We start from the raw sequence: 126,074 nt of genomic DNA, 5'->3' as shown, positions 1-126,074 counted from the left end.
AAAGTGGGGTTGATATTGTAAAGTTTGATTTACATGATTTTCCAAAGAAAAATATCTTTAACATAAGGTGAGCATTTATAAAAATAAATGAGGTGATTAACAACTATAATAAAATGGGAGAAGAAATGTAAAACATACCTTTGTACCCTTGAATGAGCCATTTTTCTTTTAGTTGGTCTATTTTCTACTAAAATTAGCAATTTAGGTACTGTTTTTCTACTTTTTCTACCAATTACTGAGAATGGTGTTGAAGTCTCCAAACATAATTGTGGTTTTGTTTCTTTGTCCTTTCAGTTCTATCAGTTTTGCCTAAAATATTTTCAAGATCTGCTTTTGGTGCACAAACAATGTTGTTAAGTCTTTTTGGTGAACTGTCTCTTTTAACATTACATACTGCTCTTGTGATATCCACACTGTCTGATATTAAAATAGTCATTCTGGCTTTATTTTTATTGGTACTTGCATAGTATATATTTTTTCCATCTTTTAACTTTTAAGCTTTATATTTAAAGTGGGTTTCCTTTAGCCAGCATATAGTTAGGTATTAATTTTTAATCAATCTTTAAATCTGTGTTTAGATCATTCACATTTAATTTAATTATTGATATGGTTGGATTAAAATCTATTACCTTGTTATTTTCTCTTTGCCCCATCTCTTTTTTGTTTCTTCTTCTTTTCCTGACTTTGAATTAAATATTTTTATGATTCATTCATATCTCCATTATTAGGTTATTATTTATACCTTAAAAATATTTTAGTAGTTACCCTAGAGCTTGTAATTTACATCTTTAATTTATCACAGTCTACCTTCAAATATTACACTGCTTCATGTGCATGTAAAAACCTTACAACTGAATACTTAAAATTCCTCCCTCACAATTTTTGTGCTATTTTTGTCACACATTCCCTTATATGTGCTATAAACCCACAATGATTTGCCACTATTTCTACTTTAGACAGTTAATTATCTTTAGAACAAATAAAAATAAGAAAAAAATGTCTCATATATCACTTTATTTTAATCATTTTTTAAGATCTTCATTTTGTTGTGTAGATACCAATTTCTTTCTGATATCATAGTCCTTTTGCCTGAAAAACTTCCTTTAACATTTCTTATAGTGCAGGTCTGCTGGTAATGAATAATCTTCATTTTGTTTACCTTTAAAAAATCTTCATTTCTCCTTCATATTTGAAATGGAGATATAGAACCTAATTTCCTTCCTCTTGGGTGTGGGCCAGACATAGTAACTTGCTACTAACAAGTAGAATCAGATGGAAATGACAATGTGTGACTTGAGAGACTAGTCCTAAAAGGCCCTGTGGCTTCTCTCTCACTGCTTTTCTTCACAGTGGGTGACAGAACCACCACACAAAGTCACTCCTGAATTTCTCACCCACAGAAACTTGGTGATAAGAAATATTTGTTGCTTTAAGCCACTAAATTTCAGGGTAATTTGTTACACAGCAGTATATAATATTGGAGTTCTCTGGGTTTCCTGGATCTGTGGTTTTATGCTTTCACTATATTTGGAAATTTCTCAGTCATCATCTTTTGAAATGTTTCTTCTGCCCCAATCTTTCTCTATTCTCCTTTAGAGGTTCCAATTATATGTATATTAGACTACATTATATTGTTCTACAGTGGTTGGATGCTCTATTTTCAGTTTTAAAAACTTGCAAAATCAGCCTCATCATGCCCCCCCTTAAGTCACCAATCCAAGCTGAGCAGCACCCCCTTCTCTGAGGGACTCTAGAGGGATGTTCCTCTAAGCTCCTGAATTTTAATAATTCCAAACTCTTCCCTTTGTTCCTGCAGCCCTAGAGGGGTTAGCTGCTTCCTGAATTTGCTAACACTGTGATAGATTATTGTTTTCTTGATTAATTAATTAACAACTTATCATAAGTAATAATTTATTTAAAATTTTTCTCTGTTCAAGTAACGGGTATGTTTTCTAAACCTTGAATGAATCACAAATCAGTATGGGAAGTCCCAATAAACCAATCCTCAAAGTTGGGATTTTGAAACTGGTTTATTGTGTCCTTGGACTTGATTGTAGTACTGAGCTCCTTGCTAATAGAAAGTGGAATGTTGTGATCTGTTGCATGACATGGCAACACAATTAGTCAGTTTTACTCCAACTTCTTTGACCGTGGAAACTTCTGTTGGAAGAAGCATCTTACAGAACTGGTATTCAGCAGAGCAAACTGTGGGAAATGCTGGCTTCACCATGCTTCTCTATCCAATGATCCTCCCTAAACACATCAGTGCATGTTCAAGTTGCTGCTCCTGTTTTACCTTAATTGAGAATTTGTACTCATCATTTGAACCTCAAAATCAATGTTTTACATCAAGTGTTTAGAGCTTTTCCTGACACTGAATCCAAACACCTCCCCAAAGGAACTAATAGGTTGTATTGCTTTATACATATCTCTAATATGATCATTGTCACATTATATCATAGATATTTGTTTACATATATGCCTCACCCATGAGAACTGGAGCTTTTTGAGAAATATCCCTGCCTGATTCATCTTTGTACCTTCAACATGGTCAGAGTGTCTGGCATATAGTAGGTACAATTAATTTGTATGGGTATCATTCGTGAGAAGGTTATGGAGACTAGCTGTATTTATTCATTAAGAAAAATTTGAGCACTTTGAATTTGCTGTTCCAGAGGAGAATAAATGGACATGCTTCATTATGTGAAATGAATTGTTTGTAGCATTCTTACTACATGTTACAATTTCCCCTCAAGTGTAGGAACTTCTTTTTTTTTTTCCATTTTACAAATCTGTTCAACTTAGGCAAATAAATTCAGCTCCACAAGCATATACTGAGCAATTACTCTGTGCCAGAAACTATGCTAAGCCTTAAGTATACAAACATGATACATATAAATTCTCATAGCTGAGTGGGGAGACAGATTCGTAGTCAGGTAAATTTCAGTATCAATGTGATAAGTACAATAATGGAAGCATATATGAGTTGTAGGAGTTGTTTAGTGGAGAAGATAAGGTCTTTATGACAAGGAGTATGAGGAGAGACTTCCCAGAGATTTCTGAACTGGAGTTTTTGAAGGAGGAATAGGAGTTTTCCAATCGGATAGGAGGCAGGGGCACAAATAAAAACATGGAGGCAAAAAAATAGTAAAGCTTTGAAGAAGTAAAAGCAGGTTTGAGAGCATTAAGCACCAGGTGGTTTGTGGCAGAAAATGAGGCTGGAAATTTAGGCAAAGGCCAGATCATGAGAAGAGCCTTAGATGCCATTCTAAGGAACTTGGGCTTATCCATCAGGTGATGGGGAGCCAGAGAAGGCAAATTAAACTTTTTCCTTTTCTACATTAGGAAAAAGGTGTATTATACCATCTATTGAGCATGTATATCTCAGGCACTTTGCTGGGCACTGGTTTATTTAATAGGGTTGTACCTTTAAAGCTCTTCATAAAGGACATTTTTGTTGATAAGGTAGTTAGCCTAGATTTCATTTATAGTTTCTATCCTCCCAAGTGATTCTTAGGATGAACTTTCAGGACAGTATTTCTAATTCTGTTGCTAATGCCAAGACCAACAGTTTGAATTATTTCTGCCAGGCAGAAGATTTTCAGCAACCCACTTTATAAACTGTAATTAGTTTTCTATAAAGGGTAAATTATTTCCTTTACTCTCTAAATTTCAGAGCTTTCATCATATTTTTGTTACACATTATTTTCTATATGTTTCTATTTAAAGTTAGCCCAAGGAAATCCACATCTTTTCAGCCTACAAACTTTTTTATTTAAATAAGAAAAAGTTCCAAAATGAAGGTAATAGGCATCAGGAAGGAGTAAGAAAAGTCCCTGGAAAGAAGAAATAATGCACAAAAGAGTTAAATTGCAAGTATTAGCTAAGTAAGCAATACTATGATATAAGTGGAAGTCTGCATATTGAAACAGAATCTCATAAAGAATTTATATAGAGATCAAATGGCCATCAATTAATTCTATATTAGATGTTCAAGGGAACAAGTAAAACTTGAAATTTCAAAATCAGTGATGGCAAAGAAAAGAATGAGCAGTACCTTATTAAAGATGGTATTCTTATAATGTACAAAGCAAGTTCCCAAATGTGTCTCATACCACTGTCCTGAATATTTGAAAAAAACAAACCTCACACCTAGATGAAAACAAATAATCTGAAACTAGTCACTAATATGTTACAAAACAAAAACTTTTAGTTACCCCATTAGAATTATTCTCTAACAAGAGAACCAGAGGCAAAGAAAATTGCTAACATTGCAAAGAATCATGAATTTAAGTTAAATATGGGGATGAGTGGCTTGAAGGAGAAGGTTGCTCAATTTGGGATTAGATATTGTGAAATCTTTTTATGGACATCTCTAGACATAGGCTGGATTATAAACTGTATATCCTGCTGTGAACAAGGGAGCAGACAAGATTACTCAAGATCCTGTCGCCTGGTGATCTTTGGAAATGAAAGCCTAATTAACAGGCTCCCTAGAGGCCGGTCAAAGGCGTTCTTTTATCCCTACTGCCCTTAATCCCGGTTCCTTGATGCCTTATTCCTCCCCCTTTCATTCAGCGTACTCTAAAACTGAATACACATTGTGCAGGTTTCCACCTCTGCTTCTTCTACTGTAAGCGCATTAGACTACTGGAATTAAGAATTTTAAATCCCTCATCTCTAAACTGATGATGTTTATTTTTTTCAAGTGTTTTGGAATAAAGTTTAACACTAAAAACTTTCTAAACTTTTCAATTGCACAACAAAATTTTTAATGTTAGACTCTGTAATACTACAAAGTCTTTCAAATATCTTTTACTAAAGTTATCTGATAAGTAATACTTTGTCAAATTTCAATTATGATTGATCTCTAATTTCAAAGGTTGTGTTGCATGCGATTGCTTACTTAGTTAAATTCCTGTTAGAATCAGATTGACAGTGTTTCACTTCTTTGAAACAGTTTTAGGATGAGCGTCTCTACCGTAGTACCCAGGGAATAGAAACTGATTTATCAGTTTTAAAACTTGACAGAATTATTTTGCAGATTTAAAGTAATTAATATAATTCCCTTGATGGTAAATGAGGCATAAAAGTTTTTTCTTGTTTTATATCCTCTTCCTCGCATGAAAAATTATGATAACTAATTTATGTTAAATTAATGATGTTAACTAACTAATGATGGTTCAAGAAGCTAACCCTCATTAGATAACGACTCCAATCATTATCTGAAATACTGTAGCTAACCTCGCGCAAGTTCGCAGTCATCCGCTCAGGGTCCTCTGCGGAACCCTGTAGCTGCACCTGATTGGTGCACGTGCTTGTCAGTCACATAGAGGGGGCGGGTGCTCAAAGCTCCGCTCTAAAAGAGACGCAGTGCTTTTACATCATCGCGCAGCGACCAAAGCAGGGGAGGGTGGGGTGAGTTGTGAGGCCTCTTCGGTGCTGGCGGGGGCGGCCTACGAAAGTGTCATGGCTACTGACGCTGAGCTTAGTCGCCCGACCATCGTTGACAGGAGCCTAGAGCGGAGCTGCAGCCCCAACCTCTCCCAAGAGGTGGTCTGCGAAGTCTTTCGCTCCTTGCATACCCTGGCTGGACAAGTGAGTGGTGGTCTGTGGGAGTAGGGGTCTGGGAACCGTCTAGCCCCTCCCCCCTTTTTTCCTCGAGCGGAGGCAGGGGGCAGCGGAGGCCTGCGGAGTGTGGGACCCGGCGCGAGTAGCCGAGGCCGGGGGAGGAGCTCGGGCCCAGCCGTCTGCGGTGTGAGTGAGGATGGCCGCGCGGGTTAGTTCACGGCCGGTTGCAGGCTAGATTTCCTTGCAACTGTTCTCCCCAAGAGTGAGTGAGGCTAGTGTAAGTGAAAACCCGGCTCGGAGATGAACAGGCTTGGAGAGAATGGATGCAGAGAAGCTTCTCTGAGGGTTTGGGAGGCGCCTGGCGCTCAGGCTCCTTTTACTTCCAGTTCATTCATTATAGAAATTGATAGGTTAGTACGGCCTGCGATTTCTGGAAAAGCTCTCTCTCCGCCTTTTTTGGGTGATTTCCTCTTATGGGTCACTTGCTTCTGTTTATTTCTTTTTTCTTTCTGGCCGTTGCTTGCATCTCTTCCCCTTTAAAACGGGGAGGAAGAGAAAAGGAATTAATCTAAACTACTCATAGCGTAAAGTTGGCTGAGTTATCCATGGTCGATACTGTTTGTATCACAACTGTTGTTTAATAATTTAGCTATTAACTAGTTTAACTGGCTGATAAATAGCTTTTGTAGAAATGTCATAATAAAATCGGGTTTAAATAAAGGTGCTCCTTACACTCAAGTCACTATTTCGTTTCATGATGTAAAGTGCAAAGCAAATTTTAAATGAGAAACAACTTGAAAATATGTTTGTCTGCTTTTAAAAAGCAGATTTTTAAAATCTTACACGGGATTAGGCATTTATGTTGAAGATAATGGTAACTTCCTTTATGAAAATAGAGCGTTTGACTTGTGAAAATTATTTTTAAAAGCCTTGGGTGGATGGAGAATCAGTCTCTTAAAACGTTATTTAAATATTTTTTAAAATCCTAATATTTGTTCTAACTTAAAAAGAGCATTACTCTAAGTTAAACATTCAGTTTGGTGTAATGGAACAATTATTAATAGAATTGGCTAAAAGTTTTAAAGTCACCTGTTGGTCAAGGACTTAAACATTTTTTTTTAAGACTTGGGGACATATTATTTCAGTCTCAGACTCAAGACCTGTAAATGGTTTAAAAGTTTGAGAACTTTCTATGGCGTGGACATTGGAACTTTAAGGCTTTTTTTAATATCCTAATATCAAGATGAAAAAAGTTTATACTGACCTATAGTTTACACAAGTTTTTTCCCCCCACTGATGAGATACTTTTTAAAAATAACATTAAGAAATAATTTAAACATTTCTTTTGAAATAGTTTGTATACTGAATTTTTAAAACTCATTTAAAAATTTTAAACATTCAGATATTCTGTAGATAAAAGTAGAGATGTGATTAAAATTTACTTATGTCACCTGTCAAAAATGTTTAGAGCAAATATTTGGTGAGTTTTCATGACAGAGTGAAAGGACCATTTATACAAGTGTCAAAAAATAAGATCATCTCATCAATTAAATGCTAGCCAACTTGGTAATACTCTTTATATTTCGAGATGTACTGTTTAAAGAATTAAAGCCCGAGTACTATACTTATAAAATTGCCCTTGGTGGAAATCACTATTTCCTTTCAAAACAAGTTTAAGGAATTTTTTTAAATGTATGTTGTAAAATGCCTTGTTTATTCTGTATAGTATCATTGTGTTATTAGCTCTCCTCAATAGGAAACATAAAGTGGAATGTTTAAAAAGTATTTTTTATCCCAGATTTCCAATTTTCTAATTTTAACTTTATTGCTTACCTCTGGTTGGTCCATTTTACCAAGCTGAAGAAATATTTATTGTTAGCTTGGATTTTCATATTAATTTAATAAAGTTTTTACTGAAATACATATTTTAAATAGGCCATATTAATGGCAGACTAATACATTTTTGAGTGAACGATTTACAAGTTCTATAGTGTAAAAATACAGAGAATTCATATTACTAATAGGGAATTTGTTAATAATAGTTGGATGTATTGGGATAGTTTTAAAGTTAATTTGTGACATTATTATGTGATTTTCTTAAAAGACCAAGTATCTTTAACTGCACTTGAGAGCTTACATAATTCTGCTGAATTGAAATGAGAATATGATCCAAACATTAAATTTAATTTCTATAAGTTATTATTTTCTCTAGAAAATTTGATGCTTTGCTTTGGTTGAGGATTTGCCTGCATTATCCCCAAACTGTATTCATAAATTTGTTATAATAGACTATAGATCTCTTGAGAACTGTAAAAGTATAGTAATAGTTTACTTCCATGCGTAAGTTGTTCTCTAAGGAAATCTTTATAGGCATTAAATAATGTAAATTAAGATTAATGTGGTTATCTTAATATAAAACCTTAGTTAAAATAATGTAAACTAATTTTTGCTAGTGCAAGCTACACAAAACTTATTTCTTTACACTTGTCTAATATGGACTTTAAATATTTCTGGTCAAAGGGTGGTAAACTTCTGTCATATAGTGTTCATTCATACAGTGCCTTTTTTGGGAACTTTGGATCTTTTCGGTTCTATGTACATTGGTTTATCTTTTTGTTTTATTACAATCACAATTTATAAGATCTGTATTTGAACTAATGTAACACTTGTCTTTATTTTGTAGAAAACATGACTAATTTTAAATAAATGATTTTTGAAAAAATAATAGTTAACTTGATTTTGCGATGTAGTATATCCATATAAACACGTGTCCCTAGAAAAGTTTACAGTGATTCACTTTTATTCACTCGAAAGACTAGAGATGGAGGCTTTCCCTCTAAAATCTTCACTCATTTTGATATTAATTTTATATTCAGGTTCTTGGTAGTTTTCTGTATATAATTTTATTGTAATAGGTCACGGATAGGCAATTTATAAGAAATTTTCATACAATGAGCCCTCATACTTTACTAGAAAATACTGTTTAGCAGTAAGTTTGGTCTTTCCATCCAGTCTCTGGCTATTTATTTCACTATTGTGGAAGAGTATTTGTTTTTCAATTTCAGATCTCCGCAGCTAAATAATAGTTTAATTTTTATTTGAAGTAGATAAACACATTGCCATGTATCACTAGACTTTATAATATGTATGAATATAAATGTATGAATTGATTTTTAAATTATTTTTAAAATTGGTTAAAATTGAAAACAATAAAAATGTGATTCAGAAGACATCAGAGGAATGATATATTTCAGTTATGTATTTATGTGCATATTTAACAAAAAGAAATGTGTATATCAGAACTTTCATAAAGGTACCTACCCCCTCTGTTTACTGCTCTGAGCTAGAAGCAGTAGGATTCTGAGTAGGACAAGACTATTTTGACCCTTATCCAAAGTTTTTTAGATAATGAATTATCGAAAAAGATGGTCCCGTTACACACACCCAAGAATAGAATTAGAGTGAGGTGTCATTCTATTTTTTTATGAAAATTTCACGTTTTTTTGGCTTTTTAAAGTGGTAACTAGGTGTAGAGCATTTTTATGTATGATTGAAAACTTGAGAACTTTGAGCTAAATGGTGTGTTATTCTATAGAAATCTTATTTTTGGACAATCCCATGTGTACAGCTTAATCTTGTAATTTTTTGTGATGTTGCTGGTTTGCCCCTTTGAAGCTTAACATCAGAGATGATGTGGTGAAAATTACAATCGATTGGAACAAGCTCCAGAGCCTCTCAGCATTCCAGCCTGCTTTGCTCTTTAGTGCACTTGAACAACACGTTTTATATTTACAGGTAAATTTCATGTTAAAAATGCTAACTCGATATTGAGACTAGAAATTAATTGTAGTTAAATTGTAAGCTGTAGTATTTGTCAGTTCTATCTTAACACTGTATTAATAGTGGTATTAATAAAAGGTTACTTCGGCCAGATTGGATCCAAATCTGTTAATTTACATAGTGATCAGGACAATTACAGGAATATAGCCCAATAGGCTGATGTGGGTGTGAAGATTGAATGAATGCAGTTCTATTCAATTCTAGACTTGCACTGAAAATTCAATACAGTTGCATCTATGGTAGGTTATAATTAAGCAATAAGACACGGCAGGTGTGTGTCATGCTATGATAATGATTCCATGCCTTGGGTGAGTTTGGAGGCTCATGGAGTGCTTTCAGTGGTTCAAGAAGTGGCATTATCCCAGCATGACACATCCTGGAGTGTCTATTGCAATTCAACAGTTTCAGCATAGTTTTTAAAAAGAAAGTAATTTCTGTGACATTAATGTCTCATATTAGTAAGTAGCCAGTCACTATTTTATCATCTTTTTCTTGAGTTTGAAATAATTCATCCTTTATATTAAGTCAAAACTGAATTGTTAATTTATAATAATATTGTTATATTTTTTAATATTTCAGTTCAATAACTGAACAGTATTATGACCTTGCTAGTTTCCAGTTGAACATCTCTGCAGTTACAATTGATGCAAGTTTGCAGTTTATCTCTAATCAAAGTATAAAATATGAAGTGTCAAAAAGTTTACTTCTATTAAGATGTTACAAGGATTCAGAAGAGTATTTGGTATAGCAAATAATGGAAGCAAAATTGTAGATATGAAAAAATAATTGGAACACTGACAAGTGTTGGTGTGTTTTGATTAATGGAGTAGACATTTAATTTTCAGTCCTCTATTCAGTGACTTTATGGGATATTTTAACTCTGTTTCATGTTAAAAGTAATAGTTAACCCTAGTTTTAAAGGGCGGAAGCAATGAGCTATAGGACTCAATTGAGGCCTAATTGTGGATGGGTCTGGGCGGGGGGAATGGGTAGTATAATTTACATTATACAACAGGGTTTTTTCCCCCTCCAGTATGGTGATAGGCATCTACCTCTTTTCAGCTATGGCTCTTGTTCGTTTTCTTTTTAAAAATTTAATTTCATGACCCAAGAAGATATCTTGCCATGTCAGGAGAAGCTTGAGTGTTCACTCAGCATAACACCTATATATTTCATGTCTATGCTCTCTCATTTACTTCGGCCAACTGTAGTTTCAAGTGGAGAATCTCCAGTGATATAGTGATAATACAGGGCTTTGCTGAGTGAGAGCACTGGCTCTTGTGTTAAGGAGGAAAACTACTAAGCCTTAGTATTCTGAGGAGACATTTGAATGACATGTTAATTAAGTGGCATTGGTGCCAGAGGCTAAGGCTTTGATTTGGCACAAAATAAAAGATGAGTGACAGAATGATTCCCTCAAAGAAAATTTTAAATTTCCTCAGGTTTTCTTTTTCTTCTTTTCTTTCCTTTTTTTTTTTAAACAGATTTATAGCAAATGATATTGGTCACAATAGCAGAGAACAGCACAAACACTTACATGTGCTCAGATCTATGTATGATGTGCCAACCTTTTAAATTTAGTTAATTGATACTGAATATTGCCTTTACTTAGCAGAAATTTATATAAATATGGTAAATATGTGATTAATTTTGATCAGTTTGAACCTCAGCAGATGGAATTGTGTTCTCAGCCTTTTTTAGCAAAACTTCAGCCTCTGATTAAAGAGGAGAATACAACTGTTGTTGAAGAAATAGGAAAAACAGAAACAGGGAAGAAGAATGAAGTAAATGCCAAATTTCCCATTGGCGACCTACAGGAGGAAGAAATGCACAAAGATTGTGATTTGGGAGATGTGAAAAAGACACAGATCCATTTTGATCCAGAAGTAGTTCAAATAAAGGCTGGAAAAGCAGAAGTAAGAAGTTGGGTTTTGGGGGGGTGGGTGGAGTATTTTTTTTAATCTTACTATGTTTGAATTAAGACACACATGCTTATTGTTTGTAGATTGACAGACGAATATCTGCATTTATTGAAAGAAAGCAAGCTGAAATCAATGAAAACAACGTCAGGGAATTTTGCAATGTTATTGATTGTAATCAAGGTAACTACCTAGAAGAAGTTAATTTTTGTAGGATTTTAATGATCTTTCATTTGTTTTTTAAACTGAATAACATTAAGAACACAGTTTAATTATTTCACAGGTTTATTTGGAAACTAAGACAGCAGTATTTCCTTCTGTTTAATAATAAAAAATGGTTTTCATCTTGGTTATCCAAAAGTCAAATAAATGCTAACGTAAAAAGGCAAATGTTTACCACAGGTGTAAAGATTGTTTTAAAGTTCCTTCAGGAAATGAAGATAAAGTGTGGGTGGCAGGGTGTCTCAGTCTCACTAGTAAGAAGGTCTAAGCTATATAAATTTCAAGTCTCTAAAGGTAGTTATGAAATTATGATATTAATACATGAAGTGAACTTAGTAAAGTTAATACTCCTCAAGAGGGAGCAGTTTTCTCACTACTTAGCTGTTTGAAATGTTTTATGTCACGATAAAACCAATTTGTCATCAAGACTATGGTGTCTTATGCTTTTTTCCTTTCTCTCATAGTGCATACATTTGCTGTTTTTCATCAGATTCTCCTTTCCTCTCCATCTGATGTTATTGTATATTTACAGATCTGCAGATATGCTGCAGAATACAAAATTGCAAAGCACTAGCATAGATCATAGTCAGGCATCATACTAATAATCAGAACAAGTAGTTCTTAGAAAAAATTATGGAGAAGAGTTCCTAATTGGAATGAACATTTTTCTTGTTGCCTCTAATATCTCGTGGCTAATTATTATGAACACAATTGTCAGATGAACCTAGAATTGACTCGTATCACATTGATACACTGATTCTCTTAATAATGAAATAATATAGGCTCAAGGTGGGTCCTAAATGCAGCCTTTTCTACTATTAACGTTATACATGCGTAGCTCTAGATTTGGTATATTTTACGGTTAGCTTTTCAGAACAGGTGCAGCAGTGGCAAAATCTCAGGTACTACAATCCAACTGCAAGCTACCCATGAGAAAGCGTTTGTTGAAGGGGCAAGCACATGTATCACTAATGTTATTCCTCTGTTCTCCCTGCTAACTCTATTATTATAAACCACCAGGGGATAGAAATTGACAAGAATTGAAATGCTCAGCAGGATTCCTTAGCCCATTCAATCCCTTGCTGGCTCCAAACAGTGTTGGGAAGAATTGCTGTGGAGAGTGACTAGCACTCATACATTCACTATCTTCACACCATGCTGAATTTTTCTCTAATGGGTCAGTTAATCTATATATTTGGAATATAGCTCTGGAATGGATGACAGCTTCTTTTTTTAACCCTTAGCCCCATGAAATGGTAGAAAGAGAATGGAGAGGTGATGGCCCTTTAAACATATTTTCAGGTGTTTCAAAAAGAAAAGAAAAAGAAAATGACTCTGTCTAGTATCTATATATAAAAGATAAGTGGGTTTGGAATTTTATTCACACAGTTTGATGTGTCAGCAGAACTATCTTAAGGAAACTTAGACTGAAAAAATTCAGATGTATTGTAACGTGTTAGTGTGTTCCTTTTAATACCTCTCAATTGACCAAAATATAAACAAAGGGTTTTTAAAAAAATCAAATTCCCTGGGGAAAAAAAGACTTTTCCTTCATTATCTCTTTTACCATCCATTTTTATTACAAAATAATTAAGGAGAGTTTTGTAGGAAATTTACAGCAATGCATGGTTTTACTTAATGTCATTTTAAAGATTATTTTATAATATTTGAATTGTTTATATGTTAATATCATTCCAACTTTCTCCCTTGTTTTATGATTTATTTGTTGATATATAACTTGAAAGAAACTATACTTTTCAGCTTAGAAAAAATTTGGAACAAAATTTCACATGGTATCATTCTTAAAATTGTGTTTTTTTTTTTTTTTTTTTTTTTTTTGCTGTACGCGGGCCTCTCACTGCTGTGGCCTCTCCCGTTGCGGAGCACAGGCTCCGGACACACAGGCTCCGCGGCCATGGCTCGCGGGCCCAGCCGCTCCGCGGCATGTGGGATCTTCCGGGATCGGGGCACGAACCCGTGTCCCCTGCATCGGCAGGCGGACTCTCAACCACTGCGCCACCAGGGAAGCCCTAAAATTGTGTTTTTTGAAAGGGCAGTCTGGAAAGAGATAGATAGTTTTTGTGATTAGGGATTTTTTTTAGATGAGCACTGGAAATCTAGGAAAAGTATAAAAGTATGTGTTGTAGGTTTCAAGGTCTTTTTTGTGTGGTATTCTGAAATAAAAATGTGTTAAAGGCATAATACTTTATATTACATGTTCACTAATTTGATCAGTAAGTAATATCAAAAATGCTGTATTGGGCTTCCCTGGTGGCGCAGTGGTTGAGAGTCCGCCTGCCGATGCAGGGGACACAGGTTCGTGCCCCGGTCCGGGAAGATCCCACATGCCGTGGAGCGGCTGGGCCCGTGAGCCATGGCCGCTGGGCCTGCGCATCCGCAGCCTGTGCTCCGCAACGGGAGAGGCCACAACAGTGAGAGGCCCGCATACCACAAAAAAGAAAAAAACAAACTGTATTTTTAAAAAAGATACTTTAGTAAAAATACTGAGTTTTGTTTATTTCTATGTTGAAATAAAGTGAATAATGTCTCTTTAGCTTAGAAATTTTAACTCTATAATATATAAATTATTTTCTCCAAAGGCCCAGATGGTTTTTAGGGATATTGGTATTCATTAAAAATTAAATTATGCCACCAAATATTGAGGACTTTTCTATATATAAATCTGGAAATTAGGTAACATTAGATATAAGTTTTAGAGAGTAAAGATCACTAAATTTTATCCTGTGCATGATAGTAATTTGATTACTGTTATTTAAAATGATATTCTCTGATTATGAGTAATATGTTAATATGCATTACTGAAGGGTTATCAAAATATCATACATTTGAAGTTAAGAATATATTTAAACTTATACTCATCTGAATTCTCCTTAGAAAATAGTTGTGCGAGAACCGATGCTGTTTTTACTCCTTACCCTGGGTTTAAAAGTCATGTAAAAGGTAAGTATCCATTATATAATATCTTCATCACTGGCAGAAGCTTATTCTAGATTATAAGCAAAATGGAATAGAAATCACTTTCCTATCTAAATTTTATTTATTTTAAAACAAATCAAAAACTCTTGCCTTTCTTTGTACTTGGGTTTGTGGTTATGAAAAGAACATAAAGTACTGTTAAGGAGAGAGACTTTCTGATTTTTGAAATGTAAATTTAATAGGCTCAAAAGTTTCTTAATTTAGTTTCTAGAGTTGTGAATACATATGGACCACAGACTAGATCTGAAGGAATTCAAGGGTCCGGTCATAAACCTAACAGCATGCTCCGCGATTGTGGTAATCAGGCTGTAGAAGAACGACTACAAAACATTGAGGCTCACTTGCGATTGCAGACAGGTAAGCAGAGTGCTGGGCAGTGTCCTGTAATATATCTTTGCAAGTGGTTAAAGAAATTCGATTCACTTAGTCACCAAGTTTTCATTGAGCAGCTGTCATGTACAAAAAACATTGTTCTGATTGGTACAAAAATGAAGAAAGCATAGTCCCTGCTCTCAAGGAATTTACAGTTCATGTGTTTACGCCCTTCTTCCTCCTCTTACACTTCTCAACAATATCCTGACACTCTCAGTTTATTAAAATCATAGCTGAAAACTAATGTAGTTCTTTTCCTGCCATCAATTTCATAACTTAACCATGACCATCTCTCATTCGTATCCCCCACTGTGTTGGTAAAAAGTATTAATAAGTGTAACCCTAGCCCTTTAAGATCTTCCAGTGAGGATAAGCATATAAATAAATAAGTGCCATTGGGGACTAACATTTATTAAGTGACTGACTAAATTCTAAGTGCCAGTCACTCTGAAAGTATTATACGTATATCAACTCACTATTTAACAGCACCCTTGTGAGATGTTGGTGCTGTAATCATTGTCAGATAAAGGAACTGAAGTTTTGAGAGCAGCATGCCCAAGGTAGTAAGTGGCAACTACAAATCAAAGTTAGATCTTAACTGGCTGCAAAGCCTCAGTCTCCCGATTTAGTCACCAGATCCTGTTGATTCTATCTTCTAAATATCTGCAAAAAGCACAAAGGCATAAAATATGGTTCAGGGAATTTCTGAGTCCAGTCTATCTGGTGTATTTGTGGATGGAGGGAGAAGATGATAAGAGAATGAGTAAATCTTTGAGGATAGTAAGAGATTAGCATTAAAATTAACTCCCTTTCTCAGAACTAGATGCATTTACAATACAAACTGTATAACAGGATTGACTGGTTTATTAAATCTAATAGTATCAAGTAGTTAATTTTGAAAAGTTATCTGTTGAATGCCTACTATACACCAAGCACTGTTTTAGACAGGAGGGATACTGAGATGTAGTCACAGTTCCTGGCGTCAAGGACTTTATAATCTGTTTGGGAGAAATATTAATAGCAAAGGGGGATGTTAAAGGGGCTGTGAGGGAAGGGTATGGTGGGGCACAAGGAGCCTCCATGTGAAGATTCAGGCAGTGCTTTGTTGACCCAGTGAAGCTTGAAATGGTTCTTGAAAGGTAGGGAGGTGAGGCAGAGGATGTTCTAGGTAAAGGGAGCAGCAAGAGCAGAGTCAGGTGAGTAAGTTACTCATTTTACTTTATTCGAAAGCAAGAACAACCAAGATCCTAAAATTTAAAAATTCTCAAAAAAATTCCCCCATATTTCTAGAGTTTTTATATTTAACAACTTGATACTTTTGATATGAAAATTTACCCATATTCTTTAATTGCATAACGATTGTTTAATCATATATTTGTTCATTTAGTAAATATTGAGCACCTGTTCAGTCTATGCACTGATGCTTCCTAGGTTTGTGTAGTGTACAACCTGCACAGCCATACCCAATGAACAAAACATAAAATTCTGCCCTCTAAGAGCTTACATTAGAGTGGAGAAACAGGCAATAAATAAGCAAAATATACAGAATGTCAGGGGGTAGTAATGGTTTGAAGAAAAATAAGGGAAAAAAGATAGGGAGGGAGTGCTAGGTAGGGGGAGGTGGTAGTACTGGTATTTTTTAAAGTGTGGTCAGAGAAGGCCTTACTGATATGGTAACTTTTGAGCCAAGACCTGAAGTTGGCAAGTGCAAGCCTCGTGAATACAGAGGTAGAGAGAATCACAAGTGCTAAAGTTGTAAGAGTACTTGGCCTAGTTGAATAACAGAAAAATGGCTGAAATGGTATGAATGTGGGGAGAATGTCCAAATTGTATAGGATCTTGTAGACTATTGTAAAGGCTTTGGTTTTTAATCTGAGTGAAATGCGAAGGTGTTGGAAGGTTTTGAGCAGAGAACTAACACTGAGTTACATTTTAAAAGGATTGCTGGCAGCTGTGTTGCGAACAGACTTTATGTGTGCAAGGCAGAAACAAGAAGACCAGTTTGGAGGTTGTGATAATCCAGGGAGAGATGATGGTGGTCTAGACCAGAATGTTTGCATTGGAGGTGCTAAGAAATGGAAGGATTTGGGATATAATCATAATCTTGAAATTTGAGTAACATTAATTTTACCATACCCCTGCCTAGAAAGTTTGTTAGTTAAGAATTATGGTATTTTATTTTATTTATTTTTTTTTTTATTTTTTTTTTTTTTTTGCGGTATGCGGGCCTCTCACTGCTGTGGCCTCTCCCGTTGCGGAGCACAGGCTCCGGACGCGCAGGCTCCGGACGCGCAGGCTCAGCGGCCATGGCTCACGGGCCCAGCCGCTCCGCGGCATATGGGATCCTCCCAGACCGGGGCACGAACCCGTATCCCCTGCATCGGCAGGCGGACTCTCAACCACTGCGCCACCAGGGAGGCCCAAGAATTATGGTATTTTAAAGGAACCTGCATGCCCTTTTCCATAGTGGCTGTATTAATTTACATTCTCACCAACAGTGCAAGAGGGTTCCCTTTTCTCGACACCCTCTCCAGCATTTATTGTTTCTAGATTTTTTGATCATGGCCATTCTGACCGGTGTGAGGTGATACCTTATTGCAGTTTTGATTTGCATTTCTCTATGATTAGTGATGTTGAGCATCCTTTCTACCATATGACCCAGCAATCCCACTACTGGGCATATACCCTGAGAAAACCATAATTCAAAAAGAGACATGTACCACAGTGTTCATGGCAGCACTATTTACAATAGCCAGGACATGGAAGCAACCTAAATGTTTATCGACAGATGAATGGATAAAGAAGATGTGGCACATATATACAATGGAATATTAGCCATAAAAAGAAATGAAATTGAGTTATTTGTAGTGAGGTGGATGGACCTAGAGTCTGTCATACAGAGTGAAGTAAGTCAGAAAGAGATACAAATACTGTATGCTAACACATATATACGGAATCTAAAAAAAAAAAAAAAGGTTCTGATGAACCTAGGGGCAGGACAGGAATAAAGACGCAGACATAGAGAGTGGACTTGAGGACATGGGGAGGGGGAAGGGTAAGCTGGGACGAAGTGAGAGAGCGGCATGGACTTATGTACACTACCAAATGTGAAATAGATAGCTAGTGGGAAGCAGCCACAGAGCACAGGGAGATCAGCTCGGTGCTTTGTGTCCACCTGGAGGGGTGGGATAGGGAGGGTGGGAGGGAGACGCAAGGGGGGGAGATATGGGGATATCTGTATACGTATAGCTGATTCATTTTGTTATACAGCAGAAACTAACACAACATTGTAAAGCAATTATACTCCAATAAAGATGTTAAAAAAATATATGGGTAAAGCTCCTTTTAAATGTTCTTCTGGGTTAAAGGAGAAAATATGGCATGTAAGGAGAAGTATAAATTGAAGAAAATGATATGACATATTACAACCACTGAATTGAATTGTCAGTTGTCACTATGCATTTTCCTCCTCCTAAATAACTGTCAGAGTCTGTCAGAGATACAAGTTCTATACAGGAACTATTCAATGTCTTGTAAAATGAATTTAACATAAAACAAAATGCCTAGCAACATAGGAAGCATAAATGGGGCTTGGGGAGAGGAGAAGTGTAGTATAATAATATATCCCATAGAGTATATTATGAAAATGTTTGCTAAAGATTTCATTCTGTCTTACTCTTGTTAACTTATTTTCTTAAGTTTAAATAATTCCCATTCTTTTGCATAAGTGTCTTGGCATGGTATTTTAAGAATAAAAATTGTAAGAAGAAAGAATTATCCATGGTATCTCAGAATTTTTTTTAATGTATTTAGGTGGTCCGGTGCCAAGAGACATTTATCAGAGAATTAAAAAACTTGAGGACAGAATCCTTGAATTGGAAGGCATCTCTCCTGAATATTTTCAATCTGTAGTAAGTATAAGTGTCTGTAAGAAATAAATGTTATTTTAGGATTCATTATCACATAATTCACTCATCGATCTGCTGTGTGCAAAACACTGTTTTAATAGTTCAGTGATGAATGAACATAGTTCTGAGTAAAGAGTTACCTAGTTCTTTAAAGATTGTGATTTTGAATACTGTATTATAGACTCAATTTTTTTTAAAGGGTTACTTTTATGGTACATTACCCAAATTCTCAAACTTAAGCCATTTTTGTGGCATAATAAATCAGCCTGAATAGTGGTGAGTCCTGTCACTCTGAACTTGCTATCTTGTAAAACAAAGACTGTCTCTGGGACCTTGTTCTCTGTTGTCCCTTCTGTCTCTTTAATCTCTCACTCTCCACAGACTCCTTCCCTCAGCTCATACACGATTACATTTCTCCCCCATACGAAAGAAACACACACCTCAACCTGCCACCCTATCTTTTTCTTTACCCTAACCACTAGACTTTCTGAAAGACTAGTCTATATTTGTTTAATTTCTCAATTCTAGAATTTATTTATTCATTCATTCTTATCCCTTTTACCAACAGTAAAAAAACAATTTGTGCTGATAAGCATCTTCTTTGTCATATCAGCATGTTTAAGACAAGCTATCCTGAGCTCCTTGTGTTAATTTCTTCAGTCTTCTGGGGTGATTATACATAACACCTGCCTTTTCTGGGGCTTAGTGTTTGTTTGTTTGTTTGTTTTAAAGCAGTGCCATATTAGAACTAAAGTAAAAGTGAAAAAAAATTTTAATTTACTAAATTTTTAATAAAATTTACTGAAACTCCTGTTTCTGAAATATTATGTAAGATAGCTCAGTTAGCGTGGATCATTATAAGTCACTGGTGAAAATGCGCTTAGAATTATTTTAGGAATAACAGCAATCTTTCCAGTTTCAAATTGGTATTAGAGTAAGGTACAAAAGAAGGCAAGTTGAATAACCAAAGTGAGCAGTGAATCTTAAAGCTCAATAATTTAGAGACTTTTAGTGATTTACTTCCTTCAAATATAAAATGATGTCTATTAAAGTACTGAGGGCTGAAGCAAGGATTAAATGAGATAATACCAGTCAAGCACCTAGCCTGCTGTCTAGCACATGGTAAAACCTCAGTAAATATTAGCATTTATTTAATTTCAAAAACCATCTATGAAGTAGCTGTATAAACATGGATAAGTCATACAATTACAATTATCTTCTTTAATTTTAGAAGATTTGTTGGTTGTTTTACATAATTACAAAGGTCTTTCCACTTCTAGGATTATTCTTTGTATCTTCCTAGAAAACTTCATAGAGATTGTATGCCTTTTCCTACAACAGTACACCATAAGGTTTTCCCATTCAAGCTGCCTTCATTAAGAAATCCCTAGGCAGATTATTTTTTCTAGTTCAATTTCATACCTTGTTAATATAATTCCTGTTAACAATAGAGCTCATCTTACAAGAAAGTATCGTAGTATTAGATGCCTCAAGTGAGATCTTGCCCCATCATTTATCTTTTCTCTCTGATTCTGATTTTAAAAGCTTAACATACACCGATCACTAAATTTAGTTAACAAAAGAATAAGCCCTTTAAATCATAATCTTATTTTGGGGGATCCATTTTACACAGGATAGAATGTTTAGAATGTTTGATTAAGGAGGTAGAAATAGATTGTAGAGGACCTTAAATGCTGTCCCCAGAAGTTTAAAGTTTAAATGCTATTGAAATCATTTGAGCAGGGAAGGGACTTGTGCAAGTGCTATCTAGAAGATTTATCTGTTACTGTTCTGGGAAATATATGAAAAGGGAGAGACTGAAAATAAGGAGACAGTATTATACTAGTTTAGATGTGAACTGAGATCCTGAAACAAGGACATGAGAGTGAGACTAGAAAGGATTAGTGCCATAGACAGTAGGAAAGAAAAGTTGGCAAATATTGATAATTGATTGGATATGGAAAGAGACATGGAGCAAGAATGAGTCCAGTTTCTGGTTGGAAAAATTATACCATCATTGGTAGAAATAAAGTCTGGAGAGAGAGATTTTTGGGTGAAATGTGAACTTGGAGTCATAGCAGGATATGCAGATAGAAATATCGGGTAAGCTTTTCAAAATGTAGGACTTACACTTGAGATAACTGGGAGAGACAGTGTAGAGGTGAGAACATAGAATTGGTAAGAACACTGAGACTGTCAGAGGCCTAAGGTCTGAAACTAACTTCAGGGGCAGGAAGTGTGATAAATATAAACAGGATGGCATGGATGCGTTGGGTTGTCATATCTAACAAAACTAGTGCTTTAAAAGAATAGTTCCAAATATATTAAACAATCTGTATTTGATTAGAAGGATCACTTCTGGATTAGTATCGGAAATGACATACCCAAATTAATACCGAGCAACAAGCACAAAACACTGACATGGTTTAAACATTCAGACTGACTCTGTCCTTAAGGCCTATGAATATGTATGGTACAGACCCAAAGGCAAAGATTTCATACCCACCCTTCCATAACAGATGAATGTGCCATCTCTAGGAGCTGCGCTTCTCGTTCAGAATGGAGCCAGCTTTAGGGTTGTCCTTGCACGTGAGAGGAGATGAACACATACCCTGCAGACGACATAGCACATTATTCACCGCTCTTACCTTCCTCTTGCTGGGAGTACACGTATGGCAATTGCATAGTTTTACGTATCTATTCCTCAGAAGTCTATGGAAAAGACTAGATATGTAGCTTCTAAAGTTAGAAAGTAAGGGAAAATTGAGCCCATTAAATTTCCTAAGGATTGAACTTTTGTTAGAAATTGAATTTATGAAAAGTTTTTAACTGAAATGTGCCTAATCCAGGTTCACATGTAGATGAATTCTAGACACAGTTGGATAGAGATTATTTTGGGTAACCTTGAAGCACAGCATATGAAAAGGGAAACATTAACAGAGAAAAGATATAAATTGTATTTGGTTCCTAAAAAAAAACTAGATTATGTAAAGTTCTTTTCATTTATGAAACAGACATAAAACTCCAAAAAAAGTTAATGTATGTAAAGCACGAATTAAAACAAAGTTAGTATTTGTTGCACGTTTTAATGTAGTAGTTCTAAAGATCTTTACCCATCACATTCAACATGGAAAGATTTGAATGTGGTAATGTTTTAAAATTTTTAAGGGCATTGCTTACAGACCATTTAAAAGATACAATTTTATGAGTATTTCCAGAGAATTACTTACTGATTTTAAATTATGACCCTTGAAAACAGTAAGTGTAATGTTCTTCACAGGTATATTTCCACAGCACTTTGTTCATTTTATAGCACTTATCACTTATAATTATATGTTTACACATCTATTTTTCACACTATATTTTCAGCCTCTGAAGGGCAGGAACTGTGTCTTGTTCATCTTTGAACACAGAGTGTAGTAGGCATGGAATAAATGTGCGAATGAATGGATAGGACCTGGCTGATAGTTAATTATTGGACTTTTAAAGTATGTTAACTTTGTTCGAAAGCACTGACTAGGTGGAATCTTAACTCTAGTCTGTAATGGTTAAGTCCCGGTTCTAAAGGGAAGTGTGGGTAGAAAGGAGCCCTGAAGGCCATGTCAACTTCATGCATGCAGGCCACTTACACGTGAAGGTCATGGTGGGCCTGTAGCATGAGGTGAACACGTGGGTCTGGCTGGAAAATTAAATTGCAAACACATTTTGGAGGGCCTTGAAGGTCACATTAACCTGTTTGTAATTCCAGTGTCATTGGGGCACAGCTAAGTCTTTGCGAAAGAAACCTAGAATGGGTTTCTGATGACATTGTGAAGTTGTGAGTTGGAGAGAGTTTGGAGTCAAAGAAAGTAGTTTAGGAAACATGTCATTGTCCATACCAGGGAGAAATGAAGGTCTGAATCAGGGCAGTGGGACTAGAAGGGAAGAAACATTTAAGGCACTCCACCTGTAACCCTTAGCAATTGGTTACCCTTTAAAACTGATTAGAAGTAAGGAAGGGGGTTGGTCATGAAAAAGGCCTCCTTAACACTGAGTTTCCTTAGAGCATGGGTTTTCTGAACCTCATGTATGTGTTTAATCACCTTCTCTTTGGGACACAGGCATTATAAATGTAGCTATAAATTACCTGCTAACTTAAAATAGTGGGAGAGTAGAGACAATTTTTAATTATCTCTGTCCAGCTGTTTAGGGTGTTGTGCTCTCAAATATTTTCTCTCAGGTACCAAGACTTGTTAAAATTTCTGCCTTTTACATTGAGATTTCCTTGTACCCAAACAATAAATGTTAAAGCTGGTCCAGTGTATCCACAACAGATATGTTTCTAAGTGTTCAGCGTGTTGAAATATTCTGCTCAGACCTAAAATAAGCCCCCAAAGGCCGCATTTTACTGTTTTTAAGTCATTGAGCCACTGATGTCCTTTTTCTAATACTTCTCACTTTGGTTTCATGGTATATTAATAATCTGATTGCTCAGTGACATGGAAACTGTCCATATTTTACAGATTAAACTGTTAGGAAAACAAGGGGAAGTATATTTTCATCAGGATGTAAAAAACCACCTTGTGGGAAGGTAGGCGACTGAGTAGTGACCAAATTAAACATTAAGCCCTTACCTGCCCATAGGCCTGACCACAGGTATCCAGCTCAGTTTGGCACAGGAAGGAGCATGTTTATATAGGCGTTTTCTTCCCCATATTTAATAATTCCAACACTTAACTGATTTCCCACTTATTAGAAACTACTGATAAGAGGCATACCTTAGTATTCTTTGAAAATAGCTTTTGACACAAGGAAAATCAGAATTTTTACTTTCTCTTCTAAATCTCAGTGGTCACAAATGTTCAAGAGAAAATTTTGCCACCTATGTTGACAGTTTCTTTGTCAGATGTACTAATATACTAATTTTCCATTCAAGAGCTTGTGGTTCTATGAAACTAAGAACAAAGTCTAGAAATAATTCATTAGGTCAGGGTTTAAAAAACACACAGCAGTGTGTTGGTGAGAATGTTATCAGCTTCAAGTAATAGAAGTTTATACTCAAACTGGTTCTAACAGTATGCAAATAATCTTATAAAATGTGAAGTTCAGCAGAATGCAATCTTCAGGGTAAATTGATTTACTGGGCTAAATCATGATTGTCAAAGAACTGAGCTCTTTCCCCTCTCAGCTCTGCTTGGTGTTGGCTGTTTCCCCAGGCAGGTGGCAAGATAGCTACAGTGCTTTCTGGTGTCCTAACCAGATAACAGCAGTGTCCAGAAGAACTGCGTCCTTTGAGGGCTTTCTCTTAGAAGTGAGGAAGTTTTTTCCAGAAGTTCTCCCCCTAATCCCCAGCTGACTCTCCTAATTATTGGCCAGAATTGGGCCCATGCCCATTTTGGTCACTGACAAGACCAGTGGGGTGGAATCAGTATTCCTCTGAGTCACATAGAGGAGCAGTAGACAGCTGCTCACTTAGACAACCACAGTGTCCATTATAGTCAATCAAGGGTGTGTGTTTTCACCCCTTTGCCTGGTGTTCCAAATTCTGTTTCCCTCTGTCTATTGCTGCTTCACTTGTTCAGTATCCTGGGATAGAAATGTTAAAGAAAGGAAACTAAGTAGGAAATCCACAGAGCAACTCTTTCCACAATCACTCAGCCTCATTAGAAGGTGGGAATTAATGGGAAAGTGTGTGTAGTCAGGGACAAGCATGTTGCTGTGATGTTACTATTATATACCTTTAATATCATCTCTGGAGGGGAACTTCCAAAGTAGAAAAAGGCAGATATTAGTTACAGATAGTGCTAGGTGAGTTTGTGGGCTTTATTTCTGCCAGGGTTCTCCTTATTTTGTTCACTATTCTATAAAGGAAAATTGTTTAGATTTTCTAAGCATTGATTACTTATTATTTTTTTACTTTTAATCTAGAACTTTTCTGGAAAAAGAAGAAAAGTTCAACCACCTCAAGTAAGTTACTACATTTTTATTTTGTTTCTGAAATAGTTTGATTGGTTTTATACCTTTCTTATTAATAAAAGTTTCTACTGTGGTTGCAGACTTGGTTGTGGTTTTAAGGACTAAAAAAAAAAAGAGCAACATAAATTAATGTGTTGAATTACAGAAATAATTTTATTTTAAGGGTGTGGAATGACTCAGATGGGCCAAGTAAGTATTAAAATCTATCCAGATGTTAATTGTAGAAGAAAGTATCAGTTACAAAATGCTGAAAAATAATAAATGCTCAAGTAATTTAAATCTCATCCCTTCACTTCTGCCCCATTTTTTGATTGGGATGTTTGTTTTTTGCTGTTGAGCTGTGAGAGCTGTTTATATATTTTGAATATTAACCCCTTATCAGTCATGTCATTTACAAATATTTTCTCCCATTCAGTAGGTCTTTTTGTTTAGTTGATGGTTTCCCTTCCTGTGCAAAAGATTTTAAGTTTAATAAGGCCTTATTTGTTTATTTTTGCTTTTATTTCCTTTGTTTTAGGAGACAGATCCAAAAAATTATTGCTGATTTATATCAGAATGTTCCACCTATGTTTTCCTCTGAAAGTTGTATGGTTTCCAGTCTTACATTTAGGTCTTTAATACATTTGGAGTTTATTTTTGTATATGGTGTTAGAAAATGTACTAATTTCATTCTTTTACATGTATCTGTCCAGTTTTCCCAGCACTACTTATCAAAGAGGCTGTGTTTTCTCCATTGTATAATCTTGCCTCCTTTGTTGTAGATTAATTGATCATAGGTGTGTGGGTTTATTTCTGGGCTTTCTATTCTGTTCCATTGATCTACATGTCTGTTTTTTGCGCCCGTACTATACTGTTTTGATTACTGTAGCTTGTAGTACAGTCTGAAGTCATAGAGCCTGATTTCTCCAGCTCTGTTGTTTGGCTGTTCAGTCTTTGTGGTTTCATACAAATTTTAAGATTATTCGTTATAGCTCTGTGAAAAATGCCATTGGTATTTTGATAGAGATTGCATTGAATCTGTAGATGGCCTTGTAATATGGTCTTTAAAAAAATTTTATTATTATTATTTATTTATTTATTTATTTGGCTGTGTTGGGTCTTCGTTCCTTCACATGGGTTTTCTCTTGTTGCATGAGAGGGGGCCGCTCTTGGTTGCGGCGCACAAGCTTCTCCTTGCAGTGGCTTCTCTTGTCGCGGAGCACGGGCTCTAGGCACATGGGCTTCAGTAGTTGTGGCTCGCGGGCTCTAGAGCGCAGGCTCAGCAGTTGTGGCGCACGGGCCCAGTTGCTCCGCGGCATGTGGGATCTTCCCGGACCAGGGCTTGAACCCGTGTTCCCGGCATTGGCAGGTGGATTCTTAACCACTGTGCTACCAGGGAAGCCCAATATGGTCTTTTGAACAATATTAATTCTTTCAATCCATGAACATGGTATATCTTGTCATCTGTGTTGTCTTCAGTTCCTTTCATCAGTGTCTTATAGTTTTTTTTTCTTTTACAACTTTATTGGAGTATAATTGCTTCACAATGGTGTGTTAGTTTCTGCTTTATAACAGTGAATCAGTTATACATATACATCTGTTCCCACATCCCTTCCCTCTTGCGTCTCCCTCCCTCCCACCCTCCCTATCCCACCCCTCCAGGCGGTCACAAAGCACTGAACTAATCTCCCTGTGCTATGCGCCTGCTTCCCACTAGCTATCTGCCTTACATTTGGTAGTGTATATATGTCCATGCCTCTCTTTCGCTTTGTCACAGCTTACCCTTCCCCCTCCCCATATCCTTAAGTCCATTCTCAAGTAGGTCTGTGTCTTTATTCCTGTTTTACCCCTAGGTTCTTCATGACATTTTTTTTCTTAAATTCCATATATATGTGTTAGCATACAGTATTTGTCTTTCTCTTTCTGACTTACTTCACTCTGTATGACAGACTCTAGGTCTATCCAACTCATTACAAATAACTCAATTTCGTTTTTTTATGGCTGAGTAATATTCCATTTTATATATGTGCCACATCTTCTTTATCCATTCATCCGATGATGGACACTTACGTTGTTTCCATCTCCAGTCTATTGTAAATAGAGCTGCATTGAACATTGTGGTACATGACTCTTTTTAAATTATGGTTTTCTCAGGGTATATGCCCAGTAGTGCGACTGCTGGGTCATATGGTAGTTCTATTTTTAGTTTTTTAAGGAACCTCCATACCGTTCTCCATAGCGGCTGTACCAATTCACAGTCCCACCAGCAGTGCAAGAGTGTTCCCTTTTCTCCACACCCTCTCCAGCATTTATTGTTTCTAGATTTCTTGATGATGGCCATTCTGACTGGTGTGAGATGATATCTCATTGTAGTCTTGATTTGCATTTCTCTAATGATTAATGATGTTGAGCATTCTTTCATGTGTTTGTTGGCAGTCTGTATATCTTCTTTGGAGAAATGTCTATTTAGGCCTTCTGCCCATTTTTGGATTGGGTTGTTTGTGTTTTTGCTATTGAGCTGCATGAGCTGCTTATAAATTTTGGAGATTAATCCTTTGTCAGTTTGCTTCATTTGCAAATATTATCTCCCATTCTGAGGGTTGTCTTTTGGTCTTGTTTATGGTTTCCTTTGCTGTGCAAAAGCTTTGAAGTTTCATTATGTCCCATTTGTTTATTTTTGTTTTTATTTCGATTTCTCTAGGAGGTGGGTCAAAAAGGATCTTGCTGTGATTTATGTCACAGAGTGTTCTGCCTATGTTTTCCTCTAAGAGTTTGATAGTTTCTGGCCTTACATTTAGGTCTTTAATCCATTTTGAGCTTATTTTTGTGTATGGTGTTAGGGAGTGATCTAATCTCATACTTTTATATATCCCTGTCCAGTTTTCCCAGCACCACTTATTGAAGAGGCTGTCCTTTCTCCACTGTACATTCCTGCCTCCTTTATCAAAGATAAGGTGACCGCATGTGCATGGGTTTATCTCTGGGCTTTCTATCCTGTTCCATTGATCTATCTTTCTGTTTTTGTGCCAGTACCATACTGTCTTGATTACTGTAGCTTTGTAGTATAGTCTGAAGTCAGGGAGCCTGATTCCTCCAGCTCCGTTTTTCTTTCTCAAGATTGATTTGGCTATTCAGGGTCTTTTGTGTTTCCATACAAATTGTGAAATTTTTTGTTCTAATTCTTTGAAAAATGCCAGTGGTAGTTTGATAGGGGTTGCATTGAATCTGTAGATTGCTTTGGGTAGTAGAGTCCTTTTCACAATGTTGATTCTTCAATCCAGGAGCATGGTATATCTCTCCATCTATTTGTATCATCTTTAATTTCTTTCATCAGTGTCTTATAATTTTCTGCATACAGGTCTTTTGTCTCCTTAGGTAGGTTTATTCCTAGATATTTTATTCTTTTTGTTGCAGTGGTAAATGGGAGTGTTTTCTTGATTTCACATTCAGATTTTTCATCATTAGTGTACAGGAATGCCAGAGATTTCTGTGCATTAATTTTGTATCCTGCTACTTTACCAAATTCATTGATTAGCTCTAGTAGTTTTCTGGTAGCATCTTTAGCATTCTCTATGTATAGTACCATGTCATCTGCAAAGAGTGACAGCTTTACTTCTTCTTTTCCAATTTGGATTCCTTTTATTTCCTTTTCCTCTCTGATTGCTGTGGCTAAAACTTGCAAAACTATGTTGAATAAGAGTGGTGAGAGTGGGCAGCCTTGTCTTGTTCCTGATCTTAGTGGAAATGGTTTCAGTTTTTCACCATTGAGGACGATGTTGGCTGTGGGTTTGTCATATATTTCCTTTATTATGTTGAGGAAATTTCCCTCTATGCCTACTTTCTGCAGGGTTTTTATCATAAATGGGTGTTGAATTTTGTCGAAAGCTGTCTCTGCATCTATTGATATGATTGTATGGTTTTTCTCCTTCAGTTTGTTAATATGGTGTATCACGTTGATTGATTTGCATATATTGAAGAATCCTTGCATTCCTGGAATAAATCCCACTTGATCATGGTGTATGATTCTTTTAATGTGCTGTTGGATTGTGTCTGCTAGTATTTTGTTGAGGATTTTTGCATCTATGTTCATCAGTGATATTGGCCTGTAGTTTTCTTTGTGACATCCTTGTCTGGCTTTGGTATCAAGGTGATGGTGGCCTCGTAGAATGAATTTGGGAGTGTTCCTCCCTCTGCTATATTTTGGAAGAGTTTGAGAAGGATAGGTGTTAGCTCTTCTCTAAATGTTTGATAGAATCCACCTGTGAAGCCGTCTGCTCCTGGGCTTTTGTTTGTTGAAAGATTTTTAATCACAGTTTCAATTTCAGTGCTTGTGATTGGTCTGTTCATATTTTCTATTTCTTCCTGATTCAGTCTTGGCAGGTTGTGCATCTCTAAGGATTCTTCCATTTCTTCCAGGTTTTCCATTTTATTGGCATAGAGTTGCTTGTAGTAATCTCTCATGATCTTTTGTATTCCTGCAGTGTCAGTTGTTACTTCTCCTTTTTCATTTCTAATTCTATTGATTTGAGTCTTCTCCCTTTTTTTCTTGATGAGTCTGGCTAATGCTTTATCAATTTTGTTTATCTTCTCAAAGAACCAGCTTTTAGTTTTACTGATCTTTGCTATTGTTTCCTTCATTTCTTTTTCATTTATTTCTGATCTGATTTTTATGATTTCTTTGCTTCTGCTAACTTTGGGTTTTTTTTGTTCTTCTTTCTCTAACTGCTTTAGGTGCAAGGTCAGGTTGTTTATTTGAGATGTTTCCTGTTTCTTAAGGTGGAAGGTATTGCTATAAACTTCCCTCTTAGAACTGCTTTTGCTGCATCCCTTCGGTTTTGGGTCGTCGTGTCTCTGTTGTCATTTGTTTCTAGGTATTTTTTTATTTCCTCTTTGAATTCTTCAGTGATCACTTCGTTATTAAGTAGTGTATTGTTTAGCCTCCCTGTGTTTTTTTTTTTTTTTTTTTTTTGCAGTACGCGGTCCTCTCACCGTTGCGGCCTCTTACGCTGCGGAGCAGACGCTCCGGACGCGCAGGCTCAGCTGCCGTGGCCCACGGGCCCAGTCACTGCGTGACATGCGGGATCCTCCCAGACCGGGGCACTAACCCGCATCCCCTGCATCGGCAGGCGGACTCTCAACCACTGTGCCACCAGGGAAGCTCTGTGTTGTTATTTTTTACTGATCTTTTCCTGTAATTGATATCTAGTCTCATAGCATTGTGGTCGGAAAAGATACTTGATACAATTTCAATTTTCTTAAATTTACCAAGGCTTGATTTGTGACCCAAGATATGATCTATCCTGGAGAATGTTCCATGAGCACTTGAGAAAAATGTGTATTCTGTTGTTTTTGGATGGAATGTCCTATAAATATCAATTAAGTCCATCTTGTTTAATGTATCATTTAAAGCTTGTGTTTCCTTATTTATTTTCATTTTGGATGATCTGTCCATTGGTGAAAGTGGAGTGTTAAAGTCCCCTACTATGAATGTGTTACTGTCGATTTCCCCTTTTATGGCTGTTAGTATTTGCCTTATGTATTGAGGTGCTCCTATGTTGGGTGCATAAATATTTACAATTGTTATATTTTATTCTTGGATCAATCCCTTGATCATTATGTAGTGCCCTTCTTTGTCTCTTCTGATAGTCTTTAAAGTCTATTTTGTCTGATATGAGGATTGCTACTCCAGCTTTCTTTTGGTTTCCATTTGCATGAAATATCTTTTTCCATCCCCTTACCTTCAGTCTGTATGTGTCTCTAGGTCTGAAGTGGGTCTCTTGTAGACAGCCTATGTATGGGTATTGTTTTTGTATCCATTCAGCCAATCTGTGTCTTTTGGTGGGAGCATTTAGTCCATTTACATTTAAGGTAATTATCAATATGTATGTTCCTATTCCCGTTTTCTTAATTGTTTTGGGTGTGTTATTGTAGGTCTTTTCCTTCTCTTGTGTTTCTTGCCTAGACAAGTTCCTTTAGCATTTGTTGTAAAGCTGGTTTGGTGGTGCTGAACTCTCTCAGCTTTTGCTTGTCTGTAAACGTTTTAATTTCTCCATCAAATTTGAATGGGATCCTTGCTGGGTAGAGTAATCTTGGTTGCAGGTTTTTCTCCTTCATCACTTTAAATATGTCCTGCCAGTCCCTTCTGGCTTGGAGAGTTTCTGCTGAAAGATCAGCTGTTAACCTTACGGGGAGTCCCTTGTGTGTATTTGTTGTTTTTCCCTTGCTGCTTTTAATAAGTTTTCTTTGTATTTAATTTTTGACAGTTTGATTAATATGTGTCTTGGCATATTTCTCCTTGGATTTATTCTGTATGGGAGTCTCTGTGCCTCCTGGACTTGATTAACTATTTCCTTTCCTATATTAGGGAAGTTTTCAACTATAATCTCTTCAAATATTTTCTCAGTCCCTTTCTTTTTCTCTTCTTTGTCTGGGCCCCTTATAATTCAAATGTTGGTGCGTTTAATGTTGTCCCAGAGGTCTCTGAGACTGTCCTCAGTTCTTTTCATTCTTTTCATTCTTTTTATTCTTTATTCTTCTCTGCAGTAGTTATTTCCACTATTTTATCTTCCACATCACTTATCCGTTCTTCTGCCTCAGTTATTCTGCTATTGATCCCATCTAGAGTATTTTTAGTTTCATTTATTGTGTTGTTCATCGTTGCTTGTTTCATCTTTAATTCTTCTAGGTCCTTGTTAAATGTTTCTTGCATTTTGTCTATTCTATTTCCAAGATTTTGGATCACCTTTACTATCATTATTCTGAATTCTTTATCAGGTAGACTGCCTATTTCCTCTTCATTTGTTAGTTCTGGTGGGTTTTTATCTTGCTCCTTCACCTGCTGTGTGTTTTCTGTGTTCTCATTTTGCTTATCTTACTGTGTTTGGGGTCTCTTTTTTGCAGGCTGCAGGTTCGTAGTTCCCGTTGTTTTTGGTGTCTGTCCCTAGTGGCTAAGGTTGGTTCAGTGGGTTGTGTAGGCTTCCTGGTGGAGGGGACTAGTGCCTGTGTTCTGGCGGATGAGGCTGGATCTTGTCTTTCTGGTGGGCAAGTCCACGTCTGGTGGTGTGTTTTGGGATGTCTGTGACCTTATTATGATTTTAGGCAGCCTCTCTGCTAATGGGTGGGGTTGTGTTCCTGTCTTGCTAGTTGTTTGGCATAGGGTGTCCAACACTGTCGCTTGCTGGTCATTGAGTGAAGTTCAGTGCTGGTGTTGAGATGGAGATCTCTGGGAGATTTTCGCTGTTTGATATTATGTGGAGCTGGGAGGTCTCTTGTGGACCAGTGTCCTGAAGTTGGCTCTTCCACCTCAGAGGCACAGCACTGACTCCTGGCTACAGCACCAAGAGCCTTTCATCCACACGGCTCCTCAATTTGGGATGATTCGTTGTCTATTCATGTATTCCACAGATGCAGGGTACCTCAAGTTGATTGTGAAGCTTTAGTCCGCTGCTTCTGAGGCTTCTGGGAGAGATTTCCCTTTCTCTTCTTTGTTCTCACAGCTCCTGGGTCTCAGCTTTGGATTTGGCCCCACCTCTGTGTGTAGGTTGCCGGAGGGCGTCTGTTCTTCGCTCAGACAGGACAGGGTTAAAGGAGCAGCTGCTTCGGGGACTCTGGCTCACTCAGGCTGGGGGGAGGGAGGGGTATGGAGTGTGGGGCGAGCCCAGGTACGTGGGGAGTTTCTTGCCTTTTGGGAGGTCTGAGGTCTTCTGTCAGCATTCAGTAGGTGTTCTGTAGGAGTTGTTCCACGTGTAGCTGTATTTCTGGTGTATCTGTGGGGAGGAAGGTGATCTCCGCGTCTTACTCTTCTGCCATCTTCCCCGGAAGTCTTGTTTTATAGTTTTCTAAGTACAAGTCTTTTACCTCCTTTGGTAGGTTTATTCCTAGGTATTTTATTCTTTTTGATGGAATTGTTTCCTTATTTTCTTTCTAATAATTCATTGTTAATGTGTAGAATTCAACAGATTTATATATATTAGTTTTGTATCCTGCAACTTTACTGAATTCATTGATTAGCTCTAGTAGTTTTTTGGTGGCATCCATAGGATATTCTGTGTATAGTGTCATGTCATCTGCAAACAGTGACAATTTTATTTCTTCCTTTCCACTTTGGATTCCTTTTCTTTCTTTTTTTTTTTATTGCTGTGACTAGGAGTTACAATACTATGTTGAATAAAAGTGGTGAGAGTGGACATCCTTTTATCTTAGAGGAAATGCTTTCAGGTTTTCACCATTGAGTATGATGTTAGTTGCAGGCTTGTCATATATGACCTTCATTATCTTGAGGTATGTTCCCTTTATGCCCACTTTCTGGAGAGTTTTTATCATAAATAGATGTTGAATTTTGTCAAAAGGTTTTTCTGCATCTATTGAGATGTTCATATGGTTTTTATTCAGTTTGTTAATGTGTATCACATTGATTGATTTGCAGATATTGACAAATCCTTGCCTCTCTGGGATAAATCCCACTTGATCATGGTATATGATCCTTTTAATGTATTGTTGAATTTGTTTTGCCAGTATTTTGTTCAGGATTTTTTTTTTTTTTTTTTTTTTTGGTGGTACGCGGGCCTCTCACTGTTGTGGCCTCTCCCGTTGCGGAGCACAGGCTCCAGACGCGCAGGCTCAGCAGCCATGGCTCACGGTCCTAGCCGCTCCGCAGCATGTGGGATCTTCCCGGACCGGGGCATGAACTCGTGTCCCCTGCATCGGCAGGCAGACTCTCAACCACTGCGCCACCAGGGAAGCCCTGTTCAGGATTTTTGTATCTGTGTTCATCAGTGATATTAGCCTGTAATTTTCTTTTTTTGTAGTATCTGTCTGGTTTTGGTATCAGGATGATGATGGCCTTGTAGAATGAGTTCGGAAGCTCTGCAGTTTTTTGGAATAGCTTAAGAAGGATAGGTGTTAATTCTCTAAATGTTTAGTAAAATTCACCTCTGAGGCCATCTTGTCTTGGATTTTTGTTGTTGGGGATTTTTAAAATTACTGATTCAATTTCATTACTGGTAATTGGTCTTTTCATATTGGTATTTTCTGTTTCTTCTGGGTTCAGTATTGGGAAATTGTACATTTCTAGGAATTTGTCCATTTTGGCATATAGTTTTTCATAGTAGTCTCTTATGATTCTTTGTATTTCTGTGATGTTGGCTGTAACTTCTCCTTTTTCATTTCTGATTTTATTGATTGGGCCCTCTTTTTTCTTGATGAGTCTAGCTAAAGGTTTACCTATTTTGTTGATTTTTTTTTAAGGAAATGACATTTTCTTGATTTTTGTTTCTATTTTATTTATTTCTGCTCTGATCTTTATGATTTATTTCCTTCTACTAACTTTGGGTTTTGTTTATTCTTTTTCTAGTTGCTTTAGGTGTAAGGTTTAGGTTGTTTATTTGAGGTTTTTGTTGTTTCCTGAAATAACCTTGTATTGCTATAGATTTCCCTCTTAGAACTGATTTTGCTGCATTCCACAGATTTTGGAATGTTGTATTTCGTTATCATTTGTCGGCAGGTATTTTTTTTATTTCCTCTTTGATTTCTTCAGTGATCCATTGGTTAATTAGTAGCATATTGTTTTTTTAGTAGCCTCCATGTGTTTGTCTTTTGCAGGTGATTTTTTTGTTTGTTTGGTTGTTGATTTCTAGTCTCATAGTGTTGTGGTTGGAAAAGATACTTGATATGATCTCAATTTTCTTAAATTTACCAAGGCTTGTTTTGTAGCTTAGCTGTGATCTATCCTGGAGACTGTTCATGTGCACTTAAAAAGAATGTGTGTTCTCCTGCTTTCAGAAGGAATGTTCTCTGTATATGAATAAGTTCTTCTGGTCCATTGTGTCATTTAAGGCCAGTGATTCCTTATTGATTTTCTGTCTGGGTGATCTGTCCGTTGATGTAAGTAGAGTGTTAAAGTCCCCTACTATTATTGGGTTACTGTCAATTTCTCCCTTTATGTCTGTTAATATTTGCTTTATGTATTTAGGTGCTCCTATGTTGGGGTGCATATGTATTTACAATTGTTACATCTTTTTCTTGGATCGATCCCTTGATCATTATGTAATGTCCTTCTTTGTCTCTTGGAACAGTCTTTATTTTAAAGTCTATTTTGTATGATATAAATATTGCTACTCCAGCTTTCTTTTGATTTCCATGTGCATGGACTACCTTTTCCCATCCTTTCACTTTCAGTCTGTGTGAGTCTTTAGATCTGAAGTGAGTCTCTTATAGGCAGCATATATAGAGGTCTTGCTTTTTATCCATTTAGCCACTTTCTTTTGATTGTAGCATTTAGTCCATTTACATTTAAAGTAATTATTGATATATCTGTTCTTATTGACATTTTGTTAATTGTTTTGGGGTTGTTTTTTGTAGGTAATTTTTGTTTGCTTTTTTTTTCTTGTGAGTTGATGACTATCTTTAGTGTTATATTTGGATTTGTCTTTCTTCTCTGTATGTATCTATTACAGATTTTTGGTTTGTGGTTACCATGATGTTTTTATATAGTAGACTATATATATATATATATATATACACACACACACACACATATATATATACATGATTGTTTTAAGTTGTTGATCTCTTATTTCAAATGCATTTTAACAACCCTGCATATGTCCTCTTCTTTCCCTCATGATTACTGTTTTTGATGTCATATTGTTACATCTAATTTTTTTGTGTGTCCCTTAATTGTTTATTGTGGATGTTAGATGATTTTTACTACTTTTGTCTTTTAACCTGCTTACTATCCTTTGTGCATGGATGATTTACTACCTTTACTGTATGTTTCCCTTTATTGATGAGGCTTTTCCTTTTGTAATTTTCACATTTCTAGTTGTGGCCTTTTGTTTTTGCTTCTAGACATTCCTTTAACATTTCTTGTAAAGCTTATTTGGTGCTGCTCAACTCTTAGCTTTTGCTTGTCTGTAAAGCTTTTGATCTCTCCATCAAATCTGAACAAGAGCGTTTCTGCATAGAGTATTCTTGGTTGTAGGTGTTTCCCTTTTATCTCTTTAAATATATCATGCAACTCCTTTCTGATCTGCAGACTTTCTGCTGAAAAATCAGCTGATAGCCGTATGGAAATTCCCTTGTATGTAACTTGTTGCTTTTTCCTTGCTACTTTTAACTTTAATTTTTGCCATTTTAATTACAGTGTGTTTTGGTGTGTTCCTCTTTGGGTTAATCCTGAGTGGGATTCTCTGTGCTTCCTAGACTTGGATGTCTGTTTCCTTTCCCAGATTAGGGAAGTTTTCAGCTATTATGTCTTCAAATATGTTCTCAGCCCTTTTCTCTCTTTTCTTCTAGGGCCCCTATAATGCAAACATTAGTGTGCTCAGTGTTGTCCCAGAGGTCTCCTGAGCTGTCCTCATTTCTTTTCATTCATTTTTCTTTTGTTTGTTCAGCATCAATGATTTCCACTGTTCTGTATTCCAGCTCACTGATCCATTCCTCTCTTTCGTCTACTGTTGATTCCTTCTAGTGTATTTTTCATTTCAGATATTGTATTCTTCATCTCTGTTTGGTTGTTCTTTATATTTTCTAACTCTTTGTTAGTAATTTCTAACTTCTCTCTCTGTGCATCCATTCTTCTTCTGAGCTCTTTGGTCATATTTACGATCACTACCTGAACTCTTTCTCAGGTAGATTTCCTGTCTCCACTTCACTTAGTTCTTCTTCCAGGGTTTTATCTTGTTCTTTTGTGTGGAACATGTTCCTTTGTTGTCTCATTTTGCCTGAGTTGCTGTTTTTACTTTTATGTGTCTGGTGGCTGGTTATGTTTCCCAACAGTGGAGAACTGGCCTTTTGTTACTTGAGCTATATGCTCTAGGAGTTCCCCCTATGAGGGCTGCATGGGTCCTTCTGTTGTGGCTGGCTATGTGGATGGTCTAGTAGGCTTTGTTGGCCCCTAGTCTGGTTGGCTGCCAAGCCCTGCCTTGTGTGGAGGCTGCCAACCACAGGTTGGTGGGACTGGGTCACAAGGTGGCTGACTGCAGAACCCCAGGTAGCCCTGGAGCTAATTTTGCCCCACTGGTGGCTGGAGTCAAGGTCCAGAACACTCCAGGGCTGTTGCCTGCACATGGTGGGTGAATCCAGGTTCTGCAGCTAGTGCTGGCCTACTGGCAGGCAGAGCCGGGTCCTGGAGTCTTAATTCTATGGCCAAGGCGACCCAGAGCTAGTGTTGGATCACTGGTGGGTGGGGCCGGTTCCTGACACAGTTGAGTGTGGCATTCAGGACATCCTGAAGCTTGTGTTGGCCTGCTAGTGGGCAGGGCCAAGCTGGTCCCAGTTTAAGGTATGGCCTACTGGTAGGCAGTCTGGGTATGCAGGCTGTGGAGCCGTGGTTTTCTTGTGGTTGGTGTCTGTCCCTTGGTGGGTGAGACTGGTTCAGAGGTTACAGTGGGCTTCCAGGGCAGGGCTGGGACCCAGGGGATTCTGGGACTGGTGCCTGCCCACTTGTGGGTGGAGCTGGGTCCTAGGTCCTCTGGTTGCCAGGGCTGTGTCCAGAGGTAGCCATGGGCTGAGGAGGTCTTAAGGCAGCCTGTCTGCTGGTGAGTGGGGCTGTGTCCTGGCCCATTTAGTTGCTTTGGCCTGAGGCATCCCAGCACTGGTGCCTACAGGCCGCTGAGCCAGGAAGGGGCTGGGTCCTGGGGCTAATAATCTAGAGGGAGGATTCCACAATGCCACTTGCTAGCACCAGTGTTCTCTGCATGTTAGACCAGGCTTCTAAAAATGGCTGGCCCACCAGCCAGTGGCTGTGTAACCAGGGTGAGCTGCAACTACTTTCTGTCTCTCTGGACGACTCTGCAAGAGCAGAAGGTTGGTCTGACCCAGGCTTCTGTCAAATTACTGATTCTACTCTGGGTCCTAGGGCATGTGAAATTTTGTGTGTGCCCTTTAAGAGTGAAGTCTTTATTTCCCCAACCCTGTGGGATTCCCAAAAGCCATCCCTGCTGGCCTTCAAAGCCAAATGCTCTGGGCTGGTCTTTTCTCTGCGCTATATGTTGGTTGTCTTTTAATTTATTGATGATTTCCTTTGCTATGCAAAAGCTTTTAAGTTTGATTAGGTCTTGTTTGTTTATTCTTACTATTACTTCTTTTGCTTTGGGAGACTGATCTAAGAAATTGCTGTGGTTTATGGCTGCAAAATGTTTTGCCTGTTTTTCTTCCAGGAGTTTTATTGGTGTCATGTCCTATAATTAGGTCTTTAAATCATTTTCGGTTTACTTTTCTATATGGTGTGGGGGAGTGACTTGATATACATATAGCTATCCAGCTTTCCCAGAACCACATGCTGAAGAGACTGTCTTTTTTTCTTTTATTTTAACATCTTTATTGGAGTATAAGTGCTTTACAGTGGTGTGTTAGTTTCTGTTTTATAACAAAGTGAATCAGCTATACATATACATATATCCCCATATCTCCTCCCTCTTGCATCTCCCTCCCACCCTCCCTATCCCACCTCTCTAGGTGTTCACAAAGCACTGAGCTGATCTCCTTATGCTATGTGACTGCTTCCCACTATCTATCTATTTTACATTTGGTAGTGTATATAAGTCCATGCCACTCTCTCACTTCGTCTCAGCTTAACCTTCCCCCTACCTGTGTTCTCAAGTCCATTCTCTACATCTGTGTCTTTATTCCTGTCCTGCCCCTAGGTTCTTCATAACCTTTTTTTTTTTAGATTCCATATATTTGTGTTAGCATACGGTATTTGTTTTTCTCTGACTTACTTCACTCTGTATGACAGACTAGGTCCATCCACCTCACTACAAATAACTCAATTGCATTTCTTTTTATGGCTGAGTAATATTGCATTGTATATCTGTGCCACATCTTCTTTATCCATTCATCTGTCGATGGACACTTAGGTTGCTTCCATGTCCTCACTATTGTAAATAGAGCTGCAATGAACATTGTGGTACATGACTCTTTTTGAATTATGGTTTTCTCAGGGTATATGCCCAGTAGTGGGATTGCTGGGTCATATGGTAGTTCTATTTGTAGTTTTCTAAGGAACCTCCATATTGTTCTCCATGGTAGCTGTATCAATTTACATTCCCACCAACAGTGCAAGAGGGTTCCCTTTTCTCCACACCCCCTCCAGCATTTATTATTTGTAGATTTTTTGATGATGGCCATTTTGACTGGTGTGAGGTGATACCTCATTGTAGTTTTGATTTGCATTTCTCTAATGATTAGTGATGTTGAGCATTCTTTCATGTGTTTGTTGGCTATCTGTATATCTTCTTTGGAGAAATGTCTGTTTAGGTCTTCTGCCCATTTTTGGATTGGGTTGTTTGGTCTTTTGATATTGAGCTGTGTGAGCTGCTTATAAATTTTGGAAATTAATCCTTTGTCAGTTGCTTCATTTGCAAGTATTTTCTCCCATTCTGAGAGTTGTCTTTTCCTCTTGTTGATAGTTTCCTTTGCTGTGCAAAAGCTTTGAAGTTTCATTAGGTCCCATTTGTTTATTTTTGTTTTTATTTCCATTTCTCCAGGAGGTGGGTCAAAAAGGATCTTGCTGTGATTTATGCCATAGAGTGTTCTGCCTATGTTTTCCTCTAAGAGTTTTATAGTGTCTGGCCTTACATTTAGTTCTTTGATCCATTTTGAGTTTATTTTTGTGTATGGTGTTAGGGAATGTTCTAATTTCATTCTTTTAAAAGTAGCTGTTCAGTTTTCCCAGCACCACTTATTGAAGAAGCTGTCTTTTCGCCATTGTATATTCTTGCCTCCTTTTTCAAAAATAAGGTGACCATATGTGTGTGGGTTTATCTCTGGACTTTCTATCCTGTTCCATTGATCTATCTTTCTGTTTTTGTGCCAGTACCATACTGTCTTGATTACTGTAGCTTTGTAGTATACTCTAAAGTCAGGGAGCCTGATTCCTCTGGCTCCGTTTTTCTTTCTCAAGATTGCTTTGACCATTTGAGGTCTTTTGTGTTTCCATACAAATTGTGAAATTCTTTGTTCTAGTTCTGTGAAAAATGCCACTGGTAGTTTGATAGGGATTGCATTGAATCTGTAGATTGCTTTGGGTAGTATAGTCATTTTCACAATGCTGATTCTTCCAATCCAAGAACATGGTATATCTCTCCATCTCCTTGTATCATCTTTAATTTCTTTCATCAGTGTCTTACAGTTTTCTGCATACAGGTCTTTTGTCTCCTTAGGTAGGTTTATTCCTAAGTGTTTTATTCTTTCTGTTGCAATGGTAAATGGGAGTGTTTTCTTAATTTCACTTTCAGATTTTTCATCATTAGTGTATAGGAATGCAAGAGATTTCTGTGCATTAATTTTGTATCCTGCTACTTTACCAAATTCATTGATTAGCTCTAGCAGTTTTCTGGTAACATCTTTAGGATTCTCTATAGTATCATGTCATCTGCAAACAGTGACAGCTTTACTTCTTCTTTTCCGATTTGGATGCCTTTTATTTCTTTTTCTTCTCTGACTGCTGTGTTTAAAACTTCCAAAACTATGTTGAATAAGAGTGGTAAGAGTGGGCAACCTTGTCTAGTTCCTGATCTTAGTGGAAATGGTTTCAGTTTTTCACAATTGAGAACAATGTTGGCTGTGGGTTTGTGACATATGGCCTTTATTATGTTGAGTTAAGTTCCCTCTATGCCTACTTTCTGCAGGGTTTTTTAATCATAAAAAGCTTTTTCTGTGTCTATTGAGATGATCATATGGTTTTTATCCTTCAATCTGTTAATATGGTTTATCACATTGATTTGCATATACTGAAGAATCCTTGCATTCCTGGGATAAACCCCACTTGATCATGGTGTATGATCCTTTTAATGTGCTGTTGGATTCTGTTTGCTAGTATTTTGTTGAGGATTTTCGCATCTATGTTCATCAGTGATATTGGCCTGTAGTTGTCTTTTTTTGTGACATCTTTGTCTGGTTTGCGTATCAGGGTGATGGTGGCCTCATAGAATGAGTTTGGGAGTGTTCCTCCCTTTGCTATATTTTGGAAGAGTTTGAGAAGGATAGGTGTTAGCTCTTCTCTAAATGTTTGATAGAATTTGCCTGTGAAGCCATCTGGTCCTGGGCTTTTGTTTGTTGAAAGATTCTTAATCACAGTCTCAATTTCAGTGCTTGTGGTTGGTCTGTTTATATTTTCTATTTCTTCCTGGTTCAGTCTCAGAAGGTTGTGCTTTTCTAAGAATTTGTCCATTTCTTCCAGGTTTTCCATTTTATTGGCATATAGTTGCTTGTAGTAATCGCTCATGGTCCTTTATATTTCTGCAGTGTCAGTTGTTACTTCTTTTTCATTTCTTTTTCTATTGATTTGAATCTTCTCCCTTTTTTTCTTGATGAGTCTGGCTAACGGTTTATCAATTTTGTTTATCCTCTCAAAGAACCAGCTTTTAGTTTTATTGATCTTTGCTATCGTTTCCTTCATTTCTTTTACATTTATTTGTGATCTGATCTCTATTTCTTTTCTTCTGCTAATTTGGGTGTTTTTTAATTCTTCTTTCTCTAATTGCTTTAGGTGTAAGGTTAGGTTGTTTATTTGAGTTGTTTCTTGTTTCTTGAGGTAGGATTGTATTGCTATAAACTTCCCTCTTAGAACTGCTTTTGCTGCATCCCATAGGTTTTGGGTTGTCGTGTTTTCATTGTCATTTGTTTCTGAGTATATTTTGATTTCATCTTTGATTTCTTCAGTGATCTCTTGGTTATTTAGTAGCGTATTGTTTAGCCTTCATGTGTTTGTATTTTTTACAGATTTTTTCCTGTAATTGATATCTAGTCTTACAGCGTTGTTGTCAGAAACTATACTTGATGTGATTTCACAATTTTCTTAAATTTACCAAGGCTTGATTTGTGACCCAAGATATGATCTATCCTGGAGAATGTTCCATGAGCACTTGAGAAGAATGTGTATTCTGTTGTTTTTGCGTGGAATGTCCTATAAATATCAATTAAGTCCATCTTGCTTAATGTATCATTTAAAGCTTGTGTTTCCTTATTTTGATTTTGGATGATCTGTCCATTGGTGAAAGTGGGGTGTTAAAGTCCCCTACTATTATTTTGTTACCATCGATTTCCCCTTTTTGGCTGTTAGCATTTGTCTTATATATTGAGGTGCTTCTATGTTGGGTGCATAAATATGTACAATTGTTATATCTTCTTCTTGGATCGATCCCTTGATCATTATGTAGTGTCCTTCTTTGTCTCCTGTAATAGCCTTTCTTTTTTATTTTTTATTTTTTTTTTTATTTTTTTTTCTGTACGCGGGCCTCTCACCGCTGTGGCCTCTCCCGCCGCGGAGCACAGGCTCCGGACACACAGGCTCCGCGGCCATGGCTCGCGGGCCCAGCCGCTGCGCGGCATGTGGGATCCTCCGGGATAGGGGCACGAACCCGTGTCCCCTGCATCGGCAGGCAGACTCTCAACCACTGCGCCACCAGGGAAGCCCTAGCCTTTATTTTAAAGTCTATTTTGTCTGATATGAGAATTGCTACTCCAGCTTTTTTTGATTTCCATTTGCATGGACTATCTTTTTCCATCCCCTCACTTTCAGTCTGTATGTGTCCCTAGGTCAGAAGTGGGTCTCTTGTAGACAGCATATGTATGGGTCTTGTTTTTGTATCCATTCAGCCAGTCTGTCTTTTGGTTGGAGTATTTAATCCATTTACATTTAAGGTAATTATCGATATGTATGTTCCTGTGACCATTTTCTTAATTGTTTTGGGTTTAGTTTTGTAGGTCTTTTCCTTCTGTTGTGTTTCCTGCCTAGAGATGTTCCTTTAGCATTTGTTGTAGAGGTGGTTTGGTGGTGCTGAATTCTCTTAACTTTTGCTTGTCTGTAAAGCTTTCGATTTCTCCTTCAAATCTGAATGAGATCCTTGCTGGGTAGAGTAATCTTGGTTGTAGGTTTTTCCCTTTCATCACTTTAAATATGTCCTGCCACACCCTTTTGGCTTGCAGAGTTTCTGCTGAAAGATCAGTTGTTAACCTTATGGGGATTCCCTTGTATGTTATTTGTTGTTTTTTTGTTGCTGCTTTTAATATTTTTTCTTTGTATTTAATTTTTGATAGTTTGATTAATATGTGTCTTGGTGTCTTTCTCCTTGGATTTATCCTGTATGGGACTCTCTGTGCTTCCTGGACTTGACTGGCTATTTCATTTCTCATATTAGGGAAATTTCAACTATAATCTCTTCAAATATTTTCTCAGTCCCTTTCTTTTTCTCTTCTTCTTGTGGGACCCATATAATTCAAATGTTGGTGCATTTAATGTTGTCCCAGAGGTCTCTGAGACTGTCCTCAATTCTTTTCATTCTTTTTTCTTTATTCTGCTGTGCACTAGTTATTTCCACTATTTTATCTTCCAGGTCACTTATCTGTTCTGCCTCAGTTAATCTGCTATTGATTCCTTCTAGAGAGTTTTTAATTTCATTTATTGTGCTGTTCATCATTGTTTGTTTGCTCTTTAGTTCTTTTAGTTCCTTGTTAAACGTTTGTTGTATTTTCTCCATTCTATTTCCAATATTTTGAATCATCTTTATGCTGAATTCTTTTTCAGGTAGACTGTCTATTTCCTCTTCGTTTGTTTGGTCTGGTGGGTTTTTACCTTGCTCTTTCATCTGCTGTGTGTTTCTCTGTCTTCTCATTTTGCTTAATTTACTGTGTTTGGAGTCTCCTTTTCACAGGCTGCAGGTTTGTAGTTTCTGTTGTTTTTGGTGTCTGCCCCCAGTGGGTATGGTTGGTTCAGTGTGTTGTGTAGGCTTCCTAGTGGTGGGGACTGGTGCCTGTGTTCTGTTGGATGAGGCCGGATCTTGTCTTTCTGGTGGGCAGAACTGCATCCAGTGATGTGTTTGGGGTGTCTGTGAACTTATTATGAATTTAGGCAGCCTCTCTGCTAATGGGTGGGATTGTGTTCCTGTCTTGCTAGTTGTCTGGCATGTGTTGTCTAGCACTGGAGCTTGCTGGTCGTTGAGTGGAGCTGGGTCTTCGTGCTGAGTTGGAGATCTCTGGGAGAGCTCTCGCTGATTGATATTATGTGGGACCGGGATGTCTCTGGTGGACCAATGTCCTGAACTCGGCTCTCCCACTCAGAGGCACAGGCCTGACACCCGCCCAGAGCACCAAGCCCCTGTCAGCCTCATGGCTGCTAGTGTTGGAGGGTCTCCTGCATAGGTGGGGGGCAGTTGTGGCTCACCACAGGGGCACGGTCACTGGCAGCAGAAGTACTGGGAAGTAGTCCTTGGCTTTAGCCCTCCTGGAGTCTGTCATTAGCCCCACCAAAAAAACTGTCTTTTTTCCATTGTGTATTCTTGCCTACCTGGTCTGTAGATCAATTGACCATAGGTGCATTGATTTATTTCTGAGTTCTCTGTTCTGTTCCATTGATCTATATGTCTGCTTTTTTTGCCAATACAGCACTGTTCTGGTTATTGTAGCTTTTTAGTATAGTTTGAAGTCTGGAAGTGTTATACCTCCAGGTTTGTTCTTTTTCTTCAGGATAGCTTTGCCAATTCTGGGTCTTTTGTGTTTCCATGTAACTTTTAGGTTTATTTGTTTTAGGTCTGTGAAAAGTGTCATAGGTATTTTGATAGAGATTGCATTAAATATGTAGATTGCTTTGGGAAGTATGGCTCTTTTTATCAGCATATAGGTCTTTCACTGCCTTGGTTAAGTTATTCCTAGGTTTTTGTTTATTTTGTTTTTTTGTTTTTGACACGGTTTTATATCGGCCTTTAAAAATTTTTCTCTTTCTGATATTTCATTATTAGTGTAAAGACATGCAATAGATTTCTTATGTTAACCTCATATTCTGCTACCTTACTGAATTCATTATCAGTTCTAATAGTTTTTGTGTGGAGGCTTCAGGGTTCTCTATGTAGAGTACCGTGTCATCTGCAAATAGTGACAGTTCTAATTCTTCGCTTCCAATTTGGATACCTTTTATTTCTTTTCCTTGTCTGATTGCTGTGGTAGGACTTCTAATACTATGTTGAATGGAAGTGGTATGAGTAGGCATCCTTGACTTGTTCCTGAATTTAGCTGGAAGGCTTTGAGCTTTTCACCCTTGAATATTCTGTTGGCTGTGGGTTTGTCATAAATGGCCTTTATTATGGTGAGATATTTTCATTTTGTGAGTTTTTATCATGAATAGATGAATTTTTTCAAATGCTTTTTCTGCATCTATTGAGATGATCATGTGGTTTTTGTCTTTCCTTTTGTTAATGTGGTGTATCACATTGACTTGCATATGTTGAACCATCCTTGTGACTGTGGTATGAATCCCACTTGATCATGGTGTGTGATCCTTTGAAGGTATTGTTGGATTCGGTTTGCTAATATTTTGTTGAGGATTTTGCATCTATATTTGTTAGAAATATTGGCCAGTAATTTTCTTATTTTATAGTGTCTTTTTCTGGTTTTGGTATCAGGGTGATGGTGGCCTCATAGAATGAATTTGGGAGAGTTCCCTCCTCTTTGAGAAGGATAGGTATGAGTTCTTCTTTCTATGTTTGGTAGAATTCCCCAGTGAATCCGTTTGGTCCTGGACTTCTGTTTGCAGGGAGTTTTTTTTTTTTTTTTTTTTTTTAATTAGAGATTCTATTTCACTTTTAGTGATTGGTCTGTTCAAATTATCTGTTCCCTCTTGACTCAGTTTTGGCAGGCTGTGTTTCTAGAACCTTGTCCGTTTCTTCTAGTTTGTCCAATTTGTTGGCATATAACTGTTCATAGTATTCTTTTATTATTTTTTGTATTTCTGTGGTATCAGTTGTTATATCTCTTCAAGTCTTATTTTGTTTGGGTCCTCTCTTTTTTTCTTGGGAGCCTGGCTTAAGGTTTGTTGATTTTGCTTGTCTTTTAAAAAAACCACCTCTTGGTTTTGTTGATCTTTTGTATTTTTGTTTGACCTCTTTTATTTATTTCCTCTCATCTTGATTATCTCCTGCCTTCTGTTGACTTTGGGTTTTGTTTGTTCTTTTCCTAATTATTTTAGCTGGTATGTTAGGTTATTTAGGATTTTTCTTCTTTCTTGAGGAAGGCCTATGTCCCTATGAACTTCCCTCTTAGAACTGCTTTTGTCGCATCCCATAAATCTTGTAAAGTTGTGTTTCTTATTTCCGTTTGTCTTGGCATTTTCTGATTTCTTCTTTGATTTCATCATTCACCCATTGGTTTTTTAGTGCATGTATGTTCTTTACTCTCATTTTCCTGTTTTTGTCTTTGTGGTTGATTTCCAGTTTCATACCATTTTCAGTAGAAAAGATACTTGAAATAATTTCTGTCCTCTTAAGTTTGTTGAGGCTTGTTTTGTGACCTAGTATATGGTCTATCCTAGAGAACATTCCATGCATGATTGAAAAGAATGTATATTCTGGGTTTTTTGGATGTAGCATCCTGTAGAAATCAATTAAGTCCAATTGGTAAATAGTGTCATTTAGTACCTCTGTTGCCTTACTCCTTTCTGGTCTGGATGAGCTGTCCATTGATGTCAGTGGGCTGTTAAAGTCTCCTAGCATTATAGTTAACTTCTCCTTTTATGTCTGTTAGTATTTGTTTTATATATTTTACTTAACTGTTTCTCCTAAATTCATAGAGGCAGAAAGTTATCTACTGTGGTCTTCTTGAAGGATTGTTTCTATGTGAGGACATTCCTGTGTAAACTGTATCCAGTGTCTTTGGTGCAAGGGATGGTTTTAGTATGGATGACAGCCACGTCTTTCCTCTGGGTGTGCTGGCCATTATCCCCTTAATAGGGGATATGGTTGGTGTTGGAGTATCTAAAACCTGTGCAGGGTGTGAGGCAGGGCTTTCTCTCTGCTGTTGCTGTCACTGCCCTGTCAAGGGTGGGGTCTATTTCACAGTTGTTGTAGAAGTCCAGAGGGTTGGGTTAGATCAGGCTCCTGTGTGCCCTGCCCCAAGGAGGTGATTGCTGAAGCAAGTGAGGCCTGTGCAGTCAGAGAGAACCTATGCACTGCCTGTGTAGGTGTTTGTGGTTCTGCTTAGAAGCAGCCCAAGGCTGCATGTTTTCCTCTACTGTATTTGTCCCAGATCTAGTGCAAAGGTATGGCATGGAGGAGTGTTGTGACTGCAGGAATTGAGGTGGCTGCACTGCTGCCTGAGATCTGGGCTGCCTCTGTGGCAATCTTCTCTTAGAATCTAGCACTAAGCTGCAGTGTGGACTGGACATTCCAGCGCACTCTCACTGGGAGACGAACCACTGTGTTCCTGAGTGCTCTGACAATGGCTGCCCCTGCCCCACCCGGATCATACTCTAGGCACCCTGTTCTGTCTCTGCATCGCTAGACCAAGTCTTTTCCCAGGGTTCAGTTGGCCCAGATCTCGCAGGCTGTGGTGTGGAGTGAACAGGGCCGGGGGTGTTCACCCCTTCGGACTGGGAAGTGTAATGAGCCACCAGTGCAAGGCTCTCCGCCCTGATCATTGTGAAGCCTGCACACGTACTCCTCCTGGGTAGAGTCTAGGTTTCTCCAGCCCTTTTCTCTGTCCCAGTGGATTTCCCAGCAGGCAAGGGCACTTCTCACCCCTGTGCAGGACCCCAGGACTGGAATTCAGGATTGTGGCCTAACCTGCTTTCTCCCCAATGCCAGGGTCCACCCATGCCAACCTTCTCTTCCTTACATATTCCTCCCAGGGGCACAGGTCCTGACCTGATGTGGTTTTTTTTTCTGTCCTACCTGGTTTCCTAGAGATCTTCCTTGCAGCTTTGGTTGTACAGTTCTTCTGCCAGGTTCCAGTTAGTTTTCCATGAGAATTGTTCCACATGTAGATATATTTTTGATGTGTGAGGAGGTGAGCTCCACATCCTCCTACTCTGCCATCTTGATCCCCCTCTACTTATTTTTTTGATTGTAAAATTTTGAGTATATTTGAGAGTATCCATTTTTTCCAGGAGAGGTAGTTGATTGCAGTTAATCAAAAGAGAATTTCCAGTTATTTTAAGCACACGTAGGGAGAGGGACTATGTAAGTTGGTTTTTTTTTTTTTTACTATTGATTATGAGAATAGTCAGTTGAAAAAATGTTTTTACAATCCTTTCAAAAAGTATAAAGTTCATATAATATATGAACATATATTTATTTCCATAGTTGCAAACTAAACATTTAAAAGATGCAGCTACTACCCACACACTTATGATCAGTTAATCTATGACATAGGAGGCAAGAATATACAATGGAGAAAAGACAGTCTCTTCAACAGGTGGTGCTGGGAAAACTGGACAGCTACTTGGAAAAGAATGAAATTAGAACATTCCCTTACACAGTATACAAAGGTAAACTCAAAATGGTTAAAAGGCCTAAATATAAGACATGAAACCATAAAACTGAGAAGAGAACATAGGTGAAACAGTCTTTGACATAAATTGTAGTAACAGGAGAGCTTAGTCATTAGAAAAGCAAAAGTAAGAAATATTTAAGCCTTATTTTATGCCTTTAAATTTATAGTATAGTCAACATTAATGTATAGTTCAGTTTTTAACTTCTCATGAGAAAAGGGTATTTACCATGCTTTTGGGTATTTTATATATTTATAGAACTTTATCTGCATTAAGATACTTCAGCAGTTTGTGTTATTGTTTACAGCAGAACTATTCACTCGCTGAACTTGATGAGAAAATTAGTGCCCTCAAGCAAGCTCTGCTCAGAAAATCAAGAGAAGCAGACTCCATGGTGACACATCACCTTCCATGAAAAACTCCTCATTGTCATTTTACTTTTTTAGACATGTGTGTATAACTTACTTACATATCCACTTAATTAATTGCAGTGTATTTATTAATGTAGATGTCCCTCTGAAATCAAGGTGAGTCCACTTGGCAGCAAGCAATCTTCAAATATTCCAGTGTACTTTAAAATAGTTAATGCATTGAAAATAGCATTGTTGGAATTTATTCCCTTCTGTTTTAAAGGAGGTACTTTGGAAATTGAAAAACTTAATTTGAAAGTACATCTTCATGTGTATGTGTGTGTTTACCACAGAAAGGTTTATTTTGAATAGTGATATTTAAGAAGACTTTATATTTGTAACATTGATATTAACCAGTTTTAGTTTAAACCAGTACTTTGTACATAATAGGCATTCAATAAAAATTTGAAGTGAGTTTTAAATGAATGCATATATTCTTTTCTAAGTGCCAATTTAATCTAAATAGTAGATCATACCTTTTATCCCCTTATTGACTGTGTGACCTTAACAAGTTACTTAATTTCTTTGTGCCTTAATTTCCTTATCTGTAAAATGTAGGATAATATATCCTACATTTGTTATGAACAGTTGTTGAAATCATGCATGTACAGCTTTTGAAACTGTCTGGCCTAAGAGAAGTGCTTAGTAAACGTTAGCTATTACTATTGACTAAAACCAAGTGTGTCTTTGGAAAGTAATTAAAATGTTACAACTTATATAGTCCCTCTCCCTTGAGAGCCTCACCTTTTTGGAGTGCCCCAGTTTTATATTAGGCAGTACCTATATTTCCATAGTTGCAAACTAAACATTTAAAAGATGCAGCTACTACCCACACACTTATGATCAATTAATCTATGACATAGGAGGCAAGAATATACAACAGAGAAAAGACAGTCTCTTCAACACGTGGTGCTGGGAAAACTGGACAGCTACATGGAAAAGAATGAAATTAGAACATTCCCTCACACAGTATACAAAAGTAAACTCAAAATGGTTAAAAGGCCTAAATATAAGACATGAAACCATAAAACTCTGAGAAGAGAACATAGGTGAAACAGTCTTTGACATAAATTGTAGCAATATTTTCTTGGGTCAGTCTCCCAATACAGAAGAAATAAAAGTGAAAATAAACACATGGGACCTAATTAAACTTGTAAGGTTTGCATAGCAAAGAAAGCCATCAACAAAAAGACAACATACAGAATGGGAGAAGATACTTGCAAAGATGCAACTGATGAGGGGTTAATATTCGAACTATTTAAACAGCTCATAGAATTCTATCAAAAAAACCCAGTCCAATTAAAACATGGGCAGAAGACTTGAATAGACATTTTTCCGAAGACAGAGATGGGTAACAGGCACATGAAAAGATACTCAACATCATTTCTCAACTAACTACCAGAGAAATGCAAATCAAAACTACAATGTATCACCTCACACCGGTCAGAATGGCCATCATCAAAAAATCTACAAACAATAAATGATGAAGAGGGTGTGGAGAAAAGGGAACCCTCATACACTGTTGGTTGGGATGTAAATTGGTGCAGCACTGGGGACGTTCCTTAAAAAGTTAAAAATAGAACTGCCATATGATCCAGTAATTCCTCTCCTGGGTATATATCCAGAGGAAACAAAAACACTAATTTAAAAAGATTCATGCACCCTAATATTTATAGCAGCACTATTTACAATAGCCAAGAAATGGAACCAACCTAAGTGCCCATCAACAGATGATTGGCTTAAGAAGATGTGGTATATATACACAGTGGAATATTACCTGGCCATAAAAATGAAATAACTGCCATTTGCAGCAACATGGGTGGACCTAGAGAATATCATGCTTAGTGAAGTCAAACAGAGAAAGACAAATACTTATGACATTGCTTACATGTGGAATCTAAAAAAATACAAATGAATGTAATACGCAAAACAGAAACAGACTCACAGACCTAGAAAACAAACCTGCCATCATCAAAGGTGAGGGGGAAGTGAGGAGGGACAGATTAGGGGTATGGCATTAACAGGAACTATGTGTAAAATAGATAAGCAACAAGGATTTACTGTATAGCACAGGGAATTATACCCTTATCTTGTAATAATCTATATTGGAACATAATCTGCAAAAATAATCACTATTCTGTACACCTGGAACACAATATTGTAAATCCACTATACTGCAGTAAAAAGAAATGTTTTTTTTAAAGCAGGTATAATCAAGGAGCAGATGTTTAGCTCAATAATTGTTTGGTTGCAAGAATCAGAAATCTACCTAAAATAGCTTGTAAAGCCGAATTGTTAAAAAGCATCAGAAACCTGGAATTTAATTGCAGGAAGTATAGCTTGACAGTGTGGCATCCAGAAAGTTACCAGTGGTTCGGTTCGTCTCTTTCTCTGTGTCTCTAGCTGCCTCTGGCTCTGCCTAGTTCTGTCTCTGTCCCCTACCCTCCCTGTTTTCTGCTCTCCCTCTCCCTCTGTGTCTCTTTCCCTCTGTCTTCCTCATTCTTTTTCTATTACACATAAGCATCTATGCATCTGCTTTATTCTCTCTCTGTGAACTGGTTTCTCTGAAGGCCTCTTCATTTCTGCTTCCTCACATGGGTGACATGTTAGCCCTGTCTCCATCACCTTGGCTTGTTCATGCCTTTGAACTTCCATGGTGCACACTCTGAACCCAGCTCTATAGAGCCTCGCAACTCCATTGACCCCTGCTTGCTTACCTGTCTTTGTATCTTAGTTCAGGTCCTCAGAGACTGAATCTCAGTGTCATCAGGGGTCTCAGTCAGTTGTGGCCAGGATGATGGGGCAGGACCTCTTCATAGGAATATGCACTGTACACACAGTCTTGTACCATGTTTGTGGAAGCCTTGAAAATGGGGTCACCTGGTAAAAAAAAACAAAATGGGGCTTTAAAATCATTCCCAAGAACTGCATGTGGACAAGTTGTTTCCACTAATGTCTTACCACTATATGTCTTCTCTGCAGAACAAACTTATCCTTCAAGATAATCTTGCCTAATGTCATCCAGTATTAAAGGTACAGCAACAAATGTCTGCCCTTCAGTCTCTATCCAGTGCTTGTAATCACCATCCTGACAGAATGACCTCCTCTGGGTTTATTGGCACACTGTACTACGATCACATCAGCAATACAGTAGGAAAAACCTCAACAAAAATGATCGATGAGAAAAGGAGGATGACTTAGAGGTGGGGAAGAAACCTAGAAAACAGGATCATATACTGGTCACTAGTCTGCCCCTAAATAAATACCACATATCTGTTTCTTGGCTCTTAACAGTAGAATATGTTCCTAAGTCATGTCTGACAGTCCTAGGATCTGGCCATTAGAAGGATTTCCTTTTTCTGTTACCCTTCAGACTTACTCTTCTGAAGGACATTAGAGAGTCCTCCTCTCTACAGTAAGTAATGTCTGGTGCCAGCATCCTTTTCTGCTTGAGTCGGAGCCTCCAGAAGAGGCCGTTGGCGTGAGTTGGTATAGTTGCTTGTTTAAGACAGGTTCTTCTGGTGATAACTACCCAGTATTTCAGTGGGCTTCCAGTCATTGTCTTTCTTGAGTGCATCACTGACTAAAAGGTGATGCCAAGAATTTCTGGGGTGGGCGGGGGGAGGGAGTAAGCTTGCTCCCTTAATCACCAGGCCACCTAATGACCACTCCCTTCAGGATTTTTGTTATTCAGCTCTTCTTAGACCCCATTATTCTTAATGGCTCTGTCCTCAAGAGAATAAAGGAGGAAAAGTGACTTGAAAGAGGATTGTAGGACAGGAAGCACTTCTTCCCTAGTCTGCCCTTAAAAATCCCTCCCCTCCATAGGTTACATTCCAATCTAGGGACGTGTTTTACTAGGGTTTGGAAATTGGGGGCTGGGGGTAATAGGCATGCTTATCCTGTGGAAAAGGGCTGAACTAGTCTAGCTATCATCCTTTCAACTGCTAGGCTCCTGAGCCCTGAGCTTTTCCAAATTCATGAATAATATCTGGATCTTACCTTCAACAATCTCAGCAGAAGAGAATTCCCTTTATGAAACATCGATATGTAATTTCCTGCTTTTTCCTATCTACTTTTAGCCAGACAACCTGGTACAGAAAACTCATTGCCACTGACTTTTAATTATGTCCAAAGGCAATTAACACATTCCTACATTTCAACATTTGATTACTTAAATCTGAAGCTTTGGCTTTAGTGACATGTGGCTTGGGCCCAAGAGACTTTGGGCAGTTGTTTAGGTATTTTGCCACCTCTTACTTCTATGCCACCCGTTTTCAATGGAATTGGGAATTCTCTCTCTCACCCCTGCCTTTACCCCATCCCTCTGCCTTGACTCCACAGCTAGTTCTACATAGAGCCTATTACAATCCTATTCCTGGCACTGATTTCTGTTTTAGGGATTTCTTGTTTCCAAGAAACAGAGAACCAATTCTGACTTAAGTAAAGGGGTGTCGTTATAAAGAACGTGAATAATTCAAATTGGCGGAAGTTCAGCCAGGATTGGTTACCCTCTTGCCCGCACTGGGGCATGTTGTCTAGATTCTGCATACCTGCTTCACTCTGTTTGTAGCTTGGCTTCTCCGAAAGATGTCTTCTTTCCTGCCTCTTTGCAGTTTGATTTTGCTCGAGACTTTGGGCTCCATGGCGCTGTTAGCTTAGACGTAGCCCTTTGGTTCCAGTGTCTCGTGTTTGTTTCTTATGATTCAAAATCTGGAAAAAGAGGAATTCATATTCTCAACTTGGGTCAGCTGTCCACACTTGGGCCAGTTATCTTTGGCTTGAGTGTTAGGACCTAGAAGAACAAAAATAGCCACACTTGCCCAGCCCTATGGGGAAAGAAAGCATGGGCTGGGAACTCTGCCCCTGTGATCTCTGCCGCTTTATAAAGTTTTTAGTTCTTTAAGAAGTACTTTTTTGCCTGTTACTTTAACTGAAAATGTTTTATGATTGTTAACCCTAGAGATACCATCTGGGTCCACTGGACAAAATTTTAGTTTTTGTTTTGTTTTGAGCAACTAACTATTTATAAGCATTGATATTTCATGACTTCTACTTTTTCTTAATATTCTCCCAGGAATAAAGAGAAAATCTACCTTTTAAAAATATAATAAAATTCATTATATCTTTCAATCCCTATGCGTGTCCATTGGACCCTTTTATAACTCTAAGATACATAATGGAATCTCAGTGACTTAATTTTATTCAATTTTTCCTACATCTTTTGAGATATTTTACTATTTCATTAGCTCAGGAATTATTTAATCATTACTAATTAATTATACCCATGTAATTATTTTACAATAAATGATCACTATTACTTCATCCTTAGTTTTCATATCGCATTGCCCCCAGTATTAACATCATCTTTTGAGAAGGTATAAAATTCTGGAAAGACACCAGCTTTTGAGTCTTTCTTTTTTTTTTTTTTTTTTAAAGGCTTTCAATGAGTAGTACAGTTGAGAGTTTAGAATTTTTCATTTTGACCATAATGGCAAGTAGGAGAACATTAACAGAGGAATTTTCACAATTATTAAGAGAATCAGAAGGTGAATGCAAAGAGAGGACAGGCTAAATCCTAATGATGTTGATGACACTGATCATGTAGGCAAAACCTCAGACCATGAGTCTTCAGGTACATATTCTAAATGAGTTTTCTCAAACTCAAGAATGGATGAGTGAATCATACATTTCTAAGGACAACAAGCAAATATGGTATTCTCATCCACTTACTCAACAGGAAGCGCTTCATCATGCAATATTTTACGACAAGGACCTGGACCATCTAATTTTGCTAAGTAGATAGTTTGGCAGTATTCTTTCACCTTTTATGATGTTTAGCCACCAAAATTTACTTGATATAGTTCCTAAGTGAAATATGCTGAAGATAGGTATGTACACAAATGTGACTGAAAGTAAATAAATGATGTAGAAATGAAAAAATTACTGGACTTATTCTAATTTGTACTTTTAAATCAAAAAGTTAAAATGTTTTCCAATCATTGCCATCCTTCTTCAAAAAATTATGTCAAAGTGTTTTAAAGTATTGCATTTTGGTAATGCACATGCAAGAAGAACCAGAGTAATGATAAGCCAGAACCTAATAGAAATGTATTTGAAATCTGGAGTCACAATTAACAAGATGGATATATTCCAGGTTCATGCATGGCAGGTAATGAGCCGTTAGTTAGCTTCAACTGACATTACTCATTTCAAGTATATATATAACTTCAAAGCCAAAAAAAAAAATGAAATAAAAATTGTGTTTACTGTGTTTAAATTCTTTTCAAAGTTTTAAATTAGGCTATCCCTTTATACTTCTGTAAATTATTCATGATATGACTTAAAATATATAGTTTTAAACTTTAAGATTAATGGACACAGATGGTAATGGTATTTTTCCTGGTATGTTGAGAATTAAGATATATTTTTTAAATATGAAGAGCTTTATAAAATTCATATGCCAATATTAATTTTATAATAGTAGCAAAGTAAAAAAATTATCATGGGGCTTCCCTTGTGGCACAGTGGTTGAGAGTCCGCCTGCCAATGCAGGGGACACGGGTTCGTGCCCCGGCCTGGGAAGATCCCACATGCCGCGGAGCGGCTGGGCCCGTGAGCCATGGCCACTGAGCCTGCACGTCCGGAGCCTGTGTTCCGCAACGGGGGAGGCCAAAACAGTGAGAGGCCCGCATACCGCAAAAAAAAAAAAAAAAAAAATTATCATGTATTTAGGCAAGATAAAATCACTTTCCAAGATTTTTTTTTAATGGTTTCAAGAAATTTAAAGACATGAGGTCACTTCCCCATGCAGTTTCTCTAGGAAACTTCAGTCAAGAGGAATGAATAAAATTGTGAGAAAATCCTTGGGTTGCAAAATATTCACATGCTTATGCTTTTTAAAAAGTAAACATTTAGGGCCTCCCTGGTGGCGCAGTGGTTGAGAGTCCGCCTGCCAATGCAGGGGATACGGGTTCGTGCCCCGGTCTGGGAGGATCCCATATGCCGCGGAGCGGCTGGGCCCGTGAGCCATGGCCGCTGAGCCTGCGCATCCGGAGCCTGTGCTCCGCAACGGGAGAGGCCACAACAGTGAGAGGCCCGCGTACGGAAAAAAAAAAAAAAAAAAAAAAAAGTAAACATTTAAGTTGCTTTCTCTATGTAAAAAGTTGGTATACTTTCAAAAACAACCCATCCTTGTAGGGCAAAATGCTTCAAATATTCTTTACTCATTTTTTATAACTTGTAGTTCTTGGTAAACACAGAACTGTCTGAGAAACTTATTTTATTATAAGTACTATTTTCTTGTCTTTAAATGGCCTTCCTGGGATGACCTTAATCTACACTGCTATAAATCACTAGGAAATATAAAAATTTTCCAAGTTATATTAAAATTAAAAGTTTGAATATTGATATAAGTTTAGACTATCATACAGGAGTTAAGTTAATAATAGATCTTTGCCATTCCAGAACTGTGAAATTAGCCCCCTTTTTAAAAAGTATGAACTATTTCAAACATACAGAAAAGTACAGACAATAATATATCAAACAATCATTTCCCATCATCCCGCATTAACAGGTGTTAACATTTTCCATTCTTACTTCAAGTTTTTACTTTTAAAGAAATAGGCCAAGTGGAGATACAGTGAAAATCAATCTGCCTCTCTCAGAGGGAACCACAATCCTGAAGTTGGTATGCATCATTTTCATGCATTTTTTTAGTACTGTTTTGTTTTTAACATGTTATTTTAATTGTATCTTACTTAAAACTTGCTACTTTTCACTGAACACAGTTTTTGAGTTTTAACCATATTGATTTATGTATATCTACTTTACCTATTTTAACTGTTACTTAATATTTCAAATGTATGAATAAACTAGAGTTTCTATGTTCATTTCCCAAACAAGGGACATCTAAGTTGTTTCCACTCTTTTTACTTCTTGGCTGGTACCCTGAAGTACGGGTGGTAGCCTCTGGAGTGGGTAGATTTCCAAAACACATAGCTTCCAACCTTGGAAAACAAGCTACCCTAGAGATTTTCTGGAATGTAATTTTAAAACAGGGATGCAAATTAACCAGTCATTTAATACAGATAGAACCAGATATTTCAAACGGTAGATAGGAAAGTTTAACCAAGCCTAAAATGTATGCTCAATTTTTAACTGTGAAAATTCTGTTTCTTTCCTGTATCATCTCAGTTGATTTAAACATTTAAGGCTTAATAGCATGGGAAGTATGCTTTAAAATTCACTGTTGCTAAAGAACTTCAGCCTTCACATGGCAGCCTATTAAATAGCTGCTATTCACCACCCTTTATTCCCCCTTGTTCTTGGAACTGTGATCTCATTCTTCTGTCTCAATAGATAGACAAGCATAGATGACCTCTCATGCCAGTTAACAAATCTGGAGAAAAAAATGTGACTGATGCTTGAAAAGTCATGGCCTCTGACCTTTATTTGCCTTTATAAACAAAATTGGGGGAAAAAAAGAATGGAATTGAAAAGGCATTCTGTTAACCTTAGTCTGCTGCCTAAGGCTATCATCCTAATGTGACACTATGGTAAAAAAGGAATTATGGAAAATTCATTTATTCACTCAACATATATAAATAACAAGCAAAATAAAGGGGCTGGGTATACAATGATACGCAAAACAGATGCAATTGCTGCCCTCAGAAGCCTTAAGCAGTATATGTCCTTATCCACAGCATTGACAACAGCCCTAGTTACTTCTTTTCAAGAAAACTAGGGGGATCTGGAAATGCCAAGAAGCATAACATGACCAAGAGAATGTATGAATGAAAATAACCAGAAAAGCTCACCATTAGAATTTGTCTATCTGTAATATTATGCTGCTTTTGTATGCAAATTACAGAAAACTCTTACTCAACTGGCTTAAACAATGAGAAGTTTGTTATTACACATAAAGAGAAGTCCAAGACAGGTTAATCCACTAGTTTCATTAAAGACCCAGGTTCTTCCCATCTTTCTGCTCTGTCACCTATAAGCCTTCACGGTGGCAACATGGCTGCCACACTTCCAGGCATCACATCCAGATAAAACAATGTAAGTAGGACAGCAGAAGCTGTCTTGTGATACTTCCTCTCAAGTGTCTCTTTTTTTATGAGACTTCCTCTTTTTACATCTTATTGGCCAGAACTGCATCCCATATGCCTTCCCAAACCAATGACTGTCCAGAGGAATTACATTTCCATAACTGGCTTAGACTAATTTAGTTCAGTTGAAATTATTGAGCACCTACATGCCAAATGTCCTCTACTTTTAACTGAAAAAATAAGTAAATGAACAAACCAAATAGAGGACAGGTATTGTGTAAAGCTCAGAGATATACAGACAGTGATGTAAATGGGAAATTAAAATCCCTGTATTAAATAAATTGATCAACTAATTTGTTTTTAATGTTTCCATGTGACTATGTTTTGCAACAGGGAAAGAAGGTCAATGTTGGGAGATGCCTATTTCCCCATTAAGTCTTTCTCATAATTTCTTGGTCTCAGAAAAATAATTACAAACCTGAAACTTCAAGTGGGAAATAATAGAAATTAGGCATCGCTCAATATTTAAACTCTTGTTCATTTCATCAATGAAACACCTTTACTGAACGAACATTTTCTTCCCTCAAGAAATAAAAATATGTCTCTGACTCTGTTTTATATTGTGCCAACAAGCCAAATTTTATGTTTTATGTCAGTGACAGAGTAGAAGGAATTCTTCTTGTATTAAATAATACTGCTGACAATAAGGAAGTAATCCCTTTGGTTTATGTTTTCAAGTTATGTTCTCATACAGTAATCTGAATTGTATCACATTCTTACTCTAGGAAGGGGTAACCTGCTGCATTGATTCTTCATTTTTTTAGATGTGAGAACTGGGATGTGTTGAAAGGTAAAAGCTTTGCCCAAGGGCTTCATGGCTAAGTAGTTACAGAATCAGGATTAAAACCTAATTACTTCTCCTAACCCAAAGCTTTTGGATCAGTTTAGCAAAGTTTCATGTAACTTAAAATTATTTGACCCTCTAAAACCTTTTAAAAGAGTAAAAAAATAATTCAGAATCTCTCTTCTGAATAAATTCAAATATAACATCTTCTTTTAGACCTTATCCTTTCCAGTGTAGCCCCAGCTTTTAGGTCCCTGAAATCTAGGAACTTTAGATATATTAGGTTCAAAATATTTGTTTCAAATGTTGCTATCACCTTCCCCTTATTAGAAACTGCGACATATTCCATATGAACTCAGAATGTGGCAAGCCTTGGCCTAGACACTTGTGTGAATTTAAATCCTATTTACATCTTGATTCAGAAAGAGCCAAAAGTCAAATTTAAAAAAAGAACCAGATTACCTAGAATGGGATCCTCAAGGACAAATTTGAGAAGAATCTCACTAAAAGGATCATTGTATAGGAAAAATGACTCTTCCCACTTTCCTGGACTTCAGGAGGGTTAAAAGTGAAGATGTTGTAAATCTATCACACTTCACTTCTTTTTTTCAAAAGTGAAGGATAGGTGACAGGAAACTAAACACAGCAACGGGTTCAAAGACAGATATTTTCTAAGTAAAACTAGAAGGAAGGAGCAACAATTTCCTTAAGAGGATGGTGACAAGTCGTTTCTCCTTGGGAATGCTGATTTACATGGAGATTACAGAGAGCACAAAACTGACATCTCCTGCTCACACCAGACTCCCCTCCCCATGGCGCACTCGGATCACCCCTGAGCCGTCCTGAGTCGCAGCAAACGCAGAACTTCTGAAACTAGACTCCTGATCTTTTCCTCTGACCCCTTCCTGTCACATCTTTCCCATCTCAGAGATGGCCACTCCCTTCTTTCTAGGCCCTCAGATCAAAACCCACCTTTAACCCTTACCTTTCTTTTACCCCCGTTGTCTCTTCAAAATATATTCAAGATCCAACCATTTCTGTTCACTTCTCTGCTACCACCCCAGTCTGAGCCACCATCATGCCAGTCCCCTGGGTAACTGCAAAATCCCCTGTGGGTCTCCCTCCCTCTGCCCTGGCTCCTTCGTCTCTGTTTTCAACCCAGCAGCCAGAGTGATCCCTTAAAGTCGGGAGTCAGTTCACATCACTTCTTTGCTGAGAGCGCTACAATGGATCCTTAGTTCACCCAAGAGAGAAAACAAAATGCTTCCAGAAGTCTACAGGGCCCAGCAGAACCTGCCTAACCCCATCCTTCTGTGATGGTCTCCTCTCCACTCCTTGGCCTCAGACACACTGGCTGCCTTGATGCCCCAGTGTGCTCACCATATGCCCACCTCTCGGCCGGGAATGTCTTCTTCAGATTGTCCCACATGCCCTGCACCTCCTTTGCTCAAACCTCACTCTCGATGACATCGACGTGCCAGAAAAAAACACCGGGCACCATTTAAATTTTCATTTCAGATAAGCAATAAATAGCCACCTACATCCCACAAATACTGCATGGAACACATGGATACTAAAAAAAAAAAAAACTATTGCTTATCTGAAATTCACATTTAACTGGGTGCCCTTTTGTTTTGTTTTCTTCTAAATCTTTTCCTACAGTGGATTCTGTCCCCACCCAAGTACATCCTGCCTTCCCTCTACCCTCACATTCCAGATTCCTCTCACCTGCCCTATTTTTGTTCCTTCCCTCCTAACAGTTTCTTCTAACAAGCTACATAATTACTTAAATATCACATTTATTGTCTGCTCCCTCTTCTGGAAAGTCATCTCCATGTGAGCTGTTCCAGCGTAAAAGCAAATTTAATTTGTGATCGAAGAATTTTATTTTTCAGCATATTTGTTTTCCACTGTTTTGAAGGGTTGAAAGCTTTTTTTAATGAAAACACTTGGAAAAACATGGGCACTGCTATCTCTCTATCCTTGCTATTTGCACAATTTAATACATATGCACGTATGTTAATATAATTGATTTCCACTTAAAGCTAACCGGCTGCTGTAAACTGTAGAAAAGAGGTTTGTCTTCCAAAAAATACACCAGACACACAGCTGACAAAATAGAAAATTCCCATGGGGGAAAATGACCTTAAAAAAGAAATCCAAACACTGTGATTGAATTTCCCAATTATGCCTTTCTTTGATAGCCACCAATTACAGATATATATTTTAAATTAATGAACTTTGTTTCTGCAGCTAGACGGCCATCTGTTGAATTCTATAGCTTAATAAAAGCTATAAAATATGTGACCACCTTGTTCTTTGTTGATTCCTTCATGTACTTATTCATTCAACTTACAGCTGTTGTTCAGCTGCTGTATGCGGAGCACTGTGTCAGGCGGGGGGGTGGGGGGGAGTGGGAGAAAGACCCTTGAGAGGGAAGAAGGACCCAAGTCCAAAGGGCCCAGTAAATCAGCTTAAGGAGCCGATGGAAGGAGCAGGGGAATGGCCCTGTCAGACTTGCTCCTTAGAAAAATTACTCTGGCTTCTGGCTAGAGCATGGGGAATAGATTACTATTGTTCGCTACATTACACTTAAGAAGTTATTATTATAAACAGGGTCTTAACCTTAAACCTCTGGGCCTTCAAGTAAAAATTTCAGAAAAGGGCCCCTTTGAAGAAACCACAGTAGATCTATTTTAAATACCTTATTACGGTCTGTCTAAACGTAGTTTTTAAAGTTATTATATAAATAGGAAACATCTGCAATTGTATTCGATTCTGTGAATTTTGACTAATGGAGAAGAGTTCAAAATGGAGAAAAAGGAAGAAAGACCTGACACGAACTAACAATTGGGAGGATTTACTCAAGCCAGACAGAGGATGAAGACCTCATGCATTATCTCGTTTAACCCTTACAGTCGGCTGAGAGGTTCTTGTATTATCATCCTCCTTTGCAGATAATGGATCTGAGATTCAGAAAGGTGAGTACGGCCTTCTGCAAGGGGCAGGGTTGGCTAACCTGCCCTCACCCTCTCTAAGCCCATGTTTTTTCTCTACAAAAAGCTGCAAATACATTTATGGTGCAGCTAAGTTAGGCAGCAGATGGATTGGGGAAAGGCTGAGGTAACCTTGAATAACAACAGAATAAAAGGGGGAAAATGGTCAGCTAAAGCAAAGGCAAACATTTAATTGGAAAAATAAAATATGTGGAATTATCCTTTTGATAAGAGCAAAGAAAGGCAAATTTTCTTCTCAAATGAAGAGATATGTGAGGTGGATAGACCTAGAGTCTGTCATACAGAGTGAAGTAAGTCAGAAAGAGAAAGACAAATACCGTATGCTAACATATATATATGGAATTTAAGGGAAAAAAATGTCATGAAGAACCTAGGGGTAAGACAGGAATAAAGACACAGACCTACTTGAGAATGGACTTGAGGATATGAGGAGGGGGAAGGGTAAGCTGGGACAAAGTGAGAGAGAGGCATGGACATATATACACTACCAAATGTAAAATAGATAGCTAGTGGGAAGCAGCCACATAGCACAGGGAGATCAGCTCTGTGGTTTGTGACTGCCTGGAGGTGGGGGATAGGGAGGGTAGGAGGGAGGGAGACGCAAGAGGGAAGAGATATGGGAATATATGTATATGTATAACTGATTCACTTTGTTATAAAGCAGAAACTAACACACCACTGTAAAGCAACTATACTCCAATAAAGATGTAAAAAAAAACCAAAAAGAGATATGGAGTAATGGAGAGTATCAACTTTGAATTTTGGGGAATATGACAAGTACAATCATAAGTATAGTTTCTATTGAATTACAGAATTCAGGAGATGGCCTTCTTGCTGAGGTACTAATATTAAAGATAAAATGCTACAGAGAAGAAATCCACTTATTAAATCATTTAACACAACCCCTCTCATATAGACTGATATTTGTCATTGGCCAAAGAGGTTTGATCAGCATTCATATCCTCTGAAAGCCAGTTGCTTTAGTGTATTTGGCTGCCTGGCAAGGTAACATGCCTTGCTACAAGGAACAGTGGGTCTCCCATCTCCAAAAGGAGCATCCATCCAGGTTTGTGACAAAAATTCTAGAATACAGACTCTCTTTGCAGGGAGATCCCGTCACTCTGAAAAACTCACTTCATGCCTTTCCAAAGACACAGGCTAATCCAGGGCCAGGGGGCCACCAATGGTTACATACATATTGAGATTCCAGGAGCACAGGAAATGTCTCCTTCCTGAAACCAGCCTCCCTACTACCTGTGGAGGTCTTGGTTAATCTGCATGGTTGCGTCATGACCCACTCACCTCATGAACTGGCCAGTCAGCTACCAAAACTCCAAAGAGTGGAACAGATTTGGTGAACTTCGACAGGGTGGGTGCAAGGGGAAAATGCTGGCCCAGGGTAACCTGCCTCAAAGAGAAGGCCAGCTCGCCAGGAAGCAGGTGAGTCTACTTAGGTAAAGAGGACAGGGCTGAATATCCAACAGACCATGGACTCTTGTGACCACAGTCACTGCTCAGTGTTTCTTGAAGAATTGTTGAGGTGCTATGAAAAGTAGGGATTAGGAGTCAGGCCCCAAACTAATGCTTATTGAACAAGTTTTCCACTGGCTATATCTGAACAGGCTAAAAACTGCTCAGTTGGACAAAGTGATTATTTTTATATATATATTTATATATCCTTTGTATATATTGATATAGTGTATATATATATATATATACACACACACACATACATATACATAATATACACACACACACATATATGTACACCCTTCCCACAGGCCACAGTGTGAGCCATGTGTGAGCTTTTCTAAATATGGGTGGATGTTTTTGTGCCTTTCTACTTATTAGTAAAGCAGCAAAGAAAAAAGATGAAAAAAGGAGTGGGCGGGGAGAGAGGCAAGGCCAAACTTAGTAATTCTCTTCACCCCTATCTGGCCTCTTGCAGACAGCATCACTTAGGCAGGCAGGCCAACCATAAATCAGCACGCTGTGTCCTGGAGGTGGCCTTTATCAAGGAGTTTATTTTTGTTGAGACACTTAAAGTCTAACTGGCATTCCCTCCCTGGAAATGGAAGTGGGGGAGTCTTTGAAAATTCCGATGCAGTAAAGCAGCCACCAGTACACTGGATGAGGACAGGAGGGAAGAGAAACATTCCAACTGTCAGAGCGTTTTGCGGATAATTAAAGCGAGGACCGTGACTTGCAGCAGGGGGATTTGAACATACCTGGCACGGGGCTTGACTAGAGCTCTCTCAATGTCTCTTCCTGTGCAGTTATGCTATTAGCTTTCAGAATATCCTACGTGGGGAGAAACACTTCCAGTTTTCAATTATTAAAGAGCTTTGAGTTTAAAAGTTCACCCCCAAACCCATCACGTTCCCATCTCAGGTGTCCCCCTTGTCTAATGGGTAGTAAGGAAATCACTCCTTCAGACACTACAGTCCACATTACTTAAACATCCACCTGCCCTATTTTACACAGGGAATAGGTTATGCAATAAACCTATCTGATCTTTTCTTTATTGTCTGCCTCAGGAATGTATGCAGGGTTTTCTTCTTTGCTATAGGAACAGATTTCTTCTTTGCACTGTAGAAAGTGATTCACCTCTAGGAGGCTAATTTCTTATAGTTGAGTGCAGGATCTTAATAAATAAACCAAAAAGTGAAGTGCTATTCTGAACAGCCCTCACACCAGCAGGAAGAATCAGTGAATGAGGAACCATAGAAGACTGTTCACTAACTACATACCCATTTACTCCAAAATGTTATTTGGATCAGCATTGGATTTTTTTTTTTTTTTTTTTAGTAAAGTATAAGTGATTCTTCTTCCTGTATTAATTAAGAATGTACACTACTCCTCAAGTGTTTTAACTCCTCCAGTGCCAAGCTTAAGTCCTCTGGATTAATCCTGATGCAGGAAGAGCTTTGAAAACAGCAATGGTAAGCAACCCAGAGTGATTAAGAAATCAAGATGTGTGTAGGTGCTGGTAAAAAAAAAAAAAATACGCCAAAAGATAGCAAATGGAAATTAGAAAGACAGCCCAGACATACTGTCAGAACAAGCTAAAAATTTACGGCTTCAAATATGTTAGATTTATATCACATCACGCTTCAGAAGACACTGTGGGAAGGACAGAGGTATGAAGGATGTGAAAGAGGCAAAGCTTTTAGCAGATGGCCTAGCACAGAGTAAGTCCTCAAAAAAAAAAAAAAAACCTTGCCTGATATAAATAAAAAACATTGACAAAAGATAGGGATGGAAAGAAAATATTTTTTCTGCAGCCATTTTAAGTAGTTTTGCAGCACAGAAAGGAGATTCAAGGTATCTTTTGTCCAGGCTGGTAACATCTGATGAGGTTCTTAGGTATACGTATTAGTCAGTGTTCTCCAGAGAAACAGAGCCAATAGGACAGACAGAGAGATAGGCAGGCAAAGAGGCAGGCAGATAGATATGAGAGATTGGCTCACATGATTATGTAGACCGAAGTCCAGTGATCTGCCATCTGCAAGTTAGAGGCCTAGGACATGTGGTGGTATAGCTTCAGTCCAAACCCAAAGGACTGAAAACCAGTAGTCTCATGTCCAAGGGCAGGAGAAGATGAATGTTCCAGTTCAACAGAGAACAAATTTGCCCTTCCTACAGCTTTTTGTTCTATTCAGGTCCTCAACAGATCAAATGATGCCCACGTGCAATGGTGAAGGCAAACTTCTTTACTCAGTCCATTGATTCAAATGGTAATCTCTTCCAGAAACATCCTTACAGACACACCCAGAAATAATGTTTTACCAGATACCTTTAGCCCCGTCAAGCTGACACATAAAATTAACCATCATATTATAACTCTCCACTTACACAGCCCATTTCATTTTAATCAAGCCATCAAATCATTCCTACGGCAAGATAATGCTCCCTTTCTGTAACACAAGCCTGTTTATTCATGCATAGGCTTTTCTCATTTTGGAGAATTCATGACCAATGGCTTTCTCCAAAGCCATTCTGAGAGGATGCCACTGGGATTTTCAACCCCGATCCTGTAAATTGGAGGCTTCCCTGACAGGGGAGGGGACAACCCACATGTAGTGATGTTGAAGTGTCTTATAAGAAACAGAACCAGGACGCAAAACCCATCTCTCAGGGCTTACCAGTAATGATCTCCCCAACAGTCTCATGGCTGGAAAAGTAATCTCAATGAGTCGTCCTTTTATGGGAGAAGGACAGTCTCAGAAAAACTAAATGTTTCAGATATTGCCTTAACTTTATCCCAACATGCACGTTTTCTTCATTGATAGGTTTTTCATGGCAGTGATGCCTAGTTTAAGACTCTCTTGACAAACACCCATTAGAAAGCTTAAACAGTGTTTCCTTTGGCCTCTCTCAAGGTAAGTCCCTGCCCACAGGTTCAGTACTGATTCATTTAAACTAAACACATACTTACTTTGCTCCTAGGATAGTCAACGTTCACTTTTACCTAAGCATAACTGAGCAATTGGATTTTTTAGTTTGAGTTCGAGAGTGAAAAACAAATACATGCCAATTTTATGGAATAATCTCTCTAGGAAGGAACAAACCATATCAAAACAATCCCCTTTGTAGACCTCCAATTAAACTATGCCTGTGCGGGACAAAATACTCATCACAACCGGGAGTAGAAAGGTATTGTTTCAAACCTATTATGTACAAATCATCTAATTTTTCAAGGTCAATGAGTGTAATTTACCCATCTTTGGTTACTAAAGGGGTTATATATGATGAACAAAACTGAAGAGTTCATCCATTTCATTTCTGTTGTTGATTCACCCACATTTATTTGGCTTTTATGTCCATGTAATTGATTTATATAATTCTGTCCAAAGCACATAGGCAACTGCTCATGACCACTTGCGAACCATTGAGATTATTATTGTACTGATGTTTATTCAAGGCCAAATGGAGAGAACATAAAAGGTGTGATGTTCAACTAAGCATAACAATATCATGAAAAATCTATTTGGTCTCAGCAGTAAAACAGAGTCTCCCTACCAATCAGTTTCATAAGTGCAAGTGAATTGCTTCTGTCCATGTGGCAGGACTAGCTACCCAAATTAATTATGGCACAGTGTTCTAGTTTCACAATATACTGCACACTCTCCAAAAGCATAATAAAAGGACAGTCATCTTCAATGTTACTTGATGATAAATTTCACACTGAAGACTTCTCACACTTTGAGTCAGAGGATAAAAAATTATAATCATCTGTTAAAAATAAGTAAATAGATATATGTTTGATAACCCAGAGTGCCATAGTCCACTCAAATAGTTCATGGACAGCACTGATTCTAATTTTTTTCAATGAATAGCTTTTTTTCCACTTTAGTAATATACTATGTTGAATTTCACACCTTTATTGTCTTGCTTTGAATTATAATTAGTACCACTGAAATACCACAATGTCTATTCAGAACCTTTCAGTTTTCTTTTCTAGAACTTTACTATGCAAATATGTGTATGTATATATATATATATAGTTTTTTCTGTATTTAGATTTGACATTTGGATAAACCTAAACAAGTTTAAGGGCCAGAGTTTAGTGGGTAAATACCAAAACACTTTTTTTTTCTTTATGCCAGCAGAAGCTACTTAAAGCTGTTTCTCTAAAATCCAGATCAGTTAAAAATGCTTTGGAAGGACTGGAAGGGCGTTTTAGTTTTTCTCCTAAGTGCTAATGATCAACTCAGTCTACAGTGCAGACCACAGAGGTCAAGACACTTCATATGTGTGCACAAGAAGGCCAAGCTTGGGAAATCTGGATACCTGAGTGACTGGGAGAAAAAGCAAATGATCTCTAACCCGGGATAGAGATCACTGTGGCTGAGATCTATTAGAGATTCACCAATACCATTTTCTTTCTCTGGACGTAAAGGAACACTACACTTCTCAGGCTCCTTTGCAGTTAGATAGGGATCATGCAACTGATTCTGGCCAACGGAATGTGGGTGGACGTGATATAAGCCAAAGACATGATGTAAGCCATTTTCTGGCCTGGCCCTAACCCACTTGGTCTCTTCTTGCCAGATCTTCTTTGAGGTCAGTCCACATTTACATGGAAAAACTTAGGTCTACCTTAAAAATCAGATAAAATTTTAGGCTGAAATTCTCTAAACCAGAAAGCCTTGGAACCCTTGAAGAATGAGAGCTGTTTAGGCCAGTCTAACAAAAGCTATGGGCACACAATAAACTCCATTTTTTAAAGACTGTGTGTCTCTAAAACTGAAAGTCCCACTTATAATACACACAGTACTGAGTGTCAAGAATTAAGATACAATAATGCAAAGAGGTTTTAAAAAACTCTACCAGATGTAATGAAAGATGATCGTGCAGACAAGTCAGGAGTCCAAATGCTTCAGTTTCACCCTTCTGAACATCAGTGTTCTTTGAATAGTATGGTTGATGCAGAAGGTAAGGGTGACTTGGCTGAATCTGGAACAGCCCACAATATTCCCTAGGTTGTATTTTTTAAATAAAACCCTAAAATGTAAGATTATTTTATTGCTTCTTTCTTTCTATGACACTATCCAGACAAAACAGTTTCAGTTATTTTAACCTCCCTATTTATTCATTGCAAATGAATGGCAATTTATTACATATACATTAACTTATTCGTATCATAAGATCTATATGTTCTTCTCACAAGCATCTATCACTAGCCTCTTTCTCTAAGTAGAGGGATATTTAGCTTTATGGAAATGTAAATAATGCCATGTTTTATATATATTAATATTTAAAGCCTCAATTTAAAAGGCTACAGATTTTACAGTGAAGGGTAAGATATTCAATAGCTTGCTCTAAAGTGTACTTTACGTCTTGCATTTAAGTATAGAAGTTATCTTCTTTACTTGAACATTTATAAACTCAAATCCTTTTAAATGTTTTCCTTCTTGTATTTAATGTAGCCCGTTCTTTTGCTTAGAAAGATATATTGCCACATTTATCAATTTTCTGAGAAGTTTCTCAAACAACTTTACCTTATAAAATGCTACTATTACAGTGTAACAATAATGCTACAATGAAATTATATATTTTTGTAACCCTTCTCCCTTAAGTGAATAATTAATAGTTAAAGAATAGTTTCTTCCTACAGAAGGCTTTTGAATGGCATGGTTGGTCCATAATTCTACCCGATAACCTCAGAGAGTGAATAAGCCTGTCACTAGGGCATATAATCCTCCAGGCGAAGAAGAAGAAAATGTGTTAGGACATAATTAAATACTTTGGGGGAAAATAGAGGAAAAGAAACTTCATCTTTTGTCAAACACACTTTTGTTAACCCAGACTTTGCCAGATTTGCAGCGTGTCAAAACTGGTCCTTTCCTTAGCCATTTAAGTACCAAGAATGCCCACTCATTGTTCACGACTAGTTTCCGCTTGCATGTGACAAAACAGCTAGTTGGAGAGTCAGCCTCGGTCAGTGTCTATTTAGGGCAAAATGTCAAAAAAGAATGTCCTGCATTTGGGACTCAACAATAATGAACATGGCTAAATCTGAAAATTAACAAAAGAAAGTGAACAGCTTTTTAAATTCTGAAGAACATTAGATTCTGGTGTCCTTTTTGTTCTGATTGTTGTGGCTTAACACTCTGAAAAGACCACCTGTTGTGCTGCCATTTTTGTGACTGTATTAAATGCAGCGATTGCATAAAAGAACACTTTCCAAAATAACCCGGCATTATTATTCACTTATTTTATAGTAAATCTGCATTCAAAACCTGCATTAAAATATGAGGCTTTTCCCCTAAGTGAAATTTAAAGCTATAAGTTTGACATAAATGCATACTCAACCGTAAATGCTTGATTTTATGGTCAAATGCATTATCCTTAAAAATGAGTTCAAGGAAACCTTTGATATGGCAATTAGAGAGTATGTTGAATGAAGTGAAACAGTCAAAAGTGGTGGATGACAGACAGAGAATCCCCAAGGAAATGACACAAAACTGATAGCATATAATTATTAGACTGACACAGAGAGGCATAATGTAGTTGGAGAAAATTACTGTTGCCTATTAAAAGAATATGATATCCCGAGTAATCCTGAAAGCATATTTTACTAGAACAATACCTCTGAATTCATGAATAAAAGAAAAACCATGCATGTATACGTATAGCTGATTCACTTTGCTGTACAGCAGAAACTAACACAACACTGTAAAGCAACTATACTCCAATAAAAATTAATAATAGATAAATAAATAAATAAAAGACAAAAGAAAAGCCATGCCCCAAGCTTACTGGCTTTGCAATTCACTTCTACTAAAAATCCCTCCTAGAACACAGTGGAAATAAAAATATTACTAAGTCCAACTGATGAAGATGAAAGTTTATGATGCAAGTGACAACTAAGAAAATACAGAAAGAGAATACGAAAGTGAAAAGAGAAACTCTTCCTAAGACAGAAAGACCATTTCCTGTCAAACTTTCTAATAACCTTTTTGAAATACACATTTTGCCATTGAACATGACTGCTTGTATTGACAGACATCTGTGTCGCGTGAACAAACATTTTGGACGCATGACTATTTTCAGTTTTGTGGCTACTTTAGAATAGTGTGGTGAGGAGCAATTCTGTGTTCCATGAATTTTAATGGTACAGGAGCCTGTTAGAGTTAATGGATTTTCTGAATTTGGAAAGCATAGTATTTACAAAAATTCTTTAAAATACTACTTTAAAAAGTTTCTAAGATTTTCTAAATATTTCACATTTCAGGTTAATTCTGATTATAGTCTTTTCCTTGAGATGATTTATTTCATTTATTTTAAATTTGCTCTACTTAATGACCTAGAGTAAGTTCCATGGAATGCACGAGTGTATTGTCACAAAAATAACACGTCTTTATCATTGAGGTACAGCCAAAAAGTCTTTCCCTAAGTTTTTCAAAGTTTCTATTTGCTCAAGGCTTGACTTCTATAAAATGTTTTAAAAAGTGAAAATTTATTTCTACATTGTATTAAAAAAGAACTTTTCCTTCTAAAGGAAGAAAAGTAAAAGTACTTTCCTTAAGCCTTACTTCCAAAGTAGAAAAGACCATGAAAAAAGATATTCCAAGTTGATTAAGTTTGTAAAAATTTCATTGTTGATTCATGAAACATATATTGTCACATTAATCAATTTTCCAATAAGTTCCTTAACTTACAGAGACTCTTGTGAGGTGTAAACTCAGAATATTTAATCAAAGTGTGAGTTTAAAAAAAATCCCTCTCTGAGTAGATTTAAAGGAAGACTTATATCTGATAAATAAGCACATTTGGATTTTATACCTTCTCTGACTTTATGTTAGATGATGGTATTTAAAGAAAAGCCTACATCTTCCACATTCACAAGCAAACATAATCCCTGTTTTTCGAAAATATTATTTTTTCCCGTATGTTTCAGAGCATTATATAGGGGAATATAACATCAAAAAATAAACATGTGGAAGAATATAGCAAAATGCAAACATTCATGAATAGGGAGGGTACTGTAATGAGATAACTCTCATTCATAAATTTGGGATTTTCATGGTGAAAAATTATGAATGCACCCAAACGTCATGGGCGTTTGTGTGTCTGGAGGAGCTCAAGATACTGAAATAACATGGCAATTTAAAATTTTAGTTGATCTCTCGTAAGTTTAGCTTCCTGAAGATCTGTTTTCCTAACATGAATGTCATTCAATGGAATACTCACCACCCTTCAATAAGAAAAATGATAATGCAAAACTGACAAAAGACATCATGTCATGTCTAAGACATGTCAAAATCTAGTGTCAGAGACCCTTGGAAGTCAGTGACTTAGCAAATTAATGCAATATAAAGCTGTCTGTGGAGCTGTTCTACACCCAGACTAAAATATACTTTATTGTCCTAAGGAGAATAGCATCTTATAAGCACCTCAAAAAGTAGGCAAAATTATATAACATATAATAAATTAATATGAGTTCCCTGTCTGCTAACACTGAGTTCATGGACCTAGTTAGACAGAATCATGGCTAGAAACTAGAGTTTACGTAGACAAATAGGTTAGGCTTGGGAAAAAAAAAAAGAGAAGTGTATCATTATGAGAGTCACAATATACCTGGAATGTCAAGGGTTAATAAGAGGTAAAGGGAAAGTGAAGGGACAGGAGAGATGAGGAAATAAGAGAAAGGGAGCAGATGAAAGAAATGATTCAATGGAAGGTATTGTTGGGCACAGCTAGGTGTCAGAAACAAAACTAGAAAAATAGGAACCACTTCGGAAGGAAGATAAAAAAAAAATAATGAATGTATACCACATGGTAAAAAGAGAAAGAAAATAAGAAATAATACAAAGGCTTTCAGTCATTCCACAGAGCATATCTGTGAAAAAAAAATAAAGCAAGCAAGCAAGAAAAGAAACAGTGAAATTGAAATTTTCTCCAAAGGTATCTCATCTAGAAGCCTTCATTGTGCAGTCCTTTTCACATCAAGAATTTAATTTTGCATTCCCTTTGTCTGTCTTGAGCCACATTTCTAGTTTATTCCATGGATTTCTTTTCTTTTTTTTTTTTTTTTTAGAAGTTCTCCTTATTGGCTAAAAGAGAGGAATAAAAATCAGATCCCTGCCTAGTCTCTTTGTCCCAAGTTTAGGAAAGATGGGAATGTGTTATTCATCGATATTTGGGTATTTGCTCATTTTCTCTCCTGTACCATAACAGCTACTGTTTTCATTTTCTTTAAGAGGGTCTCCTTACGATGCTAATACTAACAGACTCTACACTATGAATTTACCGTTAATCAATAAAGCTCCTTCTGTATGTTCATGGAATGGAATATAATAAGTTGAACTCTTCAACTCCAGGATTGTGGTTCTCAGCTGAGGATACATTTTATTTCTGGCCCTTTGGGGTCTGTCTAGGCTGCTGCAGGAGGTTGGGACCTCCATCAGGAGAGGTGGCTTATTTGGACTACCGTAAACTTCTCCCTGAATAAATACAAATTCTATATTTGACTGGAAGGAACAAAGTCCTTCCCTGACGCTTTCTGCTGGTTTCGTTCCAGGGCCACACGAGCTTACCAAACTTCTGTCTGTATTTGCAGCTTTGGGTTAATTCCAACCTGAGCTAATCAGTTATCCAGAAGGATACCTGGCCAGTCACTTCCCTAAACTACACGGGAGCAGGACTAGCACCTGGGCAACTGCATCAAGTCACCAACTGTTTCTCTACCCCTAGTCATATTCCCTGGGCAAGAAACTTCAGTTTCTCTGTCTATAAATTCCAGGGTATCAGTTAGTTCTCACTTAACAGGCGTGTCACAATTATACAGACCCATTCTCTTCCACTGACCAACAGTACACGACATTTGTTGAGGCCCCATGGAATGACGACGCTCCCCTTCAGCTGCTGATGCCCAGCCCTACATATTCGCCTCCCGCTTTTGTCCATCCCCGACAAGGAACTTCAGGCAGCAGTCCTTATCCCCAGCTTCTCTCTGGTGCCCATGGCAACCCCACCTATTAATGCTGAAATGTGACTGCAGGGTTTTTTTTCTGGAACCTTTTTGAAATGAACTGTTGATGCTGCAGTTTTTGCGCATCCTTCAACTTGTGCAGAATTCACAGCCGGAACTTACCAGCCTGAGTCCAGTCAGGTTCACTAAGACATACTATCTAAAACCTGCCATTTAACAAAAGCCTTTTGCATTTCAGAATTCATTTTCCTCCTTTCACCATTTTCTCTTAATTGCTATAGCAGAGAACTACTTTTGAGAGGAAACTCTCTTGCAAACCCTTACTTTAAATTTAAGTCAACACACACATACACAGTAAGCATGTGTGTGTGTGTGTACATACAATACATGAAGGAACATGCATTTAAAAGCTCATACATATTCTACATCTAGAAAGTTCTATGTAACTTCAATTTACTAGTTCTCTGAGCTATCATACTAACCGGATTGATATTTGTTAAGGACACAACCCTAAAAACCTCTTTTGCAGCAATATATTTTAAAAATTGCTTATAATTTGCTTATTTGCAAATTCTTTAAAATCGGTTTTTGAAAAGAAATGACACAAACATCAGTTTCTACGTAGAAGTTTGCTAGCGTCCAGGTAACATGTGATACCATTTCCTGGTTTAACTTCCTCTTTCACAGAGTATTCTGATTTACGGTACTCTCACTTCCACCGGAAACTGTACATTTACTCAGTTTATCCATTTTTGCTTCTCTGATACAATTATCATTATTCTTTTAGTTTTTTAAAAATCCCGCTTTAAAATTGTATTCATTTAATGTGTCTGCCTTTAAGAGATTAAAAATCCTATTACTCCTTCATGTGTATATCACCTGTTAAGAAAACATCTTTTATAAACTGCAATAGAATGCCAAGTTAATGGGAAGAGCCAGAACTCCATCCTGGAATCACCCACCTCTGAAATTCAGCCACTTCTTGGATAAAAAGCAACAGCTGTGAGAGAGCATAGCCTTGCTAACATTGCACACCTGGTTAAGTCAGGCAAGAACTGGAAAGACTTTCTACCTGAGTTTGCAGGGGTGAGGGGGAGAATTTTAAAAGCTGAAGTGTAATGACCCCTCAAGGGAATTTAAGTCCAAACTCAGGGTTAAATCTTGCCTCATAATAAAAGATGGATAAGGTCATTATAATCAAAAAGAGGGTCTGCCAAGCACCAGGCTAGGGCATGTCTTTGGGCTGGAGAGAAAGACTTCCTCCTATAGCATTACTGAGGGTCCCCAGCACAGGATAATTTCATTCTTATCTGTGCAGACCCAAGCTGAACCTACAGGAATATAGGCAAGACCCCGTGGGCTGCAGCAGTTGTGGGGAAGCGGTCAGTCACCCCATAGGGAGAAAAGCTTTCTGGCTGCTTTCAGGAAGGACTGGCACAGGCAGGAAGAGTGAACCCTGACAGGTTTGCGAAGCAAGGGCCAGGCAGTTACAGTAAGGGATGGTCTTCTCCCGCGAACTGCTCTATTAATTATCTATATGGGCAGGAATTGTTTCTCTTGAGCAGTTACTGATACAGATATTCAAACAGTTAATGAAACTCCATCTGTATAGGGGCTTCCAAGTGGGAGTGCAGGCTGAATTCATTAGTTTCAGATGTGAGGCTTTCTTTTTTTTTTTGTAAAGCCAGGAGAAAACCCACAGTCCAAACAAACAGCATTTGTAAAGTTCTGAAAAGACACTGCTACTGGAAATGAGGAGGGAGAAAAAGGAATGAATGCTTTTGAGCAAAGCCTACTTTCTTTAAAATGAAAAACAATGGTAAAGGTTTCCATATGTAATTAAAACCTCATTCTGAAGTTACCATTGCCACTGGCTCCCAAAGGACACAATTAACAGGAAACTGCAAAGATTATGGTATTTCTTTGAGATGCTTTAAGAAATACTACCAGGAAGACAATAGGTTGGATAGTAGCTTTTACCTCCAAATGATAAGCAATTATGGTTCCTTCCAGGGTAGAAGAAAAGGGAGTAACGCTAAGAAAAGTAGGTTTGTAATGTGAAATTAGATTTTCAAGGGTGCATACTTATCACTAGACCTATACTGAAATTCAGGCTGAAAATGATACGTTCGTACAAAGTCCAAACTTAAGAAAATTCTTTAAAAATAAACCACAATCCCTCCCGTCCCCCGCCGTTCAGAATATTTCACCTGAGAAAGGAAAAGTGCTCACTCCACGCACACTTGACTGAGGTCTCCTTACCCAGACAGAGGTTTCCTTACAACTGAAGATGGTACCCAGTTCTGGGAACCATCTCGCCCCCGGAAGGAGGTTTCCAGGTGTCCCGGATACTATCAGGTTTAATTTCAAAGTACTGAATGAGGCTTCCATATGCGTGCAGCGATGGTAAAAAGAACAGAAGAGACAACTTCTGTCACTCTGCATGTTACTGAAGTTGACAACCAAGCCAGGCAGCCATCTGTGACTTGCTTAAGCCCTGCTTCAGGTGTCTGCCTCTTTGAGTTGCTCACAATTGGATCTTAGAAATTCAGTATCTGAAACAAGCTGCTGCATAGCCAGGGTACGGACAGACGGGAGGCTCGCCTACCCTGCCGAAACTGGACCACCATCCACACCTGGGAAGAGGCAACAGCAGCATTGCTGTTAGAGCTAATGAGCAAAAGCAGGGACACCTGGGATGAAAAATTAAATTATAAATAAATAAATACCAGCAAACTACCTGTTCTTCTCTACCTGGGAGGACCTTAGGAAGGCTAAACAGCGCCTTCATTTCTGGGCTTTCCCTTTGAAAAGGGAAGCAGACACTGGGAATCATTCCTTTTTTTCTTACAGGCTTTTTTTTTTTTTTTCTTGGTCCTTAATGGAGATCTTGAACTGCAGAGCCGCCGTGTCAGAACTCAGATGGTTAACATTCACTTCTTGCTGTTTTATTGCATATTACTGTGAGCGCCTGAGCAGCGGGAGCAGATTCGGGCAATTACAATCAAGTCAGGGCGCACGCCGCGGCGGAGCAACACGGGCATGATGAGGATACTGATGAGGCACTTATCGAAAACCCCACATCATCCACGCGCATCAGCCACAACATGTCACCCCAAATGAGGCATCAGCTGCCTTCAAAAGGCTCATTGCACAGTGTTTACAGCTTCCCTCGGACCCACTTTTGATTTTACGGTCAGAGCTGGGTTCAAACAGCAGCTGTCTGGCAAAGACAGGTCTGCGGCTTCTAGCAGCTTCCCCGAGAGTCCTGGGGCTTTGTCTGGGGAGATTTGGGGAGCAGGTCCTGGAAGGGACGTGGGAAGGCAGAGAAGTTTCCAGGTCCATTTCTCTCGAAGAGGAATCCCTTTTCCCAGAAGGGGCCCTTGATTAATTTCAAGCACTAGCACACAGTGCTGGCATAATGGGGGGGGGGAGCCAAAGAAGGAAACTTACAGATCTCCTTAAAATAGTAACAGGGTGGGTGGGACCTCTCACGCAGACAGAAGTCCTAGAAAGGTCAATCAATCCATTTGGGAAAGACAGATCCAACCAGGAGAACCGTTGAGGTGGTGACAATTTTTAATTTTTTCATTATCAACTCATTCTTGGGTGGTTTTTGGGGGAGAGGGGCGTTTATTAGTAATTTATAGAGAGGACTTTATTTCAAAAACACTGTTTTCTGCTATGGAGGAAGGAGGTATATTCCTAGTAACACTCAAACTATTCTTGGTCACTTTGGGTCAATGCAACTTGCAGCTAAATACTTGGGGGAATGTATTTGTTTACACTGGAAAAAAAAGAATATGAAAAAATCATTGCCATCTATTTTTCAATCTATGTCATTCCTGGTAGGGAGAGACAACAGGCTGATACATTTTTGTACATTTTTTAAACGGCTGGATTAGTCAATGTTGTTTATTTTGAAGCTAAATGCTCTTAGCTTTGCAAATACTACTCCTCCGGTAAAACATTTTCCAGCTAGAGCTAGGTCAGTTGAACCAATACCAATAAAAGCCACCCAGACTTTCCATGTTTTACTCTCTTGGAGACTTTTCAGCACAACTGCACCTCCACACCCACTAGTGTGTGCCATCTCAGTCACCCAAAGCAGTGGGAAGAAACGGCAGCACATGGCTTTCAGCCTGGTATGGGGCAGGCATGGAACAAAGGTGGGCTTCCTTTCCCCCAAACCAATGATCTGTCCTGGAGACAGCACCACGTGGAGAATAAGGTTCAACAAGGTGCTGCGGGGACATTAGGTAGGTTCAGAAGGCAGTGTGGACATGGGGCAGGCCACCAAGCAGAGCCACCAGACAGAGCCACAGACTGACGAAGGTCCAGGGTCCTAGGACCTAGAAGCAACCCTAATGTACCTGACACTGGTCTAAAATATTCCTTTCTGTACTGGGTCCTGGGTGTCAGGAACTCTTCCTTTTCAGTTTAATCACAACCATTGCTACTTTCTTTTCACTGTTTTCATCAGTGATTCTAAAGCAGTTGGCATTAGGTTCTGAATGGGATTTTAACACCTTTACAAAAAGTGGGGAACCAAACTAAATACTTTGGGAGACTTCTGAGTTTGAAGAACTCTGATAATTATGAAAAATTAATTTACTTTTCCTGGTAAGCCATTTTACCCACTCTTCAAAGTTAACATAAACCAGAGTTCCCAGAAATTTCAGGAAAGGGGCTCCTTCACCTCCACTCTGTCTCAGAGGTTGTGCTAGTTTTCTTTCCTTCTGGGTCCCTTTGTCTTCTAAACCTTCTGAAACTCCTTTTATGGCCCTTATCCAATGATATTCCAATTTGGCCCTTTCTACCCGAGCTCTTCTCTAGTTTCTGGGGGTCGTAAGTTTAAGCCCACAGGTTTGTGTTCCAAACTTGTATTCAAGGGAAAACCCCATCAGACACTGTCAGGGATGGTGACCACAAAGCTCAGAGCAGTACTCAGCTTTCTTAGCGCCAGGGGAGCCAAGGCAAAAGAAGGCAAATGTGAGCCTCATTTCCCTTTATCGTCTCAGCCCCTCAGCCTCCAGCGGGAAAGAGGAGGCTTGATGTCCCAAGAACCTGCGTTTATTAGATTATGGTAAATGAATACTAAAGGGAATACAAACTCTAAATGCATAAAAGAAAATGGGTGGTTTCCATGGGATAATGGAGAATTTTGGAAGGTTAGATTTAAAATTAACTCAAGAATCTTAGGTTCATCTTAGTCCTTCCAGATTTTGCCTATGACTGATTTTCACCCAGTCCTGTCTTACCAAACTTTCAGTTAGCCTTTCTTTTTAGAGCTCTTCTAGCAGGTGACACGTATCGATGACATAGTGAGAAAATGAGTATTTAGAGTTCAGCAGTAGATTATGGAGAGGATTCATTAAGCCATCAGATGCATTAGTATGGACTTTAGCCACCTTCTCGCCATCAACAATGCCTGCCTTAGTCTTTGGTTCTAGGGGTTGCAAACACTTAACAATTCTTCAGTAAATTTTAATATCATTGGTTGTATATATGTGTATGTTTTAAATTTTTATGTGTTGATACCTTCCTGTGTCTAGAGGGGTAGGGGGAGGCAGGAGAAGGAATGCAAATTAAAATGCAGCATGATACATTCTAGGCTGTTATCCAAACCAAATGAAAAGGAATTACTCATGTAGTGAATTCAGAAGGACTCACTGGTCAGATGGCTATTGAGTCTCCTAGTTTTTGACCTCTGGTTTAGTAATCTAGAGAAAAACAGTCCTGCAGGATCCTTGCTGGGAGCTCCATAGAAGATCCAGGCAAGAAAGACGCGGTTTGCATGTGTGTATATGCATGCAGCGTGCACGTCTGGAATGTGTGTGTGTGTGTGTGTGTGTGTGTGTGTGTGTGTGTGATCTCTTTGTGGGGTCATCATCTAACGCTCTTTGTGATGCACATTCTAAATTAGGCAAAAGAGATGCATCTTTCAAATGCAGATCATGTTTGCATTAGAAGAGCCGTGAGAACACTTGTCAGTTTCAGAACATTTATGTGCTAGAAGTACTGTTAGCAGAAGAGCAGTTCAGATAAATTCGAGACTTTTTTTGCTGATCACAAACATTAAGCTTCACACCTGAAGCCCTCAACCCCCTGCTGTGCTCTAATCCTAGCACCATTCACCCTTAGAGACGCAGAGTGCTGTGCCTCGGCTCTCAAACCTTTGATTGCCCTTACTTCGAATGCCACCACCTGCAAAAATGCCTTTTGATTCCCTTTGAGCCTCTTGAGAAGGAAGTAAAAATGATAATTCATGACAAACATTAATTAATTGTTTACAAGATGATCTTTTCTTTTTCCAACTTCTGTTCAGCAGACATGTTGAACTGCAAGATTCCACTCCTGACGCCAGAATTTGTCAAGAGGCCTGCATTGTTGTTTCTCACTGAGGCATAGGACCGACTGCGGGCCATTGTTTCTCCAGCTCAAGTGGGCCTGCCTGGTTCTTGTTGGAAGAATGGGGGTGACATGCGTGAGTTCCCAAGTATAAAAGAACTCCCGGTTCTAGAAAGGAACAGGAGTTTAGCCACTAATGCAGAGTAAATAAACATTTTTCACCACCTCTTGCTCCATGTGATTTTTTTTTAAAGGTCAAGAGATGCCATTACAGTATTTTAAAAGCTTCAAATTATGTTTAAAGAACGTATCACTAAACTCACAGAAAACTTACCAGAATTTGGGAACCCACTGTGATTGTTTGGTCCTTGAGTTTTATCATTACTGGAAGGCGGATTGTAAAAGGAATGCAGATGCCCCATTGTTTCTAATATCCTGCAATTTGCACAAAGTGAATGTGGCTCAAGTTCTTCCCCATTTCCCTCAAAATATGGAAAATGTGGAGACCATTCAATTTCAAATTTTCCTACGGTCCACACTGCAGGTCACACATTCTAGGCAGATAAGAATAAGCCTTTGGGGACCTTTCATGATGAACGTATTCAAAATGCAAAGAATGGATCATGTTCCTCTGAAACCTCCAATTGTGTATGTGAAAGAGAGAGAGAGAGAGGAGTAAAAGGCAGGGGGAGATTTCTCATTCAAATTAAAGAATAAAAAACTTACTTCAAGGAAGGATAGAGTAACAGCAGAAAGACTTCCTCAGCAACTGAGGTTTTCAGATTTCAAATTAGGAGCCCTTAGATCATGGCTGCTAGGCTAAAAATCAATTCTATATTTTCTGAGTTAATGCGAAGGATTGCACTTAACAGACACGGAGACTAATAAGGTATGCAGAAGGAATAAAAGTAGCACACCCACATGCACAGATTCAGGCCTTAGTCTTGGCCATGATCCAGCACAATGATGTTTCAACCAGATTTGAAAAAAATCAATAACATCTGTGGTATAATGGTTAATTAAAGCAGCTCTTCAGCAGAGCTCAGGAGGAGAAGCTCGGCCTGAAATTCAGACAGCTGAAGCTTGATTATCAGGAAAGAATGCTTTTTTAGCTCTGAGTGGATAGGCCAAAAGCTGCAATGTGCCGAAATGGGGAGAAAAATTGCTTTTATTTTAACTTTCTTTAAGTAATCAATACATGCTTTTCACCTGTATTAGGACACTGCTCAGCTTCAAAGCCTGTTACTCCACTTCAGCATAAATTCTAGCTACTGTCTTTTGAACCTTAGGTTTAAAAAGGAGCCCCATCCCCTGTAAAGCAAAAGCAAAAGAAGCAAAAGAAAAGAATATGCAGGTGTGGTTATATGTCCTTGAGAACAGCTAAAGCTCAGGCTCTAGGATGGTTCGAAGTGTTTAATCCATAAGCTATGAGCACAGCTGACCTGACCCTGGGGTATACAGAGGTCCTAGCCAAAGTACTAAGGTGGTACAATAGAACGACTAAAAATCCTCAAGGAAATTGTGAGGGGCAGGGTCAAATTTCCCCCTTCTTTTTGTCTTCCTATTGTTTTGAGTTCTGTGCTAGGGATGTTTACCTTTTGAAGGACAAAGGTCAAAGAATCAACAATGATGTCTCCTGGCCGTAGATGGCAAGGTCAGCAGGTGACTTCTCTAAAGAAAAAAACCTTAGTAACACCCCACCTACTATTTTCTTGGCCCCTTGCTTTGCCTTCTATTTCGGATATTGTTCCTGGGCAGCAGAATCTGCGTCTTCACATCACTGGCAAATTTTGAGAAGCACTTGCGAAACCATATTGCTCTCTCTAGATGACAGAAATCCTCACACGAATACCAGTGAATAATACAGTTTGTCAATCGGTCATTTATTTTTTCATTCAAGTTTTTATCAGTGCCAAGCATGTACCCACTACTGTGCAGGGTGTGAAGGTTCCAAAGACAAATAAGAGATGGTTCTTGACCTACAAAGCTCATTGCCTGTCTGAGGGATGTGTGCTTGTGAACAAATAATTGCAAACTCATTGGAAAAAGAGCTCGAATAGAAGGGTCAACAAGAGCTAAGAATTTTGAAACCCTCTCCTGTCAACTGAGCTCAGGAAGGGCAGAGTGTGGGTTTGGGAGCTTCAGCGGGGAGTGACACTGGAGCAGAATCTTGGAGGATGAGGAAGAATTTCCAGGCAGACAAGGGAAAATGAAAGGTAGGGAAGGCATTCAGAATTATGTATACTTATGTGAATTGTCAGGATTAGTTTGGAAGAATATATATAGAAGAAGTGATACAGATGTCATATAAAATCTTCATAATTAATCTTTATATTTTACATTGGCTCTCCCCATTTTAAGAACTATCAGGATCAGAGATTCCAACACCACCCTTTAAAGCTATCACAACCTATTAGTTCTTTTTTTCTTTCACCTGACCATACTCCCTCAGTGGAGGCTGGGAAATTCATTGGTATCTTCTCTTCTCTAAATGCACTTAACGCTTCTGGCTTTTCCTCAGGGCTCCAGTTTTTCATCCTATGACTTTTCCTTTTAACCCTTCTCTGAGTCCTTTCCAGACTCCCTTTCTGCACAATTTCAAAATGTGAACTAGCTTTAAAGGCATCAAGGAGCTGGTCTGCCCATCAGTACGCTGTATAGTAAAGTATGCTTGAGAAGAACTAGTAATAATGCCGACCACTTTTCATCTTTAAAATGTTGGTCTCTGGGTAAAATCTTGCTCCTCCATCTACCGAGTGATCTTGGGCAAGACACATGAATTCTTTGGGTTTCAGTTTCCCCATTTGAAATGTGGGTATAAGTCAATAACTATCTCATAAGATTGTTTTGTAGATTTAATGAACTAATAATTGTAAAGTGACTAGAATAGTGCCTGGCACAGAAGAACTGATAAATTAGCGATCGTTAAATAAATCAGTTACCAGCACTTGAGCACATGGTTCTCTGACCAAGCTTATTTTTGTCATAATTTTGCTTGTCCATTTTATTGTCTCAAATGCTCCTCACCAGGTATGCAATTCAAACCTTCTCTACTCTGATATGGATCAAATCTCCACTATCACTTTGAATTTGATTTTGGTCTTTTAATATATTATCAACTCATCTTTAGAGCCAGTTATTTACTCCTAATTTTTATTCTATTATCCGTGTTTTTAAATAATTTTCAAATTATGTTGCCAGCTTTTCTTCCCGGCAAAGGAGTGACATTTGCCTTCACATTTCCCTGGATAACTTCTACGATTTTATTATTTGAGGACTGACTCTACCTTCTTGTATTTGTCTTTCTGATTTGGCTGTTATGCTCTTCCTTGGTAAACTGGTATAATTTCCAACTTTTACAGCCATTTATTTAGCACCACATCTTTGTTTTTGGAATAAGGCAAGTGTAAGTAATTAAATACAATTTAAAGTGCATATGTCTTGAGCACCTATCAATTTAGGCACCAGACTCTCTGTTGTGAATACAGAAATATGACGAGTATCGGTTAGGATTTATTTCAGCTGCTGTTAATGGAAACTTGACTAGGTGGCTCAGCACTCCAATGTATTCTCTTGTATAAAATAAGGTGGGATTTAGGCAGCCCAGACAAAGGGAACTCCAAAAAATCATCAGGGACCCAGAATCTTTCTTTCTCTCCTATTTTGATTTTCACCCTCAGGGTCATCTCATGGTCCAAGATAGTTGCTGAAACATTAGCTACTATATCTGTAACCCGGGCAGCAGGATGAAAAATGGAAGCAAAGACTCCTTCCCCTTAAGGAGTCTTCCCAGAACTCCCACTTAACAATCCTCCTCACATCTTTTTGCCATAATCTAGTCACATAGCTAACTGCACGGAGGCTGGGAGATGTAGACTTTATTCTGGTGTCACTCGTTCAGCCAAAAATTCACGTTAAAGTAACCGGATTAGGCCCAAGATGAAGTCACTCGTGCTAAGCCCCACGTCAGCAAACCAAAACTTAACTAAGTTTCTTTGCTCAGCTCTCCCAGAAAAGGAGGGCTCAGGTCAACTAATCAGTGCTCACCTCTCAGCACAAGTCACCAGGCTCAGCTCCAAGACTTCCCTTTGCTCCATGGAAGGCGCCAACCTTGCAATAACCAATCCGCTCTGCCTCCTATGACTTCCCTGTTCCTGCTCCCTTCTGCCTATAAAAGCCTTTCATTTTGTACAGCTCCTCCAAGCTCCTTTCCATGTGCTAGAGTGCACACTGCCCAATTCATGAAACACTGAATAAAGCCATTAAGACCTTTAGAATTTACTCAGTTGAATCTTGTTCTTTAGCAGTCAGGATTTTGATGCTAAGAAAGAAGGGGAGAATGAATGTTAGTGTTCAACTAGCAGCCTCCGTCACAAACTGGTCTCTGACAATGAGGAGCTCAAAGTTTAGTGGCAGTGATAAACACACAAATAAATTATTGTGAGACAGTGAAATGAGTGCTAATCCATTTCATGTAAAGTTATTGGTATCTTTTAATTTCCATTCACTGATAAGGGTTCACTCTAATAGAAAGTGTTCCTTACTTCTTCCCACCATCAGCTTTCCACCAGCCCCTGCCTTCCTCCAGGCTGAGCTAGGCACAGTGAAATGTAGTTTGATCTGATTTCCCAAAGGACAGTCTCCATGGATTTGGGGGGCAGCTAAAGGGTAGGGAGTAGGCCTGGGTTATTTTTACAGAGAGTGATTGACTGGGGAGGTGCTCAATAGTTGCTGGTAGAATGATTTCTTGTACTTAAAAAAGTGATTTTCCAGCTCCTCCTGGCTTCTTTGCTACTGAAGAAAAATGTCCACCTCAGACCATTTCTACCAATGCAGAATGATTTTCCCAAAGTTCTCATCTCATGCCGTTGACCAAATAGCTTTGGGCATATCCTTTAACCTCTCTGGCCTGAATTCTCCTAATATTCCTATCTTGAAGCTTTGAGCATGGAGAAAAATAAGAATGCTATTACAAAAAGATTAATTTTATGTTTTTCTAAAGACTTCATAAATCATGAATTGATTCTAGGATTTCTTTTTCATTTGGCAAGGAAAAGTGATATAAATATGTGTAATGCAGATATTTTTAATACAAAAAAATACACACACACACCCCAATGAAGATGAAATGAACCAAGAGATATGAAAAATGCCTTGAAAATGATAAGTAGTATTATATAAACATAAACATGAAGGGTTGTATTAAGTTTGTTATATTAATAACACTTTCACTAGGATTTTCAAGAGAATAAAAGTGATAACTTCTGTTCTTGTAGTTAGGGAGGAAACATACACATATATGAAACCACTGGGGAATTTTCAATGCAGAATACAAGGAATTTATATTGTGCAGAGAGGATGTTCATAAATGCTCAGGATGCATTTTAGTTGAAAATTCAAGCAATACCTATGATGGAGTACAATTCATTCATTCAATGATGGTTATTTGTAGGAAATAATGGGAAAACAGTAACAAGGAGTATTAAGCTAGAATGAATTAGTGTGACAAAAATGTTACTGACACAGCACAAAATCTTGCTGCTTGAATATTCAAAGCCTGCAGATCAATTAAACTCTACCACTAAATTCAGTTCACTTCTAAGTGAAACTCATTTAACTTTTATTTTCTGGATTCATTTCATTTAGGAGAATACTATAATAGACTCACAGCCACTCAGCTAGCAACATCATCAGCTAAGTGCTACCTATTACAGAGAATTTCAACCTTTTATCAGGGTTTTTTAATTTCATTGGTTTTGGGGGGTTCTTGTTTGATTTTTATTTTTGTCTTTGAGATTTAACCATCGTGCACTAAATATTGCATCAGAAGAACTAATATTGATGCCCAGCACTTTTCACCTTACAAAGTCTTTTATGCACGTTAAATTAATTCAAGTAACATTTAGCAAGGCAGGTTCTATATAAAATAATTTCCATTTTACATATTGGAGAACAAGATACAATTACTTAACTCAAAGCAATATTCACTCAAAAGAAAGGTGAGGGTTCAGGTGGTTATAGTCACAATAAGATGAAAGAAACTCTTCAGTTTCCAAAATGTGTTCTGGATGATGTGTCTTTTATTTCTGAAATGCTCTTTTACCATTAGACTACATAGTAGAATCAAACTGAATAAAAATGAATTTGTCTTACCTGGACTAAGGTGCTGCTGTGCTGTGTCTAACTCAACATTAGTTATCCTTGAGCATCATAAATATGTTCTCACTTAGGACCATCTGTCTTTTTTATAACCTAGTCTCTAGCTCTCTTTACATATCATCATATGTAAAATTTTCAGAATAGTTTCATACTTATTTTTTAACCATACGTACTTACCTCCCATGCTTATATGAAATAAAGGATGTGAGTGTTTGAAAACTCAAGAAACTCCATATCAATTGTCTTCTGCATAGTACACTCTGATGTATTCACTCCCAATCCCCTGAAAGACAGAGAAAGAAAAACTCACACTTGACTGAAAAACAAACAACTCATTGCCAGCATCTTGGAGACATTTTTTACTAACTAGAAGACTGAGAAAGTTGTAATAATAATAAAAAAAATCAGCAAATGATATGTCTCAACAAAGAGAACAGCCCCTTCCTACCTATGGCCAACATTTCTGACTGGCTTGTATGACAGCTATATTTCCAAGTTCCTTCTCCCTTGCCCCAGAAAGACTTGTTTTCCAGAGACACCAATGCAGCCCCCTCCTCCTGCCTCATGCCTTGAATGGGTAGGTGAGAGAGCTGCCATCTTAAGACATGCATGTGGATAAAATGCCAACATTCAAAGGATGGCAGAGCAGAAAGTTAGAAAGTTGTTAACAGTTGAACTGCCAGGACAATCCTGAAACTGCCTACCTCTGAACATGATGGGTAAATACATGTTGTTATAGTCTATTCAGCTGTTAGATTTTCTGTTACTTGCAGCTGAAAGCATTCCTAACTCAAATACCAAACAGAAAATGGTGAGCAAGTACATGGTCTCATCATGGCTCTCTCCTCTCTGGCTTGGGACAAAGACATAACTGGGCAGCTTTCCACTACTGTCTAGATGCTGCATTTTAAAATAAATCATTTTTATTCTCTGATGACAAAAGTAATTAGTGTGTATTGTAGAAAATAGATAAAGTCAAGAAATACACAAAGGAAAGATGAAATCATCTAAAATCTCACCACTTAGACATAAGTAATATTTTAATTTTTGTAAATAATATTATTTTTACAATAATATTTATAATTTTTAAAATATATAATTATTTTAATATTTTAGTATATTTATTTTTTAATTGTTCAAAATTAGAAGTATATATTTCTAGCTTGCCTCTATGAACTTACAGGTTTGTAAACCATACACAAATATGTATACAGGTTATTTTACAAAATTGAATCATTAGAATATAATCCATGCAATTGTATTTTTTCTTTTAAAATATGTTAAATGTATTTCCATGCTAATAAACATCTATCTGCATGGATATATATTTGGCTGTATAGAGTTTCATTGTATGCTGATACCAAAATTTATTTTATCATTTGAAATTTCAGATATTAAAAAATAGCTTTTAACATTTGATTATATATGTATGTTATAAATATACATTTGCTTATATATGTATTCCTTGGGACAAAAACATAAATATATGTTCCTTTCTATGCATAAATACACATATATCCTTTTAAATTTTTAAACAAATTTGGGATAATGATGTATATTATTATCAAAACTTACATAAGGTTTGATATCTTTCTCTACTTTTCTATATATAATTAATTATTCCTATTTATTTAAATATTTACCTATTACATTATTTTAATGGCTATACGATATTTTACTATCTAGGGATATTAGCATTTATTTAATCAGCATCCTACTATTAGTCATGTGGACTATTTCCAAATTTTGTTATGAAACAATCATCAACTCAAAACAAAATTATTTGTCCAAGATTATTTTCTTAAGGTACATTCCTGAAAGTAGAATTACTGGGGTCAAAAAAGACCATTTACATTTTTAAGCTTTTAACGTGCATTTTGAAATGGTCTTCCAAAACCATTGGAATAATTTGTACTCCTGCTAACAGCATAAGAGAGTATTCATTTCCCTGAAACTAGAATGTGTTTGGAAGAAGCCAAAATATTGTCCCGCATTGAGCCCGTATTTCCTCAACTATTTACATTTAGAAAGTGAATTTGCAAGAAACCAATAAGAAAGAAACAAAGTGAGGGTTTTGAAAAGGATGAGCAGTGGTACACAGGGTCCTGGTAAGGGCACTCCCTACCTATAAGCAGTTAGGCTACGGCAGAGCTGGGGAAGTGGGTGTATCAGAACTTGCTGCAGAGTGTAGATTTCTGCAGGTTTCACAGGTTTGAAGTGTCAGCAAATCAGGCTACAGGGTGGTGGAAGATGCCATGTAAGTGTATCATGGCCAAAATAAGGCCACTACTTTGAATGAAGAATGATATCCAAAACACTCTTCCCACCCTGTGCATCTTCAAATTTAAAAAAAGAGAGGATATTCTACAGAGATGAAAAAATATGAGCAACCTCAGATTTCTGCTCTTCAAAGTAAATGCCAAAATTATACAGTGAGAGGGGACAAGGCTATGGTGCAAGTAGGTTATACTCAGTGAGAACCAAGTTGTTGTTCATATGTGAAACTGATAGAGAGTATGATGTGGTATAATGCAGTGCTGCTCTAGTAGTAATATATCCCAAATTCTATGAGCATGCATTATACTTTATAACATATGCCTAGAATCATCTTTATCAATGAGAACTTCCTATATGAACTCTATCATGATTCCTACCAAACAATTAAACAGATTTTTTTAAAAACCAATAAAATTACAAAATTCTAATTAAAAAAAGTCTATTGAGGAACCAAGCTAGACATGATACCTGAAAGCAAGAGACATTACTGTAGTTCACCAGTGTTGGCGGCCACTGGAGGAGCTGGAGCTGGATTCTTTGGAGGCTCAGTCTAATGCTCTTTATAAATCAAAGCTTCATGGGAGGGGTTTAGGCTGAGCCCCAAGACACTGGATCCGTGCTTCTGAGCTCTCGCCTGGTTGGCAGGGGTCTCTTTCCACCAGAAGATTGTATAGCTCCTAGCCAAGGCTGATTTACCCAGTCAGCACAGTAGGCAGCACAGTAGGACCTTGGGCCCATAGTACTTTAGGGACCCACAAAAATACTAATTTCTTTTAAAATTAGAAAAAAATAAATAAACCCAAATTGGTTTGTATTCATATTTATACCCATGGAGTCATAACCTTTTTAATTTTTACTTTTTTTAATGGAGAAAGCTACTCACAAAAGTGCAAGTGTATAAAGCCCATGACAGTCATCGTAAAGCTAGAGAAATAAGTCCTGGTCAGCCAGGCAAAAGCTGCAGCTCCCCAGGCTCAGCCTAGCTCCCAACCTCAGCAATCCTCCTCTTCCCTGAGTTGACAGCTGCAGTGTCAGTCCCACTCCTATTTCAAAGACCAATTCCTCTTTCAACCACAGGAAGGGCTAGGCCCTGAGAAGAGGACCCTAATAAGGAAAAACCTAAGGATACTGAAAACTCAGACCTCAACTACCCTGCGAAGTACTTTAATGTTCCAAGTGAAAGCCAAGTCCTTCAACAGGTGGTGGCATTGCTATATAACACTGGTATTGAGGGCAAGTATTAGGTCTTGGGATTCTTCAGAACTTCATATAGACTTGACAGACTTGACAAATATTAGATGGCTGGCAGTCTGGCTCACTGGCTGGATATATGGATGGATGGATGGATGGATGGATGGATGGATGGGTGGGTGGATGGATGGGTGGGTGGGTGGGTGGGTGGATGGATGGATGGATGGATGGATGGATGGGAGTGATAAGGATCAGAAGCCATCTTCAGAGGCCTGAACTCTTAAAGACTTAAGACGGGGGTTAGCAAAAATTTCCTGAGTCACATAGTAAATATTTTAGGCTTTGTTTTCTCTATGGTCTCTGTTGCAACCATGTAACTCTGCTGCTATAGCATGAAAGCAACCATAGACAATATGTAAATGAATGGTGTGACTCTTCCACTGAACACTGAAATTTGAATTTCATATAATTTTCACTTGTCATGAAATATTACTCTTTTGATTTTTTTCAACTATTTAAAGATAGAAGGACCATTCTTAGTTAACAGGCCACACACATAAAGAGGCAGTGGGCCAAGACTGGCCCACAGGCTGTAGCTTGTGGACCTCTGACCTGACCAATAGAACATGGCTGACCATGAAAGACTTGCTCCAAATGAAAAGGCCATAGTTGCTACTGAGGAAACAGTCATTGGAGCTGCCCTGTCCATCACTCTAACAGGGCTTGGGAATGTCATCCAAACCTGCCTAGGCCACTGAATTAAGCTTTATGCTCTCTTCATTACCAAGGTTAAAACTTTTATCCATCATTCTACCGAGATTCCTGGCCTTTACACAAAGCTTCTGGCCTTTATCATTCTAAGAATCCTGAACCAACCAGGCCAAATTGATGTGATGTTCTATCATTTCAAACTCAACATGTTTAAAAATGAAACCCATTACCTTTTCTTCAAAGCGAGCTCCCCATATTTTCTAAGAAACCCAGGTTCAAAGCCTTAGACATCTTTGAATCTTCCTTTTTCACCTCCCAGATCTGTTTTTTCCTCCAAGCTACAAATTTGACCACCCCCTACCCCAGGACTAGGGCAGGATCTGGAGGAAAGAGAACAGCCATGGGTTCTAGGTCCAAATCTTCAATGAACTGGCCAGTGAACTCTGAGGTCTCACTGACTTCAAGCTCACTTTAAAGATGCTTTAGGAATGCAGAGAAGGGAGGGTTGCATCCTTGTGAACTAGGAGTGTTCAGGAAACATGAACACTTGCATGGACCCTGAAGAAATGGTAAACATCTAAGTTGGTAGCTGCTGAATGGCATTCATCTATGGCAGCGGTCCCTAACTTTTTTGGCACCAGGGACCGGTTTTGTGGAAGACAGTTTTTTCATGGACTGGGGGTGGGGGGATAGGGGAATGTTCAGGCAGTAATGGGAGCGATGGGGAGCAGCTGTAAGTACAGATGAAGCTTCACTCGCTTGCCTGCCACTCACCTCCTGCTGCGTGGCTGGATTCCTAACAGGCTCAGAGGCCTGAGAGTTGGGAACCCCTGAACTATGGGGTGGTCAGCCTTCTAATTATCTGGTTTATTGCTCTTACTCATCTTCCTTTGTCAATACCTAGTCTTCCTACGTTGGATCTTGACATTACCTATGACATTATCTATGTATCTATGTATTCTAAGAAGGCACTTTAAAAATGAAGTCTTTCACCACCAGTTATTCACTAAATACTAGAGTTTAAGAATATCTCCTTTTCATTGAAAAGGAACATTCAGTTCTCTGGATATTGTAGCCTGTCTGAAATGAAGGAGAACAGACTGACAGCAAAAAGAGGTAATTTAGCCAGAATTCCTGTGCTCTGTACTTGAACTATAAGCAGGGTCTTCATAAGGGCCTTGTGCACTTTTAAACTTTAATAACTCAGGTAGTGCGTGTTAGAGAAACAATCTGTAAATGGTACTCAAAAGTAAATGTATTAAAGTTTAGGACAACTATATTATGCAATTGCACGCAATATGTACTCATTTCAGATCCTGTGATAAATGAAATATGGCCAGTAGAATTGAAGTTCATGACAGCTCTAAGAAGAAAATTGAATTTGCCTTTAAATTCCATTTACAGTTTACTATCATATCTACCTCATATGCTTTTGAAGTTAAAAGTTTAATAATGGCACAGAGACTTTATAAAGAGCCTGTACTTGAATTCAGCGATAAGTATAGTTAGAGAGAACATCACATCATCTCTTAGCAAAGATAACATCCCTGCTTACTTTGGTGGCTTTTAAAACAGCTTCAGAAATAGACAGTATGGTGAGTCTCTGCAGTTAGTACAACTCAGTAAACAAGAATAAAACAGAATCTCTGAAACTGGAGTCTAGTTCCAAGCTTTGCCAACAGCTCGGCCGAGTGATTCAGGAAAATTAGTTCTCTCTCCTGTCCTTCAAGGTTTTTCATCCTATGCTAAAAATAGGGTTACATGGGCCACCAATTCATGGTCACATGGTTTTTATAAGCCTGTGTGTGTGTGTGTGTGTGTGTGTGTGTGTACACAAGGAAAGGAGGTACCCTTTATATTTTCCTAGTTAAAATACTATTCCAATGTATCTCAGTAGAGGACAAAACACTGTGAAAAAGCACAAAACAGACGGAGTGTTACTATTTTCTACTTGTTCCCCAAACTGGAGGTTGCAAAATCAAAGCCTGCAAGTCCACCCAAAAAATCTGGGCGTGTGCATTTGAGAGGGTGAGCAGGAATGAGGTTTCTCTTGAAGTTCTTGCTGAATACATAGTGCCAAGAGCTGGGACAGAGTTACACAATTTGCAGATTGCTTTGGCTGGTCTCCATGTGCTTTGCAAAGTGATTCATTTCCTGTATTTGGTCAAGATAGAGAAAAATTGGGCACACACAAATTTGATGTGGTTTTTGATTGGGATATTTTATCGGATCAGTATGTAAGGTTTCATGATAGGGATGGAGAGCATTTTACCTCTTAAGACCAAGGCTGGCTGGAGCAAACAGTGTAATCTAAGGGTGCCCATATTCCCAGCCTCCCCTTGGGGAAATGTTTTTTCTTCCTCGTTGCTTCCCTGCCTTCCCAGAGGGGCACCGAGGGTTGTTCTGCTCAATCACAACCTTCTTCATAAGGGAATCTGATAAACATCTTCACACTGAGTTGAAAGTTGCTATTAACTCCCCTAGGGGTATTGCATTTTAACAGAAGCCAAGTTCAAGAAATAAACCTCTAATTGAATGATTTCAGGCGACCCTGGAGTTGGAGAAGTATTTAGGGCAAGTGAATGCAAAGAGGCAGGGTGGCTTCTGAGGGCCCTGAGATTCTGGAATGGGCATCCTCCTCCCCGTCACCTCTGCCCTCAGCCATCAGGCTTTCCCTCAAGTTGGCCAAGGGGTGCCTGCAGAGTTTTCAAGATAATCTGGAAATGCAGATTTGGGGGTGACCTGATGGGCTTCAATATTTGGAAAAATGGGATGACATTGCTCCTCTGGACTTTTTCTTGTCAGTATTTAGTGAAGGCTGTGGCAACCTGAAAAGTTGGAAAAGCACTTAATACTTAAATCACTGTTGACACCAGAACAGGCAGTGGGCTTGGCCTCTTAATTCCAAGGCTGAAACACAAGAGACCGTTGGCTCAGTAAAGACAGGATTTACGTCACTTAATAGAACTTAGTCAAACACAGAAGTATTCTATATTGGACTTTTTGGTTTGCTTATGAAAAACATACTACATTAGTTTATTCATTCAAAAATTGCTGATAGAGCATTTAGCCTACATCATGCACTGTTCTTGGCTTTGGGCAGGGCTGATCGTCAGCTGGAACCCACTGGTACAGCATCCTGACAATCATGGGCTCTGACTGGCAGGGACTTGCTGTGCCATCCCAGCGGTGACATAGTTTGAAAATCATCCTTCATGTTCAACATACAGAGTTAAACAAAACAAACATGGTCCTTTCCTCATGGAAAATACAGTCTTGGTAGTAACAAGAAAGAGCTCTCAGATGCTTTCTTTTTCTCATTTCAATTCATTTTTCTCATTACAACTTGGAAGGTATGAATTGGAAAAAGTCATGTCTGCTAGTCCTGGCTCTAAAAGATTTGTCGAAGGTTCTCCAAGATTTGGTGTACAATATCTTTTCAAAGTAGAGATTTTAGACTCCTGAAATATGTTGTTGCCTCCATCCCATTCTGGTTCTTCATTGGGAAAATGTTTCCAAAAATGTTATATAGGTTATTATACTGTTATTCAATTTGTGGTAATGGATTTGCACACTCACTCTAAACTCTCTTGCTTGGTCTATCTTGGATGTAATTGCCCCTCTTCATGAACAGGACGGGTAGCCAGAGTGTCTCAGACAAAAAAGTCCCAGTTTAAACAGAGCGTCAATCAAAAGTGCAACAGCCAAAGCTCTTTCTTCCAGTCCTCTACTGTCATTTGGGAGAAAGAGAACACCTAATGTATCACCTTGGACGCATGTGGTCTTGCCCTCACGGGGAAAAGCTTTCAGAATGCTCAGGGCAGCATTTATAGCATTCAGAAAAAAAATTTTTTTAAATAAATTTACTTATTTATTTTTGGCTGCACTGGGTCTTCATTGCTGCACGCGGGCTTTCTCTAGTTGCAGCGAGTGGGGGCTGCTCTTCGTTGCAGTGTGTGGGCTTCTCATCACGCTGGCATCTCTTGTTGCGGAGCATGGGCTCTAGGAATGTGGGCTTCAGTAGTTGTGGTGCGCAGGCTCAGTAGTTGTGGCTCGCGGGCTCTAGAGCGCAGACTCAGTAGTTGTGGCACATGGGCTTAGCTGCTCTGTGGCATGTGGGATCTTCCCAGACCAGGGCTTGAACCTGTGTCCCCTGCATTGGCAGGCAGATTCTTAACCACTGTGCAACCAGGGAAGTCCCAGAAAAATTTTAAGTTTTAAATAAATTCAAGGTGTTAATTAGTAATCTTTTGGTTTATTTTTTATTTATGCTGGTAAACCTAAAGGCTTTTATAAGTTTGAGTGGGAAGGCGTTTGAGTAATGCTCAGAAAATGGAGATCTCATCTAGGCTCCCCCAACAACACTGGTGTCACACATTCTAATTCTTCTACCTAATCTCTCAGAACTTCAGTTTCTTTGTCTACAAAAAAATTAAGACAGAAAAACAGAGACCACAGTAATAATGTGCATAACTGAAGATAAACTCCTAATCGACAGGAAAAGCCTCTCCACACCAACATGCCCAGCTGCTCTCATGCAGCCACGGAGGAGAGACTCACCCAGACAGGGGTGAAGGCAGCGCACCTCGGCTCAGCTTTTCCTCTTTTTCTGGATTCCTCCTGGGGCATTTAGCGGACATCAACACTCCTTCCAGATAGTATGCAAAGGGATTGATTAAGGAAGAAACCACATTGTGATTACACTACTTAACTGGAAAAATATACTTGAACTAATTTGGTGCATCTCTTTAAGGAAATGTTTAGAAATACCAGGCTCTCTTAGTTCTTAAACCAAATGCAGCACATCCACAAAAGAGGGAAGAAAGCAGAGTTTGTGCCCAGGTGCCCCTGAGCCATCTGGATGCCTTCAGCTCTGGGAAAGCCCATCTCCCCCCAACATGTCTAAGGGTTATCATGGACTTGGATGAGATAATATATGCTGAAGCAGTCTGCTCACTCTCACTTTGCAAATACGAAGTATTGTTATGACTCCACCATACCTATAGCACAGCTAAGATCATAAAACAACTCTGATTTTGTGCCTAGAATGACTTTCCTGTTATATATTGAACCAGATGTATGCGTGCTGGTACAGGAAGTCTTGAATTAGCACTTTTATTTTCATGGAGTAGTACTGAGTTTGCAATAGTTTAGGAAAACTCAAGAAATCTTTTCATTTCTCTAGTACTTTCAGTTTCACATATAGGTCTCAGAATTTGCGAATGCCCTATAATCCCCCATACCTTGTTTACACCCTTTCTAAAATATTCTCAGTTGTGGTCTTCCAGCCTGGATAGTGGTCCTTGGAAGATGGGAAATCATACCGTCTGAGAGGTCCATTCCATCTAAATGTAGTTCTGACTGTCAGAAAGTGTTCCTCTGTGCTCTTAGTTAAAACCTGCCTCCTTGAAACTATTTTTAAGAATGTTAGATGGGGCTTCCCTGGTGGCGTAGTGGTTAAGAATCTCCCTGCCAATGCGGGGGACATGGGTTTGAGCCCTGTTCCGTGAAGATCTCACATGCCACGGAGCAGCTAAGCCCATGCGCCACAACTACTGAGCCTGTGCTCTAGAGCCTGCGAGTCACAACTACTGAAGCCTGCGTGCCTAGAGCCCGTGCTCCGCAACAAGAGAAGCCACCACGATGAGAAGCCCTCGCACAGCAACGAAGCACCAATGCAGCCAAAAATAAATAAATAAAATCTATAAAAAAAAATAAAAAGAATGTTAGGTGATAAAATGTATTTTTTCTGATAATAGTCATTCACACTTCTTAAAAGTTTAGAAAATATAAAAAAGAAAATAAAGGGCTTCCCTGGTGGCGCGCAGTGGTTGAGAGTCCGCCTGCTGATGCAGGGGACACGGGTTCGTGCGCTGGTCCAGGAGGATCCCACATGCCGCGGAGCGGCTAGGCCCGTGAGCCATGGCCACTGAGCCTGCACGTCCGGAGCCTGTGCTCTGCAACGGGAGAGGCCACAACAGTGAGAAGCCCACGTACCGCAAAAAAAGAAAAAAAAAAAAGAAAAACTACCCTTTATCCCAACACTCCAAGATAACCACTATTCTTTTCTCTGTCTTAGTGCTCTCTTTCGCACCCTCTCTGAATGACATCATCTCACATATGCAACATTCAATCCTGCTTTTCAAAAAATTTGACAAGGTATCTTAAGTAATTTCTTTGAAAACATGATTTTTTTCCATGTTACTACAAAAATTTTCACTGGAAATTTGAAAGTTGAAAGAATTTTATGCTGGACAGCCATATACCCAGCACTAAGATTCCACCATTAACACCTTACTATGTTTGCTTTATCACATATTTAGTCACCTATTCACCCCTCTAACCATCCGTTAATCCATTTTATCTTTTTGATGCATTTCAAACATTGCAGGTATCAATACATTTCCTTCAAAATACTTCAACATTCATATTTTAAACTAAAGTTCAATATTAGTTAATACTTTATTTCAAGGTGAAATTTACATACAATGACATACACAAACCTTAAGTGCACATGCATTAAGTTTTGACAAAAGCAACACCTGTGTAACCCAAGCCCTTATAAAGGTATAGAACATCATCCATACCCCAGAAAGTTCTTTGATGTTCCTTTCAATCACCCCCTCCCCTCACCCCCTCCCCGACCCTGTTTTGCTGAGTCTTATTGCCTTGTCTTGAACTTCATATTGTTGGAATCATACAGTATGTGCCCTTCTGTGTAAGGTTCATTTCTTTCAGCATAATGCTTTTGAACTTTACCCGTTTTGCTACAAGTATACACACACAAATAAACAATCAGTTGTTTGTACCTTTTTACTGTTAGTCACTGTTCCATTGTACAAATATACCCACTTATCCATTTTCCTACTGAGAGGCACCTGGGCTGATACCAGTTTTTGACCACTATGAATAAATCGGCTATAAACATTCTTATACAACTCATTTTGCAAAAAGTTTTTATTTTTCAGGAGTAAATACCTAAGAGTGGAAGTTCTCCATCTAAGGTGGGGATATATTTAGTTTTTAAGAAACTGCCAAACTTTGTCCCAGCTGGTTGTACCATTTTATGTTTCTAGTAGCGACGTGTGAGAGTTCCAATTGTTCTACATCCTGTCAGCATTTAAGGTGTTTCCTCATGCTTTTAATTTTAATTTGTATTGCTCTGATCACTTATGATAATGAGCATTTTTTCACATGCATATTGGCTGTTCATATTTTTCTTTTTGTGAAGCGTCTTCTGAAATCTTTTACCCATTTTTAATTGAATTATCTTTTTATTGTTGAGTTTAGTAGGAGTTCTTTGTATATCCTGGCTAGCAGTCTTTTGTCAGATATATGTTTTGTGAATATTTTTTCCTGGTGTCTGACTTCATTTTCTTAATGGAGTTGAAAACACACTTGTTTAATAGTTGCAAAAAATTCAATTCTATGAATTTGTATAATTCATTTCACCATTTCTCTACTGTTGTATACTTAAATTTTTTTTCCATTTTGTTTTTAAATATTATGATAAACATTTTTGTACATCCTTATATATTTCAAATATGAACACTTTGTCACATTTGTTAAAAGTCTTTTCCTGTCATTTGCCAACTGTATTTCCATAATTTTAGAGTTTTGAACTCTAAAAATGCTGTGAGCAGAGGCTTTCCATTTAGACAAGTCTAAACCCAATAAATTACTAGAGACTTGAGCAAAATAACTTCTCTGAACCTCGATTTCCTCATATTCATGGGATTGTTGTAAAGGTAAAATGAGTTATAGAATTATAGTGCTTGACATAATGTCTAGAATACAGTATGTGCTTAATAAATGTTAGATATCTTTATGATGATTTCTGTTGCTTTTGTAGTTTTTAGCCCTTTTGTTTTGTTTGTTTTACCAATTCCAAGATCAATGAAATATTCACTTGTATCTTCTTCTAGTTTTTGGTTTCTTAAAAAATTTTAATTCATCAACCCACTTCATACAATCTTCAAAAATTATTGTTTTTGTCTTCTCCATTTCCATAGTCACAGATGATTTTATGAATTATTTAATTGATTTGATACTGATTGGCTAGAACTACCTAAACAATGGCATATTAGTCAAGCACTGCTGTGTAACAAATTACCCTAGAACTTAGCAACTTAAAGCAACAAACATTTATTATCTCAGTTTCTGAGGGTCAGGAATCCAGGAGCAGATAGTTGGGTAGTTGTGACGCCGGGTGTCTCATGAGCTTGCAGTTGGGATGTCAGCTAGGGCTGCAAGTCATCCGAAGGCTTGACTGGACTATAGAATCTGCTTCCAAGATGAGTCTCAAAGAATTTATGCATATTTAAGACCATTTAAAAGTGGTGGATAGTGTTAATAGTAAGCATTCTTTCCCACTCCTATCTTTTATAAAAGTACTTCTAGAATTTTTGTCATGTCCCGTAGTTTGACAGAGACATTCTCTATCATGTTAAATACCAAATCTTCCATTCCTATATTTCTAATATTTTCCTTTTTTGAATGGATAATTTTATCAGGTTCTTTTTTGACACAATCATGCTGTTTTCTTCTTTAACCTGTGCATGTGACAAGTAGCACTGATCAGTTTCCTAATGTGAGACCTTTCATGTGTTTTCAAAATAAACAGCACCAGATTAAACAATTCTTAAACATACTGCTGGCTTTGATTTGCTGGCATTTCAGTCAGGATTTTTGACTTGACATTGATATGTGAATCCATATGGAGGGTCACCTATTTTGTTTTACATACATATCTTTTAAGCAGCATGTAATTAAAATTTGATATTTGTCATATTGTCAGTATAATATATGCTTTAGTTATTAATATTTTCTGTGGCTTTAGGCCCAGATTTATGTTAAAAATCATTTTTTGAAATAGTTTTCTTTCCTAAAATATTTTCCATATTTTTTTCATTTCAAAAATCACATTTTGATCATTTAAACTTAACTGTTTAAATGGTCCAGATGTTTACCGCTTGTCATTTCATAGCACAATTTCTCCTATTTTTAAGCTATTTTTGATTCACATTTTGTTAGTTGTAGTTCATTTTCAAGCAAACTTTTCAAAAAGGATGATTCACGTCTAGACATTGCTTGGCAGCACGGTGAGGAGTCTCTGGGTCAGTGAGCTCTGAAGGGCCATAACAGCTTTGGGTCCATAACACAAGGCTTTATCTTATCAATGGGTAACAACTGTCAAGTGAGGCTTTGTAGGGTATGCAGGAAGGTTCTAAATAGTTTAACTTTTGCTTGTTTGGGCAATTTTTAAAATAACTGGAGAGCATTATGCTAAATGAAATAAGTCAGACAGAGAAAGGCAAATACTGTATGTTATCACTTATATAGAGAATCTAAAAAATACAAAAAACTAGTGAATATAACAAAAAAGAAGCAGAGTCACAGATACAGAGAACAGACTAGTGGTTGCCAATGGGGAAAGGGAAGGAGGGAGGGGCAATATAGGAGTAGGGAGTTAAAAGGTACAAACTACTACATATATAATAAGCTACAGCACGGGGAGTATGGCCAATATTTTGTAATAAGAAAAATGGCGTGTAACCTTTAAAAGTTATGAATTGCTGTACTGTACACCTGTAACTTGTATAATATTACTGTACATCTACTATACTTCAATTAAAAAATAAAAATAAAATAAAATAAAATAACTGGATGTGTAAAAATCTGAGCTTGGTGCCAGCAGGCTTTTGAGCTAACAGGTCAAAATTTTGAAATAAACAACCTAGGGGCCAATATACAGAGACCATCTTTGGCTCATTTATGTAACATTTTTTAGTGATTTTTCTGAACTAATTTTGTAAAGTCTGTATTCTTTATCATGTGTGGCCACTGAAGTCTCTGCTCAGTTGCTTAGTGGTCAAGCTAATGACTGGACAGAGATTTCCTTAAGGGCCTGGAAAAACCAAATCTCCAGCTTTTGCTTTATTTACATTCTTCTGGGTTGTTATTGTTGTTCACTATTGTGTTTTTGCTTCTACTTTCCCACTCCTGTCTCTCTGGTGATTATTTTTCATCTCTCCAACCTCTATATACCGCAGGGTGGGAGGGCTCAGTCCTTGGACTTCTTCTCTATCCACACTCACTGTGTTAGTGACATCGACTTTTATGGCTTCACATATCACCTCCATGCCGACAACTTCCCAACTTACATCTCCAGCCTAGACTCCTCTCCTCCATTTGACATTTGTATATCCAATTGCTGACTGGACATGTCCACCTGGGTAACTAATAAGCAACTCACACCAAACTCTCTCCCTTCTCCCCTCCTCTCACCCAGGCTTCCCCATTTCAGTGAATGTCAACTCTATTCTTCCAGTTACTCAGACCAAAAATTTGACATCATCCTCGGCTCCTCTCTTCCTCTTGTATCATAGTCAATATGTGAACTATCAGTTGACCCTGACCTTCAGGATTTATTCAGAATCCTGTCAGTTTTCACTACCTCCATTGTTATTTCCCTGGTCCAGGCTACCACTATCTTTTGTCTTGACTATTTCATCAGCCTCCTACCTAATCTCCCTGGCTCTACCCATGCTTTCTCCTTCCAAAATCTATTCTCAATAAAACAGCCAGAGCAACCCTTTAAAAATCATATCAAGGCACTCCTCTGTCCCAAACCTCTCAATGGTTTTCCATCCTTCTCAGTAGAAGCCAAAATTCTTTGAATGACCTGCAAGGTCTACACAGTCTAGTATTCCATTACACTGCTAACCTCATTTCCCAAATCCCCCTTTTCACACTCTGCTCCAGCCACACCTACCTCCTGGATGATCCCGGGACACCCCAGGCAGACTTGAACTTGCTGTTTCCTCTGCCTGGAACCGTTGCCCTGGATACCGTCATGGCTACTTCCGATCTTAGCTTAATATTAACTTATCAGTGAGGCTTTCCCCGGCCATCTTTTGAGAGAGTGACCTTCTTCTTCCCTCTCCAGGTGCCCTTCATCCTTCGTCTCCTCTTTATTTTCCCTTTTGTTCTTATCACTATCTAAAATACTACAGATTTTTGTGTTTATTTTCAGTCTCCCCAATCCAAAAATTAAGCTCCAAGAGAGCAAGGATCTCTATTTTGTTTACTGCTCTAGCTTTACTCTCTAGAAGAGTCCCATGTAAATATCACAGGTACTTAATAAATAACTGTTTTAAAACTGTCTTTAAAAGCACATATCTGTAAGAAAGTTGGATTTTAGAAAATAAAACCACCTCCTACCTCACCCTAACCCATGACAGTCAGCCCCCTTTCTCTTCAGCTTGCCAGGCAACATAACTTATTTAATGTGTGCAGGTTAGTCTTTGATTTTAGCAAAAAGCAGGTGCCCAGCCTTTGTACTGCCTGGTCTCTGTTATGAGGATGTATTTAGATAGCTTTAAGATATACTATTTTGCTTGTATTTATATACATCTATACACATAATCATTTTTTTAAGTTCACTGGCACTAATTTCCTACTTTTCGAATAACACCTTAAAATATTTTTTAAAAAGGTAAACTAATAAACATTTATTTTAGAAAATTTTGGAAATCAAAGAAAATATAAGAAAAAAATCACTCAATCTCGCTATGCAAGTACAACCATTGTTAGCATTTTATATTTCCTTATAGTCGTTTATCTACCCAAAGCATTTTTTTTTTCATGTAATCATACCTATAACTAATGCCTACATTTTTCACTTGAATATATCACAGGTGAAGGTTACATTTTCTAAGTACTGTGAAGTAACTACAATAATTTTGAGGGACTTAAACACTAGATTGGCAAACATTCAGCTAACCATTCTTTTGGAGGAACTCTGGATTGAGCAAAGTGTTTTCCCAGAAGCTGTCTCTCTAGGACAGCTGCTTAAGCCAAAGAGGCTAATAATTACATTGAAATCCATACTGGATGGTCTTGTAAAAGGGTATCTGGTTTGCCATTAAATATTATAATTGCATTAACTTCATGTTTCCGGGAGTTGGAGCACTAAGGCTGACTGTTTCCCACTCTGTATCCATACCTACCTGTAACTGTGACTTTGCAGGGACGGGGGCCTGCCTCTTGAAGGTGAGTTAAGAGGGGACTCTCCAGCTGTCATGAGTGGAATTACAGGCTGTCTTCAAGGGGCCGAATGTTGTTAAAGTGAATCTGTCTGTCATTTCTCCTGAAAGTTTGTGATCAGTTTAGTTAGTCCTGAGAATATTAATAGTCTCTTTCTTGATTCTAATTGAGTGACTAGTACCTAAGCAAAATAGCCATTAAGAGCTATGGAAATGTAATTGCTCCACCAACTGGTCAGCTATAATATTTTATGACAGCAATAGAAATGTTTACCTATGGGAGAATTTATTAAAAAGTAACTACACCTAAAAATAGGAGCAGGTTTTTAAAAGTAAGTTATTCTTTGAAACCCATAATTGTGAAATCAATTGCTTTTTTTCTTCATGCTGATGAATATATTTTTTAAAACTTATTTTCCTTTGCAAGTTATATTCCAAATTCCAATGTTTATTAAATCCACATTCTTGTTCCTTGTGTGAGCTAGTGACTGAGGGACACTTCCCAAGATTATTTAATATTAAAAGGGAATGGTTCTGAAGAACCTAGGGGCAGGACAGGAATAAAGACCGCAGACGTAGAGAATGGACCTGAGGACATGGGGAGGGGTAAGGGTAAGCTGGGATGAAGTGAGAGAGTGACATGAACATATATATACTACCAAATGTAAAATAGATAGCTAGTGGGAAGCAGCCACATAGCACAGGGAGATCAGCTCGGTGCTTTGTGACCACCTAGAGGGGTGGGATAGGGAGGGTGGGAGGGAGACACAAGAGGGAGGAGATATGGGGATATATGTATACGTATAGCTGATTCACTTTGATGTAAAGCAGAAACCAACACACCATTGTAAAGCAATTATACTCCAATAAAGATGTTAAAAAAACTAAAATTAAAAAAAAGTAAAAGGGAAGCCTTAATTAACCCCAAAGTATACTGAATTAATTAATTAATTAATCTAAAAACCAAAGCAAGCTCCACCTAACAGTTTAGATATGTGTAGTCTTTACAGACATTGCTCATGGCAAATGTTCTTCATTTACAATTTAAAAGAAGGAATATTTCCGATAATTGTCTTTTTATCTCTATATTACTTTTTTTCTCAGCCCTTTAAGTCACTAAGCCTCTTGTGTGGGAAGGAAATAATCCATAAGGTGCTTGTTTCTTGGAGCTCATCCCAAGACCTTGACCCACTGTCAGCACTGTGACAATCCCCCATAAGGGGTGAGCTGCTCAAAGATGACTGCACTGGGATGCAGGAAACTGGGAGACTGGTTTCTCCTTTGCCATTGGCCTCCTGTGTGGATTTGGGAGCCTATGGAACTCTTCTAGGCCTGAGTTTCCTTATCCATAACTTGGGGCCCTACTACAAATCACCCTACTTCCTATACAAAACAGTCTGTGACGTCCTCTTGTCCATGAGTTGCAATTACACTTATGAATGAAAAAGCATTCAATTCCACATGAAATGTGGATGCTTTAGAGCTATGTAATGAGCACTGATTATTAAAGAATTTACGTCAAATATCATAGTAATGTGAGGAATGGTTATATTTATGCGTGAATGGTGGAATGCATAGTGCATGTGCGCACGTGCACACACACCCCCATTTACACAGGCCATCCTTCTTCCCCCAACTCACTTCCCACAATGCTGACAATGAATTACAGTTACAATGAATTACAGTATACTATTTTTTTTTTTCCTGCAGATTTTTGGTTACAAGAGAGTGTGGCTGAAGGTGGTGGTGGTGTTTCAAAGGTATCTAGGACACTGTGGTATTTGTCTGGAAAATAGAAGGCGATAAAATGTCACTTAAACATGAGGCACTAAGTAAATTGCTATGTCTAGGAGTCAGATGGGAGCAGTCACTAAAGAAGAATAAACCTGGATAAACCAAAAGTTAGAATAAAGGTAACTGTCCAAACACAAAGCAATTAGACCTTGAAAAATGTTATTTCATAACAGTGGAGTGTCTTAGATAGCAGGGGAGAATTCACGAAGGCTCAAGGCCCCAGTTTCTTCCTATCCTTTTGTTGCCCAACTTATTCCCCACAGAACATGAGTTTCGCATCTCCTCATCCACACTCTCCCTCACGCCCTCTTGTAATTTCAATGTACTGGTCCGGACTCATCCTACACCTCATTTTGCTCTCAAGCCTCCCTGTACAATGCACTCTTGGCACTCTTTCAGGCTTCAGTTTAACACATATAAATCAGGCTGCTTCCATTTTCCACGTTTACCTTTCACCACCCGAGGACCCTCGCCTGCCTGCTCCTCGGCAGCCGCTGGCTTGGGGTGAATACCAGGGCCACGGCATGAATGATTGCTTCTCTTTCTTGCTCAGTTCTGGGACATTTCTAATGTTCCCACAAGGCTCAGCTTGCCTCCTCTCAGTGTTTTGCCACAGGGTAAAATGTTAAGCAGACATATTTCAGGAACTGCTTTTTTAGAAACCAGCACTGAGAAAGGCATGAAGCCCACTGCAAACTGCCTCAGAAGCTCCTTCTCAGGGGCCAGTGCGGTCTCTCTGAGCCCACGCTGGCCAGTGGGAAGGTGTACTTATGCTTTTTATGCTTCTAGGTGTGTCTGTATATTCTTATCTGAGCTTCGCCCTTTAAAGTAGTCACTCCAGAAGATTATACATGTATTCTCATGATGCTAAGCATACTTTTGAAATTCTTTGGTAATTTGGAGAACAAATTTATATCAAGAAAATCATGATAAGCTTACAGCTGTACCCCTTTTCAAAGCTAGTCTTACTCAACTGAGCTGGCCTCTGCATGAATTTCTTATTTCATAAATAAATCCTAATTTCTCTGAAGATATTCAAAAGGAAGTGCTATAGGCTTTGAATACAATGCCAAGAAAGGGGTTCCAAAAGTTTGCCGACATTTACAGTACCTAGGTCTCCAGGGATACCGCTTTAAATCATTTGGCTGGGTTAAGTCTGGGATATTTATTTTAAGAAAATCAAGCAAACCGCAATATTTGGTTTCCTGGTAGAGGGTCTCTTCTCCAAGGAGTGTCACACATCTTGGAAAAACCTCCCAGTTTTTTCATTGTCTCAGAATTCCTTACACTGAAACTTGATCACCAAGTAAAATGTAAGTTTATTTCTAATCAGGTTGGTTCATTTTCTAATTTGTTCAGGAACTTGACCTTTGAACTTTTGCAACTTGAACTGAACATTCATCCAGCATTTACTCTGCCAGGTATTATGAGAGACATATAAATGAAAGTGGCCATTCTCCTTCCTTCTTTTTGATGCTGGGTGAACTGCTATTCATCCTTTGGGACTCAGTTCAAATGTCACCTCCTTTCAATTTTTTCATACTACATAGGAGAAAATTACAGAAATATCTTAAAAGGATAAAATTAATATATGATTAATGTCACAGTGATTATAGGAAAATAATTAGTACTGTGGATGATTAAATGTTGCTTCCCCCCGACCCCACCTCAAAACTAGTGTTCTCTATCAACGTATGTACAGTGGAAGAAAGGCATTATTTTCATAAAGAATTATTTTATCTAGAGGCTACAGGGCCAGGTGTTGTTTCTTAAATATAACATTTAAAATGTTTCTTAAATAAAACAGTAATGAGCTGTATAATAACGTTGGTTTTGTTCATTAGCGAGAATAAGTGGGATATTCCAAAATGACAGCAGTTGGCTGATAGACGGTGTAAATTTATCTCAACAGTAATTTTTCCAACATTTGATTACTAAAATTTTCAAACATAAAACAAAGTTTTAACATTTTTACAATGAACACCCATTTACCCACCATCCGGATTTTACCATTAATATATTTCTATACTTTCCTTATCACGTATCAATTTATTACCCATTCCTCAATCCATTTTACTTTTTTGAAGCATTTCAAAGTAAATTGCAGGCATTAGTACACTTGCCTCTAAATACTTCAGCATGCATATCATTAACTGAAGTTCAATATTTATGTTTTTTCTTTTGAATTAAAATTTATACATGATCAATGCACAAATTTTAAATGTACATGCACTGAATTTTGACAAATGCAGACACCTGCGTAACCCAAACCCCTATCAAGATATAAAATACTGACCCTTCTTGCAGAAAGTTCCCTCATGTTCCTTCCTCCTTAACCTCTGCCTGCATCCCTAAAGATTAGTTTTCAACATGAAGTTTAAAAAGAAATTCAATGTAATTTTAATAGCAATATATGCCTCTCCTCTTAATAATAAGGTTCCTAAAATATTTACATCAAACATGATGGGCCTTGCTTGGAATTTATTAAAGTAAGAGACTTTAAAGTTTCACTTGGTATTTTTGGTGGTGTTTGTCAAGGAAGAACAAGATTAGCTTAGTGGTTTCTGTCATTTTCTTTGCAAGATTATCTACCAAGTAAAATATACTGTCCCCATACTGCACCATGTCTATTAACTTTATTTGTAAAAATGATTGAGGGAATTCCCTGGTGGTCCAGTGGTTAGGACTTCGTGCTTTCAAAGCTGAGGGCCTGGGTTCAATCCCTGGTCCGGGATCTAAGATCCCACAAGCCGCAAAGCGCAGCCAAAACAAACAAACAAAAAAGAATGACCCTGGATCTTTGTGGTGTAGCTGCTTGGCGGCCTCCCATAGTTACCTTCCCGTTGCTTGGGAGTCACGAGGGGAAAGTGAAGCTATCATATCCCTTATCCCGTTCTTCCTTGGGATGGCCCATGGTGCCTCAGTCAGCACCAGGATTTTTGCCTTCTTCCCTCATTCTTGGAAGGGAAGGAATGGACAACCCAAGGAGAACTGCCTCTCGGTTGGGTTATATGAAGGGTTCTTAGAAAGGGAAGGGCTAACATCAAGAAAGCTTCTCTAGCTGAAATGGAATGAGGGAAGGAGAGGTGAGTGTGTGCCTTGGCATGATTTGAGGCAGGTGAAACAAAGGTGAGGAAGGTGAAGTTGGCCACAGCAAAGGAGCAGAAAAGGAAAGGGAAAGAAAAAGATGAACGCTGAGAAAACGTGTGGCGAGAATTCCTAGTTGTCTCTTTACAAAGCTATCTTTCAGTAGATGATGTTCAGCCCTGAGGGCTGCTAACTGCTTGGCTCTGACTCCTAAGATGCCTCCCAGTGGTCTCTGTGTTTGTCCCCTTTGTGCAGGACAAACCCACTGAAGCTGGGAACTCTGGTTCCTCCTGCCACCCTCAGGGAGATGGGGTGACCTGACTGACTGAGACACAGAGCAGGACAGATAAACAAAGGAGCTGAAGCTTCCTAGCAGTGCTTGGCACTCTAATACTGGAATGGTTTGCCTTTATGGTTGCAGGAAAAGTTGCTTAGAATGAGCAAAAATATAGAATTCTCTCATACCCCCATTTTTTATATCTTAGCTGTAACACGTATACCAGTTCTAATGTAGATAAGCAATTTCTAACTGAGCTTTGAATTGTTTGCCTTTGTAACCATTCTGTATAGACGACACCATGAATACAGACACTCACAGAAAATGTCAACATCTGAATATACAATGGTATAACTCTTCAAGGAACTTATTCTTTATTTATAAATTGCTTAGGCTCATTCATGTGCCAATTCTAATTTCTACTTTTTCAAAGATGACAGAGACTCAGGAACATAGATGTTACTCGAAGTCATGAAACTCCCAAGCCAGACAAATTCAGAAACCCACTCTCTTGGATTTCCACTACTTACTCAGCCTCTGCCTATTGAAAATACAATAGATCTGCCCCTGCCTGAGGCACAACCATTGAAAATGAACCCTTTCCTTTGATATTTGCCAAAATGATCCATGATAGGAAATGTTACACAGAGCTCAACAAGGCTCGCCTTAGCTCACCATCTCCAACCCAGTCCCCACTGCAAAAACACCCTGCCTTCTCAGCAAGCCTTCTCCTATCTCTTTTCCTGCCCTCTATTTCAGACTTCCCGACAAGTCATCGGAAGGAACTCACACCTCCCCACACCCAAGTCCAAAGTTCTAGAAGGCTCCTGGGCATTTCAGGGCTTATGAAAGCAACCAAGCTTCTACTGAAAGCAGCAGGGTAGGCTCACTGCCTGGAACAGATGAAGAGCTCAATGAGAATATGAGGAATGAATGAATGAATAAATGAGATCCCCTGGGCACTTAAAAAAGAAACACAGACAATCTCTGCTCTCAAAGGGCTTATGGTCTGTTTGGGGAGATAGAAAACACTAACTGAGTGGCTGAAGAATACTTATACAGAATAACTTTCTTTCCAACACATATAAACTAATTTAGTACCAACTTGGTCCAGTAAGGCCAGTGAGCAATACCAGAGTTAGATGAAGTCAATCATGAAAGATGGCCTAGGGGAAGGGGATTTTGAGTTGGGTTTGAGGGTGGAGAGTTATAATAATTGGTGAGCAGAGAGGAATAAAAGAAAGCAGGAGTAAAATGTTCAAAGGCTTATTAGGAAGAACAGGTTTGCTTACCAGAGCAAAACTTTCATTAAGGAATAATGAAAAGTGAGGGTGGCAAGATGAGTGACAGAAAGAAAAATGATGTATTCTTGAAAAATCTTGAATATGCCTCTGACAGCTCATAAGTTGGGGAGAATCTTGTGAAAACATTGTCTGAGGAAAGAAAAAGTTGCTATTGTGTTGGTTATCAGTAAGGAGGCAAGCCTAGGGCTGGAAAACCAGCTGGCAGCCTCTGGGATAAGGTGAGCGGCAGGAGCGAGGTCCAGAGCAAAGAAACGGAGCTGGGAATGGAAAGGAGGTTCTGCTTCTAGTCACTGAAGACAGATAGCACGGGCTGGGGTTTATTTAAACCAGACCTGAAAATTACCTCTGACCTCCGGTTTCTATCACTTTAAAACTTGAAGCTTCCAGGAGAATAGACACAGTGATGTGGAGTTTTTCTCTCTGCTTGCCAGACCTTTCTCAACCCGTCAAGAAAAGGACTTGCGTAACTTGTGTCTGATTTTAATTAAACAATCCACTTTCATCTTGCACGAGAAGTTTCCTTTTGGAGTCAACCTATACAAATTCTTTTTGGAATCCCTTCTTTTTCTTTTTTTTCTTTCTGTTTCTTGATCAAGATTTTCAAACTGTCGTTTTAATAAACTCAGATAATTTTAGATTTTAACATACTGAAACTTACTGAAATAACCATTTAGAACAAGACTGTATGAGTAGTTACTTAAACAAAACCAGTGTGATCAGAAATGTTTGAAGTTGTCTTTGATTATGGGCTTGTAATAATGTTTGATTCTGGCAGTGTTACTTAGTAGTTTGGGGTCAACCAACTTGGACTTGAATCCTGGCTGCACCACCTACTGGCCATGTGACCTTACTCACCTCTCTAAGCCTCAGTTTCTTTGTCAGTAAAATGGAGAATAATAATACTCACTTAATGGGGCGGTAGTTCTTCAAGTGTGGTCCCCAGGCCAGCAGCAGTATATCTACACCTGGGAACTTGTTAGAAATGCAGATTCTCAGGCCACACACCAAATTTACTGAATCAGAACCTCTGCAGGCAGGGTCCAGCAATCTGTATTTTAATAGCCCTCCAGGTGATTCTGCTGCTAGTGAAAATTTGAGAACAACTATGATAGGGTAGTCATTACATACTTATAGCAGTTATAATAAGTAAACATGGTAACACACCTAAAGTATTTGGTGCAGGCTTGGCATAGATTAAGTGCTCCATCATTGCCAGAGATGATCACGGAGGTGGTAGTGGTAACTACCTTCACGATGCAGGTTAAGAAGGTCCTTTGACGCTGGGCTACCAGTGGGAACACTGTTCTAGGAAAAGGGAACACTTATCCAGGCACCTCACAGGTAACCAAGCAAATGTTTGATTGTTTTCTAAAATTACTCAAACATGAATCTGGCCATAACTTCTGTATGAGACACAGTCATATCAACTTACGTCTGTTGATGGCTTAGCATGTTCTCTGAACACAAGCTAATTCGAAATTCCAGAAAACAAAATTAAAATAAATCAGTTACACTGACTTTCACTGTTGATTCCAGGTCACCACTCTATCCTTGACCTCCTCTAACATCTATTGTCAATTTGGGTTGCTTATTATGGTTAGGACTTTGAGAAACCTTGATTTGCCTGTTTCCATGATGGTGGATAAAAGCTTAGCTTCTCTCTCTCTCTCTTTTTTTTTTTTCAATAGAACTTCCTTTAGTCCATTGTGGACAGCATTCCTGCTGGAAGGGTCGAAGGCAACCCTGGTTTCTCTGGTTTCTGCATGAGGGATCAAGGCAACAAAGTATAGACAGCTTCTGTGGCTTCTTGGTCCATTTATTCAGCAAATACTTTCGAGCTTCTACAATGTTCCAGGCCTGGTGCTATGGCGAACAAAACAGCCCCTCATGAGACTGACAAGTGAGGGAGAGAGATATTAATCAAATCGTCATATAACTAGGTTAAACTTAGAACTGTGATAAATTCTGTGAAGAAGAGATATATGGTATTATGAGAGCGTGCAATTGGGATTAGTCCCAATTCTTGGGATGGGGAAGGTTTTCCTGAGGAAGTGAGTTAGAGTTGAGATCTAGGATAGTCAGGATTCAAAGATGGGTCCATGACCTTGGCTCCCTGGTGTTGTGCTTTCATAAACTCCTCCCCTTCAATGTGGGCAGAACCTATGACTCGCTTATAACCAATAGAATATGGCAAAGGTGATGGGAAATTAGTCCTGTCATTAAGTTGTAACATATTTTAGAGAGGTAGCAGTGAAAATAAAGAGAAACATGAATCTGAGAAACATTCAGAAGGCAAAACTGATAGGACTATGTGAAGGTTTAGAGAGGAGGGTATGGAAGTAGCAAAAATAATTCTTTGGTTTTTGTGTTGGTCATTCTTGAGCATGGATAACATTGAAAGATGGTCAGATCTGAAATTTGGGATCAAAGATCATGATTTTTGTTTGGGTATGTTGAGTCTGAGATGTAAAAAAGATATCAAGTGGTTGTGTGTAGTAGTACAGAGCTCAGAGAAAAGATCTGGTCAGAAGAGATATATTGGGGATCTCCTTAGTAACTAAAGCATTAGTGGAAATGAACGTTCTTGCCCAGGGAGAGAGACAAAGGAAGAAGAAAAGGGGCCTCTACTCAAACCTGGAGGGACTCCTCCAGTTAGTAAACTGATGGAGAGACCTGGTAAATAAACCAAGAAGACTACTTATCCATTCTCCCTCCTTGATTAACCTGGAAGCACTTGTACTCTTCGTCTTTCACTTTTGTTGTAACCCACCCAGTTCTAATAGTGTCCAGGGCACATAGGAGGCACTGGCCAAATATTTCCTGAATTGAATTATTACCTTGTTGTTCAAGAAAGGGTGGAATGAATATATGAACCCAGTTCCTTCAAACACATAAACAAATGAGCAGAGTACAGGATACTGTTTCATTTCTTAGAAGGTAAACATACAGCTATGTGACTAAAATAGTTCAAAAGCCATTTCAGTAGTTTCTGTTGCTGAAATATGTTTAATCAAATGTTTAATCTCTTGGAGATTTGAGAACCGATAACAAAACAGGAGTTTCTGGCAGTACATTGCAATCAGGAGTTAATTATTGTCCATGGCTTTGGTACTCCTAGCCTCAGGTTTTTCAAAAGGTGAACTCCCAGTGGAAAAGATGTCAGGAACTATTTGTTTACTTATTCAAAAAATGCATAAAGAACTTACTGCATTCCTAATTGGTTCTTTACCAAAAACTACCAGCTGCGTACTGGACTTTGGGTTAAAACATACTGATGCCTCATCAGATGCCAGCTGAGTGATATAATCCTAACAAACCAACTAAATCCAGACACCTCAGAAAAACAACCCTAGGTAACACACACTCCCAAATCATTCTGCCACCCTTTAGAGCACTTGTGGTCATGAACCTCAAAGAATGTGCTTACGTTAGTTTCCTAGGGCGGCTGTAATCAATTACCACACACTGTGTGGCTTAATACAACAGAAATTTATTTACTCAACAATTGCGGAGTCCAGAAGTCTGAAATCAAGGACTGAGGTTGATGAGTATGGGCAGGACTGAGCTTCCTCTGAAGGATCTAGGGGAGAATCCTTCCCTGCCTCTTCCAGCTTCTAGTGGCTCCAGGTGTTCTTTGGCTTGTGGCAGCAAAATTCTGATCTCTGTCTCTGTCTTCACATGGCATTCTCCTCTGTGTCTCTGTGTCTTCTTTTCTGTCTTTTATAAGGTCACTTGTCACTGGGTTTAGGGCCCGCCCGGATAATCCAGGATGATCTCATCTGGAGATCCCATCTGTGAAGACCTTTATTCCAAGTAAGGTCACATTCTGAGGTTGTGCAGGGGAGGGTTTACCATTCAACTCACTACACCACTAAAACTTCCTAAGAGCCCATGAAGTAAGCAAGCTCAGTTATTCCCATATTGAAGGAAAAAAAAAACAGGCTTTCCAGATGTAGTTTAAAATTATCTAGAGTAATAATCCAGCAGTCCCAATCCTGGGCACATATCCGGACAAAACTATAACTTGAGAAGATACATGCACCCCTATGTTCATAGAAGTACTGTTTGCAATAGCCAAGACAAGACATGGAAACAACCTAAATGTCCAACAACAGATGAATGGATAAAGAAGATGTGGTATAAATATACAATAGAATACTATTCAGCCCTTAAAAAAGAATGAAATAATGCCATTTGCAGCAACATGGGTGGACCTAGAGATTATCATACTAAGTGAAGAAAGTCAGAAAGAGAGAGACAAATACCATATGATATCACTTATATGTGGAATCTAAAATATGACACAAATGAACTTATATATGAAACAGAAACAGACTCATAGAGAACAGACTTGAGGCTGCCAAGGAGGAGGGAGGTGGGGGAGGAATGGATTGGGAGTTTGGGATTAGCAGATGCCAACTAGTATACGCAGAATGGATAAACAACAAGGTCCTACTGTATAGCACAGGGAACTATATTCAATATCCTGTAATAAACCATAATGGAAAAGAAAAAAATTATCTAAAGTAACAAGGAGCTTGACTCTGGACTTTCTGAAAGACCTACCTGAAAATATAATTTTCTGATGTCAGGTAAGGAGCTATCATAGGAAGTCCCTTCAAGAGTGGATCTGGTGCCTCCCAAGGGGCCTTCTGATCAAAGATATCTTCAGGGACTTGGAAGCCCACCATTAGCATCACTCCTTGAGCATCTCCGTAGAAACAGGCACAGACTAACTAAGCCTGCAAAAATACATGCTTGTGAAAGATGATACTTTCGTTGGCTAATGCATTAGTGGAGATTAATTTAATTGATTAAGTTATCTCCCCAAATCAGTTAACTTACTACCAAATAATAAACTATACATTTGGGACAATCTAGTTCATGCTATCACTAATAATTTTTTAATGAGATGTAAAATCTAGTCAAGACTAACTCCATTTATAAATTTCTCATGCCTTTGAGACCCGCTCACTTCTTCCTACAGTGCTGTCTCCCCAACAATTAGTTTTTTTTGTTGTTGTTGTTTTTTGTGTTACGCAGGCCTCTCACTGTTGTGGCCTCTCCCATTGCGGAGCACAGGCTCCGGATGCACAGGCTCAGCGGCCATGGCTCACGGGCCCAGCCACTCCGCGGCATGTGGGATCTTCCCAGACCGGGGCACAAACCTGTGTCCCCTGCATCGGCAGGCGGACTCTCAACCACTGCGCCACCAGGGAAGCCCCCCAACAATCAGTTTTTGCCAGAGAAAGAGCCTTGTGGTGGCCTGAAGGGGTAAGCCTATGATCCCCACTACGAGCATAGGCTCACAGGGTGAGCCTATGCCTGTGATCCCTGAGAAGCCAAATTACCTACTGGCCTGCCATTGAACCTGCACTCGGGGCACACCTGTCATCCTGTGTAGACCCAACTGACAGCATGATGATTTAGCAGGCAGCTTTCAAAATAACCTGTGGGGTCAGAGGGAGAAGAATTGGCCTGAACTTGTTCTTCAGTGACTCATAACCTTTATGGCAACATCACAGCCCAGTTTGGAAGCAACAAAGTTCAGGTCTACAAAACACACCTCCATGCCCCATCTAATTGTGAAGAAGAGATAAGAGTATGCAGATCATTGCTGAAAACACCAGTTATGGGACAGTTAGTTGCCGCAGAGGAAAGGAGAAAGAATGAAACTTTCAAGCCATTATGAATGACATTGCTTGTAAACTAAGTATAATTAGGTGTCTTGGCTCCTGTAGATTGAGCATATCAGTAAGCATTTGCACCAGGGGTCGGGAGCGAGGGAAATAAGTCACTACTCTGAGCGATGGTACAGAAGGTTAGATTATAGGAGAGCAGAACGTGGGACCTTAAACGTGGGTCAAGAGCATAATCTTTTTGATCCCAGTCCAATGGGACTGGTCATGCCATCCCCCTAAATGGAAGGCTGCATGCAATAATGGGTTCAATGAGCTGAGAGCTCCATGAAAGACTGACATAATTTGAACTACAAAGGCTTATTAACTGTGGTCTGCTCAGTGCCTGGAGAGTGTAGGGCAGGGACGATGTTGCACTCCACCATCGTGTTGAATTTCTGGGGACTCCAGCTCTCATCATGTCACTCTTTGGTCAAGGAATACCAAGCTCTTCCATTAATTGCTGTTAATATTATTAATCCACAAAATTCTAAAAACACAAAGAAAAAAATATCACCTCCAAATCCCAGCACCCAGAGAAAACCATTGTTCCACATTACATTTTTTTTTTTTTTTCGGTACGTGGGCCTCTCACTGTTGTGGCCTCTCCCGTTGCGGAGCACAGGCTCCGGATGCACAGGCTCAGCGGCCACGGCTCACGGGCCCAGCCGCTCCGCGGCATGTGGGATCCTCCCGGACCGGGGCACGAACCCGCGTCCCCTGCATCGGCAGGCGGACTCTCAACCACTGCGCCACCAGGGAAGCCCCCACGTTACATTTTGGCAGATGTTTTTATGCTCCTTTGAAAAGCAGAAATGTATCCATTTCAAAGCAACAAACAAATAAATGGAAATTTGGGGTCATTTTTCATTCTTTCATTCATTCCACGATGCTTAATGAGCACTTACTGTATGCTAACCATAAAAGACACTAAGACGACAAAGATGAGTAAAACCGTGTCATTTCCTTGATGTATTCCCCAGTCTAAAGAGAAAGATGGGGGCTTCCCTGGTGGTGCAGTGGTTAAGAATCCGCCTGCCAATGCAGTGGACACAGGTTCGATCCCTGGTCTGGGAAGATCCCCCATGCCGCAGAGCAAAGAAGCCCATGCGCCACAACTACTGAGCCTGCGCTCTAGAGCCCGTGACCCACAACCACTGAAGCCCACATGCCACAACTACTGAAGCCCGCATGCCTAGAGCCCATGCTCCACAACAAGAGAAGCCACTGCGATGAGAAGCCCACATACCGCAACGAAGAGTAGCCCCCACTCGCCGCAACTAGAGAAAGCCCACGTGCAGCAACGAAGACCCAATGCAGCCCAAAATAAATAAATAAAATAAATTTTAAAAAAATAAAGAGAAAGACGGACTTGGACAGAGGGTGATGGACTCCTATGTGAGTCTCAGGAATCAGAGATGCTAAAACTCAAGTCTTCAGAGTCCTTTTCTAGGGGCCTCTTTTCCTGATAACATTCTATGAGGTCATACATGTGCTCCTGAGCACAGGACATTACTCCATCTCTGTTCCTGCACACGCCTAGTGTGAACAGCTAAATTATGACAAATGTTACCTTAAGTCAGAGCAAAAACCCTGCCGAGCCATGGGGCAAAGCCAGTCAGGGAAGGAGGGGAAGAGACTTTAATTTTAGGTGAAAGCAAACAGCCCCAGAGGTCCTTCAGTGTAAAAGAAAGCCTTAGAGAAGATGATAATCAAATTTTACACCTACTGAGCATTTACTATGTGCTGGGTGCAGTGCTAAAGGCTTTTGACACAAAATCTCATTTAAGCTTCAGAAGGTAAAGATGGGGTTGTTATTAGAATTCTTGCTTAGATAAAATTGTTGAGGCTAGAGAGGTTAAATAATTTTCCCAAGATCATCCAGCTAAGATGTGGCAAACTTTGCCTTGAGTCCCAAATCAGTGCGCTTAACCTCAGGAAACTCACAAATCTGAAGCCGGAGGCCAGTCAAGAGAAGCAGCACCGTGTAGAGGAAACAGCCGGAGCTTCAGAATTATACAAACGACTTCACATTCAGATTCTACTCCTTCCTTGGGGTGATCCCCTAGCCTCTTTGAGGGTTAGTTTTCCCATTTCTGTGCAGGGAGCCATATCTTATTTATAATGGGACCTCAATATCTAGCACTATGTTAGTTGCCCTGTAGCATATGTCCTCCAAAACTGTGTTGAATGAATGCCAGATTAACACAGGAACTCAGGCAGGACAAGAATACTTATTTTCATAGGGCTGCAGTGAGGAGTGCATCATGCGAATGAAGGAACTCACCTGGCGCCTGCTCAGTGTAAATGCCCTGTAAGTGTCGACCTCGTTATCCTACAATGAAGGCTTGGCTTGGGGGAGGGTGAACCAAACCAGTGGGCTGTTTCTCCCCTTAATCTGAAACCTCAGTGAATTCCTCCCCTTAAGACATATTCCCGAATGTGTGAGCCACTGAGAGAAATAAAAGAGAGAGAACTAGACAGGAACAAACTCCGTTTGGGAGCCTGGCATAAATTATCATACTGTGATGAATTTCCTAGACTATAAAGACTCTTGCTTTGATGCATGTGCACGGTGTCACTAGTTCCCTAAAGCATTTTCAGAGCTTAATGCAATGCCAGGCTCAGTGTTTGCTTGCCCATTTTGTTCTCCTGAGGCAGAGAGAAAGACCTTTTTGATACTTGCTTCATCCATAGGAAAGGAAAAAAAAATACATGCTAGAGAAATCCTCAGTGGAAACCGCATTTTCACCAAGCATAATAGAAACATTTTAAAGATAAATTTCTTCTGATTGCTGTGGTCTTTTATCTGGCAACTCAGAGAAGGGTGTTAACACTGATAAACAGATTTCTTTGCAGTTCAGTAAAATATCAGAGACTGTATAGAAAGAACGAGCACACTCATGTTGTCTAAAATAAGATCTGGCTTTTGTAAAGTGTGGTCTACTCAACATATCACTGTTTACCTCCTACAAGGCTGATTTAGTTGTTTTCTCACCTTTTCACAATAATCTCATAGAAAACCCTCAGTTTTCATTCGAGTTTGGCATGAAATCTGGCAGCAGCTCAACTGGACTTCAGGGCGGAGGCCCTCCCTGGCCTATGAGCCCCTTCTAATATCCAGTCATCGGCTGCTTTACCTTTAAAACAAGGTCATTGGTATAATCAACTACCACTGTAGCCAAATTCAAGTCCTCCTCTACATGGAGATTTCCAAGTAAGCTGCTGTTAAGTCACTTTCAGCAGACCTGAATCTCTTCTTCATGGCCAGGAGAGTTTGTTCTTTTCTCCTTCCTCTTTCCTCATCCCTACCTGATCACATAGAGGAAAAGAATGGCCCTCGTCTACCCCTCACTCAGAAAGCGCATCAGCCAAAGTCAGAAGGCCAAATCCTCCTCCAGAGGGGCTGTCCCCAACTACTCTGCTGAAAGCCCACTTCTCGTGGCAATTCATTGGCTGTTTCCACACGCCACTCCCCAGGACAAATTCCACCTGGAGGACTTAGGGACAAAAAGGTTATTTCTCTTAAAGAACCAAAACAATGTTTATGATTAGCCAAGGAGGGCTGTGTACTTCATAGGGTTTCTCTCTTTGTCTGGCTGCTGGAAAGCTCAGAGCTGGAAATTGTACTTGTTTCAGGCCAGGTTTTCTTGATATAAATTTTTCTTCAACTACCACTTCATGTTTGTTTGTAGTCTCTTCTAGCTTCTATTAATGAGTCTCTGTTTTATTAGAACTCCATTTCTAGTGTAACTTGCCTCAATTTCTTTTCGAGAAGCAGATGAACTATGAATAAATGAACATTTAAAAAGTGGCTGTCATCATTCTAATCATGCTGGTCCTCTCACCTGGGCAACAGGAAAAGTAACCCAGGAAAAATAATTTAGAATCATCTTCCCAATGAGCGATTTCTACCTAGAACTTTTGGCCTCACCAAGACCAAAATAAAGAGGATAACTCATTCATTGATATAGAAAAGTTCTCATCATTACTACCCATTTATTTATAGGCTCAAAGCAAATTCATTACGCTGCCTCCTCTCCTTCCCTGCCCCCCCACTTAAAAAAATAGTGGAGAGTAAAAAAGCAGCCCATTTTAGATGGGTAAACTGAGTCACAGAAGTCAAAATAATCAGACTAAGAAAATATACTAAGTTATAGGACAGGTAACAACCGGAGATGCTATAGTCTATGAAATCTGTGGAGACAAAACTAGCTCAAAGTCTGCAGCCTGGAGCCTTACAACCACACCCAACACAACTAATTTAAACTGGGCGACTTACAAAGTTAGGTCTCATTCCTCCTCTATAGGGATTTTTCTATAAAAATGACAATATTTCAAATCTTTTAACATTTTTTCGGAGAGGAGGATATCTGTTCTTGTTTATGATTTAATAAAATAATCCTAATTAGAACTTTTCTGCTTAGGGGAGGGGAAGAAAATTTGCTTTTGATAAATCAAAACCAGATAATGTGATTCACTAAAAATATCCACCAAATTAATTAAGTTCAACACATAAAGAAGTACAAACAGTGTGAAAAAGTTTAATCAGAGAAATCAAGGCAGAGGTCAGCATATGCAGAATCGATTTACAACACAATGACTGCATCTGCAATCCATAAGTGTTGCCAGTGTAAACGCCATTTAAAAGAAATACACATATACATTATACTAACCTCCTCAGGGATGGGGGGAATTCTGAAGTAGGTAAACTGAGGCAGTTTTGGAGGCAGTAGATGAGTAGGATACACTCCTCTTCTCCTGTTATCTGACCCACAGAACCATCCTGCCCCTTTCAGCTTAACTTCCACCAGACATTAGAACTGACACAGCTAAAATCATGGTGCTTGAACTCACAGACAGGGAGAACAGACTTGTGGTTGCCAAGGTGTGGGGGAGGGATGGACTGGGAGTTTGGGATTAGCAGGTGCAAACTATTATATATAGAATGGATAAACAATAAGGGTCTACCGTATAGCCCAGGGAACTATGTTCAATTTCCTGTGATAAACCATAATAGAAAAGAACATGAAAAAGAATGTATATATATGTATAACTGAATCACTTTGCTGTACAGCAGAAATTAACACAACATTGTAAATCAATGATACTTCAATAAAACAATTTTTAAAAGTCATGGTGCTTGATTTGGTCAATAGGAATCAATATAGCCCAGAACCACGTTAGGGGAGGTGAACCATGTATGTTCCTGACGTAGGGCGGGGTTTAAGGCAGTGTCGCCACCAACCCAGCAGCATTCTCCCTTTATTTGTGCCTACATATTTGAAAAAAGGGGTGGGGGGGACATACCCCAGTTTACTTTTTTAAAACTAAATAACATTGCCTTGTGGCTCTCATATTGTATCCATTACACATTTCACTTCAAAACCTCATCTCCCCTAAACCCTCTTCAATGCGCTTGAAGTAGCACAGCCAAAGGAAAGGAATTTTCTATTTAACTAGAGCACTGACATTCTGTTACACAATTCGATCTTGTCTATTTACCTGCTCTCAGAAACACAAGACACTAAACACAAAATGCTGAATGCGTTGAGTCTGCAGTGCCATAGGTGTCTGAATTCATCTGTAGCTTCCCTCTCGCTCATCAGTGTAATTGTTGCCATGTTATTCCATTTTTTGATTAGTCTAGTCCCTCAAGCTCAATGCTTTTTTCTGGCCCAATGTTCTTCTGCTGGTTGTCATGGTGACTGAATTGTTAGCGAGGAGAAAGGCTCTGTTGTCTGTCATTGTTCTGTTGTGGTTTAGGTAACACAGGAGGCAACACAAGTGAAGTGGATGGACCTTTTTTGCTCTGCATCATTTCATAGTATTGAAAAATCTCACATAAAAAAGGAGCAAATAGGCCCAACCAAAGAAATAACCAAGCTCCTTCTAAAGGAAAGTGCACATCATTATAAAGAGGCAAAATGGCACTAATGATGAACTGAGTAATCTGTGAAAAATGCTGCTGAATATTACATTTATTACTAGAACAATCACTGCAACTTAAACATCACATACAATACCTACCATTTTGCAATTTAGAGTAAATATAGTTTTTAACTATACAATTGTAGCATCAACTCTTTGATTCTCAAGCCTCTGCTACTTTAACCTTACATTCTGTTTAACCCAAAGATAACATGTTGGAAGTTAGGACTGAAGCCAAATGAAGAGTTGGGCAAATTTTCTTTTGGTGGTAAGATAGCGTTAGGGTCAATTTCTACTTTGGGAATGTGGAAATGATTTTTTAAAGATTAGAGCTGACTACAAAGGAGAACTTTTAATTCAAATGGTAAAAAATGTTTTTGAAATTAACCAAAATGAATATAAACGTTCCTCAATTTAATTTTTAATTTTCCAGATTTTTCAACCAGAAAATGGAGAGATATAGCATAGATATATGATAAATGAAAGGATATATCATAGACAATGACCAAATTAATAATAGTTCCTATAAAAAACTGCTCTTAATCTTCTTTCATCATTGCATTGGTAGACATATATCTGCCCTAATCAGCAATTATTTTCATTAGTATTGGTATCATTTTTTTCACTGTGAACTTTTTCATTTGTTTTATTTGATTTTGAAGTGATTTAATTTTTATTTAACTATTTCATTTAATTTTTAATGATACAAAGTTTTAAGTAGGTAATATTTTGTAAAATATAACTTGAAAAAGATTAAAAGGTTTAGTATGACAAATCTCCCTCCCACCCCTGAAATCTATCTAGTTCTCTCTTAAGCCTCTGCAGCTATTGTTGTTAGATTCTTTTGTAGTTTTCCAGAATTTCTTTATGCAAATATTAGAAAATACTGACAGAGGTTCTTATTTTCCCTCTTGCATACACAAATGGTAGCTTGTTATTCACACTGTTCTGCACTTTTCACTTAACACTATATCTGATTATCCTTCTGTATCAGAACATAAGAGATCTTCCCCCTTCTTCTTTTTACAATAGCACAGTATTCCATTGTATGGGTGTTCTATAATTCATTTAATCAGTCTCTATTGATGGACATTTACGTTATTCTCAATATTTTGCTTTTATAATAAATAAACTTGTGTATGTGTCATTTTATGTTTGCAAATATATGTGAAAGATAGAATCCCAGAAGTGAAATTTCTAGGTTAAAAAGTATATTTCCATTTGTAACTTTGATGAATATTGTCAAATTGCCTCTGTAGGAGTTGTTCCAATGTACACTCCCATCAACAGTGTACAAATGTACCTGTTTACTCATACCTTCCCAACAAAAGGTAATGTTAAACTTTTGAAATTCTGCCAATCTGATAGGCAAAAAATAGTGCCACTCTACAGTTTTAAGTTAAATTTCTGTTATTAGTGAGGTCAAATATCTTTTCATATGTTTCAGAACCAATTGTATTTATTTTCCTGTTAATCCTCTCTTGAGATACTTTGCCCATATTTATATTAGGGTATTGATATTTTTCTTATGGATTTCTAGGAGCTCTTTATGTTTTTGTGAAATTTATGCTCTATTGTGTTATGAGTTACAAACATTTTCCCCAAGTTGTTGTCTTTTGACTCTGCATATGGTGTTTCTTCCATGCAGAAGTTCTGGTTTATATGTAGTCATACAAATCTTTTATGGCTTCTGCTTGTCTTTTCTCTCCCATCCCCACGTCAAGGCTGTAAAGAAACCCTCCCATGCATTTTTGTAGTACTTGTCTGGTCTCTTTCCTTTTTTCTTTTCTTTTCTTTTCTTTTTTTTTTAATCTTCACCCTTTCTAACTTTATCCTTGATCATGGTATGAGGGACAGATCAAACTTTAGATTTTTTCAGATGGCTATCCAGTTATCAACAATAAATCTCCTCCCCCTGCCCGCCAACACACACAGATTTGAGATGCTTCCTTTTCCAGATGTTTAAGTATATTGGGTTTTTGGTTTATTTCTGGACTTCCTTTTCTGTTACCTTGGTCTATGTGTCTGTTCATACATGGAGCCCTAGCACATTTAACATAACAAATATACAGTCAACAATACACTACAAGAACTGTACTTAGTCTGTAAATGCTCTTAATTATATCTGTATTTTTACACTGCAAAATGTATCTCTGTATTTAGAAACTGCTCAAACTCACTATCTAAACATAAATTCCTTCCTTGATTGCCCCAGGAAGTAAATCCATTACTATGTTATACCAAACTTTGATTGTCACTCAAGTTCTGGGAAAATACAGCTGAAACATCATCAGTTTTTCAACAAAAACTAAAATTCAAGAATAGATGTGTGGCAAACACACTACTGTATATAGAATGGATAACCAACAAGGACCTACTGTAGAGCACAGGGAAGTCTACTCAATATTTGTAATAACCTATAAGGGAAAAGAATGTGGAAAAAAATATATTTGTGTATAACTGAATCACTTTGCTGTACACCTGAAACTAACACAACATTGTAAATCAACTATATTTCAATAATAATAATAATAATAAAAAGAATAGATGTGGCAGAGGGCTGTTTTCCCTTTGTGAATATGCCTTTAAGGCATATTCTGTAGAGTGCGGGGTGTTCATAAATCTCAGCGCACTTTCATTCAGCACCTCATGGTGGTTTACAGCCACAGAAATCTGCAAAACATGCCGCTCTTGCTTTCTAAGGGTGCTCCACGACGACTTTAAAGCCTAGCCATTAAAGAGCATTTGAAAGGGCACTTACTATTTAGTACGCTGTAAACATATATTTTGATTTTCTTTCATACTGTTTAATGATATAACATTCAGCAAGGATCTGTGGAAACCAGCTAGCAATCACAACAGACACACTCCAAGGAGGAGTACCAGCCCTTCCCAGGCTGTGCTTCTCTGCCCGCCACAGCACGAGGGCTGCAGCCGATTTCATCATCGTGCCAAATATTCACAAGCTTGTTGTCTGTTATTGGTTTAATGTAGTGCATTCACACAGCAGACTGAAGTTGATTTTCAGTAAAGGTCTATAAACAATGCTCTTTGGCTGTGATCTTGAGGCTTTCGAGATCATTTTTCCCGCTTCCACCCCTCCTTCTTACCGAGCATTTCACCACTGGGGAGAAGATTAATGTCTTCACAACAAAAGATGACTTTTGGAGCAGGACCTACCCAACAATCAGAAGTGGCAAGTGAAAGAGGGAAGGTGGTGACCTCTCTCAGTGACATGAACAAGAAGAAACTGGAGGGACCTTTTCCTTTGCTTAGAAGGTGCCCAAACCACTCATGGCAGGAAGCGTTTGGCTACTGGTCACTTCTCCAAGGCTCGCTATAAAAGGTGAGCAAATTTCAAAGTGCTCCCCGTCTCCTCCCCAATTAGTTCAGATGGCGACTGAACTTCAAAGATATCCATTGTGGGGGTGTTTTCCTGGTGATGATGCTGTGAAAATCATCTTCTTTTTGAAGGGCTTTCTTTCTATTCTCTCCCCACGGCAATTTTTGAAAATTTGTTAAAACGCGCACACGCACACCAACCTCTCAGGCTATCCAGGAGCTCTCTAGGTGAGTGGAAGCAAACGGCAGCCTGTCCAAGACATGCACCCAGGACAACCACACCATTTTGATCATTTCAGGATCTCACTGCACTGTCAGGAATTTTTTTTTTTTTAAGTACAGAACGAGAGAGTAGGTTGAGACCACGTTATTTGTTTGTTTAAGCAAAAAGTTGTTCGGTCCAACTGTTTTCCAAATTGGCAAGAGAGATCTCCTACTGAACCAGTAGCTGCAGAGCAATAGATGAAAAAAGCTACAGTGTCTAGACCTTCAGGGCATCTGTGCATTGGTTACAGGGCTGAAATGAATAGCGGATACTGGAAACCAACAGGAGAGGAAATTGGTGGAAAAGATAATCTCAAGGGTTTAAGAGAACCCTGGATGCTTCAGGACTGTTGGACAGTCTGGTATTAGTCACAGCACTCAAGTCATGGAAAGACTCACCGTAACAACAGAAACCTCCCGTAGATAGACGCACATCTCACTGACCCCACGTGGTGAAAGAAATCAGGCACACCTCAGTTTTGGGTAAGCGCTTGCCCCATTTCAAGCATCTTAACTTCCCAATGATATCCTTTTTCTGGGGATCCTTATTTTAAAACGCTCTTTAAATTAGGTATAAATACAGAAGAAAACAAAAGCTACATTATACGTAAGTGTAGTATAATTTCTGGCAGAGAAAAAATAAACAGCTGTTTCTATTGTATCTTTTCTGCCTCATCACAAGAGAGTCATGCCGAGAGTTATGCTGGGGCCAGGATTTAATGGTCATGCCAGGAATTGGAAGCAGCACCTGTGGACCAGAATTTAAATCCCATGGATGGTTTCTCTTGATGCTTTCATAGAGCATGAATAAGGATGTAATTTAAAAATAAGCCCTGCATTCTATTTAAAAAGATAAGAAGGAGCTGGATGTGTGTAAATGTTTGGATTAAATATGACCAAAGACTGAACTGTATTTAAATGGCTTGGCACTTTGAAAATGATGGAATCAAGCTTCATAATGGTACAAGCAACTACCTAACGGAACTAAATTTGCAATATAGGTGCATACTGGAAAAAAAGGGCAGACAAGTGGTGCTGAGAATCTAAGTGAGACGGCACCAAAGAATGAAACATATTGAGTTTAATGATTGACCTTATCAGAGGCTTTCTGCTCTGACCGTGAAGATGTGAATTATCCTATTATTATTAGCAGACACATCATCTTATTAATGCACCCTAGCCTTTCACAGTTTTATTTAACTTTAAATTAAATTGAATGATTTCAGTAACATTCTCCCATCCCTTAAAGGAAACAGAAGCTGATGTCCCCAAATATTTTCTGTGTAGCTTTATATATTTTTTCTTTCCAGAGACACACTTTCAGCGCCACACTCTAATGCTTTGGCTTTCATTTGGATGTAGCTGAGGTGTCTGGAAGTTTCTCTGTAAATTCCTTCAAATCCGGAGAAGCTAAAGGAGATTTTAGGAGGCTGTGCTCCTCTTAATGACTCCACATGGAACAGCATCTTCTGATTCTGACATCGTCAGCCACTTGAAAGGCACCGCTACAAGAAGCAGCAGATGAGCCATCATCAAATGTTTTCTGAATTCATCCCTAGTACAACTCTCCCCTTAAACCAAAATTAGGCAGTGAAGTAATATTTGTTTAGAAACACTTACCAGGCACCTGCTTAATACTATAAATGCTATCCTGTCAGAGCCTTCACACACAAAGGAAATATTTCACTGGAAGGTCAATATCTGCAGCCACTGAAAGGAACGGAGCTATTTCAAACTCACCGACAAAGGCTTCTGTCTCAGCCCCCATTCCACTCTTTTTTTTTCTTTCTTTTTGGTTTTGTTTCCTTTCAGCATATTTCAGGAACTAATCAGCTTTATAAAAGGTACCACTGTTAATCTACTGTTTGTCTTGGTCTTCATTGCAGCTCCTTAAAAGATAGAGTGCAAACAAAGCGAGAATTAAGGTCATTCCATTTAAATCCTTCAGAGAGGAAGACAAGGGCTAAGTTATTGCTGAGGACTGCAGAGAGGAGGGCTGGAGGAATCCAGGACAAAAAAAAAAAAAAAAAACCCTCATTGTTTATTATTTGCCAGCCTCAGAGCAGCCCCCATTCCCATATTTGTGAAGGGATTACCCTTCCATCTTCAGAGATTAATGGGAAGCCCAGACAAGTCCCCAGCCCACAGTTACTGTGCTCCAAAGCACATTCTCCGGGAAGGTGGACCTCAAAGTGCACTCACTCTGGGGGTGGGGGGGCATGAGTGAGACACGGCTCACACCCCATAGCCTGATGTGATTCTTTCTCCACTTGCTAGAGATGCATGAGCAAACATAACTGTCAAGGGGATTCCACGCTCATACAGACGCAAGCCTGCATCTTAGAAGGTGGTAGCTACGGACATGAAAATCTTAGCGTGTGTCAGATTTAAAAGACAGAGGGGAACAAAAAATAAAAATCATAACCTGTGCAAAAGCATCACAGAGGCGTGTGATACTGGCCCCTTTCTTTCTTCTACAATCCCGATTGCAACACTACTTACTACCCATGTTTTGAGACAAGTCAGTTGAAGTGTACTTGAATTTCTTTATTCGTTGTTGCTGTAGCTGTTCATTAAGCATAACTAAAATACACGAGTCTCAACATTTTTTAATGTGGCAATGGGTTGATCTGTAAAAGTGGATGGTGCACCATAAAGTGTTGCCTTTAAAGTAAGATCAGGAAGCAGAAATTGACATCTGTGGCCAACAGAGATGCAGTCTTGATTCCCAGTCTCCAGTAAGGTTTCACATTTAGTAAACGCACAATTAGTATTTGTTGCACGAAGAAAAGTTTTAGTGTTTTTGACTGTTTTAATAATAATAGTACTAACGATTGTTAATGTTCATCGGGCATTTACAATGTGTCATGCGGT

At 38.4% G+C, this 126,074-nt stretch overlaps 1 protein-coding gene and 1 long non-coding RNA gene across 3 annotated transcripts; one reads left to right on the top strand and one right to left on the bottom strand.

Moving 5' to 3' along the window:
* Positions 1-5,407: 5,407 nt before the first annotated feature.
* MBIP (MAP3K12 binding inhibitory protein 1) lies at positions 5,408-48,859 on the top strand. 2 transcript variants are annotated; one of them, XM_082617797.1, is made up of 9 exons: positions 5,408-5,598; positions 9,247-9,366; positions 11,103-11,327; positions 11,417-11,513; positions 14,448-14,513; positions 14,754-14,906; positions 18,735-18,832; positions 24,737-24,775; positions 48,334-48,859. In XM_082617797.1, the coding sequence occupies exons 1-9, from the start codon at positions 5,470-5,472 to the stop codon at positions 48,436-48,438; spliced, it is 1,032 nt and encodes a 343-aa protein (XP_082473923.1). In that variant the 5' UTR covers positions 5,408-5,469; the 3' UTR covers positions 48,439-48,859. The 2 variants fall into 2 exon arrangements, with proteins under 2 accessions (XP_082473923.1, XP_082473922.1); XM_082617796.1 differs by having other exon boundaries at positions 48,331-48,859.
* Positions 20,870-125,001, bottom strand: LOC309802337. Its single transcript, XR_014293765.1, has 5 exons — positions 124,941-125,001; positions 85,475-85,580; positions 52,987-53,146; positions 51,151-51,313; positions 20,870-21,441 (listed from the first exon to the last, which is right to left on the bottom strand). It is a non-coding gene; the product is annotated as an uncharacterized lncRNA (long non-coding RNA).
* Between the last annotated feature and the right edge of the window lie 1,073 nt (positions 125,002-126,074).

This window comes from Mesoplodon mirus (assembly GCF_964341445.2).
Source record: "Mesoplodon mirus genome assembly, chromosome: 4".
Taxonomy (NCBI): Eukaryota; Metazoa; Chordata; class Mammalia; order Artiodactyla; family Ziphiidae; genus Mesoplodon; species Mesoplodon mirus.
Note: the sequence above shows the minus strand (reverse complement) of the source record. Positions and strands in the feature narration are given on the sequence as shown.

Excerpts from the sequence above, each read along its gene's own strand:
- MBIP (XM_082617796.1), top strand. The coding sequence starts at position 5,470 with ATGGCTACTGACGCTGAGCTTAGTCGCCCGACCATCGTTGACAGGAGC. Across the intron at positions 5,599-9,246 it reads TGCATACCCTGGCTGGACAA|CTTAACATCAGAGATGATGT; the intron begins GTGAGTGGTGGT and ends GCCCCTTTGAAG. Across the intron at positions 14,907-18,734 it reads TCACTTGCGATTGCAGACAG|GTGGTCCGGTGCCAAGAGAC; the intron begins GTAAGCAGAGTG and ends TAATGTATTTAG.